At 44.7% G+C, this 141,489-nt stretch overlaps 7 protein-coding genes, 2 long non-coding RNA genes and 1 pseudogene across 14 annotated transcripts in view; 5 read left to right on the top strand and 5 right to left on the bottom strand.

Moving 5' to 3' along the window:
• The window catches only part of LOC148131944 (uncharacterized), a 10,186-nt gene extending 8,832 nt beyond the window's left edge, over positions 1-1,354 (top strand). Inside the window, 1 exon segment of the mRNA XM_087953922.1 lies at positions 1-1,354. This exon segment is cut by the window's left edge and continues 940 nt beyond it. The gene's annotated coding sequence lies outside the window, so the exon portion shown is untranslated.
• Positions 1-33,305, top strand: part of LOC113425981 (uncharacterized) — a 54,838-nt gene extending 21,533 nt beyond the window's left edge. Inside the window, 5 exon segments of the mRNA XM_026688294.2 lie at positions 26,346-26,746; positions 27,775-27,888; positions 29,050-29,176; positions 29,953-31,562; positions 31,565-33,305. Of these exon segments, the coding sequence (XP_026544079.2) occupies positions 26,393-26,746; positions 27,775-27,888; positions 29,050-29,176; positions 29,953-31,562; positions 31,565-31,726 (2,367 nt within the window). The 5' untranslated portion in view covers positions 26,346-26,392 and the 3' untranslated portion in view covers positions 31,727-33,305.
• On the top strand, positions 4,426-9,276 carry LOC113425985 (uncharacterized; annotated as a pseudogene). The gene is made up of 5 exons (XR_015747217.1): positions 4,426-4,922; positions 4,966-5,342; positions 6,205-6,315; positions 7,101-7,227; positions 7,429-9,276. The product of XR_015747217.1 is annotated as an uncharacterized LOC113425985 (transcript).
• LOC148131943 (uncharacterized) lies at positions 6,029-14,662 on the bottom strand. The gene is made up of 2 exons (XR_015747225.1): positions 14,533-14,662; positions 6,029-6,445 (listed from the first exon to the last, which is right to left on the bottom strand). It is a non-coding gene; the product is annotated as an uncharacterized LOC148131943 (long non-coding RNA).
• Positions 14,802-25,233, top strand: LOC148131942 (uncharacterized). 4 transcript variants are annotated; one of them, XM_087953845.1, is made up of 4 exons: positions 14,802-15,270; positions 20,812-20,919; positions 21,715-21,841; positions 22,673-25,233. In XM_087953845.1, exons 1-4 carry the CDS (start codon positions 14,917-14,919, stop codon positions 24,070-24,072), a joined length of 1,989 nt encoding a protein of 662 aa, XP_087809971.1. In that variant the 5' UTR covers positions 14,802-14,916; the 3' UTR covers positions 24,073-25,233. The 4 variants fall into 4 exon arrangements, with proteins under 4 accessions (XP_087809971.1, XP_087809970.1, XP_087809973.1 ...); XM_087953844.1 differs by having other exon boundaries at positions 22,670-25,233; XM_087953847.1 differs by having other exon boundaries at positions 14,802-15,702.
• On the bottom strand, positions 24,200-26,309 carry LOC148131941 (uncharacterized). Its single transcript, XR_015747229.1, has 2 exons — positions 26,080-26,309; positions 24,200-24,489 (listed from the first exon to the last, which is right to left on the bottom strand). It is a non-coding gene; the product is annotated as an uncharacterized LOC148131941 (long non-coding RNA).
• A 4,356-nt stretch (positions 33,306-37,661) lies between the features above and the next one.
• TAP2 (transporter 2, ATP binding cassette subfamily B member) lies at positions 37,662-63,289 on the bottom strand. Its single transcript, XM_026688298.2, has 12 exons — positions 62,985-63,289; positions 61,061-61,561; positions 58,781-58,895; positions 53,866-53,996; positions 53,222-53,427; positions 52,150-52,347; positions 48,905-49,033; positions 47,669-47,857; positions 45,061-45,234; positions 42,771-42,930; positions 38,651-38,787; positions 37,662-38,278 (listed from the first exon to the last, which is right to left on the bottom strand). Exons 1-12 carry the CDS (start codon positions 63,001-63,003, stop codon positions 38,087-38,089), a joined length of 2,151 nt encoding a protein of 716 aa, XP_026544083.1. The 5' UTR covers positions 63,004-63,289; the 3' UTR covers positions 37,662-38,086.
• Positions 63,290-69,461: 6,172 nt separating this feature from the next.
• PSMB8 (proteasome 20S subunit beta 8) lies at positions 69,462-80,900 on the bottom strand. Its single transcript, XM_026688302.2, has 6 exons — positions 80,373-80,900; positions 77,162-77,303; positions 75,368-75,479; positions 72,703-72,832; positions 69,801-70,005; positions 69,462-69,672 (listed from the first exon to the last, which is right to left on the bottom strand). The coding sequence occupies exons 1-6, from the start codon at positions 80,508-80,510 to the stop codon at positions 69,584-69,586; spliced, it is 816 nt and encodes a 271-aa protein (XP_026544087.1). The 5' UTR covers positions 80,511-80,900; the 3' UTR covers positions 69,462-69,583.
• Positions 80,901-88,252: 7,352 nt separating this feature from the next.
• On the bottom strand, positions 88,253-118,654 carry TAP1 (transporter 1, ATP binding cassette subfamily B member). Of its 2 annotated transcripts, none has more exons than XM_026688297.2 (12): positions 118,350-118,654; positions 116,915-117,485; positions 110,015-110,129; positions 107,366-107,496; positions 105,815-106,020; positions 104,083-104,280; positions 102,990-103,118; positions 102,656-102,844; positions 100,339-100,512; positions 97,753-97,912; positions 94,955-95,091; positions 88,253-92,525 (listed from the first exon to the last, which is right to left on the bottom strand). In XM_026688297.2, exons 2-12 carry the CDS (start codon positions 117,450-117,452, stop codon positions 92,280-92,282), a joined length of 2,223 nt encoding a protein of 740 aa, XP_026544082.2. In that variant the 5' UTR covers positions 117,453-117,485; positions 118,350-118,654; the 3' UTR covers positions 88,253-92,279. The 2 variants fall into 2 exon arrangements, with proteins under 2 accessions (XP_026544082.2, XP_087809956.1); XM_087953830.1 differs by having other exon boundaries at positions 118,346-118,651.
• A 5,195-nt stretch (positions 118,655-123,849) lies between these two features.
• LOC113425976 (proteasome subunit beta type-9-like) lies at positions 123,850-139,796 on the top strand. Its single transcript, XM_087952852.1, has 5 exons — positions 123,850-123,953; positions 129,802-129,869; positions 131,232-131,363; positions 138,623-138,749; positions 139,782-139,796. The coding sequence occupies exons 1-5, from the start codon at positions 123,918-123,920 to the stop codon at positions 139,794-139,796; spliced, it is 378 nt and encodes a 125-aa protein (XP_087808978.1). The 5' UTR covers positions 123,850-123,917.
• The last annotated feature ends 1,693 nt before the right edge of the window (positions 139,797-141,489 follow it).

The raw sequence follows: 141,489 nt of genomic DNA, 5'->3' as shown, positions 1-141,489 counted from the left end.
CATGAGACAGTGTACAACCCACACAAGTGGCTCAGGTAGTGCAGCTCATCCAGGATGGCGCATCAATGCGAGCTGTGGCAAGAAGGTTTGCTGCGTCAGCATAGTGTCCAGAGCATGGAGGCGCTACCAAAAGACAGGCCAGTACATCAGGAGACATGGAGGAGGCCACAGGACGGCAACAACCCAGCGTCAGGACCACTACCTCCGCCTTTGTGCAAGGAGGGACAGGAAGAGGACTGCCAAAGCCCTGCAAAATGACCTCCAGTAGGCCACAAATGTGCATGTGGCTGCTCAAACATTCAGAAACAGACTCCATGAGGGTGGTATGAGGGCCCGATGTCCACAGGTGGGGGTTGTGCTTACAGCCCAACACCATGAAGGACATTTGGCATTTGCCAGAGAACACCAAGATTGGCAAATTCGCCACTGGCGCCCTATGCTCTTCAAAGATGAAAGCAGGTTCACACTGAGCACATGTGACAGACGTGACAGGGTCTGGAGACGCCATGGAGAACCTTCTGCTGCCTGCAACATCCTCCAGCGTGACCAGTTTGGCAGTGGGTCAGTAATAGTATGGGGTGGCATTTCTTTAGGGGGTCGGACAGCCCTCCATGTGCTCGCCAGAGGTAGCCTGACTCCCATTAGGTACTGAGATGAGATCCTCAGGTCCCTTGTGAGACCATATGCGGGTGTGGTTGGCCCTGGGTTCCTCCTAATGTAAGACAATGCTAGACCTCATGTGGCTGGAGTGTGTCAGCAGTTCCTGCAAGATGAAGGCATTGATGCTATGGACTGGCCCGCCCGTTCCCCAGACCTGAATCCAATTGAGCACATTTGGGACATCATGTCTCGCTCCATCCACCAATGCCACATTGCACCACAGACTGTCCAGGAATTGGGGGATGCTTTAGCCAGGTGTGGGAGTAGATCCCTCAAGAGACCATCTGCCACCTCATCAGGAGCATGCCCAGGCATTGTAGGGAGGTCATACAGGAACGTGGAGGCCACACACACTACTGAGCCTCATTTTGACTTGTTTTAAGGACATTACATCAAAGTTGGATCAGCCTGTAGTGTTTTTTTCCACTTAAATTTTGAGTGTAACTCCAAATCCAGACCTCAATGGGTTGTTAAATTTGATTTCCATTGATAATTTTTGTGTGATTTTGTTGTCAGCACATTCAACTATCTAATGAACAAAGTATTTAATAAGAATATTTCATTCATTCAGATCTAGGATGTCTTATTTTTGTGTTCCCTTTATTTTTTTGAGCAGTGTATTTTGAGTAAGAATCATCTTATACTCTTACAGTTTGGAACTTTAATAAACGCTTAATGAATTGATCTGCAATTATCCTACAATCTCCTTCTGTGTATTCTTTTACTATCATCCTGTGAACATGATCAACAATACTGAGCCTCATATTTGAGTCCCTCTAGGGCAGGGGTTGTCAACCTTTTGGACCTTGGGGACCACCAAACTCATAATTTTAAATCCCGTGGACCAGAGACCCTGGGAAAATCCCCCAAAAAAAGTCTGCAGGAAAATTTCCCACCCCGTTTTCCTACCGATTGATCATTCTTTATTTGGGGTCGCAGGATACCGTCTCCAGCTCCGTTCTCAGGAGGAGAAAGAGAGAGACTTTCGGCTTCATGCAAGGAAAGCAGCAGAAGTCTTTCTCTCCCCCAAACTCCACCAGAAATGAGTCTGTGTGAGACTTGTCACGCCATGCAACCTCTTGGAGCAGCGTGCCGTGCAGGGTGCCAAAGACTCATTTCTGGTAGAGTTTGGGGGAGAAAAAGAAAGATGTTTGCTACTTTCCTTGAGTGCAGCCAAAAGCAGAAGAAGAAAGAAGCAGCCCGGTGGCCAGACGAGGCATGTGGGGCGAATGGGGCAAGTTCCCCCCTCCACCCTTTCACCCCTCCCCTTACTACCTCATGTTCGCAATGCAAGCAACGCAAGCCTTGTGTTCCCATGGGCCATTTGTGTTCCACGCATCCTGCATTTGGGGGTGACGTTTCTCTGGAGCACCAAAATTTTCTCATGGACCACCAATGGTCCCTGGCCCACTGGTTGGCAACCACTGCTCTAGGGGACAAACCTACTTCTGGAGGTTAATTTCTGGGTTTTTTTTTAATGTAACACAATCCCTTGAAACCAGATTAATTCTACAAGAATCCACCAGCCTGGAAAGATCAAGCACAAAGATGAACAAAAAGACTTTGAACAGAACAGAAATAGATGTAAAACAGAAAAGGTATAGGGGAGATTATTTTTTGTTGTTAGTTGTGAAGTCGTGTCCAATCCCCCACAATCCTATGGACAACGTTCCTCCAGACCTTCCTGCTAGTGCTTCAGTGACTCCATCCAGCCACCTCATTCTCTGTCATCCCATTCTATTGCCCTCAATCTTCTCCAGCATTAGGCTCTTTCAGTGATTCCTTCCTTCTCATTAGGTGGCCAAAGTATTTGAGTTTCATCTTCAGGATCTGGTCTTCTAAGAAGCAGTCAGGGTTGATCTCTAGGACTGACGGGTTTGATGGCCTTGCGGTCCAAGGGACTCGGAGGAGTCTTCTCCAGCACCAGAGTTGAAAAGCCTCAATTGTCAGGTTTCCAAGTGATGAAACCCATTCAAAAAGAAAAGAACGAACTCCATCTTCCATAATAATTTCTTTTATTTAGAATAGCATCGAATTGGCAAGGTCTGTTGTAATTCCGGATCTGACACAACCCGGAATTACACCACATAATATTGCAAGTTAGAAACAACCCCTAAAAGTCATATTCTCCAATAGAAGTAAATCAACGTTGCCTGGTGTCATAAATCTTCACCTTCAGGTCTCAGCAAGGTCAGCTTTTGTTCCCACAGGAAGAAACACCACCTAGCCTAAACAACTCTATCTCCATTCCTCCCACCTTAGGAATCTGGCAAGCCTGAAACCTTTCCCCCCATAAACAGCAAAGAGAAAGAATATGTAAAAAGGCTACAAATATGTCAATTTTGGGCTTTGGGGCTCAGCCTTATACTTTGTAAGAAAAGGATTCCTTCTCAGATTCTATTGGAGGTGTGTGTGTCAAACTCGATTTCATTGAGGGCCACATCAGGGTTGTGTTTGCTGGGGGGTGAGGTTGAAACTTGGGCTGCTTTGCAAATAACGGGGTAAAAATACAGGCCAAGATTTTTTAAAAGCTGTTTTTGCTGACAATGGTACCACGGGCTAGACTGTTGCTATTTCCAGGGTGGCTCCACAGATCAGATCTAAGCACCCCGCAGGCTGGATCCAGTCCCCAGGCCTTGAATTTGACACCCATGATCTATGGAGATTCTCTATCCAGTGCAGAGGTTCCCCAACCTTTCCCACTTAATGGCCCAGTGGTGCTGGGAAGGTTCTGCAAGCCAAGTGGGGAAGCTCATGAACAGCTCCCTTTGCACTCACCTGCTGATTGTGTAAGTGGAGATCTGAAGGTGCATGAGCACACTCGCCCATCGTTTCTGTGGCCCAGTTCCAAATAGCTAAATTAATGATAGTGGGCCATGGCCCTAGGAGGTTGGGGACCCCTTATCCAGGTCATGGTTGCTCCAAGGTCATCTTTCAAAAGGCAACTGGACTTCATTTTTGCTTGAAGACGTTTCATTTCTCATCCAAGAAGGCCGAGAACTGAAGATGCTTCTCGGATAAGAAGCTAAACCATCTTCAAGCAAACTCAGAGTCCGGTTGTCTTTTGAACAAGCACCTTTGGGTGTCCCTTCATTGGGCGCCACTACAGGAATACAGATAACAGGACAAATAAACAGCTGTGAAGGAACTCCCAAAGCATTACTGTTTGCATGTTTATTTCATAATAAATGTCCCTGTGTATGGCTTCCCTGCAATCTTTCCTTTCCCCACATTGGATGCATCATCCATTTCATCTCCCTCCCCTTCTTCCACCTGTTCCATGAACACATCCACATTTCGAAGAGGATTCTTATTTATTTATTTATTTGATTGGTCAATGCTTACAAAATAATAGGTATAAGTATATACTGAGTTATGAATACACGAAATGGGTACATATAAGAAAAATAAAAAGAAACAATAGGACAGGGACCGCGTTGGTGCGCTTATGCATGCCCCCTACAGGCCTCTTAGGAAAGAGGTGAGTGAGGTCAATAGTAGACAGTCTAAGGTTAAAGTTTTTGGGGTTTGGGGAAGAAATCAGAGTCAGGTAGAATATTCCAGACACTGACCACTCTGTTGCTGAAATCGTATTTCCTGCAATCAAGTTTGGTGCGGTTAACCTTGTTTGTATCTGTTGTGTGCTCTTGTGTTGTTATGGTTGAAGCTGAAGTATTCATTGACAGGTAAGTCATTGCAATGTATGATTTTATATACCATACATAGGATTACATAGGATTGCGGGAGAAAGAGAAGTCCCAGGGGGCCAGAAACAGCAATCAAACCAGGTTATATCCAAAGGCGCTTCGCTCATTTCAGCCCAGCTCAATTTTCACCGCACCCATCATTCTCGGACCCCTAGAGCCCTCCCCCGCCCCCCCGCTTGCATCCCCTGCCGCTCTCGAGGAAACGTTTCACCATGAGGCGAACTAGGGCGTCCTTTAACCGTCGGTAGGGAGCAGAGCATGCGCAGAGAACCTTTGTCAGCCCTCGATGCCGAGCACAGGACAGGAGAGGTCATAGTTGCCCTAAGAGACACTGTAGCCAAGAGCAGTAAATGGGAGGGGGAGGGGGCGCTTATAAGGGTTTCCCTCTCTACGAAGCAACACTCTTCGGCTGACAGAGTGAGGGAGACCAGGAAGGCGCGGGAAGTTTTGGCGGGAAGGATTTGCAGCTACTCTCCTCAGCCTCAGAAGCCCTGAGGGAGCGGAGCCCGCCCCCTTCAAACCCCCGTGAAACCGGGAAAGGGGCGAGGCGACTGGGTGGGGGAGGGTCCGCTGTGACCGAAGGCGGCCCCGGAGGGAGTTTTTTTCCCCGTCGGGGTTACGCTTGAAGCCGGAGACCCAATGGAAGCCCAGGAGTCTACCGTTCAGGCGGGGAGCGGCTGCTCCGAGGCTGAGCGCTGGCGCTTCCGCAACTGCATCTCCCGGAAGGCCGAGGGGCCCCGGGCCCTTTGCAGCCGCCTGCATCGGCTGTGCCGGGGGTGGCTGCGGCCCGAGCGGAGCAGCAAAGCCGAGATGCTGGACCTGGTGGTGCTGGAGCAGCTGCTGGCCCTGCTGCCCCCGGAACTGTCGGGCTGGCTGAGGGAGTGCGGGGCGGAGAGCTGCGCCCAGGCGGTGGCCCTGGCCGAAGGCTGCCTCCTCGGCCCCGCAGCCGCCCCGGAGCCCGGAAAGGGGCGACAGGTGAGGCACTTTCGTCCTCTTCTACGCCTCTTGTCTCTCTTCCTTGGCAGATAATCGCAAGGAAAAAAAAAACATTAAAACAAAACGTGTTGGGGTTGTGTAATTGTACCTGGGAATAACTTTGCAGGATGTGAAGTCATAGACTGGACAGTCATAATTTAAAAGATCGTCTCAATTCCCACATGGTGATAGATAGGTGGGAAAAAATGATAAAAACCTTTGCTACTTTTGCTGCAACTAGCGGATACTGACTAGTCTTTTTTCCCCAATTACTTGTATAGGATTTATTCTCTATACTATTTATGTAGATTTGTATTTTCTGTTATGGAGAGACTAAATCAATTTCGTTGTATATATTATGTACAATAACAATAAAAACTTATACTATACTATACTTAAAAGGAGAGGATGGGAAAAACTATTTTGGGAATTGAAATATTCTATTAATGTGACTTTATACCAGAGGTCTTGAAACTTGACAGCTTTAAGACCTGTGGACTTCAACTCCCACACTTCCTCCTCCAGTCAGGTTAGCTCAGGAATTCTGAGAGTTGAAGTCCACAAGTCTTAAACTTGAGAAGTTTGAAGACCCTTGCTTTATACTGAAGATAGAGCTAATCTTCATTGTTGTGGTTCTTATCTGGGCTACCTCGAAGGAAAATAGGAAATAAAGAAGCAATGAAATATTTCACAAAAATGGCAGGCGTTTATCCAGAAATAACAGCAACCCACAAAGCAGGAGTTCTCAAGTTCTCCCATTTTGACTTGCAAAACTACAATTGGAGAGAAAAAAAGTAATGCAAGAGAGCTAACATGGTTACAGTCATTTGAAAGTGGATCATAAAGCAGGCTATTATTTCAGTTGCAGGAGCCATATATGGGGGAAATCTCAGCAGGGCACCAGGGACGAGATCAATCAAGTAATTCAGGAGAGCTTTTTTCCAGGATGACCCAACTGGGGACATCTTGCCAGGTAAATGGGTTTCTTGTGAAAAGTTCAAACTCTGAGCCACTTTGAAAACTAAATGCTGAGTCTGTGTGCATTTGAACCTGGTGTCTCCACAGAATGTTCCAGTGAGTCTCATTTAACTTTCAAAATTGTTCTGGGGGGAAAAACAAAGGACAATTCTCAAGAGTCTTGTATTAGGAAGTTTAATTTATATATTGGAAAACTTTAATCTTTCTTAACATTTTTCTAAAGATGTCGGAAAAGCAGTTATAAAGTAGAACCCATAAAGCGAAACAATATCAATCCCACATATAGACCAATATATCCACTTAAAAGTAATTTATGGGAAGGACAAATTTCTCACATAAAAATCCCTAAAGCTGACAGATAAGACTGTTGGTCAAGTGAGTTGATATTTCCAGAGTCATTTACAACATTTTGAAACAGACCAGGTAAAAAATTCTTAGTAGGTATACTCTGTTTTGTAACAAATTTGTATTTTGCTGAGCCAGGGAGATGATACTCTGCCCAAAACCTCCTTGTGAGTTATTCCAGGCTGTGGGGGTGGGATATGACCCCAGGGAGTATCATTCTACCATTTGGATATATCTAAGCCATGTTTACAACAACAGCATGAAGGAGGTAGAGGGTGGCTTCCCAGCTTTAAGGACGTTGTGACCTGCATAACTTATGCCTGTCCTATAAGAAAGTGTCCATTTGATTTCTTGGAAAGCTCCATTTTCTGTTTGGAAATAAGAAAGAAAACAAAAGAGGATTATCTACTAATGAAGATGATGTTTCCTTTCCAGAGCAGTGTTCCCTTTGAAGAGGTGGCTGTGGAATTCACAGAGGAGGAATGGGCACTGCTGAATTCTGGCCAGAAAGCCTTGTGCAGGGAAGTCATGCTGGATGTTTCTGCAAATATAGCTTCACTAAGTAAGGACCCCTTTTGCTTTGGGTGCCTTTGGGTGCCCTTAGAGTTACCTGAATAACAATTTGCACCCACCATCTCCTAGCTGACACATAGCTGGTGCCAAACCTGATGGGCATATTTTTCATTGGGGAGACACCCCCCCCCCCCCTTTTCCATCCTTATAAGTTCTAATGAGAATTTATGTTTTCTTTTGTTCTAAGCAGGTGATTGTGATTGGAATGGGCTAGAGAATAAGAAGGACAAGCAGCAGAGGTTATTGAAACGGCAAAGAGGAGTATCTGCAGAGAGCCATTCCTTCTCTTTTACTATACCTAATATATTGAATAGGGAACATAAACCTCAAAGGACTGTAAAACATGACAGCCTAAGCAAAAAGATGAAACTATGCATGAACTGTGGAAAGAGCTTCAGTAGCAAGAGTAAACTTCATTGCCATCAGGGGAGCCACATAGATGAGAAGCTATGTAAAGGTCCAGAACATGAAAAAAGTTTTTGTCAGAAAACACAGATGATTTGTCCTAAAAGGATCCACACAGGGCACAGACCATATATTTGCCTGGAATGTGGGAAGAGCTTCACTCAGAAAGGAACACTTAATTCTCATAAAAAGATCCACACTGGGGAGAGACCATACAAATGCATGGAGTGTGGAAAAAGCTTTAACTGGAGTAAAGGTCTTGTTCGTCATGAAAGGATTCACACTGAGGAGAAACCATATAAATGCATGGAGTGTGGAAAGAGCTTCATTCAGAAAGGAAAACTTAATTCTCATAAAAAGATCCACACTGAGGAGAAACCATATAAATGCATGGAGTGTGGAAAGAGGTTCATTGACAGCTGGCGCCTTACTTTCCACCAAAGGATGCACACAGGGGAAAGACCACATAAATGCTTGGAGTGTGGAAAAAGCTTTAACTGGAGAAATAATCTTACTCGTCATGAAAGGATCCATACTGGGGAGAGACCATATACATGCTTGGAGTGTGGAAAGAGTTTTGCTCAAACAGTACATCTTAATACTCATAAAAGGATCCACACAGGGGAGAGACCATATAGATGCTTAGAATGTGGGAAAAGCTTTAGTTGTGGCAGCAATTTAATACATCATGAAAGGATTCACACTGGGGAGAAACCATACAAGTGCATGGAGTGTGGAAAAAACTTTGCTCGAAAAGCACATCTTAATTCTCATAAAAGGATCCATACCGGTGAGAGACCATATAAATGTACAGAGTGTGGAAAAAGCTTTGCTCAAACAGTACATCTTAATTCTCATAAAAGGATTCACACTGGGGAGAGATCATACAAGTGTGTGGAGTGTGGAAAAAGCTTTACTCAAACAGCACATCTTAAATCTCATCAAAGGATCCACACAGAGGAGAAACCATATAAATGATTGGAGTGTGAAAAGAGTTTTGCTTGTAAAGTATGTCTTACTGAACACCAAAGGATTCACACAGGAGATATATAAATGCACTGAGTGTGGAGAGAGCTTTTCTTGGATAGGAAATTTTTATTCTCACAAAAGAACCCACTTGGAGGATAGACCATATAAATGCTTGGTGTGTGGAAAAAGCTTTAACTGGAACAGAGATCTTGCTCGTCATGAAAGAGTCCGCATCTATGACTGTGTTAGTGCAGTTCTATTTGCTATGTAACCAGCCCATTTCTATGTCAATTTATTTTCCTCTTGAAGGCATTGTATATTTTCATTTGTTCTCTAATCTGTGTGCAGATCTTCCTATCTTGTCTTCTGATGTCAAGCGTGTATCTGAAATTGCATAACTTTACCAATTTTAGAAAGGATTTCAAACTACAGATGTTAATTCATACAAAATAGTGCTAGTTTTTCTTCCCTTTAGCTAAAGAAATATTGTGATTTCCTTTTATCTTCTGACCAGAAGTTGGAAGGGGTGAGATCAGCCCCCAAAATACTTCCTTTTGAGCAGTTGCCAAGATAATTAACAACCACTTGAGCTTCCTAACACATTTTGGAAAAGAAACTGTTTATACTCTTGGAATCAATAAACTCTAATGACATGTAGTTCTCCCGCTATCTCCTTCAGGGTATTCTTTTTTTATTATCTGACCCAGTTGTCGTCATGGCTAGCGATAAGGAGCCTCAAATGTGAGTCCACCTAGGGCAGGGTTGTCAAACTCGATTTCATTAGAATTCTTTTATTGGCCATGTGTGATTGGACACACAAGGAATTTGTCTTGATGCAAATGCTCTCTGTATACATAAAAGATACATTTGTTAAGACTCAGGAATCATAAGGTGCAACACTTAATAATAGTCCTAGGGTATAATAAACAATCAAATCATACTAGGAAACAATGCATATAAATCGTAAGGATACAAGCATCAAAGTTATAGTCATACAGTCACAAGTGGGAGGGGATGGGTGATAAGGAGTGATAAGATTAATAGTAATAGCAGTGGAGACTTTGTAAACAGTTGGACAGTGTTGAGGGAATTATTTGTTTAGCAGAGTGATGGCATTTGGGGAAAAACTGTTGTGTCTAGTTGTTCTGGTGTGCAGTGCTCTATAGTGTCGTTTTGAGGGTAGGAGTTGAAGCAGTTTATGTCCGGGATGTGAGGGTTCTGTAAATAGTTTCACAGCCCTCTTTTTGACTCCTGCAGTATACAGGTCCTCGATTGAAGACAGGTTGGTAATAATTGTTTTTTCTGCAGTCCTAATTATCCTCTGAAGTCTGTGTCTGTTCTATTGGGTTGCAGAACCAAACCAGTTATAGAGGTGCAAATGATAGGCTCAATAATTCCTCTGTAGAACTGGATCAGCAGCTCCTTGGGCAGTTTGAACTTTCTGAGTTGGCGCAGAAAGAACATTCTTTGTTGGGCTTTTTTGATGATGTTTTTGATGTTAGGCATCCATTTTAGGTCTTGTGATATGATAGAAACTGGAAATGTGAAGGTCTACTGTTGACACTGTGTTGTCTAGTATTGTAAGAGGTGGTAGTATGGGAGGGTTGCTAGTTGTTGATTTTCTTCTGCCTGGGAAGGAGGTTTGCTGAAGCCAGTGATGTTTTTAAGAGTTTTCCACATGTTTGCTGGTTCATTTGTTGAGAATTGATTCTTTAACTTTTCAGAGTAGTTTCTCTTTGCTGCTCTGATGTCTCTTATTAATATGTTCCTGGCCTGATTGTATAGCATTCTATCACCTTTTCTGTAGACTTCCTCTTTGGAACAAGGTAGCTGCTTAAATTTAGCTGTGAACCAAGGTTTATTGTTACTATATATTTGTAGGTTCCTTGTTGGTACATATAATGTGTATTAATGGCATTTCCCAGAAGATTATTCGTTGCCCTCTCCCTTCTTTGGAAGAGCTTTATAGTTCCCGCTGCCTTAAGAAAGTTCAAAACATTCTCAAAGATCCATCTCATCCTGGGAACCCTTTTTTTGAACTATTACCATCTGGCAGACAGTACAGAATAAAAACAAGGACAAACAGCCTGAAAAACAGCTTCTATCCCAGGGCAGCAGCTCTTTTGAATTCTGCTGTATAGTGCAGTGTTGGTGTAGTGTCGGGGGTTTCCAGTTCAATGTGTGAAGGATGAAGGATGTGTGTTTGTGTTTATTTTCATGGTCATGGTCACGATGTGCATTGAAGATGGTGTTTGATTTCATTGTGCAAGGTGCAATGACAATAAAGTAAACTAAGTCTTTGTAGAAGCTGACATATGGTATTACAGTATCTGTGAGCTCATCTAGGTCTGCAGAGTTATCTTCAAAAACATTCCAATCAGTGCAATCAAGGCAAGCCTGGAGACCAAGTCCTCACTGATTTAATTGTTGGTTTCATGGTTTTAAGTCTTTGTCTGTAGGCAGGTACAAGGTGAATCATGCAGTGATCAGAGTGTTCATTGCAGGCCGCATCAGGTTTTTGTTTGACCTTGGGGGTCCAGGTGGACATGGCCAGATGGGCATGGCCAGCTTGACGTCACTCATGTTGTGGCACCTGTGGTGGTCCGAGCTCTGTTTTCGCTGGCAGAGAGTTGCAGGAGGCTGTTGCAGCCTAAAACAGAACTTGGGAGGGCCGTGCAAGGCCCTCCCGAGCTCCGTTTTTGCTGGCAGAGGCACCGTGGTCTAGTCCGCTGTTTCCAGGGTGGCCCCACAGGCCAGATCTAAGCACCCCATAGGCTGGATCCAGCCCATGGGCCTTGAGTTTGACACCCCTGACCTAGGGGGATAAACCAACTTCAGGAGGTCAGTTTTAATGTAGTGCAGCCCCTGGAAATCAGATCAACTTTTTAAGAATCAATCAACCAAGAAACATCAAGCAGAAGAGCTGAATAAAATGCCAGGACTTCAACAGAACAGAAATAGCAACTAAAAAGATATGAAGCATACATATACTCTGTAGAAAAAAGAGAGTCATTGAGGAATATAGACCAGGGGTCACCAACTTTTTGGACCTCAGGGACCACCAAACTCATAATTTTAAATTCCACGGACCAGAGACCCTGGGAAAATCCTCCAAAAAGTGCAGGAAAATTCCCCACCCCATTTTTGTACCAATCAGTTCTTTATTTGGGATCGCAGGATACCGTCTCCAGCTCCATTCTCAGGGGGAGAGAGAGAGAGAGAAAGACTTTTGGCTTTATGCAAGAAAAAACAGCAGAAGCAGCAGAAGTCTTTCTTTCTCTCCCCCAAACTCCACCAGAATGGTGCAGCCTCTTGGAGCAGGATGCCTTGCAGGGTCACAAAGACTCATTTCTGGCAGAGTTTGGGGGAGAGAAAGACTTTTGCTGCTTTCCTTGCAGCCAAAAGCAGAAAGAAGCAGCCTGGTGGCCAGGTGAGGTGTGTGGGGCGAGTGGGGCAAGTTTTCCCCCTCCGCCCTTTCCCCCTTCCCCTCACTATCTTGTGTTGTTCACAATGCAAGCGACACAGGCCTTGTGTTCCCACGCAGCCTGGATTAATTGCTTTGGTGGGGGTGCTTTGGTGGTGACATTTCTCTGCAGACCATAAAATTTTCTCGTGGACCACCAGTGGTCCCTGGCCCACTGGTTGGCGACCACTGATATAGACAACAGAGAGGAAAAATAAACTAGCCTGAAAGAATCCCAAACCATTTATTTATTATATATTAATAATCTATATATCTAAAAGCGAAATACCACTGACGCATCATCACAAAATCTCCAGAACTGCAAAGCCTACAAACTTGAAATTTGGCACATGTTCTTGGCTTCTAGGTTCTCACTAAGAAAGGATTTTTCAAAATTACCATCAGAGCATTAGTATTTCCTATATTATTATTATTATTATAATTATTATTATTATTATCTGATGCTAAGGAGTTTTACTCCCCCTCCCCCCTGAAAAGAAATTCCTCCAAATGCAAAACACAAGCAGAGTAGTTTGTTAGTTTCACAGCACCAAGCAGCTTTAGCACTGAACAGTTGAGCTAAGCCACACCCAGGCTCCTTGCTGTCTCCTGCTCACACAGCTAATACTGTTTCAGTTTCCAAACAGCCTTCAACTCTTGACTTACTGACAGGACGCTAGCCAGATGAATACTGATGGATACTGGTAGGCAGAGACAGAATTTTTTCCCAAAAAACTAAGGCCGACCACATAGTTTTGTAGCGAAGAACAGGTATCAAACTAGTATATAAACAGATTTACTGGCTGGATGCCTGCCATAGGACTCTTTCCATCTCACTCCAAATTTTTCCATGTGTCCGATGAATGCATCCATATTTTCTTTTTTTAAACAAGTTTTATTAATTTTAAAACACACAAATTATCATTATTCATTACATGTTTAAACCTTTTCCCGATGAAGCATCCATATTTTCAAGAGGATTGCACATAAATGACCTCTGATCATATTAAGAGCAACTGCGTCGTCTTCGCTGACAATGTAAAGCTATTCAACACCACAGACAATACTGCTACCCTTCAAAAAGACCTTGACTATGTATCAGAATAGTCAAACAAATGGCAACTTCAAATCTCAACAAATAAATGCTCTGTCCTACATATTGGAAAAACAAAACAAAAAATAAGATACAGGCTGAATAGTCAAGACCTTGTTGATGATCCAAACTGTCAAGGATCTTGGAGTACTCATCTCTAATGATCTAAGTGCTAGAGCCCACTGTAACTACATAGCCAAAAAGGCATTAAGAGTTGTTAACCTAATCTTACATAGCTTTTTCTCTGGTAATATCACACTAATAACTAGAGCATACAAAACATTTGCTAGACCAATACTCGAATACAGGTCATCAGTCTGGAACCCACATTACGTATCTGATATTAACACAGTGAGAAAGTCCAGAAATATTTCACAAGAAGAGTTCTCCGCTCCTCTACTCATTGCAGAATACCTTATGCCACCAGACTTGAAACTCTAGACCTAGAAAATCTAGAACTATGCTGCCTTCGGTCCGATCTAAGTATAGTATATAAAATCATACATTGCAATGTCCTACCTGTCAATGAATACTTCATCTTCAACCATAACAACACAAGAGCACACAATAGATACAAACTCAAAGTTAACCGCACCAAACTTGATTGCAGGAAATACGACTTCAGCAATAGAGTGGTCAATGTCTGAAATACTCTATTTATTTATTTGATTTGCCAATTGTTTACAAGATAATAAGTATAAGTGTATACATAGTTGTGAATACATGAAATGGGTACATATAAGAAAAATAAAAGAATAAGAGAAACAATAGGACAGGGACGGTAGACACGATGGTGCGCTTATGCACGCCCCCTACAGACCTCTTAGGAAAGGGGTGAGGTCAATAGTAGACAGTCTAAGGTTAAAGTTTTTGGGGTTTGGGGAAGAGACTACAGAGTCGGGTAGAGTATTCCAGACATTGACCACTCTATTGCTGAAGTCGTATTTCCTGCAATCAAGTTACTCTACTTGACCCTGTGGTTTCTTCCCCAAACCCCAAAATCTTTAACCTTAGACTGTCTATTATTGACCTCACCCCTTTCCTAAGTGGTCTGTAGGGGCCGTGCATAAGCGCACCAACGTGCCTGCCGTCCCTGTCCTATTGTTTCTTTTATTTGTCTTATATGTATCCATGTATTCATAACTATGTTTTTACTTATACCTATTATCTTGTAAGCAATCGACAAACCAAATTAAAGAAAAGAAAAAGAAATCCCAGGTGTCCAGAAGCAGCAATCCAACCAGGTTTCACTCCAAGTAGCTTCGCTCATTCCAGCTCCGCTCAATCTCCACCATAGACATCATTCCCGACCCCTCCCGCTCCCGACTAAATAATACCGCGGCAACTGAGTTCGGGCGACTAACCGTCAACATGGAACAGGGCATGCGCAGAGCACCTTTGCCAGCCCTTGAAGCCGAGCAGAGGACCGGAAAAGACGTAGTTGCTTTAGGAGACGCTCTAGGCAGGAGCAACAAACGAGGGAGTTCTAATAGGGCTTTGTCCCTCTAGGATGCAGCCGTGTCTTGGGAGGGCTGGGGTGAGGTGGGGGATGGAGAAGGGAACCTGTTGGAGGGAGCGACGTGCAGCTCCTTTTCTCTGCCTCAGAAGCCCTGAGGGAGCGGAGCCACGCCTACTTCTCCTCCCTGAACCCGGGAAAGGGGCGGAGTGAAGGGGCAGGTCCGTCGTGACCAAAGGCGGCCTCGGAGGCAGCTTACCTCTGTCTGAGCTGCGCTGAAGCAAGAGACCGAATGGAGGCCCGGGGGTCTCCCCTACAGGCGGGGAGCGGCCTCCCCGAGGGTCCCCGCAGCTCCGAGGCTGAGCGCTGGCGCTTCCGCAGCTGCGTCTCCCGGGAGGCCGAGGGGCCCCGGGCGCTTTGCAGCCGCCTGCACCGGCTGTGCCGGGGGTGGCTGCGGCCCGAGCGGAGCAGCAAAGCCGAGATGCTGGACCTGGTGGTGCTGGAGCAGCTGCTGGCCCTGCTGCCCCCGGAGCTGTCGGGCTGGCTGAGGGAGTGCGGGGCGGAGAGCTGCGCCCAGGCGGTGGCCCTGGCCGAAGGCTGCCTCCTCGGCCCCTCAGACTCCCCGGAGCCCGGAAAGGGGCGGCAGGTGAGGCACTTTCATCCTCTTCTACGCCTCGTTTCTCTTCCTTGCACATAATCGCAGAGAGAAGACATCCAAACACGTGTTGGGATATAAATAGTATGTGGGAGTAACATTGTGGGACCTTATTCCCGCGTTCTATTTTCCCTCATACTTTCAATCATTTGACTGGACAGCCATAATGCAAAAGATATCTGAATTCCCCCATCGGGGCGGGTGAGGAGAACATGTCATTTAAAACCCTCCCTACTTTTCCAGGGAGTACAAGGAGAGGATCTAAAAATATTTTATTAATGTGGTCTTACAATAAAGAGAGAGCTAATATGCATTGTGGGGCTTGTCTGGTCTACTTGGAAGGGCTGATAAATGTTTCCTAAAGTCAGGATTCTCCTCACCGAAGGCTGCCTGTTCGGCACCAGAGAGGCCCCTGAGTGGCAGGTGATGGACTTTCATCCTCTTCTACTTTTCTTGTGTCTCTTCCTTGCTGATAATTGCAGAGAAAAGACATCCAAACAACATGTGTTGGGATATAAATAGTAAATAGTATGTGGGAATAACTTCGCAGGATGGGGAAAAGTCATAGACTGGACAGCCATAATTTAAAAGATAGAATATTTTATTGGCCAAGTGTGATTGGATACACAAGGAATTTGTAAATACTCTCAGTATACATAAAGAAAAGGTACATTCATTAAGAATCAAGAATCAACACTTAATGATAGTCATAGGGTACAATCAACAATCAAATCATACTAGGGAACAGTCAAGTGGGAGGGGATGGGTGATAAGGAGTGGTGAGATTAACAGTAATAGTAGTGCACACTTTGTAAATAGTTGGACAGCGTTGAGGGAATCATTTGTTTAGCAGAGTGATGGCCTTTGGGAAAAAAACTGTTCTTGTGTCTAGTTGTTCTGGTGTGCAGTGCTCTATAGCGTCGTTTTGAGGGAAGGAGTTGAAACCGTTTATGTCCGGGATGTGAGGGGTCTGTAAATATTTTCACAGCCCTCTTTTTGACTCATGCAGTATACAGGCCCTCAATTGAAGGCAGGTGGGTAGTAATTGTTTTTTTCTGCAGTCCTAATTATCCTCTGAAGTCTGTGTCTGTCCTGTTGGGTTGCAGGTGGAGGGGTAGGGAGAAAATGATAAAAACCCCTCCTATTTTTGCTGCAAGTAAAAGGAGAGGATGGGAAAAATATTTTGAGAATTGCAATATTCTATTAATGTGACTTTGTAATGACGATAGAGCTCATCTTCATTGTTGTGGTCCTCCTTGAAGACCTAATAAATGGTTCCCCCAGTTGGGATTCCCAGACTGGATTGGACTCTTTCCCCAATCCTGAATCCAACAATAGCTCTCCCCAAATACCCCATCCACTTACAAAAGCATATCTAAGTTGGAACATCCCTGTTTTATGGTCCTCTTTGAAATTTTGGTTAGTATCATTATTGCTGAACTTAAGACAAGTGAACTCTTCTTCTCATGGACAGGACCTCTTAACCAAACTGGATGTTGGGAAGTTATATTTCTCCTAAATAATATTTCTGGCAAGAAGCAGGAAACAAGGAAGCATAGGTATTTCACACAGGTGCAAATTAGGACAGGTAGTCCTCGACTTACAACCATTTGTTTAGTGACCATTCAAAGTAAAACAGCACTGAGACTAGTAACTTATGACTAGGGGTGGGATTCAACTGGTATTACTACCGGTTCAGTGATTACGTTTTGCGCCCATATGTCAATCAACCTTAGGCTGTGCCACCTGGACAGCTGAAAAGCGCTGCACACAGGTGCATGTTTGAAAAGCCTCTTTTTTCCTTTTTTTTCAATCTCAGCTGTGCCGCGCAAAGCAGCTGAGGTGTCAGCTGGTGCTCCATTCAAAACCCAAGAAAGAAATACTTAGACTCCTTTAATCAGAGAAAAGATATCTTTTACTGGAAATCAAGTGGTAGCAACAAAAGAATTCTGAATCTGAGAAAATGGGTGCGTAAATCACATATACAAAGTAATGGCAACGTTCCCACCCCCAATAGTTCAATTGGCTCATCCAATTAAAAGTTGTGTATATCATCATGTGAGCATCTCCAGGTGGTGATGAGGCTTCTGTCCGTTGACCTTGACATAGTTAGATAAAGGGTTGCAGCTGCGCATAGCATAGGATAGAAACCTAAGCAAGAATGTACCCCCCCCCCCCAGCTTATACAGTTCTGGTTTGTAACACCTCCAGCTCACTTCCCATAACCATTCCCCCCTCCTCCCCCCGTTACTTATGACAGCCGAAAGATGCAAAGCAAAGGGAGAAAAATCTTGAAGGAAAAATCTTGAAGGCTGACATGAGGTTTAAAAAGCAAGAAATAAAGGACAGGTAAGAGCCTGGGCAGGCAGGTGGGCCAAACAGCAACAAACACAGAACCGGTTCAGTGTCTGCTGTTCTTCAGAGCTACCGGCTCTATAGAATTGGGCAGAACTGATAGCATCTCACCCCTGTTTATGACCATTTTTCACATTTACATTTTTCACATTTCACATTGCAGCATCGCCATGGTCACATGATCAGAATTCAAATGCTTGGTACTTGTCCCATATTTATAATGGTTGCCATATCCCTGGATTATGTGATTGACATTTGTGACCTTCTGTCAAACAAAGCCAATGGGGAAGCCAGACTCATTAAACAACCACATTATTAACTTAACAACCGCAGTGATTCACTTAACAACTGTGGAAAGAAAGGTCATAAATTGGGGGAAAACTCACTTAACTGTTTCAGCAATAGAAATTTTGGGCTCAAATGTGGTGACAAGTCAAGGACTATCTGTATAAAGAATGAACAGGATTATAAAAAGTTAAGAAATAATACATGAAAATAGTGTTTAGGTGGATCAAAGAGTGCTTAACTTGCATATTTCAAAACCTATTTTTGATCTTATGAGACAAAAACATTGAAAATCCTTTTTTCCGCCTCCAGCTTTTTGACTCTATTGTGTGCAGACACCCTAGAACAGCAGTCAACTGGTGGTCCATGGACCACTGATGGTCCATGAGAAAATTTTGGTGGTCCGCTGAAAAATTATTTGCATTTTTTATATTGCACTAAATCAGGGGTCCTCAAACTACAGATATGTGCAATGAACGTTTGTGTTGCCGCAGAGAGTCTCTACCTTTGGGGTCTTTTTCTGTGGGTCAGAGGGGGGCAGAAATTCCAACTTGGGGTTTGCTTCAGTCTCCTGGTGTGGGGCTTTGGGCGAAGGCTGGAGGGAAGCGCCACTGATGGTGAAGAGCCGGAGGGCCTTGTTCCAGTGGGACTGCATCATGGCCTGGAACTGGCTGACCATCTCAGCCCGCCGAGCTTCCAGGTGCTGGTACCTGGCCTTGCATTCCCACAGGTCTTCCCTCTGCTTGGAAAGCCTATGCTTATAGTCCTCAATGAGGTGCTTCTGCTGAGCCTCCTTCTCAGTCAGATCCAATTTGAACGGAGCCAGCTGTTTGGCCAACTCTTCCCATGGTGGCTTTTTAGCTCTAACAACTGCATCCTGTTGGGCCTCTAAGGAGCCCGGGCAGGCAGGTGAGGAGTGGCTGGGAGGGGAGGGGTGAGTAGAAGCCAGTGAGGCGCCCCTCAACATGAGTTACATCGAGTTGGCCACGCCCTCCCAGTCACATAACCACCTAGCCACAACCATCCAGCCGGTCATTAGGCAGATCACATTAGTGGTCTGCAGGATTTAAAATTATGAATTTAGTGGTCCCTGAGGTCCAAAAGGTTGGTGACCCCTGCCCTAGAAATCAGTCATGTACGTTAAAATATGTTACCATGTGCTGTACGTAACAAATGAAACCGAACATTTTATAGGCTTTGATGTGCCCTATTCTACCACAATAGTGAGGGAAAGCAAAAAATTAAACATCATATTTTACAAACATATGCATACTATGTGATCCATATTCCCTATGTTTTGCAATTTATGACCAAAAAATGTCGAATTGTAATATGTCAGTTTTTAATCATGTCATGTCACAGAATATTATTCCAAAAAGCAGTTTAGGAAACAGTCTGTCTCTGGGTAGTTTTTGGTTATGGAAGTTCCTATCATGATTTTCATTACTGTTACTCATGAATTCTACTTTGATCTGTTCCCAATTTGTGGCACATCATTCTTTCAGTCCACCTTAGAATAATATTGCACTCTGTATTATCCCAGTGCTTTGATATAGAGAGTATATCATTCATTCATGTTGGATATCCTTCAGGATTATTTTGCAAAAGTGGTTTATTGGCCAAATCTGCTGAAAGGTTACATTCCGTCCCAACAAGAGATTCTCCCTAGTTCAGCTTTTGCTTTCTGTATTTCCAAAATTATCTTAAAATATTTCTCCTTATAAGTTGAACCTGATTGGGAACTGGAGGTGAGATAGAATGAAGTATCCAAATTGCCTTTTAATGGCAGTCACAGTGTTTTTAGGGGGTGCATTTTACCCCCAAGTCCATCTCGGTATTTATTCCAGGATCTTCCCCTGAAATGCCAGGTTGCTGGTCTCCTCATTGCAAGAGACATAGAGAAGCCACCCCAGGGGAGATTGATCCTGTCCCTCTCAGGAGACAAAGGCCTGAAATCTAAAGAAGAAAAAAGATGAGATACGAGGGCTATCCACAAAATAGATTACGTTTTGCGATAGAAAAAAAACAGTGTAGGAATTTTTTTTTATTATATACACTTGAAAGTGACACTTAAATACTACTTTTCAACATATTCACCGAACAAATTGAGGCACTTATCATAGCGGTGAACAAGCTTTGTAATTCCATTGTCATAAAATTTAGCCACCTGGTGCAAGATTGGGGCTGTAGGGCAGATGAGGAAAAATCTCCCACTTGAAAGCATTCAGGACCTCGAGTGCGATTTGCTGTGTGTGTGGTCGGGCATTGTCATGCAAAAACAAAATTTTTGAGCTTAACTTTCCTCTACGCTTGTTCTGAATTGCTTTTCTTACGAGGATGGAAATTTCAATCGGTTTATGGTTTGTTGCCAACAAAAACCTTATCACTGATCGTACCTCACAACTCGTGGGATTTTCAATTGCAGCACACATTTCAAACATTTGCTGTGAAATAACGGGCAATGATACGAACCTCCCACTAGCACGACTAGATGCAGACTGAGCGGCGCAAGCACAGACCAAAGATGGCCGCGCTAGCTCCGCCCCTTCTTGCTACAGATGAAAACAGTAATCTATTTTGTGGATAGCCCTCGTAGAATAGGTATAAATACATTCACAAAAAAGGAAAGGCCAAAATCGTCAAATAAAGGGGAGAAGATAAAGAAGCATCTCCTGATCAGAAGGAAAATAGGAAATAAAAAAGAAGCAACTCACAACAGTGACAGGCATTTATCCAGAAATAACGGCAACCCCAGAGCAGGACTTCTCAAGTTCTCTCATTTTGACTTCAGTTGGAAAAGTACAATTGGAGGGGGGAAATGTAAGGCAAGCAAACTAAAATGGTTAAATGGTCATTTGAAAGTGGATCATAAGCCATTTCTTTCAATTGCAGGATCCATTCATTGGGGGGATCTCAGCAGAGCTCCAGGGAAGAGGAGATCCATCCAATGATTCTGAAGAGATTCTTTTCAGGAGGATCCAACTGGGGACACCTTGTCAGGTAAGCGTGAGTTTCTTGTGGGAAGTTTCAACCCCTTTCGTTCATGAGCTACTTTGAAAACCAAATGCTGAGTCTGTGTGAATTTGAACCTGATGTCCCCACAGAATGACCCAGTGAGTCTCACTTATTCAACCTTCAAAGTTGTTCTGGCAGAATTCACAAGAATCTTGTATTAGGAAAGGTAATATTAGAAGATTTTAATCTTTCTTAATATTTTTCTAAAGACTTTGGAAAAGCGGTTAAAAAATAAAAGCCATGAAATGAAAAATACCAATTGTACCAAAAACGGTTTCAGAAAATAGCCCAATATATCCACTTAAAAATAAATTACCAGAAGGATAAATTTCTCATATAAAAACCCCTAATTCAAAGCTGACAAATTTTAATGGTCAGTCAAGTGATTTGATATTTCCAGGGTCATTTACAAATAAAATGAAATAGGCCAGGTAAAAAATTGTTAGTACGTATTTCCTGTTTTCTAACACATTTGTATTTTGCTGAACCAGGAAGATGAGGCCATGGGACACCTCTGCCCAAAACCTTCTTGGTGAATTATTCCACACCGGGCGTGGGGGGTCCCCAAGGAGTGCCAGTCTACAACTTGGATGCATTTCAGCCATGTTTCCAACAGCAGCTTCCCACCCTTAAAGACCATGTGGCCCAGCAGAGCCTATGCCTGTCCTATAAGAAAATGTCCATTTGATCTCTGGCAAAGCTCCCTTTTCCCTTTTGGAACGAAGAAAGAAAACATTAGAGAGGACTGTCTTATGGGGAAGATTTCTTTTGTCTTCCTAGGAGTCTGATCCTTTTGAGGAGGTGGCTGTGGACTTCACAGAGGAGGAGTGGGCACTGCTGGATGCTAACCAAAAGGCCTTGTGCAGGGAAGTCATGCTGGAAGTTGCTATGAATATGGCTGCTCTAGGTAAGGATCCTCTTTGCTCTGGGTTCCAATCATTGGAAAAGGTGTTTTCATTCGGAGATAAATGGAGAAGATACCTGCACTAAATTGCATAAAGTGGTCAGAACTCTTCCTGGCCACCACCTGTAAAACCTTTCTTAATCTCACAAAAATCAGACTTGGAATGTTTAGTGTGTAACTAATATCCAGTGAAGGAGCCTCTGCCGCAAACGGCACCGTACAGTTCCCTTTGGTTCCCTTTAACCACCAGGGCCCTCCCGGATCATAAATCAGCCAAGGTACTTCATGGGCAATTTTGTCCAAAGTTGTCATCACAGTCACTCTTCTAGAACACAACTAAGGCCTTGGCAGAAATGCCCACCATAGCTTTGTGAAAGGCCTTAGATCAGGGATAGTCAACCTTTTTATACCTACCGCCCACTTGTACCTCTGTTAGTAGTAAAGTTTTCTCTAACTGCTTACCAGTTCCACAGTAATGGTGATTTATAAAGTAGGGGACAAAACCCGTCTACCGCCCACCATGAAAGCTGGAACGCCCACTAGTGGGCAGTAGGGACCAGATTGACTATCACTGCCTTAGATGCTCCATGGAAATGCCTGGGCAGATTGACCTATTAATAGCAAAATCTTAATCTGGTTCTCGGCTGAAAAATCCCTTGGATACCATTAGAGTCACCTGGATAACAATTTGCACCCACCCTCTCCTAGCTTGACACATAGCTGGTGCCAAACCTGATGCTCAAATGGGCATATTTTTCATTAGGGAGACACACACACCCTTCTCCATCCTTGTAAATTCTAATGAGAATTTATGTTTTCTTTTTTTCTAAGCAGGCGATGGTGATTGTGATGATCTGGGGCATGAGAATGAAAACCAACCAGAGTTATTGCAAAAAGCACTATCTGCAAAGAGTCATTCCTTCTCTTTTACGTCACCTAACATACAGCATTGGAAACTGGACCAATTTTCAAAATATGAGAGGGATTTCAGTCTAAGCAAAAAGATGAATCTATGCATGAAGTGTGGAAAGAGCTTCATTAGCACGAGTAATCTTAATTGCACCCAGAGGATCCACATAGATGAGAGGCTGTGTAAATGTCCAGAATATGAAAAAAGCTTTTGTCTATATAATTGCCTGGAATGTGGAAAGAGCTTTTTTGAGAACAGTGATCTTACTCGACATCAAAGGATCCACACAGCGGACAAACCATATAAATGCCTGGAGTGTGGAAAGAGCTTCACTCAGAAAGGAAAACTTAATTCTCATAAAAAGATCCACACTGGCGAGAGACCATATAAATGCATGGAGTGTGGAAAGAGCTTTATTGACAATTGGCACCTTACTTTCCACCAAAGGATACACACAGGGGAAAGACCACATAAATGCTTGGAGTGTGGAAAAAGCTTTAACTGGAGCAAAGATCTTATTCGTCATGAAAGGATCCACACTGGGGAGAGACCATATAAATGTTTGGTGTGCGGAAAGACTTTTGCTCAGAAAGGATGTCTTACTGGTCATCAAAGGATCCACACAGGAGAGAAACCATATAAGTGCACAGAGTGTGGAAAAAGCTTTGCTCAAACAGTACAACTTAATGCTCATAAAAGAATGCACACGGGGGAGAGGCCATACAAATGCTTAGTATGTGGGAAAAGCTTTAATTGGAGTAGAGGTCTAATACATCACGAAAGGATCCACACTGGGGAGAGACCATATAAATGCACGGAGTGTGGAAAAAGCTTTGCTCAAACAGCACATCTTAATTCTCATAAAAGGATCCACACAGGGGAGAGACCATATAAATGCTTGGCGTGTGGAAAGAGTTTTGCTCGGAAAGGATGTCTTACTGGTCATGAAACAATACACACGGGGGATAAACCATTTAAATGCACAGTGTGTGGAAAAAGCTTTGCTCGGACAGGACATCTTTATTCTCACAGAAGGACCCACTCAGTAGAGAAACCTTATAAATGCTTTGAGTGTGGAAAAAGCTTTAACTGGAACAGAGATCTTACTCGTCATGAAAGAATCCACACTGGGGAGAGACCATACAGGTGCATGAAGTGTGGAAAGCAATTCAGTCAGAATAGTGCTCTTATTAATCATGAAAGAATCCATACAGGGGAGAGACCATATAACTGCACAGAGTGTGGAAGAAGCTTTGCTCAAATAGGGGCACTTAACTCCCATAAAATGATCCACATGGAGATGGGACTATATAAATACATGTAGTGTGGAGAAAGCTTTAACAATTACAAAACATTTACTCGTGAAAGAATCCACACAAAAATTCCATATTAATGGAGGGTGGAAATATTTTTACTGGGTAAGAACAGCTTACTCGTCATGAAAGGGTCCGTGCTGGGAGGAAACCTTCCAAATGGACAAAGTGGAAGGCCTCCAGTAGAAACTCTTATCTAACTCACCATTAGAGGATCCACACAGGAGAGAAATCATGTAAATGTAGGGTGTGTAGAAAAAGCTTTCCTTGGGAAGGACACCATAATTCTCATAAAAGAATGCCCATAGAAGAAATGATATAAATCCACGGAAGGAGCTTCAGAACAACCTTTCTGGTCCCAAATACTGGAATTCATTCAGAATAGCCAGGTGTTCTTTTTCCTACTTTGACCTGCCTTTTTCTTCTCCCTGTAGAAAGAGGGATGCAAAATAGGAATTAAGCCCTTTAGTTTCCTCCCTGTTGCCCATCACCATCTCACCAGCTTTTCCAACTGGAGGACTAATAGCTTCCTTGACTTCCCTCTTAATTGACTGGAAAAAAAACCTATAAAACAGAAATGGAATATTTATCATCATTCTAGTCATTGTCTGTCCACTGCAGGATGAAGGTCTGTTCCGCATGTTTCCAAACCAATAATGGTCTTGAGATTTGCTTTGCTATTTGGGTCTGTAATAGTTGCTGATGTTGTGACTATGTCTTGTCTCTCTTTTGTGAACGCTTTTTACTACGTAGAATCCATTCTATGACTGCCTTTGTCCACTAGTAGTTCTTGCATTTCCACTTCTATTCTTTTACTCTTTAGAAGGCGTCATAAATTTTCATTTGTTCTCTAGTCAGTGTCTTTCTATCTTGTCTTGTGAGACCGAGCATGTATCTGAAATTGCATACGTTTACCAAATCTAGAAAGGATTTCAATCTGCCGATGTTAATTCCCACAAAATAGTGTTCGTGTTTCTTCGCTTTCTTCTTTAGCTAAAGAAATCTTGTCCTTTCGTTATCTTCTGACCAAGAGAAGTTGAAGGAGTGAGATGAGCCCCAGAAAGACCACCTCCTTTTGAGCAGTTGCCAACACAATTATTCTTCACCAACAGAGTTTGGGGTAGAAACTTTATATTCTTGGAACCTTATTAATAAACTCTTATGGCATGTGATTTTCTTGCTGTCTCCTTCTCTGTATTCTTTTTTTCACTACCTGACCCTGTTGTCATGGTCAATGATACAGAGCCGGATAATTTTGAGTCCACCCTAGGGCACGGGTGTCAAACTCGGTCACGTCACGGGTTCCATCGTGACATACCACATTTATTTTTTATTTTTCCTCTGCAGAGCTGGAGTGAGCATGGCCTACATGTGATGTATCCAGCCTGAGGGCTGCCAGTTTGACAGGCCTAAACTAGGGGGAGAAACACCAACTTCAGGAGGTCAATTTCTGGATATTTTTAAGATAGTGCAGCCCCTTGAAACCACATCAACTTTTTAAAGAATCTAATCAGCCAGGAAACCTCAAGCCAAAAAGATGAATAAAAAGCGTAGACTTCCAACAGGACAGAAACAACAACTAAAAAGGTCCGGAGCAGATTGTACACTAGAAAAAAAGGGGGGAGCCATTGAGGATCGCCACAGGAATACAGACAACAGGAGAAATAAAATAACCTGAAGGAACCTCCAAACCATGTACTGCTTATATATTTATTTAATTATAAATAAATTTACTGCTAAGATGTCTGTCACAGGATTCTTCCCATTTGCAGCACCCTCAAGTCTCTTCCCTCTCCCCCTAATTTTTTCCACGGGTCCCAGCAATGCACCCACATTTCCAAGAGGATTGTGGGGGGGTGGGGAAGAAATCCCAAGTGCCCAGAAGCGGCAGCCAAGCCAGGTTTCATTCGATCTACATCAATCCCTCCCTTCTAGCGCTTGTCCCTACTCGCATCCCCTCCCGCTCCCCACTAAATACTTTCGCAGCAACTGAACACGGGCGTCCTTTAAGCGTCAACCTAGAACAGGGCATGCGCAGAGAACCATTTCCAGGCCGAGCAGACGCTAGTTGCATTAGGAGACGCTCTAGACAGGAGTCGCCTGGTAGGGCTTTGTCCTTCTAGGATGCAGCCGTCTCTGACCCAGTGTCTGGGAGGGCAGGGGGAACCTGTGGAGGGAGCGAGTTGCAGCTGCTCTTCCCCGCCTCGGAAGCCCTGAGGGAGCGGAACCGCCCCTGGTTCTACCCCCCAAACCGGGAAAAGGGCGGGGCGATTGGCTAGGGGAGGGTCCGCCGTTTTCTCCCGTCAGGGCTGCCCTGAAGCCGGAGACCGAATGGAGGCCCGGGAGTCTCCCCTACAGGCGGGGAGCGGCCTCCCCGAGGGTCCCCGCAGCTCCGAGGCTGAGCGCTGGCGCTTCCGCAGCTGCGGCTCCCGGGAGGCCGAGGGGCCCCGGGCGCTTTGCAGCCGCCTGCACCGGCTGTGCCGGGGGTGGCTGCGGCCCGAGCGGAGCAGCAAAGCCGAGATGCTGGACCTAGTGGTGCTGGAGCAGCTGCTGGCCCTGCTGCCCCCGGAGCTGTCGGGCTGGCTGAGGGAGTGCGGGGTGGAGAGCTGCGCCCAGGCGGTGGCCCTGGCCGAAGGCTGCCTCCTCGGCCCCTCAGACTCCCCGGAGCCCGGAAAGGGGCGGCAGGTGAGGCACTTTCATCCTCTTCTACGCCTCGTTTCTCTTCCATGCACATAATCGCAGAGAAAAGACATCCAAACACGTGTTGGGATATAAATAGTAAATAGAATGTGGGAGTAACATTGTGGGACCTTATTCCCGCGTTCTATTTTCCCTCATACTTTGTCGTGGACTGGACAGCCATAATGCAAAAGATATCTCAATTCCCCCATCGGGGCGGGTGAGGAGAACATGTCATTTAAAACCCTCCCTACTTTTCCAGGGAGTACAAGGAGAATATCTAAAAATATTTTATTAATGTGGTCTTACACTAAAGATAGAGTTAATATGCATTACGGGCAGTGGTAGGATTCAATTTTTTTTACTACCAGTTGTGTGGGTGTGACTTGGTGGGCGTGGCAGGGGAAGGATACTGCAAAATCCCATTCCCTCCCCACGCCACTAACATGCTTTCCAGCTCCGTTCTATGCAGGGCGACCAAAGGAGACCCAGCCGATTAGCTGGGACTTGGGAGGCAGAAAATAGATGGGGTGGGGCCAGTCAGAGGTGGGATTTGCCGGTTCTCCGAACTACTCAAAATTTCCACTCCCGGTTGTCCAGAACTGGTCAGAACCTACTGAATACCAACTCTGATTGTGGGGCTTGTCTGGTCTACCTGGAAGGGCTAATAAATGTTTCCTAAAGTCAGGATTCCCCTCACCTAAGGCTGCCTGCTCAGCCCCACAGCTGCCCAGAAAGAGGCGGCAGGTGAGGCACTTTCATCCTCTTCTATGCCTCTTGTCTCTCTTCCTTGCACATAATTGCAGAGAAAATACACCCAAACAACACCTGTTGGGATGGTGTAATAGTATGTGGGAATAACTTTGCAGGATGGGGACAAGTCATACACTGGATAGTCATAATTTAAAAGATGTTTTAGTTCTCAAGTTCTCTGACTCGGGTTGGGGAAGTACAAGTGGAGAGGAAAAATGTAAGCCAAGTGAACACGATTACAGTCATTTGAAAGTGGATCATAAATCGGGCTGTTCTTTTAGTTGCAGGAGCCATTCATTGGGGAGATCTCAGCAGAGCTCCAGCGAACAGGAGATCGATCCAGTCCTTCTAAAGAGCTTCTTTTCAGAAGGATCCAATTGGGGCCACCTTGCCAGGTAAGTGTGGGTTTCTTATGAGAGGTTTTAAATTCCTTCCATTCATGAGCTCCTCTTACAACCAAATGCTGAGTCTGTGTGCATTGGAACCTGGTGTCTCCCCAGCATGGCCCACTGAGTCACATTCATTCATTTTTTAAGGTGGTTCTATGAATGCAAACAAAGGACTATTCACAATAATAATATAGTAAAATAAAAGGTAAGGTAATAATATATCATAAAAAAAAGATGTTTGGACTCAGGAAAGAGTGCAGAAAAGAGCAAAAGATGATTAGGGGGCAGCAACCAAAAAGATAACATTGCAGGAATTGGGTATGTTTAATCTAGTGAAAAGAAGATCTAGGGGTGACATCATAGCAGTGTTCCAATATTTGAGGGGCTTGTACACAGATGAGGGGATCAACCTATTCTCCAATCATCTGAAGGGAAGGGAAGAAACGATGGATGGAAACTAATCATGGAGAGAAGCAACCTGGAAATTAAGGAGAAATCTTCTAGCATTGAGGACAATTCAATTAACCAGTGGAACAACTTGCCTTCAGAAGTTGTGGATGCTTTATCACTGGAGGCTTTTGAAGAGACTGGATTGCCACTTGTCTGGAACTGTATAGTATGTCCTGCTTGAGCAGAGGACTGGACTAGAAGACCACCTTGCAACTCTGTTATTCTATATTAGGAAATGTATTTTATGTGTTGGAAGAGTTTCATCTTAATGTTTTGCAAAACACTTTTCAAATGAAGTTAAACAATAAAAACCATGAAGTGAAACAATGCAGGCTGGATTAAAACTTCAAAAATATGCCAACACACATCCATTTAGAAATGCGTTACGGCCCCTATCCTATTTTCTAAGCAATTTGCTGAACCAGACAGGTGAGGCCAAGGATACTGTCTCCCCAATTTCCTTGCTGAATTATTCTGGACCAGGAAGAGGCTCCTGAGTCAGAGCAATGTTGTTATTCTATTACTTAGATGCACTTAAGCCTAGATTGCTTGGGAATTTCAAAGACACAAGAATTATGGGGAGAAGAAGACTCAAGTCTGCTTTGCCACAAAATGTCCATTTGGTCTCTTGCAAAGCTCTTTTTTCTGGTTTGTGCCTGAAACATACAAGTGTTTCCTGGGATTGTCTACTAATGAAGATGTTGTCTCTCTTTCTAGAGTACTGCTCCCTTTGAGGAAGTGGCTGTGGATTTCACAGAGGAGGAGTGGGCACTGCTGGATTCTGGCCAGAAGGATTTATGCCGGGAAGTCATGCTGGAGGTTTCTAAGAATATGGCTACTCTGGGTAAGGATCCTCTTTGCTCTGGGTCCATTCATTGGGAAAGGTGTTTTCAGTGGGAAGGTAAACAGTGAAGATACCTTCACTCATTTGCTTAAGGCGGTGAGGACTCTACCTGGCCACCATCTGAATAGTAGCACATCTTTAAAACCTTTTCTAATCTTAAGAAAACAATCAAGGTGACACGTGTTTTGTAGTTAGCAAATATCCATGGAAGAGCTACTGCAGGAAAGAACTCTATCCATTTCTCCTCGATTCCTTTCAACTGCCAGGACCCTGCTGGATCACAATTCAGGGGCAGAGACAATTTAGGGGCAATTTTGTCCAAAGGTTCTCGTCACAGCCAAGGCCTTGGCAGAAACACTGACCATAGCTTTGGGGAGAGCCTTAGATGCTCCATGGAAATGCTTGGGCAGAATAACAAATCAGACTCCCAACTAAAAATTTCTTGAATTCCATTAAAATTCCTAGACAACAACTTGCACCTAAGGTCTCCAAGCCAAACACACGGCACTGCCTATCCTTAACAGTTGTAATGCAGCAGAGGACCAAGCTGAGCCCAAGGGAGGGATTAAACGTGTCATCAGTCATGAGTCCCTTTAAGCCCACCTAGAATTCCTTCGACCTACCATCAGTTGCTTTAGCCATTAGTCATTCAGATTCTTGTAGACAGTTTAAGTTTGCAATAAATCTTTATACCCATTTGAACTGCCTGGAACTCCTGATTTCTCTGCTGCTTGACATCTAAATTCTAATAGGAATTTCTATTTTCTTTTCTTCAGGCGATGGGCTGGAGAATGAGAATGATAAGCAGCCAGGGCTAATGCAAGTGCAAACAGTAAAGCATGAACTGGAAGAAATGATGTTTGGCCATGAAAGGGGCCTACAAATGCAAGTGAGAAGCCCCTCAGAAGATGGAGAGGAGATCTCCTTCATTTCTCTCCCTATTGAAATCCATGACTTCCTCACCCAACCAGGGAAGAGGAAAGGGAAAGATGGCAAAAGAGAGCAAAGTGAATTTGACTTAGAGGAATGTGGCAGAAGCCAGAGCACAGGAAAAGAGTATGTTACCAAACAGTATGGAAAATATGTCGATCAGTTCTTCTCTCTTGCTTTACATACAAAACTCTATGGGAAACACAAAGCACATACCTTTGTAAAATTTGGGAGGGATTTCATTTTGGGCAGAAAGATAAAACTCTGCGTGAGGTGTGGAAAGAGCTTCAGTAGCAAGAGTAATCTCAATCGCCATCAGAGGGTCCACACCGGTGATAAACCACATAAATGCATGGAGTGCGGAAAGCAGTTCAGTCAGAAAGGACACCTTACTCATCACAGAAGGATCCACACGGGAGAGAAACCATATACATGCACAGAATGCGGAAAGAGCTTTGCGCAAAAAGGACAACTTAGTTCTCATAGAAGGATCCACACAGGCGAGAGACTATATAAATGCGTAGAGTGTGGAAAGAGGTTTATTGAGAACAGAGATATTATTTGCCGTGAAAGGATCAATACAGAGCGGAGTCAATATAGGTGCATGGAGTGTGAAAAAAGCTTTACTGACAACTTTATCCATCATGAAATAATCCACCCTATAGAGACTCCCTACAAGTGCATGTCATGTGGAAAAGGATTTACTCAGAAAGGACATCTAACTCGCCATGAACGAATCCATACAGGGGAGAGACCATATAAATGCAGAGAATGTGGAAAGAGCTTTGCTGAGGAAGGACGACTTAATTCTCATAAAAGGATCCACACAGGTGAAAGACCATACAAATGCACAGAGTGTGAAAAGAGCTTCACTCAGAAAGAACATCTTACTTGTCATGAAAGGGTCCACACAGGAGAGAAACCTTATAAGTGCACAGTGTGTGGAAAGGGCTTCAGTAGAAACTCTTATCTGAACCGTCATCAGAGGATCCACACTGGTGAAAAACCATATGGTTGCATGGAGTGTGGAAAAAGATTCATTGAGAATAGAGAGCTAACTTCCCATCAAAGGATCCACACAGGAAACAGACCATATAAATGTCTAGAGTGTGGAAAGAGCTTTTTTGGCAACAAAGATCTTATTCGTCACCAAATGATTCACATAGGGGATAAGCCGTTTAAATGCCTGGAGTGCGGAAAGAGCTTTACTGAGAAAGGAAAACTTATTTCTCATAAAAGTATCCATTCAGGAGACAGACCATATAAATGCCTGGAGTGTGGAAAGAGCTTTACTCAGAAAGGAAAACTGAATTCTCATAAAAGGATCCACATGGGGGAGGGACCATATAAATGTATGGTATATGAAGACAGCTTTATGGACAACAAAGATCTTAGTCACTACCAAAGGATCCACACAGGAGTGAATCCTTATACATGCAGTGAGGATGAAAAAACCTTTTTAATGACTACGGGACCTTTATTTGTCATGAAGACATCCACGCAGGAGGAAATTATAAATTCATGGAATGTGAAATAAGCTTCATTGAAAATACAGGTGGTCCTCAACTTATAACCACAATTGAGCCCAAAATTTCTGCTGTTGAGACATTTGTTAAGTGAGTTTTGCCCCATTTTACGACCTGTCTTGCCACAGTTGTTAAGTGAATCATTGCAGTCGATAAAGTTATTAGCATGGTTGCTAAGTGAATCTGGCTTCCCCATTGGCTTTGCTTGTCAGAAGGCCGCAAAAGGGGATCACATGACCCCGGGACACAGCAAGAGTCATAGATATGAACCAGTTACCAAGTGTCTGAATTTTGATCACATGATCATGGGGATGTTGCAATGATTGTAACTGTGAGAAACGGTCATGTTACATTTTTCAGTGCCATTGTTACTTTGAACAGTCGCTAAATGAACTGTTGTAAGGTGAGGATTACCTGTAGTGTGCTCATAAAGATGCGCATGAGAAAAAGTATATATGGATAGTCCTTGACTTTCAAGTTCATTTAGTAATTTTAACAACGGCACTGAAAATAGTGGCTTCTGACCAGTTTTCACCCGACTATTGTAGCATCTCCTTGGTCATGTGATCAAAATTCAGATTCTAGCAGGGGTGGGCTTCAAAAATTTCAGCAACAGGTTCTCTGCCCAGTTGCTTGGTGGGTGTGGCCATGGTGGGTGTGGCCTAGTCGGCCTCCTGCACCACAGAGGGAGGGGCATTTTCACCCTCCACCGGATTCCGGAGGCTTTCCTTCAGACTTTGTGGTCAAAATTGAGGACTAACTGGAACTCCATGAAATGAGGTTAATTCAAAACAATCAACTTTTTCATCATTAAAGGATTCAGACACAGGAGGAGACTTTTTGTTGCATGAAACCAGCAGAGACATTTGGTTTGTATAAATTATATAAATACATTTGTTCCATGATTTCTCAAAAGGATTCAGGTACTTCCTCTATCCTTGGCACTTGATCAGAAAAATAGTCAGGAATACAGATTGGAAGTGAAGGGAAATATCTCTAGGAATAAGGGTAGCTCACATCCATCACGTGTACCTTTTTTGCATTCCAGCAAGGCTTCCCCCATGCAATCACTGAATGCGCCCTAAAAAGCCTCTAACCTGCCAGCTCCATAAAGTTCAAATTGCACAGACTGGGGATTCAACACGACAATTCCTTTTTCTCAGGGGTGTCAAACTCGAATTCAAGGAGGGCTGCATCAGAGTTGTGTTTGAACTTGAGGGCTGAAGGGGAGGCGTGCCACAAAGAAGAGGGAGTCAAGTTACTCTCCAAAGCACCTGAGGGCAGGAGAAGAAGCTGGAAGCTGAAGCTGGAAACTAATCAAGGAGAGAAGCAACCTAGAACTAAAGAGAAATTTCCTGACAGAACAATTAATCAGTGGAGCAATTTGCCTCCAGAAGTTGTAAATGCTCCAAACACTGGAAGTTTTTAAGAAGAGATTGGATGACCATTTGTCTGAAGTGGTGTAGGGTTTCCTGCTTAAGCAGGGGGTTGGACTATAAGACCTCCAAAGTCCCTTGCAATATTGTATTTCTATTCTATTCCTATTCTATTCTATCTGTATTCTATTCTGTTTCTATTCTATTCACCATTATTGCAAATATCTTTGATATATTTAACCCAAATCATCACAAACTGTCTTGTTTAATAGTAAATGAATAAATCTTCTGGCTGGATGCCTGCTCTTCTCTTTCCATCTCTCACATTAGCAGAGCCCTCTATCAGGTACACATACCTTCCAACTGTCCCAAAAACGCATCCCCATTTTCAAGGGAATTCTGAGACAAATGAAATCCCAGACGTAGAGGAGCTGCAATTAAACCAATTTCCAACCAAGGCCGCTTTCTTCATTCCAGCCCCTCCACCCCCACCGGTCGTGCCCACCATCCCCCTCACTCTCCTTCTCCACACACTCCCGCATTCGCCCCGTCCCCCCGACTGTTCCCGAATACCGAGTTCCAACGGCTCTCAACGGTCGAAAATGAACGGAGCACGCGCAGAAGGTCCCTATCGGTGCTCGCTGCCCAGGAGAAGCGGTCGATTGTAGGGGGGAGGGACTCGCCCAGGGCAGGAAAGCAGGGTCGCGTGCAGCGAGTTTTTTGTTTTTGTTTTTTTGCCTCTCTAGGAAATTGCGCTATCTGACCGGGCTCTATAAAAGGCCGGGAGGGCGAGGGAAGTTTTGGCGGGAACGATTTGTAGCTGTCCTGCTGAGGCGCTAAAGCTCTGAGGAAACGGAGCCCGCCTTCTTTCCATCTGGAATCCGGGAAAAGAGTGGGGCGGGGAGGGGTGGGCCGTGACTGAAGGCGGCCTTGAAGGGAAGCCGGAGACCGAATGGAGGCTCAGGGGTCTCCGAGGGCGAAAGCAGCAGCAGCAGCCCCCGCTGCTCTTCAGGCGGGGAACGGCGGCGGGGAGTCAGGCGAGGGAAGAGACAGCTTGAGCCGCCTCCCCGAGGGACCTCGGGCGCTTTGCAGCCGGCTGTGCCGGAGGTGCCTGTGGCCCGAGCGGAGCAGCAAAGCCGAGATGCTGGACCTGCTGCCCTCGGAGCTGTCGGGCTGGCTGAGGGAGTGCGGGGTGGACAACTGCGCCCAGGCTGTGGCCGTGGCGGAAGGCTGCCTACTCGGGCCCGGAGCCCGGAAAGGATCTACACAAGAGAGGGAACATACAGATGTATGGAGTGTTGGGATAGTCTTATTGACAACAGAGATTTTACTCGTCACCAAAGGATCCACTCTGGGAAGAGATCATATGAATGCAGGGAGTGTGAAAAAAAATATTTTTTCTCAACAAAGACCTTACCCGCCACCAAAGGATCCACACTGGGGATTGTCCATATAAATGCTTGGAATGTGAAAAGAGCTTTACTAAGAAAGGACATGATCCACACAGATGTGAGATGATATAAATGTAGTGTAGAAAGAGCTTTATCAACAACAGAGACAGTACTGTCACCAAAGGATCCATATGAGATAAACCATATAAATGCATTGTGTGAAAAAGGCTTTAATGTGTATGGGTCCTTTACTTGTCATAAAGAGATCCACAAAGGAGAAAAATGATAATTCATGGAATGTCAAACAAGCTTCATTGAGTGTAGTGCACTTCTTATGAAAAGCTGCTTATAGGAAAATCTGTCTAAATTAATGGAATTAATTAATTTACCATCCAAATATCTTCACAGGAGAAATGCTATTAGCACTCGTGTGTGAAAAGCTGAATAGTACATAGACTTATATACTACTATATATAGCATTGCAGCCCTCTCTAAGTGTCAACATATTACAGAGTCAACATATTGCCACCAACAATCTTGAACCTTCAGGATCGAACTGGAGGTGAGAATGCAGTTAGCCTGCAACATTGCATTCTAACCACTGCCACCATGGCTCATATATGATGAAGATAAAGTAGTGGCCTTATCTGTCATACGATAACAGATACAAGGGAGTTTCCGAAGAAATATATGAGATAATGAGTAAGTCAGTACACCACTGTCTTGCTCATCATACATTTTCTATACCTGTTTGCAGATATGGGAAACAGCATCTCTTTGGAAGTTCACAACACAGATCTTACCATCATATAAATGTGTGCAATATGTAACTGCTTCACTGAGTATAGTTGGCTGCTTGTCATAAAAGGATGTACAGAGGAGAAACCATATAAAACTGGAATGATCTTATGATCTTAATAGCAATAGCACTTAAGACATACACAGCTTCACAGTGTTTTTACAGCCCTCTCTAAGCGGTTTAGAGTCAGCATATTGCCCCCAACTATCTGGGTACTCATTTTACTGACCTCAGAAAGGTGGAAGGCTGAGTCAACCCTTGAGTCAGTGGGACTTGAACTGTCAAACTGCTGGCAATCAGTAGTCAGCAGAAGTAGCCTGCAGTACTGCACTCTAACCACTGCACCATCACCACTCTAATGCTCTTAATGATTATTTCAAACTAAGATCATTCCAGTTATATAGTTTGTACATCCTTTTATGACAAGAAACAATCATTATCAAAAGATGCAGTCATGGCAGAAGCTTATTAATGCATGTAAAAGGCAAAGATTTTGGTTTTACTTATTAAATTTATTTATATTTATGAAATTTATATGCTGCCTATCTCACTGATAAGGCAACTGTTTGACATGGAATCTTATTTACCATCCATATAGGAGAAAAAAATTAAGTGTTCAAATGTGGAAATAACTGAAGATGGATCTGTGACTTTACTTGTCATAGGATGACCCATACAGATGAGTTGCCATAGAAATGTACGAGAGAATGGGCTAATCACTAAAATGTATCATTGTCTCATTCATCTTACACTTTCTGTATGTATGGGAAATCTCTGAAAGGTAGTTACCTCTGTAGGGCTTGAACACTAGGTCTGCAATCAAAGGAAGTTAGGGCTGTATATGATAATCTGTCAACCATGGAAGGTGGGGAAAAAAGGATAAGTAAATGAGAAGCTAAAAATTGCAGTCTCGTGTGTTAGTTTGCCCATTCTTGGATTAGCAGGCTCTGCTTAGTCTCATGCCTTGGACAGCTCCCAGGTGAAATACTGTAATGTGCTCTAAATGGGGCTGCCCTTGAAGAGTTTGATACAAAAGGCAGGGATGTGGCAGTTATGTGAACTCCTAGAATGGCATATGCTAGCTATACCTCTACTCTGCAAGCTACATTGGTTGCCAGTTTGCTTCCTGGTCCAGTTCAAGGTGGTGATTCTGGAGGCATTTCAAGGAAGAAAAATCTTCAATTTTGCAAGTCTTTGAATTTTATTAATAAATTCTTATTAACTACAATCCTTCTAGTTTCCTTTGTATATTCTTTGCGGTATATGAAACCAACCATCACAGTCAGCAGTATCCACATTATAGCTAGCTAGGTGGACAAACAGCCCAGAGGATCAATTTCTGTTTGGTTTTTTTAGGTTGTGCAACCTCTTGAAACCCAATCAACTCCCTCAAGCAGCCAGGAACAACCAAGCAGAAAAGTCAAGAAAAAATAAGATTGATATGGGAGAAACATAAATGCATAGTGTGAAAATGACTTTAGTGCGAATAACTCTGACTCACCATCAGAGAATCCATACAGGGAAGAAATGATATAAATGCCTGGACCGCGGGAAGAACTTTACTCAGGACAATTTAATTCTCATAAAAGGATCCACGCTGGGCAACAACCATATAAATGTATGGTGTGAGAAGTGACTTCCTTGGGATATCTTATGAATCATGAAAGGATTCACCCAGGAACCATAAAAATATAGTGTGTGGAAACAGTTTTGCTAAGAAAGGACAACTTGATTCTCAAAGGATGCACAGGTGTGACGATACCTTTACTTTTCACCAAGGGATCCATACAGGAGAAACCGTATAAATCCATGCAATGAATTTAATTCAAAACTAGTTCTACCTCCAGAAGTTGTGGGTGCTCCAACATTGGAGGATTTTAAGGAGAGATTGGGAAACCATTTGTCTGAAATGGTAGTGTTTCTTGCCTGAGCAGAAAGACCTCCAAGATTCCTTCCAACCCTGTTATTCTGTTAAGCTACTCATCTTCAAGGGATTCAAACTTGGGGGAAAGCTTATGTGGAATATGCAAAAAAATTTGGTTTGGGCTGGAATCTTATTTGCCATCCAAGCATTAATTACACTGAGACATGGTTAATGACAACCTGGGATCTTTAAAAAGTAAATATTTGGGTCTTCTTAAAATTAGGAAGCAAGTTTGGAGAAAAAAAGATGTACACTTTAACTGGGGTTGGATGATTTGTTGAGTGCCCTCAAATCAGTGTCAACTCTTAGCAGCCAGACACTTACCTGGATCATCAGGGCTTCCCTTCAGTAACTGAATCCATTCCCCTTGCACTGATCATCCACTTCTCTTGTGCCTTTCCCCCCAGCTTTAGATCCTTCTCTAGAGAGCTGGTTGGCTCTTTGTGGGATTCTCTAACCACACTAATCGAGACCTACCTATGTGACATGCATCCATATGCAGATTTGCCAGAACTAAAAGGGATCACACAGAGACTTAATTTTGTTAAATAAACAGGAAGTCTACTTTCTGCAACCAATATTAAAAAGTGTGACAAAAGAGCAGGTTGTACAAAAAGGTCTCACATACTAAATTTAAACAAGTAAAAAACGGGTATTGGTATGTTTGCTGAACAAAATAGTTGCTTGAAATGGGATTGTGCACTTTTCACTACGGAGTTTCCAGGGCCCCAGTTGCCACTTAACATCACATGAATTATCCCCAGATGAAAAAGACAGCCTCCTCTTCCAAATGGCTGCAATTCAGCAACCCTTGACTGGCCAAGAGCTGCTAAACAGGCCAGCTTCTGGGTCACTCTCTTTCCCTAAGAGAGTGCTGTTGTCTATTTCCCCAACCAATCATGCATTTGGCATCTACAAAAGCAGTGGATCCTGTGGCTGAGCATCTCTGTTGCATCTCCGGAAGTTACTCCGCCTGGGTCCTTTCCACCAGTTTGTAATAGAGGCCTTCCTGGGCCATCAGCTCTAGGTGAGTCCCCTCCTCCACAACTTCTCCTCCTTCCAGCACTATAGTCTTGTCTGCATTCTCCACCGTCTGCATCCGATGAGCAATCACCAACACGGTCCGGTCTCCATGTTTCTGCACAAGCCGTTGGATCTAAAAAAGGAAGCAATGATCCAGAGGAAATCCTGAGCTCCTTAGAAACACTAGATAGAAGCTCCCTCACATTTCCACTGAAAAGTTCTTCTCAAGCACTGCAATAGAGTTTGGCCCCAAACTCTTTGCAGTCCGGAAAACAATAAAAACCACCCAAATGAAGGCAAATATGCGTGGCCTAGGAGAATGTTCCAAGACTGTTGGTTACCAGAACCAGAAATTTAGCAAACTTGGAAGAAATTTTGATACTTCCTGTCAAATAAACCCAGTTTTCCTATGCTGTCACTTCACAAAAATTCAGATTAAGCCCTTCAGCGGCTCTGAACTACTCCAGCCAAGATCCCTGCCCCCTCATGGATCCCCTGCACTCACTGCAGCATCACTCTCGGGGTCCAAGGCACTCGTGGCTTCATCCAGCACCAAGACCTTCGGGTCACGGATCAGGGCCCGGGCGATGGCCAGCCGTTGCTTCTGCCCAATGGAGAGCTGGCCCCCCTTCTCCCCCACCTCTGCAAAAGAAGGCAAGCAAGGAAAACAGAGGAGATCAAGAGCAAAGTCAAGGCCAACCAAATCTTGTTGCCCTAAAGGGGTGGCAAAGCCATTCAGTTAAAAAACAAGGCAAAACTAGGGTTTCCGGTTTGTCGGCTTCGAGCGGTAGGGATTCGCGAAGCTGCGCGATCCCTGCCGCGCTGCCTAGCTTTGGGGCTCCGACCCGGACGGGTGCGGAGCAAGGCTGCCCTGCAGGGGTAGCTGAAGGTAAGGGGGATCCGGAGGAAGGGTTTGGGGTGTTGCAGACCCTCCCTGGCCGGCAGAACCCCCTGTTACCAGGACAGTGCAGCGGCGGTCCGTAATGGCCGCCACAAAGAAGTTGACAGCCGGGCAAGTATGCGCAGGAGGAAGAAGAGAAAGTTATTGAAAGTAAAAGTTCTTCTTGGTCGACCCAGGGCTTTGAGATTTATCTAATTTAATTCCTGGAAAAGATGGTTTTCTGATGATTTCTTCCACAAGAGAAAAAAAAGCGGCTATTTTGAGGTGCTGAAGGAAAGTTTACTCTCCTCCCGACGGAATTAAGCCGGAAGGGAGAGGATAAAGAAAATATATTAATTTGGATCTTGTTGGAGGAGATGCCTTGAAGACTTGAGGACAGAAATACAATCTTAATAAGGCTTTAAAATATAGACTTGGATTCTTTTTTTTATTTGTTTGATACCACCCTGGAAGAGGAAGGGGGAATTTTGGCTTGCTTGGATTTATTGAGGATTGTGGATTTTGGGATTGTTTTGCCTTTCTCTCGGAATATTTGGTTGGTGTAAGAAGAAAGAGGAATAAAGAAAAGAAAAGATTTATTTATAATGGCTTTCCTTTTTGAAGACCTGAGGGATGAATATGAGCAAACAAAAGCAGCCTGCAAAGATGGCATGGAAAAAGCTTTTCTATTTCTAGAAATGGCGCTGGTCAATTACCAACAGACAATGGAACAGATGGAAACGGAAGAAGAACAACAAGGAAGAGACGAAGACGCCATCTTCATTGAATCCCAAAACTTATCTAAGGAAGAAGGAAGGAAGAGAGCAAGGAAAATGAAGGACTTAAGATCTAAAAAACATTTGAGAAAGAGAAAAATATGATGCAAAGTAAATATAATGATAACAAACAAGAGAAAAAGGGAACACAACAGAGAAGGGATCCCAGCAAGGTAGAGGTTAGAAGAAGAAGGGGGGTAGGAAGATTTGGTGGGGGAAGAAAGAAAGGGGAAAGGCGGAGAAAAGCCTCAAAGCTTTAAAATTGGATGGGAGAAGAGGGATTTTTTTAGAGACAAAGGATGAAATATAATTTTCTGTAAGAAAGATTCTGCTAAGGTACAGAAGATGGTATTGTAACATTTATATTTGAAATAGTAAATTAGAATGGTTTAAGATTTAATAAGAAATTAAAATGTTGAAGTTTTTAATAATGATTGATTTTTAAAATGTAATAAAATATCGAAGGAAAGGAGGATACAATGTATTTAAATATTTTTGGTGGATAGAATGTACCAAGCAGAACCAAATTGGGTATTTGTTATGCTGAATGTTAATTTTACTAACTTAGGGGAGGATAGAAGGCATCATACTCTGATTAGTGATTTCAGGAGAAATTTTTTTTTATTATAAGAAGAGATAGAGGGATAATTGAATGGGCAAAAGATACAAATTTAATGATTTAATTAAGATGGATTAAATAAGATAGAAATGTGAAGAGTGATATGTGCTATTATTTTAGCCCATGCAAAGAGAGGTAACTGGGGCCAAGGTACTTTACTAAAAGATTTTTTTATGTTTGTTTGTGTTTGTTTGTGTTTTATGAGAATATTGGGGAAATTATTGTAGAAAGACAGGGAAAGATTCAATATGTAATGATTTGTTTGTTGTTGAAACTTTTAATAAAACTTGTTTTAAAAAAAAAAAAAAAAAACAAGGCAAAACTAGAAGCCCAACACTCTCTGAAGTGGGAGGGAGACACCACAATTTGGACAGCTTATTTGCAGTGCAAAAGGTCTAGAGGAGGAGAAAAGACCCCCTTGTACTTTTTAACAATTCTAGAAGAGATTTTAGGACTTGCAATTTTTGAAAAAGCCCAACAGTGCAATCAGCTCTTTGAATTCTCTTTTTTGCATTAGTGTTTTAATGATATTGTTACAATAAGAATGATTGTGTAACCTGGAGCTTTACCGATAGTCCTCAAGCTACAAGAGCAACTGTGTGATGACCCGTAGTCTCTCAAAATAATCCATAACCCAAAACATACATTAAAGTCCGGTAATGCCTTCAACTTAACTTCGCTGTTTTATTAGGCACAGTTTAAAGTCACAAACGTAAATAATGAGGCAAAAAGAAAACCAAAACAAACCGCATTGACGAGAGTTCCGAAGCAAGCCAAGATAATTATTCATACATTCCAGGAAGATAACTGAGGAGAGTCCATGGGAAGAACGCCAGCAAAGATAAAGCTCTTTCAAAGTAAACACTAAACTTTGACTCCAGCAATTCTGACTATGCAGTTACAAACTTATATACGTAGCTCCCAGCTGCAAGCCATGAGGAGGATCATGGTAATCTCCTCCTGAGTAGTCCTCGCTTTTCCCTGATCCTCTTCTCCCTGCGTGACCTAGGATGGATAGGGGATGGGCCTGGATCTCCTCTGACTGCTCAGCCAGCCTCTGCCCTTCCTCAGCCTCCTCTACCACCTCTGGAGCCACACTCCCACTCCCTGTTGGCTGTTCCTCCTCTTCTTCAGAGTCAGTCACCACCAGAGGCATGACAAACTGTGACAGGAATTTTCATTGCTAAGTGAGGTGGTTGAAAGGTTGATGGTCCATGACTGCATTGCTTAGTGGAGACAATCCATGTGTCCCCAATTGCCACTGTTAACATAATCCCACTGGTCATTAGGCAAGGATCTCCTTGCCATTACCTGCCAGCTTCTCACAAGCAGAATCAGGGACTACAGGTATGTGTAAGTCCCAGGAGGCTCAACAAGCAGGCTGGCAGGCAGTAGGTGGATGATGGCAGGGTTGAGGGGTGGGGGTGGTTGCAGCAGCAGTGCGGGTGAGGCTTTTTGGATGTGGGTTGGTGCGGGAAGATACATAGGCAGCCTCAGAGACATACTACATATTTTGGGCCCCAGAGTGTCTGCTGCCAGGCAAGGGAGCGTGTGTGTGGCTGGAGCAGCACCTGCCTCACATTGTGGGCCTTGGAGTAGCTCCTGCCAGGTAAGGGAGATTTACCCCAGTGACTTGTGGCTTTCCCTAAGGCTTCCCATTGACTTCGTTTGTGGGAAGTTGGCCAGGAAGATAGCAAATGGTGATGATTTGTTTGTGGGCACTGTGATTGTTGTAAGTGCAGTGGTGGCCAAGCACCCAGATGGCAATCACGTGACTACAGGGGAGGGGGAAAAGTCACAACTTCAAGGACTAGTTGCAACCAGTGGTGGGATTCAACCGTTTTGCATCGGTTGCGTTTCTCGCTGTTCTACAGGGAAACAAAAGTTTGTGGGACTAAGGAAAAAAAAAACTTCAATCACTCAATTCCAACTTCTTGTGGAAAATCTCACAAAATCAGTATTGATTGATTGGAGGTTTATCTTTTTAGTCTCACAAACTTTTGTTTCCCTGCACACAACAGTGAGAAATGTGACGGAGCTGGAAATCAGATTAGTAAAGAAATGCTTGGGGGAAGCGAGGGCATCTGGGTGGTGGTGGGTGGAGCAAGCGAACCGGTTGTTAAATTATTTGAATCCCACCACTGGTTGCAACCTCCATTTATTTGGTGCCACTGTAATTTAGAACGATAGCCGAAGAAATGGTCCTAACACAAGAACTACTGTATATATTGCAACAGAACAAGCAGGATTTCACTTCAGAAGAGCCAAGAAACGGGACCGGTGGGTTTACCGGGAGGAAAGTGGGGGTTTTATGGGATGAATCAAGGGGGGATGGATGGATTTTGCCCACCTGCATCAAAGCCTCCTTCCAGATCACGGATGAATCCCAAGGCATCAGCTTCTTCCGCTGCTCTGCTCACATCTTCCTCGCTGCAGCCTTGCAGGCCATAGGTGATATTATCCCTGATGGACCCAGAGAATAGTACGGGCTCCTGGCCCACCAGGGCCACCTGCAATTGGACAGGGAGGCCTATCAGAACAGGGCTGGGCTGAGAGAGAAACACCACTTTCCAGGGTGGGACTGGATGATGCTCAAGGTGCAGCTGTTTCCGACATCAGATTTACTATGTCTCCCAAATGTAGACCTTGACTTGTTATCTGCTCTTCTTTGGAAGCAAAGTGGCAACACCCAAACAACCTCGCCTGATTTTGAAAACTAAATAGGATCAAACATGGTTGTCACCTGGACGAATTCCAGGTTCATTGCTAGACTAGGAAGGTCACCAAAATATATCACATCTTGGGGGGGTGGGGGTTAACCTTTATACTTCAGAATATAAAGAGAATTCTCTTTTCAGAGAAACTATATGGCCACATTCATAGATCATAGGAGATTCCAACCTTTTACCTCAGGATATAAACCACGTATGCAGAATATCCTGAATGTTGCACCTTTTTAACCTATGCATAAGCAATCAAAAGCCTTTCATTCCATGCATCTTTTGCTACCTTCTGCACTAAGCAGATTTGAGCAACTATGGACATCCCAAGCCCTGATTTTGTGGCATTGCCTTAGCGGCATTGCATTCACTTTTCTCTGCTGGAATTTTGGATATCAGCCATAGAACTTCTGAAAACCAGAGACTCTTTCCACTTTTTTTTGAGGAAGGAATGGCATAAAAATGCCATCTTATGTTATAAAAATTAGCATTTTAAAACAAGTACACAAAGAAAACTGCAATGCATGTGGCAAGATGGACAACAAACTAAACTAAATATGTTGGATCAGAGGTCGGAATAAACACCAGAAGTCGAGGATCTGCTACACTTGTTTACTGCACGAGGTAAGTATCTACAACAATATATCAACTAATGTTCCTGCTGGCGGGCATCCCCTTATTTAGGTGCTGCCTGCCCATCTGTTACAGCTTTAAACGATTTTCCTGCGCTGCTCGTGACAGGAGAACTTAGTGTCCACGCCTGCGTAGACACAACAAAATAAATGCTCTTAACCCCCAGACAATTCCATCCATGACCTTCTAATATATGATCCTGGCTACTCTGCATTGCTCCTCTCCCAAAGCCTATTGATATAGATCAGGGGTTTCAAACTCAAGGCCATGGGCGCAGATCTGGCCCACAGGGTGCTTAGATCTGGCCTGCAGAGCCACCCAGGAAACAGCAAAGGATCGGCCCATGGTGTCTCTGCCAGTGAAAATGGAGCTCGGGAAGGCTGCAGGTGGCCCTCCCGAGCTCCGTTTTTGCTGGCAGAGGGTTGTAGGAAGCCGTTGCACCTGAAAACAGAGCTCGGGAGCCTGTTTTCGCTGGCAAAGCACTCAGGTTACCACAGACACCGCCAACAAAAGTGACATTGAGCTAGCCATGCCCAACCTGGCCCCGCAAGGTCAAACACAAACCTGTTGCGGCCCTCAATGAAATCAAGTTTGACAACCCTGATATACCATGATTCCCCAAGAATAAGACCCTTTTTCCCCCATCAAAAAAGGCACCAGGTCTTATTTTAGGGGGATGTCATTCACTGACTAACCTCACTTGCACGCATAGCCCCTGCCCTCCTTTTCACTGTCAGAGGCCTTCAGGAACTTCTACTGGTGCTTCCGGCAAGGCTTTCCTGAAGGCCTCTGCAGCCAATAACAGCTCCAGATCGATCCGGAGCTTTGTTATCAGCTACAGAGACCATCAGGAAAGTCTTGCCAGCCTTGCCAGCTGCAGAAGAAATGGGCCAAGGAGGCAGGTGTCGGGGTGTGCGAGGCCTGGCTACAGTTTTGTCCAAAAGTAGTAGGGCAGCTCCAACCCCCACCCCATCCCCACACTAGTTTAATTTTTACCCATGCAATCTGGAGTGGGTGGGATCTAAACTAGGGCTTTTTGGGGGGTAGGGCTTATATTGGGTGCATGGGTAAAAAATAAAGCTAGGACTTACTTTCAGGGTAGGTAATGTTTTCGGGGAAACAGGATAACCTAGATGTTCTTAAACCCCAGACAATTCCAACCATATCACCCTGTCATGTGGTCCTGTCCATTCTGCATCACCCCTCTCCCAAAACCTCCCCACGTATAACCCTTCAACCACCAAAAAAACCTAGGGCTCATCCCGCAGATGATAAGGACTGCCTCACCTGCCTATGAAGATACTTGTGCTCATATTTCCCAACTGGGACTCCATCCAGCAGGACCTCCCCAGACTGAGGTTCATAGAAGTGCTCCAGGAGGGCCACACAGCTGCTTTTTCCACTGCCGTTCGGGCCCACCAATGCCGTCACTTTCCCAGGGGGGAGCTCAAAGGAGACATTCTATTAGAAAGAAATGCAAATGTACTGTAAAATGAAGCAGGAATATACAGCATTAATTAATGTTATATTTAGATCCCAGTCTTGGTCTTGTATAGTACAGGTAGTCTCAGAATTACAACCACAATTGAGCCCCACATTTTAATTTAAACTAGTTTAAGTGAATTTTGCCCTATTTTAGTATTTTTCTTGCTACAGTTGTTAACTGAATCACTGTTAGTAGTTGTCATGCCCCTGTTAGAGTCTAATTCCAAGAGGAAGGTCGAGCAGCTGACAGAGAGTGGGAGTGTGGTTCCGGTGGCTGTGGAAGAAATGAGGGAAGGGCACAGTCCGGCTGGGCATTCAGAGGAAGACCCAGGGCCACCCCCTCTTCATCTTAGGGCATGCAGGGAGGAACGGAGAAGGGAGCAACATGGCTTATGTGAGAGGAAAAGGCCCTGATACCTTTCATTAGTTGCAGCTGGGAGAACAGGATATAAAAAGGGCATTTGCACACAGCACCTTGCTGGAAGCAAAGTGTGCATTATCTTTGTCGAGGTTATCCTTTGGAAGTCTGCAATTTATTATCCTGGCCTGTCGTGTTAATTACTTCAGCATGGTTTGTGTTGGTTTTCTTATTTATAATTTATCTGTACTTTGGGTTCGGACTGCATTTCTTCCATTTATAGACTGTTTTTGGAAGAGTTTGATCTCCAGCCAAGGATAACTGGACATTGGAGGCCAAGCTGGCACCTATTTTTGTGCCTTTGTTACTTTTGTGCCACGCCCCGGGTCATCACAGTAATACAGTTGTTAAGTGAATCTGGTGTCAGTATTCCAGCAATCGCTCTAATTAAATCATGATTCTCGAGCCAAACTTCAAAAAACTTCAAAGGATTCGGTAGAGGTGACATACTATATGTCGCCTCTAATGAATCCTTTGAAGTTTTTTGAAGTTTGGCTCAAGAATCATGATTTAATTAGAGCAATTGCTGGAATCCTGACAGCAAGTCAATTGTGGCCCATGTCACTTACAGACCCCTGTGACCCTGTTTCCCCCCTTCTCAAGTGTCTCATAAACCAGATTGTCCAACTGAGCATCTTCACGGACTGGGTGTCATCATTCACATTCTCCAATTAAATATATTTGCGGGCAAAAGCTCTGGTAGTTTAGTTACAATCTTTTAAAGGTAAGAGTTGGAATGTACTTTTGCTTCCAAACTGCTGCACTGCTCTTTCAGATTTCCTTCCCCCCCCTTTTTTAATGGCAACTACTAAAACAGGCATAGGAATTTTTTATGAGTTGACATCTGGCTTCCCCACTGATTTTTGCTTGTCAGGAGGTTGCAAAAGGTGATCACATGACCCCGAGATACTGCAACCATCCTAAATGTGAATTAGTAAAGCAAGTGTCCGAATTCTGATCACAGGGATGCTGCAACGGTCGTAAGCGTGAAAAACGGTCATAAGTCACTTTTTTCTCTGCTGTTATAACTTTGAACAGTCACTAAATAAACTGCTGTAAGTTGAGGGGTATCTGTACAGAAAATTGCATCGTCTTTCTAAAGACCTTTAAAGTCTTAACATTCTTCCTTGCAATGTTCTTTATCGGCGTTAAAGGAATTACGTTTGTAGAACACACAACCAACTTAACCAGGATACTTAAAGCTTTAGCACCTGTAGTTGAGAGATGTACTGGTGGCGTGGTGGCGCAGTGGTTAGAATGCAGTATTGCAGGCAAACTCTGCCCACAGCCAGGAGTTTGATCCTACATACATACATATAATCAGAGTTGGAAGGAACCTTGTAGATCATCTAGTCCAACCCCTCCCCCAAGAAGGAGACCCTACACCATTTCTGACAAATGGCAGTCCAATAACTTCTTGAAAGTCTCAAATGATGGCACTCCCACAACTTCTGAAGGCAACTTCTGTTCCATTGGTTGATTGTTCTCACCGTTATAAAGTTTCTCCTTATTTCTAGGTCAAATCTCTCCTTGGTTCAGTTTCCATCCATTATTCCTTGTCTGGCCTTCGGGTGCTTTACAAAATAGCTTGACCCCTTCCTCTCTGTGGCAACCCCTCAAATATTGGAAGACTGCTATCATGTCTCCCCTGGTCTTCACTAGAGTAGCTAGGCCCAGTTTCTGCAACTGTTCTTCACATGTTTTAGTCTCCAGTCCCCTAATCATCCTGGTCGCTCTTCTCTGCACTTTTTGTAGAGCCTCAACATTGTTTTTCTAGTGTGGTGACCAAAACTGACCATCTCAAGGATGACTCAACCTTCTAACCTTCCGAGATGGGTAAAATGAGGAGCCAGATTGTTGGGGGCAATAGGCTGACTCTGTAAACCGCTTGGTGAAGGCTGTAAAACACTAAAGCTGTATGTAAGTCTAAGTGTTAGTGCTGTTGCTACTGTTAGGGTGTCATGCAAAGCCTTCCAACTTCCCGTAAAGTACCTTCAGGACCTGGATCTCAGGGCGGGAGGGATAGCAGAAGGAAACATTTTGGAAGGAGACGTGTCCGCGGAGGGATTCTTTAGACAGCGTCCCTTCTGTGCGGACTGACGGCTCCCGGTCAAGGTATTCAAAGACTTTCTCTGCAGCGCCCACATTGCTCAGGGCATCCCCGTAAGCGTAAATCAGGCCCTGTGGGAGGAAAAAGGAAGGAGGAGCAACGTTAAGACATGAGAGCATCTGCAAAGGGAGGAATACAGGTGGCTACACTGTTTTGAGCATCAAGCAGTGATGGTATTCTACCAGTTCGGTCCGGTTCGGCCAAGCTGGTCGCAGTGATGAGCAGCGGAGACTGAATCGGTTCTCTCCACCACTCTGCCCAACTGCCTGCCCGGGCATATACTCATCTTTATCCTTTGAATTTGAAGCGCAGCTGGTTTGCGCGGCACAGAAGAGTGCCGTGCGGCAGCTGCTGAAGTGATCGGGATTGTGCAGGCTTGCAGGAGGTGAGTTAGAACGCCTCTGTTCCTGCGCGAAGTGTGTGTTTGGCACGCACGCACAAAGTGTGTGCACGTGCACAAAGCGCGCCCAACCAAGCCGCACCCACCGAACCAGGAGTAAAAATATTTGAATCCCACCACTGACATCAAGGATAGCAATATTCCAGTATTTGAGAAGCTGCCACAAAGAAGAGGGGGTCAACTTATTTTTCTAAAGCACCAGAAGGCAGGACAAGAAACAATGGATGGAAACTAATCAAGGAGAGAAGCAACTTAGAATTAAGGAGAAACTTCCTAACAGGGAGGACAATAAAGCAGTAGAATCAGAAGTTGTGGGTTAGGGTCATCACTGGATGTTTTTAAGAAGAGACTGAACAGCCATTTGTCTGAAATGGTATAGGGTCTCCCTGCTTGAGCAGGAAGTTGCACTAGATCAGGGGTCACCAACCTTTTGGACCTCAGGGATCACCAAACTCATTATTTTAAATCCCAGGGACTACTAACCAGTTCTGTGGGCGTGGCCTAATTTGTGGGTGTGGCTTGGTGGTCATGCAACTGGCTGGGCATGGCTTGTATGTAAATATTATAATCCAGTGCCCACTGTTAAATAATTAAATAAATACTGCACTAAGCCATGATTACTTTTGGCTATTGTGTCCTGCGTTTGATTCCATAACAGCCACCGAAGAACCCGAAGTGCTACAGAAGAAAACATTTTCAAATCGAAGGGCTCACTGACCTGCACGTACCACCCCACATTTGCCTGGTAGAGGATGAAGGAGACCAGGTTTCCTTTGGTCATGAGACCGTTGTGGATCTGCTGGTAGCCACAGAAGAGCAGGATCAGCTTCAGGCTCAACTGGAGGACCTGGAATAGGAGAAATGGTAGGGCAGCCATGAATGGAAAAGATATTCAAATGCCATGATGTGCTTATTGAAGAACATCCGGAAGCTCCAGTTGGTGCAAAATACAGCGGCCCGCATGGTTTTGTGCAGACCCCGGTGTGCACATGTGTCACCTCTCCTGCAGGAGCTGCATTGGTTGCCGATTTGCTTCCGGGTGTAATTCAAGGTATTGGTTGTCACCTTTAAAGCCCTTCATGGCTTGGGACCGGGTTATCCAAGGGAACGTCTCTTGCCGGTCACATCTACCCGACCCATTAGAGTGGGGAGGCAGGGAATGTTGCAGGTCCCACCACTGAGGGAGATACACCTGGCGGGACCCAGAAGAAGGGTCTTCTCCGTGGTGGCTCCCTCTCTCTGGAACATCATTCTCCTCAGAGATTAGAATGCCCCCCTCTCTAATACTCTTTCAAAAGGCACTGAAGACCGAGTTTTTCCAGAGGGCCTGAGGAACCCAGAGAGGGATGGAGCCCATTAAATGGCTAGTGTGCTCTGCTGTCGTCCGGGCAAGGGATGGAAGTTTGGGGATGATTTTTTTTCTTCCAGATTTTGTTCTATTGTACTTTATTAATTTATTTGATTCTTTTTGTTAGTTTTGATTGTTTTTTTATTTTTATTTTTTGTTTTAAATATGGTTTCATTGTGTAATCTGCCTTTAGTCTTTTAGTCTTTAATCTTGTCATCGCTCCTTATCACCCATCCCCTCCCACTTGTGACTGTATCACTGTAACTTTGTCGCTGGTATCCTTATGATTTATATTGACTGTTTCCTAGTATGATTGATTGCTTATTGTACCCTATGACTATCATTAAACGTCGTACCTTATGATTCTCGACTCTTGATGAATGTATCTTTTCTTTTATGTATACTGAGAATATTTACACCAAGACAAATTCCTTGTGTGTCCAATCACACTTGGCCAATAAAGTATTCTGTTCTATTCTATTCTATTCTATTCTATTCTATTCTATTCTATTCTACTTCTATTCTATTCTATTCTATTCTATTCTACTCTATTCTACTCTATTCTATTCTATTCTATTCTATTACTATTCTATTTAGTCGCCATGGGCAAATAAGCAGCAATATAAATTAAATAAATACATAAATAATGCCTACAAAGACTGTGCAAGCCGTGGTTATTTCCTGTGACATTCTATGGAAGCCGGGTACCCCAAGGTTCTGTTTTAGGTCCAGTACTCTTTAACAGTGGCCCCCAACCTTTTTTGAAACAGGGACCGGTTTCACGATTATTTATTCTTCCACGGACCAGTACCTGAGTAACGCGAGACTCCACCGCCATCGGGACGGCTCTTCGTTCGAAGCCGCCCCCCCCTTTGACGAAACTAAGGCGCGAGCACCCAAACGCCGCTTTCCAACTGAAAACCCGGAAGCACTTTCCAACCGAAAACCCGGAAGCGCTGTCGAAACAAGATGGCGGCACCCAAGCTTTGCGGCCCAGTAAAAAATGATCCACAGACCGGTACTGGTCCGGGGACCAGTGGTTGGGGACCCCTGCTCTTTAACATCTTCATCAATGATTTGGACAAGGGGATAGATGGGGAAACTCAACAAATTTGCAGATACAGAAGGATCTTGACAGACTTGAACATTGGGCGCTATCTAACAAAATGAAATTCAATGGTGAAGAAAGGAAGGTTCTACATTTAGGCAAGAAAAATTAAATACACCGGTACCGTATAGGTGGTACCTTGCTCAACAGTAGTAAAATAGGAAATTTCTCCTTGATTCTAGGCTGCTTCTCTCCTTGGTTAGTTTCCATCCATTGCTTCTTGTCTTACTTTCTGGTGCTTTGGAAAATAGGATAACCCTCTCGACCTTGTACAAGTCCCTCAAATATTGGAAGACTGCTATCATCTCTCTCTTAGTCCTTATTTTCATTAAACTAGACATAGGCAATTCCTGCGACTGCTCTTCATATGTTTTACTCTCCAGCCCCCTAATCATCTTTGTTGCTCTTCTTTGCACTCTTTCTAGAGTCTCACCATTATTATTTTTTGCACTGTGGTAACCAACACTGGATGCACTATCCCAAGTGTGATCTTACTAAGGCCTTATAAACTGGTTTCCATGAAAATAAGACCCCGCCTTACATTTTTTTTTTTTCCCACCAAAAAAAGGCATCAGGTCTTATTTTCAGGGGGGGGATGTCGTCCATCGACTCATCTCACTTGCGTGCATCACTCTCAGCCTCCTTTTGTGCAGTCGGCAAGTCTTTCCTGAAGGCCTCTGCAGCCGATAACAGAGCTCTGGATTGATCCAGAGCTCTGTTCTCAGCTGCAAGGCTTTCAGGAAAGTCTTGCTGGCTGCAGAAGAAATGGGCTGGCAAGGCAAATGTCAGGGTATGAGAGGCCTGGCTGCAACTGGTAAGTAGTAGGGCAGCTCCAACCCCACTCCATCCCCACCCTAGCTTAATTTTTACCTGTGCACCCTGGAGTGGGTGGGGTCTTAATTAGGGCTTATTTTGGGGGGTAGGGCTTATTTTGGGCACACATGTAAAAATCAAGCTAGGACTTATTTCAGGGTAGGTTGTATTTTCGGGGAAACACGTTAACACTTCATGATATCTAGATTCTATCCCTTTTTAAACTGGGATTTAAAACTGGGATTTCACTGAATTGGAGATCCACTTGCGGATTGACTTTTGGCAGTGAAGACATTTCAACAGAAACACATTCTTGATGAGAGGTTAATGCTAACAATTGCTATGATACAGACTACATAAAATCTTGTGAGATTGGGGACAAAGACACCAAACGTTTACGTACAACCTTGGAAGCAAAGCAAGAAAAGTTTGCAAGACTTGGCAATCTCCTAAAATCGGAGTCGTATTTCAAAATTGTTTTTCTTTTTAATTTTGATACCTGAACAGAAATCATCACAGGCTAGAAATCACTCACTTAAAAGAACCTAGGTCAGGGGTCGCTAACCTTGGCAATTTTGTGGACTACAACACCCAGAATTCCTCAGCCAACATGGCTGGCTTAGAAATTCTGGGAGTTGCAGTTTACAAGCCTTAAAGTTGTTAAGATTGGAGACCCGAATCCTAGAGGACTTACCCGGACAGCAAATCCGTAAACAACCCTTTCCAAGTCCCTTTGGTTTTTCAGCCGACAGGTGTCCTCCAAGGATGCCTCGTAGCGCTGTGACTCCTCCTCCTCGGTGGCAAAACTGCGCACGGTCTGCACGGAGGAGATTACCTCGTGCACCACGTCGTCTGAGTGGGCCATTGAATCATGGATTGCCTTCAGTAAAGCCTGGATTGACCATGAAGAAAGTGGCAAAGTGAGCCTCCTGAAAGCTGCCTTGGACCAGGCATCTTGCTGGCGGTGGGATATTCAAACCAAAGTTCTGTGACCTCATTGGGAAGGGAGAGAGACCCCAAGAATGCTTCACTCCACTTCCTCCCCCCACCTTTTTATTTCATTTATTTCTCACTTGTAGACAACAGGATGCCAGAGTGCAAGTTGTAGAGTGAGATGTCCCCTCCCGTTATTATTTCTGGGGAGGCTGGGTTTCATTTACTCTAATTAAAGAGTTGGGTTGTCTATGGGGAATGGAAGGATATCAATTCCTTGGAATATGACAGGATAGCTGGGAATGGAACAGTGGTGGGGTTAAATTTTTTTACTACCGGTTCTGTGGGTCTGGCTTGGTGGGCGTGGCAGGGGAAGGATACTGCAAAATCCCCATTAACCCACCCCACTAACCTGCTTTCCAGCTCCGTTCTCCTATGCAGGGCAACCAAAGAAGACCCAGCCGATCAGCTGGGACTCAATGGGAGGCAGAGGATAGATGGGGTTGTTGAGGCCAGTCAGAGGTGGTATTTGCCAGTTCTCTGAACTACTCAAAATTTCTGCTACCGGTTCTCCAGAACTGGTGCTGAATACCACCTCTGGAATTGAAGGATTTATATTCCAAGAGATTTATATCCTTGCATTGCCCTGTCAGAACTGAAGAACCTTCTTGGATAAGGAGCAAAACGTCTTCAAAATGAAACACAAGGAAGTCCAGTTGCCTCCTGAAAAAAGCACCTTTGAGACAATCAAGAACCTGGATGACTGAGAATCTCTACAGACTAGAAGGGGCCGCCATTCCCTCTAGGCCACTCTCTGCCTTCATGATCCCTACCTGATGACGGACATTATAGACCTTCTGGACGGCCATCATGAGTGGGGTCTCGATCAGCATCAGCAGCGTCAGGCGCCAGGACAGGCCGATCATGAATCCGTAGAGCCCAACGGTCTTGATCAGGGTGCGTAGGAAGATGTTGGTGTTGAGCGGCACCGAGTGGCTCATCATAACTGTGTCTTTGGAAAGGCGGGAGGACAGCGCCCCTGGGAGCAAAGAGATATATTGTTCAACAAATGCCAGACTGGCCACACAGGAAGGGAGATTCTAGGGAACAATCCCACCAGGAAGGAGAAAGCTTTTCCTTTACACAATTCCAGGTAACAGATAATCAGAGTTGGAAGGGACCTCCACCATTTCTGACAGATGGGAGTCCAATCTCTTCTTGAAAGTCTCAAGTGATGAAGCTCCCAAAACTTCCGGGGGTAAAACTGTTCCATTGGTTGATTGTTCTCACTGTCAGAAAGTTTCTCCTTATTTCCAGGTTGAATCTCTCCTTGTTCAGTTTCCATCCGTTATTCCTTGTCTGGCCTACAGGCGCTTTAGAAAATAGCTTGACCCCTTCCTCTCTGTGGCAGCCCCTCAAATATTGGAAGATTGCTATCCTGTCTCCAGAAACAGCGACTTCCTGTTTGGGCCCTCACCTGTTTTCACCTCCTGAAAGAAAGCCAAGTCTTGCCGCACCAGAGAAGAGAAGAGTAAGTTGCGAATCCGGATGACCATCCGAGAGATGGTGAACAAAAAGAGACTGCCACGGCAGCTGGCAAAGGCCGAGCTAGAAGGGAAACAGGAAGGGGGGTTGGTTCCTGCTCTACCAATGGAAATCGAGTCACAGCTCCGTGTAGGAACACGTACTGGATTTGACCAGGTGCAAAGGGAAAGAAACTTTTACACAGACAAATCTATTCCACTGTTTCAGATTAAGTAACTTCTGATTGACCCTCTTCCCCCATTTTGAAAAAGCACCACTCTTTTAAAAGCAGACACAAGATCTCTCATACAAGCCAAAACTCTGATACAGATAAAGCACACTTCTTGGATTACAGATTAACAGAGTTGGATGGGACTTTGTAGGTCATCTAGTCCAACCCCCCACCCAAGGATCCTACACCAGTGGTGGCTAACCTTTTTGGGCTCCTGTGCCAAAAATTGTGTGCGCATTTGCGTGCCAGCACCCAGAAGACCCACTATGCATGCACTTGCAATCTTCCCCCCCCCCCCCGCCACCCCCTTACCTGCACTGAGCCTCACTGCTGATTTTCGGCCTGATTTCCAGAAAAACAGGAAGTGATGAAACGGGCCTAGTTTTCATCCTGAAAAGCCTACAGAAGCCTGCAGAAGCCTTCCTGAAGCCTCTGGGAGGCTGAAAAAGCCCTCAAATCAGCCAAAAATCAGCTGTGAGGCACACACATGCGCAGTGAGGTAACTTTACCTATAGCTCACATACTGGCACAAATGGCTCTGCATGCCACTTGTGGCACACGTGCCATAGGTTCGCTATCACAGCCCTACACCTTTTCTGACAAATGGCAGTCCAATCTCTTCTTGAAAGCTTTCAGTGATGGCGCTCCCACAACTTTCGAGGGTAAGCTGTTCCATGAGTTGACTGTTCTCACTGTCGTAAAGTTTATCCTTATTTCCAGGTTAAATCTCTCCTTATTCAGTTTCCATTCATTATTCCTTGGTCTGGCCTTCAGAAAATAGCTTGACCCCTTCCTCTCTGTGGCAGCCCCTCAAATATTGTAAGACTGCTATCATCTCTCCCCTGGTCCTTCTCTTCACCAGACTAGTCATTCAAGTCTAGTTTCTGCTGGCCACTGCCTGCTCCCAAAGGTGCCATTAATTAATGGATTAATCCAGTATGCGCTGAAATAGATAGGTTGACATTGGAACTGAAGGATAAAGATAAGTCAGAATACTATATAATATGGAATAAATTTTATCATTGGAGGGAACCGAAAGGGAGTTCACCAAATGGAAAAGGCACAAAGGCTCTAGGAAGGGAATGAGACTATATGACTTAATTGAAATGCAACTGAAAGGAATTAAAATGTATAAAGACCTAATGTGTATAAATGTACATAAGGTTTACAGTATACAACGTAAGATGTTATGACAAAAATTATATGTCAAAGAAGTCCACCACGTTCAATGTTTTTAAATAATGTATTTAATAAAATTTATTATTTTTTAAAAATTAATGGATTAATCCAGGATCTCCCAACCCCTAGTCCATGGCCTGGCATTGGGCCAAGGCATGTCAGCAACTGGGCTGCACCAAACAAGCAAAAACCCCATCCATGGGATGCAGCCAGCATGCAAAACGATGCCCTTTCCAGTCTGCGAAAAAAGCTCCACAGAATCGGCCCTGTTGCCCAAAAGGTTGGGGGACATTGGATGAGAATCCATCAACAATGGATGTTCTTTCAGAAAGCCTTTTTAAAAAAAGATTTGTATTTAAGTGAAAGATAGAGATAGGATGCAAGTTTTAACTGCTTGGACTTCTATCGGATTTTAATAAAGGCAGCTCAAGGGGAATGGGAACCCGTAACACCAACTCTGTTTTGGTTGCCTGAGAGATCTTAAGTCCAATTCAATAGACAATATTGTCCAATAAATTAGCCTATAGAGCAGAAGTCTCCAAACTTGGCAACTTTAACACTTGTGGACTTCAACTCCCAGAATTCTGGAAGTTGAAGTCCGTAACAGTGGTGGTATGCTACCGGTTTGGACCGGTTCACCTGAACCGGTGATAAAAAAAAATCCTACCAATAAGGCAAACCGGTTCCTCCGACGATCAGCTGAGGCGATAAAAGAAACGACAAGCGTGAAAAACTTCCGGTTTGTCGGCTTCGGAGGCGGCGGGGTTTCGCGATCTCTGCGATCCCCGCCGCGCTAGCCGCTCTTGGTTCCTCCGACCCAGACGGGTCCGGAGGATAAGGTTGCCCCGTAGAGGCAACCGAAGACAGGGAGGATCCGGACAAGGGGTTGGGGTGTTCGCAGACCCCTTCCCCACCCGGCACAACCTCCTTTTCTCAAGTCGGTCCAGCGGCGGTCAGCAATGGCCGCCACAAAGAAGCCAGCAACCGGACAAGATCGTGCTGGAGGAAGAAGGAGAAATTTTTGAAGCGAAAGTTTTTTTGGCTGAACTGGGATTAGAAGATATATTTAATACCCTGAAATCTAAGATTTGGTTTTTTGTTTGAAAGATACTTTGTTATGGCGAGTGAAAGTGTTTTCAAGTGAAAGTTGACTCTCCTTCCACATGGAATTAACAAATGAATGCTGAAAATACTACTATTCTATAAAAGGTAAAAATCTAAAGCTTCTTGTTATAAATGGGAAGGGAGAGGACAAAAGGAAAATTTATACTAAGATTTTGTTGAAGGAGATGCCTGGAAGATTTTAGAGATTGGAAGTTACTGTAATAAGAACTTAAAATACAGACTGGTTTTCTTTTTCTCCCTTTGCAACTGATTTTAACCCAGGAAGAAGGGAAGAACTTTGTGCTTTGTTTGGATTGTTTGGTGACTTTGGGACTTTGGGATTTGCTTTAAGCTTGGAAATATCTTTGGCTGTTTTATGAAGAAGAAGAAGAGGATTTACAATGACTTTATCTGCTGATGAACTGAGAGAGGAATATGGCAAAATAAAGAAAGACGATGTGGGAGAAATTTTTTGCTTTTTAGAAATGGCGCTTGCTACTTATCAGCAAATACAACAATTGATGGAAGAAGAAGAAGAAGAAGAAGAAGAAGAAGAAGAAGAAGAAGAAGAAGAAGAAGAAGAAGAAGAAGAAGAAGAAGAAGAAGAAGAAGAAGAAGAAGAAGAAGAAGAAGAAGAAGAAGAAGAAGAAGCCATCTTTAATGAACCCATAGAGGTGCTTAAGAAAGGAAGAAGAAAGAAAGGGGGAAAAAAGGATATAAGACTTAAAAAAATATCTAAGAAAGAGAAAAATAAGATGCAAAATCAATATAAGGCTAGAAAGCAAAAGGAAAGAGAAATACAACAGAGAGGGGAAGTTAAGGGGGGTAAAAAGACCAGATGGGATAAGACAGGGAGGAAGAAGGGGGGAAAAGGCCACGAGGGTATCAAACAAGATGTGAAAAAGAAATGGTTTTTTAGGGATAAAGGGTAATATAATTTGGTTTTAAAAGGATTCTGCAAGGTACATATGATAGTATTGTAGTATTTGTATTAGAAATAGAAAATTATAATTTTATAAGATTTGAGTAAAGACTAAAATATTAAAGGTTTAATAATGGTAGAATTTAAGATTTAATAAAATATTAAAAGGAAGGTCTAAAATATTTAGTTTAAATATAGATTTTAATTGACTATTGTGTGGATGTTAGTATGAATATATTATTGTAATACTTGCTTTTGAAATAGATAATTGGAATATTATGAGATTTAATGTTTAATGATATATTTAATTATGTTATGGATTCACTATTTTCTTTTTGTAAGTAGTATGTACTAAGCAGAATCAGATAGGGAATTTGGAGTTACCTTAAATGTTAATTTAGAGGTGCGATGGAAAGGCATCATACTTTGATTTGTGATTTCAGGAGAAATTCTTTTATTTTACTATGGGGAATAAAATATATAGACAATTGGAAAACAATGGACAAAGGATAGAAATATAATGATTTAAATTAAGTTAATAAACAAAATAGAATTAAGAAGAGAGGAAAGCGGGGAGAAGTTATAAAGAAATTACAGAATGGTAATTAAGATAGGTAATGGCATATAAGATGAATATGAATTTAATTGAAGTCCATACAAAGAGTGGTAATCCGGGGCCAAGCTACTTTTTTGAAAAAGAAGTTTTACTTTATGTGTTTTGTGTGTCTATGTCTATGTGAGATTTAGTAAAACCTTGGAGGAAAGCGGGAGGAGAATAATTGCAAACAAGACAGAGGGAAATATGAATATGATGATTAAATTTAATGAGAAGAAATGAGAGTGTTAAAAGATATTTAAGTAGAAATGGGATATATTAAAATCACACTGTATAAAATATTGTATTATCTGCCTTGTAAAAATTTACAAGGGAAAGAGGTTTAATGTGTACAAGGTTTATGTTTTGTTTGTCTTCAAAAACTAATAAAATTTGTTTAAAAAAAAAAAGAAACGACAAGCGTATGGGTGGGTGGGGAGGGTCGGTCCCCCAAAGTAGGTGGCTCTGGGACTACAACATGTGTGAAGCCACCATCGAAACCATAGTTGCAGTCGGGATCTGGCAGAGCTGGGTTGGTCTCAAAAAGCTAAGCAGCATCAAATTGGCTGGCATTTGGATGGGAGGCCACAAGGAAATACCAGAGTAGAAATTACACTGCGAAGTCAAAACATATCCTCAAAGAAGACAACAACCAATAGCTTCCTTAGAACTGGCAAGAAGAAAAAAAAACCAACATCTTCATCCAACATGATCACTCCCTTCTACCATCTTGTGGTCATAATGCCGGGCGATAACAGAATCATAACTCCAGGCCTTCTTTAGGTATTTAAGGGCAACTGCAGCAAATATGTTAATGGGGCCTGGAATAAGCTCACCTTCCAAATGAGACGAGGCAGAGAAGAAAGATGATCGTGGAAAAGGCTTCTGCGTCATATTTAGTGCCCAGGATGTCGATCAAAAGCCCAGTGTAATGGGGCAGGAACATTTCACCTGCAGGGAGAGCAAGAACAGAGGAGGTGATTTTTTTTAAAAAAAATATCTATTTATTTGTTTGTCAAACACGTACAAGATAACAAGTGTAAGTATGAACATAAACAGGAACAAAGGAAATAAATACAGATAAATGGGGACAGTAAGACAGGGACGGTTTGAGGCTGTTGAAGCTGTGAGGGGTTGAAGCTGTCACAACGGAGTCTGGTAAGGTGTTGACCTCTATCAGGAAAGGCAGCTTCCCTCCCCCCACCCACCCACCACACACGGACATTACAAATTTCCTCTGAGCATCCGTTCTGTGAAATGCAAAGAAATCTTGAGTTGTGCTCCAGTATTCCTGCTCCCAAGAGGGAGAACTAGGTAAAGTCAGAACTCAGAATGGGAGGGACAAAAGGGGGACATGAAGAATAGGTGCTTGAATTGGATGCTAGAATAGAACAGAACAGAACAGAACAGAACAGAACAGAACAGAATAGAACAGAACAGAATAGGAATACTTTAACAGATAACAGATAATCAGAGTTGGAAGGGAACTTGTAGGTCATCTAGTCTAACCACCTGCCAAAGCAGGAGACCCTGCATCATTTCTGACAGATGGGATGGGAATAGAATAGAATAGAATAGAATAGAATAGAATAGAATAGAATAGAATAGCTTTAACAGATAACAGATAATCAGAGTTGGAAGGGACCTTGTAGGTCATCTAGTCCAACCCCCTGCCCAAGCAGGAGACCCTGCATCATTTCTGACAGATGGGAGTCGAATAGGATAGGATAGGATAGGATAGGAAAGGAAAGGAAAGGAAAGGAAAGGAAAGGAAAGGAAAGGAAAGGAAAGGAAAGGAAAGGAAAGGAAAAAATAGAAAAGAATAGAATAGAATAGCTTTAACAGATAACAGATAATCAGAGTTGGAAGGGACCTTGTAGGTCATCTAGTCTAACCCCCTGCCAAAGCAGGAGACCCTGCATCATTTCTGACAGATGGGAGTAGAATAGAATAGAGTAGAGTAGAGTAGAGTAGAGTAGAGTAGAGTAGAGTAGAGTAGAGTAGAGTAGAGTAGAGTGTAGAGTAGAATAGAATAGAATAGCTTTAACAGATAACAGACAATCAGAGTTGGAAGGGACCTTGTAGGTCATCTAGTCCAACCTCCTGCCCAAGCAGGAGACCCTGCATCATTTCTGACAGATGGGAGTCGAATAGAATAGAATAGGATAGGATAGGATAGGAAAGGAAAGGAAAGGAAAGGAATAGAATAGCTTTAACAGATAACAGATAATCAGAGTTGGAAGGGACCTTGTAGGTCATCTAGTCCAACCCCCTGCCCAAGCAGGAGACCCTGCAGCATTTCTGACAGATGGGAGTTGAATAGAATAGAAGACAAGACAAGACAAGAGAAGACAAGAGAATAGGACTTCTTTATTGGCCAAGTGTGATTGGACACATAAGGAGTTTGTCTTTGGTGCATAAGCTCTCAGTGTACATAAAAGAAAAAATAAAATACATGCATCAAGAATCATAAGACACAACACTTTGTGACAGTCATAGGTTACTAATAAGCAATCAAATCATACATAGGTTACTAACACACAATTGAATCATACTAGTAAAACAAAAGAAACAATATAAATTGTAAAGATGCAAGCAACACGGTAATAGTCCTAAGGGGGAAGAGATAGGTAATAGGAACCTGTCTATGTCTCTTTTCATCCTGGGACAAACGACACAGTCTTGGGAAACCAATTGGCAGGTACAAAGGAGGCAGAATCCCAGAGCCGATGGCCGAAGTCTCCAGAAATCTTGCTCCGTGGCAGGAGGCAACCCAGGGGGGCATATCAGGTGGATTTAGGCAGAATATCAAAAAGGAGTAACAATTTCAAAGGCTGAGATCAGGTGGTGTTAAAGACCTTCTGGCAACCATCTCACAAATGAATTGTTTTCTTTAGTGCAGAGGTCCCCAAACTTGGCAACTTTAAGACTTGTGGATTTCAACTCCCAGAATTCTCCAGCCAGCTCCCATTCTGGGAGTTGAAGTCCACAAGTCTTAAAGTTGCCAAGTTTGGGGACCCCTGCTTTAGTGTACTGGTGTGATTCTGGCCCTGATGACTATTTGTGGTACATTTATCCTGCAACACAGAGAATGATTTAATTTGGCACCAACTCACCAATCACCGCCAGGATGAGGAACAAGAAAGCGCCAGAGAGGTACAGCTTGTCTGGACCGAAAAGTTGGAGCATCTTCCAAAGGGTGGCCTTGTCTTCTTTTTTCCGGGACTCCTTGGTGCTTTGCCCTTCTGCCAGGATCCCCCAGAGGAGTCGGGAGAAGCCCACCGCCCCATAGATTGCCAGCCACCAGGACCAAGCGGCCGAAGAGACCAGGAGGGGAGGGTCCCCCAGCCAGGGTCCCACCAGCAGGTACAAAGGGGGCAGGATGCTGACAGCGGCCACCGTGGAAGAGGACACTGGGGAGGTCCCACCCACGGAGAGCAGGCCCCGGGCCCCCCAGAGAACCACCAGCCGTAGAGTGGCCTCCAGCCAAGCCGCTGTAACCCCCAGGGGGACCATGGAGGGGCCCCAGTCGGCCAGCAAGGAGAGCAGGATGCGGTCGCAGAGAAGCAGGGGAACAGCCCGAAACACGACAGGGCCCAGCATCTTGATAACGGTCTCTGGGGAGAGAGGAAGGGATTACTGGTTATGGGAATCAGGGGATTATGGATTTAAGAGGAGGAGGGGAAGAGGGGGGAGGGGAGGGAGAGGACAAGAAGGAGAAGGAAAAGAAGGAGGAGAAAAAGAGGAGGAAGAGGAAGAGGAGGAGGAGGAGGAAGAGGAGGAGGAGGAGGAAAAAGAGGAGGGAGAAGGAGAAGAGGAGGAAGAGGAAGAAGAGGAGGGAAGGAGGAGAAGGAGAAGAAGGAGGAGGAAGAAGGAAAAAGGAAGAAGAGGAAGAAAAAGGAAGAAGAGGAAGAAGAAAAGGAAGAAGAGAAGGGAAGCAGGAGGAGGAAGAAGGAAAAAGGAAGAAGAGGAAGAAGAGGAAGAGGAAAAGAAGAGGAAGAAGAGAAGGGAAGCAGGAGGAGGAAGAGAAGAGGAGGAAGAGGAGGAGGACAAGTGGAAGAAGAGGGGAGGAGGAGAAGGAGGAGAAGAGGAGGAGGGAGGAAGAAGAGGAGGGGAGGAGGAGAAGGAGAAGAAGAGGAGGAGGAAGGAAAAGGAGAAGAAGAGGAGGAAGAGGAAGGAGAAGGAGAAGAGGAGGAGGAGGAAGGAGAAGAAGAGGAGGAGGAAGGAGAAGGATAGAAGGAGGATGATTTTGGAGGAGGATCAACTGCAGAAGGCCTTTGGCCCTTCAATTCAACTAACATTAAACTCTTACCACCCAAGCTCCTGCATGTAATCAGCTGACTTCCCAGCAAAGGATTCCTTGGCTGCAGCCTAACTGTTCATTCTGAGTGCAGGTCGGGGCAATTTCAGGAAAGATCAAATTCACAATAATCGAGGCATTTATTTATTTTTTTGTTACAGGCCACTTTTCTGCGCATTTTAACTCTGCGTTCTCCGGTCCCACAGGCACCCCAAGCCCAGCCCCCCCTTCCCCCCCTCGTGAAGGCCGAAATCATGCGTGACTGACTTCCTCGGGAAGAAAAGCATTGGTAACTCTCGATCGGGTTCTTTAGGGCTAGTGAAGGATTTGAACCCCGCTCCCATTCTCCGGATCAGAGCCGCGGCGCGAAAGAGGAAACCAAATCCCCCAAAAAAAAGTTTAGATCCCGCGCAAAGCAGGACGAAACGCGCCCGGGTTAGTTCTTTCAAGAAGAGAAAATGGTGTAGGGTCTCCCGCTTGGGTGGGGAGGGGGTTGGACTAGATGACCTAAAAAGTCCCTTCCAACGCTTGTTATCTGTCATGAATATTGGCGGGGCAGGAATCACCAGGCCGCTACTTAAAAGGAGGAGATCAGACCGCGCTTCCCCGTGATCCGCACACCCAACATGAGCAGCCCTGCTTGGATGGGAATGATGGGGAGTGGAGTTCCCCCTCCCACCTCCGGAACCGCTAAGTCGGCCAGATCAACGCAACCCTCCGCCCTTTGTCGAGTTTCTCACCCCGGGAAACTCCTTCCATCGAGGGCGTTTGGGTTCTTCTCGATCCGAAGCCTCGTTTTAGCCGGGCTGGGCCGACTTTACCTCCGTCCCTCCGTCCTCTAAATGGGCCTTACCCGCCGCCGCCTCCGCAGAGCCGAAAATCCCCCCCCACACACACACAAAGCTTTTGCTTTCGATTTCACATAGGAAATGCCGCTTTCCTTCAAAGTGTCTTCCAGCACAGTGACCGCCAGATGGCGCCGGCGTTCCGCTGTGGAAGCCTAATTAAGCCACCGACCTCTCTCTCTCTCTTGTGTTTTCCCTTCACACCCGTGATTTCCTGAATCGGAGTCGGTTGAGAATAAATAAAGGCACAGTTGGCTTTTCTTTACGTGTCATATATTGATTGTGCCGTCTTAAATCCTGAATGGGGCTGGAGTCGTGCGTTGCGTTATTCATCATCACCGGCGGCAGTCCTTGACTGACGATCAAAATGGATTCCACAGTTTTCTGTTTTTTTATTTATTTATTTTGATTTGTCAATCCCTTACAAGATAATAGGTATAAGTATATACTGAGTTATGAATACACGAAATGGGTACATATAAGAAAAATAAAAGAAACAATAGGACAGGCATGTTGGTGCGCTTAGGCACGGCCCCTACAGGCGTCTTAGGAAAGGGGTGAGTGAGGTCAATAGTAGACAGTCTAAGGTTAAAGTTTTTGGGGTTTGGGGAAGAAACCACAGAGTCAGGTAGAGTATTCCAGACATTGACCACTCTGTTGCTGAAGTCGTATTTCCTGCAATCAAGTTTGGTGCGATTAACCTTGAGTTTGTATTTATTGTGTTATTTGATTTGTCAATTGGTTCCAAGATGAAGTATAAGTGTATGACAGGTTGTGAATACATGAAATGGTATATATAGAAAAATAAAAGAATCGAGAAACAATAGGACAGGACGGTAGGCACGTTCAAGGTGCGCTTATGCCGCTCTGCAGACCTCTTAGGAAGGGGTGAGGTCAATGGTGACAGTCTAAGGTTAAAGTTTTTGGGGTTTGGGGAAGAGACTACAGAGTCGGGTAGAGTAACCTTGAGTTTGTATCTATTGTGTGCTCTTGTGTTGTTATGGTTGAAGGTGAAGTATTCATTGACAGGTAAGTCATTGCAACTGTTTTATATACCATACTTAGATCAGACCGTAATGCGGCGTAATTCAAGGTTTTCTGGGTCTGAATTTCAAGTCTGGTGGCATAAGATATTCTAGCAACTATGGAGTGGAGAACTCTTCTTGTGAAATATTTCTGGACTTTCTCAACTGTTAATATCAGGACTTCAACTCCCAGAATTCTGGGAGTTGAAGTCCACAAGTCTTAAAGTTGCCAATGTTGTACCCCTGCTCTAGTTATTAATGTGATATTACCAGAGAAAAGCTACGTAGGATTAGGTTAACAACGCTTAATGCCTTTTTGGCTATATAGTTACAGTGGGCTCTAGCACTTAGATCATTAGAGATGAGTATTCCAAGATCCTTTACAGTGCTTGGATCATCAACAAGGTCATGACTATTCAGCTGTTGCTGAAGGAGCCATTGATTAAGTGAATTTGGCCCCATTTTATGACCATTCGTGCCACAGCTGTTAAGTGAATCACTGCAGTTGGGTGAAGTGAAACTGGCTACCCCTTTGGCTTTGTCAGAAGGTCGCCAAAAGGGATGACACACTGCAACCGTCACAAATATGAGTCAATTGCCAAGCATCTGAATTTTGATCACGTGATGAATAATGGGTGGAAACTGAACAAGGAGAGATTCAACCTGGAAATAAGGAGAAACTTTCTGACAGTGAGAACAATTAACCAATCGAACAGAAGTTGCCCTCGGAAGTTGTGAGAGTGTCATCACTTGAGACCTTCAAAAGAGATTGGACTGCCATCTGTCAGAAATGGTGTAGGGCCGTGAGGGTGAACCTATGGCATGCATGTCACAAGTGGCACGCAGAGACATTTGTGCCGGCACGTGAGCCACAGGCAAACTTACCTCACTGCACATGTGTGCGCCTCACAGATGATTTTTCTGCTGGTTTGAGGCCTTTTTTTGGCCTCCCAGAGGCTTGGGAAAAGCCTCTGCTAAGCTTTTCAGGGTGAATAGGCCCATTTCGTCATTTCTTCTAATACCGGAAGTGATGAAAATGGGCGTATTATTCGGCCTTGCCTTGCTTTGGGGGGTGCTTTGGGAGTGACCTTTCTCTGCGGACCACCAAAATTTTCTTGCGGACCACTAGTTGTCCCCGGCCCAATGGTTGGTGACCACTGCACTAAACAAACCGTTATAAGTTGAGGACTACCTGTACACTATGTCATGGCTTCCTTAAGCCGGGGTTATTGAAGTAGGCACAACTTGCTGCCCTTCCCGGTGCCCTTTGGATAATCACGCATACCTTAGGCATCTCTGCAGTGGACTACTGCAGTGCAGTCTACATGGGACTGCCCTTGAACCTAGAAGTTGCAGCCGGTCCAAAATGCAGTGGCCTGGACAGTAACAGAACAACACAGTTGGAAGGGACCTTGTAGGTCATCTAGTCCAACCCTTCCTCCCAAGCAGGAGACCTTACCCCATGTCGGACAGATCAGTCCAGTGATGAAGCTCCCACAATTTCTGAAGGAAGCTGTTCCATTGGTTGATTGTTTTTATAGTCAGAAAGTTTCTCCTTATTTCTAAATTGAATCTCTCCTTGTTCAGTTTCCATCCATTACTCCTTGTCTGGCCTTCGGGTGCTTTAGAAAATAGCTTGACCCCTTCCTCTCTGTGGCAGCCCCTCAAATATCAGAAGACTGCTATCATGTCTCCCCTGGTCCTTCTCGTCACTAGACTAGCCAAGCCCAGTTCTTATAATTGTTCTTCATATGTTTTAGTCTCCAGTCCCCTAATCCTCTTTGTTGCTCTTTGCACTTTTTCTAGAGTCTCAACATCTTTTTTATAATGTGTTGACCAAAACTGGATGCAGTACTCTAGGTGTGGTCTTACTAAGGCTTTATAGAGTGGCATTAGTTAATCTTTAGAGGATTTGGAAGTCAGGAACAAATTATACACAATTAAAAACACATCTTTATAATCATGGTTCTTCAGGGATCCGCATTTAGTTTTCCCCAAAGAATCCTACTCCCTGCCTCTTGTTCTTTGATCCCTTGCCAATCCTCTCTCTGCAAACCTGCATTCTATTTTCAAACATTGATTATTATTTTTTAAAGTTGCAGTTCAGTGTTTCTCACTTGCTTGAACTCACCTGGAGTGACTCTTGAGCAATTTTGCCAGGATATTCTTGTGGGTAGAATCTGTGGAGAAAATTCCCTGTTTAGTGCAGCCTGGGAATCGGGGGGGGGGGTGGTGGTAGTAGAAATAGAAATCTGAGCTCCCTCTAAAGATTCAAAACAGGAATTTTCAATAATACCGATGTTATTTTTTCACAATCCAAGTGATATATTCCCGTTCAGACATCCGTAGGAAGAAAAATCCGGTCTGGTTCCAAACCAGGAGAAAAGCGCTGGAAATAAAATGGATGCCGATTGGAACGGACTTTGTTTATTGATGAGCACAACCGACAAAACTGGCACAGCTGACAAAATGGCTGAATAAGCAGAAGGGATCTTTATAGGTTTCTGTGACTTCGAAGTTTGAACTGTGCTTGGGATTGTGCAGTGAAGGGGCTTTTGTGTCTTTTGCTATTTCACTGGTGGTGAGTTAATCTTATTAAGGCCCTAAAAAGGTCGTGTCCTGTTCCAGTGGTGCGATTCAAATAATTTAACAGTCAGTTCTCTGCCCTAATGACCGGCTGGGTGAGTGTGGTTGGGTGGGCGTGGCCATAGTGGGCGTGGCCAGGGCGTGTGACAGCACTCAGTCTCCTGCAACATTCTGCCAAACAAAATGGGGGCACAGGGAGGGAGGGGTCTAGTGCACCCCAAGTGCCCCACATGCCCCATTTTGGGCCTTGACAACTTCTTGCACCACCTGGGAGCCAAAACAAACTGTGGGGGAGCCCATGGCGTGCCCCTCCCATGGCTTGTTTTGGGCCTAGTTCAGTGATGGCTAACCTATGACACACATGTCACTTGTGACACGCCGAGGCACTTTGACTGACACGCCTGTTGGTGTGGGGGAAACCTGCACATTTAGAGGCTGCCTGTGCTCTGCTCCAATCCCTGCTCCCTGCTTGTTGCGTGGAGGCGTGGTGTCACCGCTGCCGTGAGATCTTTGCAGCAGAGAACCAGCCATAAACTGAGGTTTGACAGTTTCATTACCTCAGGAACGCTACAGGAGGAAAGGAGATCCATGAGGTTCACAGCCCTGTAAGGCGGCCTTCCGATCCCCACATCCTGCACCTGCAGCCCTGAGACCAGGGAGACAAGTTTCACAGCCCTGTGTGATCACCCCAGCCCAGTCCGTCGTAAACCAAATTATTGATATTTCTTGAAGTGACACACGACCCGAGGAAGGCTACACTTTTTCCCGATTTTCGACACACCAAGCTGAAAAGGTTAGTCATCACTGGCCTAGTTGATCTCCTGCACCACCTTGGGAGCCAAAATGGGCCATGGGGGGGGCATGGTGCGTCCCCCTGTGCCCCGTTTTGGGCCTAGTCAGCCTGCTGCACTAACCTGGGAGCCAGAACGGTGTGGTGGGGGACGGGATGGGGCAGGGCCAGCCAGTAGTGGGATTTATCAGTTCACTGAACTGGGCATAAAATTAACATCCTGTTTGACCGAACCGGTGCGAACCAGCCAAAGCCCACCTCTGGTCCTGTTCTTAGAATTTGGGTGGAGGAATGTAAATTTTTAATTCCATCAGCTGGAGCTGAAGGTGTTTTATTTGTGAATAGATTGTCCCAGTCTTCCTGAATGAATTACAAAATATCCATCTCTAAAGATTTCAGGCATCTGCTGGAGTTGTATGCAGGAAACGGGTTGTTTTCTGCCTTTAAGAACATGTTTTTTTCCATTTCTTCTTTGGGGATAATATTCTGCCTCTTTTAATATTTCCCGAAAATATTTCATTCTTAGGGGGAGGGGGGCTTCCTTCTGGATTCTTATGAGGTCACATAGGGTTACATAGCTGGCTCTATAGGCAAAAGGGGAAATGCAAATACTAGGCGTTTGTCTGAGCTAATTTTGTCAACCTTTGAATTATCTAATTGTGTTGCTGATCTGGAGTTTCTGTCTGGCCCAGTCTTTCCAAATGGATTACCAAATCTGCATTTCTGAAAGCTGGCCTCCTCAGTTTCTGCGTGGGGCAGGGAGACTGGGGCTGTTTCTGCCTCCCTTAACATTTTTTTTCCATTTCTGATTTAGGGGAAATATTCTATCCTGCCTTTTTAATATTCCCAAAAACATTTCATTCTTCTAGGGAGGGGGGGCCGTTAGAAACTGTGGAGGAAACTCCGTTTAGTGAAGATGGGAATTAGGAGGTGTGGGGTTGGTAAGAATAAAAATCTGAGTTGAATATATTTCCAGATAAAGCGGGGAAACTGACACAAGATTTAGCTTATAAATTAAAAAAAATATGTGGCCCTTGCCAGAATTTCCTCAGAAAATTCCTCCAAAATTCTCTCTGAAGATTCAAAACAGGAATCTTGAATAATACCAATGTCTTCTTTTCTATTATCAGTGACATATTTTCCTTAAGACACCCCCTGTGCTGTCCCATGGGAATTGGTAGTTACTTAGGAATTGTGAGCTGTCCCCTTAAGGGAATGCATCATGGTAAATGTAGTTAAAGGTATCCTGGGAAATGTAGTTCATGTCACGTGGCCACATCTGTAATCCCGATTGGTCACTAATTTGACCCTTGATGGGTTGGGGGAGTTTTGCTCACTTTTGCCTGAACTCATGGCAGCTTCTTTCTATCGCTACAAGATGGGTTAGGAGATAACCATCTTTTACCTACAAGGCAGATATACAAAGGATTGGTCATTAAAGAAGAACTTCTTCACAAATGTGAGTTATGAGGATACCTGATGAACCAATAAATGTCCTTTGTTATGGATGTTTTGTGGAGTTTATCTATCTGCATCTACACAGCTCGCAAATCCACTACTGCAGGGATCCCCAACCTTTTCGACGCCGTGGCCCGGTTCCGGCGCCAGCTGGGCGCCGCGGCCCGGTTCCGGCGTCAGCTGGGCGCTGCCATCTTTTTTGACGAAAAATCACTTCCGGTGACGTCACGAAGTGATTTTTCGTCAAAATGGCGGCGCTAGCGCCCGGTGAGCTTTTTCGGTAGAAATGGCTTTCTACCCGGAAAAGCTCATCGAAGCGCTGGCGCCGCCATCTTTTTGATGAAAAATTGCTTTTTTACCAAAAAGATGGTGGCGCCCAGCAACCAGCGGCCCGGTAAGGCTTGTTCCATGCCGGTACAGTCCGCGGACCGGCGGTTAGGACCCTGCACTACTGTGCAGAATACAGAAAAAAAACCCAAAAATTTAAATTACAAATCAGAGCCGAAAGAAAAATGAGCTCAAATACGGTTTATTGTTGCCCCGTGAAAAGACATAGGGATGGTTCCCCCATCCCCTTTCCTCTCTGCCAGCCCTGAGTGTCAGAAGATCTCCATGCTTGAGGTCATCTGCCCATCTCACTTCTTCTCCTCCGAATACTGGTACAGCAAGTCACTGACATCTGTCCGCCCGACACGGATCCAGCCATCTTCCTTCATATGATACACTGCAGGACACAGAAATCGGTGGAAAGTCAGTTAAGGGACCGTGCAAAATTAGCCTCTAATTTTGCACGGTCCAATGCTCGGGATCACAGGGTGCCTAAGGAACCCCGTGGCTGCTTGGGAAACGTACTGTTTACCATGCCGCCCGAGTAGCTGTCACGATGAGTGGCATAGCAGATGGCCCTTCGGCCAAGGTCGTAGGCCTCCTCCACGCTGAGGTCGGGCCGGTGGCCACTATCCAGGATTCCGTAGGCGAACGTGTTTCCGCTTCCCGTGGAAAAAAGGGGCCCTTTCAGCCGGGCTCCTTTGTCATCGATGTAATACAGACCAGGGCCCTGAAAAAGGGAAGGAATCATGACTTTCTTCAGTCCTGCCTTTGTTTCCCCTCCCAGAGAGATTGTGCAGCCCAGCCCTGGCCAGGGAGCAGCCCCTTCACTCCTTGCTCCAGGGTGTGGTCAAGGGTTACACTCCAATTCACAGTGGTGGGATTCAATCTTTTTTACTACTGGTTCTGTGGGCGTGGCTTGGTGGGCATGGCAGGGGAAGGATACTGTAAAATCAGAGGTGGGATTTGCCGCTTCTCGGAACTACTCAAAATTTCCGCTACCAGTTCTCCAGAACCGGTCAGAACCTGCTGGATACCACCTCTTGACTCCAAACATGGGCAGGACACAAACTTAAGAGCAACCCACAGTACAAAGGTGGTATTTAGCAGGTTCTAACCGGTTCTGGAGAACCGGTAGAGGAAATTTTGAGTAGTTTGGAGAACCGGCAAATCCCACCTCTGACTGGTCCCGCCCCCATCTATTCTCTGCCTCCCGAGTCCCAGCTGATTGGCTGGGTCTCCTTTGGTTGCCCTGCACAGGAGAAAGGAGCTGGAAAGCAGGTTAGTGGGGAGGGGAGGGAATGGGGATTTTGCAGTATCCTTCCCCTGCCATGGACACCAAGCCACGCCCACCAAGCCAAGCCAAGCCAAGCAAAGCCCACTACGCCGCGCCTACAGAACTGGTAATAAAAAAAGTTTAACTCCCACCACTGCCACAGTGGTGCCTGGCCAATCTACACTGATCATTGGTTCGACCTGATTACTTTCGAGTGGGAGACCACCAAGAAATTCCCAGGCTAGACTACGAAGTCAAAATAAAAACAGAGCCAATTTGGTGTAGCGATGAAAGCACCAGGCTAGAAACCAGAAGAATAGGAATTCTAGTCCCGCCACATAACCATGAAAGCCAACTTGGGCCAATCTCTCTCAGCCCAACTCATTTCACAGGGCTGCTGTGGGGATAAATGGAAGGAGGAAGGAATATTAGCTATGTTTGCCAAATCATAAAGGTGGGATAAAACATTCTAAAAAGAAAAAAGAATGGTCCAGGAAAAAAATAATACAGTAAACCATTTCTGTATGGCTGTCAAGACAGCTGGACAAGCCATCTTATGCCTTCTAAAAAATACCGTAACCCCCCACCCCAACCAAAATAACCCCAGAAAAGGCTCGCCCTTTCACTCTAGAGCAGTGATGGCTAACCTTTTCAGCTTGGTGTGTCGAAAATCGGGAAAAAGTGTAGCCTTCCTCGGGTCGTGTGTCACTTCAAGAAATATCAATAATTTGGTTTATGATGGACTGGGCTGGGGTGATCACACAGGGCTGTGAAACTTGTCTCCCTGGTCTCAGGGCTGCAGGTGCAGGATGTGGGGATCGGAAGGCCGCCTTACAGGGCTGTGAACCTCATGGATCTGAGGTAATGAAACTGACAAACCTCAGTTTATGGCGGTTAAAACTGGTTCTCTGCTGCAAAGATCTTGCGGCAGCGGTGACACCACGCCTCCACGCAACAAGCAGGGAGCAGGGATTGGAGCAGAGCACAGGCAGCCTCTAAATGTGCAGGTTTTCCCCACACCAACAGGCGTGTCAGTAAAAGTGCCTCGGCGTGTCACGAGTGACACGCGTGTCATAGGTTAGCCATCACTGCTCTAGAGCTCATAAGGGATGATCACTTAGGCCAGGGGTGTCAAACTCGCACGCCATGGGCCGGAAGTGTCACACACTGGCCACGCTTACCCCAGGTTTAGTGAACTGGGGAAAAAGTCCCGATACGCCACATAGCAACTGTTTCCCAGTGTGAGTTTGACATCCCTGACTTAAGCTGTGACTGAGCCACACTTTTTGGCAACTCTGCAGTATCAGATACATTGAGGGGGTGGGCTGCTGGGGGTTCTGTGCAGTTCGGATAACCCCCAAATCCCAGTCCTGGCTGGCCCTGCCCACCCTGCCCTGCCCCTCCCACGGGGCCCGTTTTGGATGCAGGTAAGTGCAGGGCATGCACGGAGGCTCAGGAAGGGCGAAAAACGGGCCTCTCAGAAGTTCCAAAAGGCCAGAAATGGGCCCACATTGCCCACTTCCACGGAGCCTACAGAGCCCGGGGAAGCCGTTTTCGCCCTCCCGGAGGCTCGAGAAAAGCCTCCGGAGCCCAGGGAGGGCAAAAATGCCTCCCTGATATGATGCAGGAGGCTGACTAGGCCACGCCCACTATGGCCACACCCACCAAGCAACCAGGCAGGGAATCTGTTGCTAAAATTTTTGAAACCCACCCCTGGATTAATTATTTTATTTATTTATTTGATTTGTCAACCGCTTACAAGATAATAGGTATAAGTATATACATAGTTATGAATACATGAAATGGGTACATATAAGAAAAAAAAAACAATAGGACAGGGACGGTAGGCACATTGGTGCGCTTATGCACGCCCCCTACAGGCCTCTTAGGAAAGGGGTGAGGTCAATAGTAGACAGTCTAAGGTTAATTCCAACTCACTCTTCCAAACTGATGCTTAAAAACCCACCCTTCTTTTGATTTTCTGCTAGAATAGCTGTGCTTCAAAAAGTCTTCCTTCTTTTTCCCTTTCCTTCCCTTCCTCTCCTCTCTTCTCCCCTCCCCTGCCCTCCCACGCCCCTCCCCTCCCCTTCCCAAGTCCTCTGGCTCATCTGTTCTCCCTCCCTCCCTCCCTCCCTCCCTGCCAGTCATTACCTTCTTGTCCCATCCGCATACCATGCTGCCCACCGAGAGACCCATACCCCGGTACTCGGCCAGCATGTTGGCCAAGAGCTTGGAGGCAGCCGAGATGCTGATCCGTTCTTTGTTCCGAAGGAAGTACAGTCTGCATTGGGAGGGCAGAAGGAAGGCAGGGTCAGAGAAAGAGGACCTGTCTTCCTACTCCACACCTCCCCTCATCCAGATATTTCCATTTCTCCCCAGGTCTTTAGTTTCTATCTAACCTCAATGGATCCCATCAGATTCCCTGTATAGTGGAGCCTCGGGTCGCAACCGTAATCCATTCCCGGACTCCGGTCGTGACCCGATTTGGTCATGTCCAGAAGCACGACAAACTGCGCATGTGCGCACTCAAAGAAAATTGGTGGTGAAGGGGAAATCAGCGCGGAAAGGGAATTTTTCCACACCGATTTTGTTCGCCACCCCATTTTTGAATCGTCACCGGATTCAAAAATCGGGTGGATTTTTTTGTTCGTCAGCCGATTTGGTTGCGAACAGGAACATTCGCGACCTGAAGATTCCACCGTATAAGAGAAAGGGTCCCAGGATCCTACTGGCTTTACACCGAGCCAAGGTTACCCCTGGCACCCTTATCTAGGGCAAGTTGTGATCTTCATCCCCAAACCCTTGCTTATTTATTTATTTATTTATTTTTATTTGTCAATTGCTTACAAGATAACAGGTATAAGTAAAAACATAGTTATGAATACATGGATACATATAAGAAAATAAATATAAATAATATAAATATAAATATAAATATAAATATAAATATAAATAATAATATAAATATAAATATAAATATAAATATAAATATAAATATAAATATAAATATAAATATGTATGTATATAAACAATAGGACAGGGACGGTAGGCATGTTGGTGCGCTTATGCACGCTCCCTGCAGACCTCTTAGAAAAGGGGTGAGTGAGGTCAATAGTCTAAGGTTAAAGTTTTTGGGGTTTGGGGAAGAAACCACAGAGTCAGGTAGAGTATTCCAGACATTGACCACTCTGTTGCTGAAGTCGTATTTCCTGCAATCAAGTTTGGTGCGATTAACCTTGAGTTTGTATCTATTGTTTGCTCTAGTGTTGTTATGGTTGAAGCTGAAGTATTCACTGACTACATGAATACATGAAGTATTCATGTAGTATTCATGAAGTATTCATGTAAGCTGAAGTATTCATTGACGACATGATTGCGTAGCTGGCACTCATTTGACAACTAAGCTTACAATTTTGGATTGTCTGCCCAGTTTTTATTTGTGCCGTGCTTGATTTTCTTAACTCGATCTGGTCACTGATGACCCAAAGAAAGATGGCTATGGATTATTAGCAGGTTTAGGGGCTGCCACAAAGAAGAGGTGATCAAATTATTCTACAAAGCATCAGAGAGGGCAGGACAAGAAAAAAAATGGATGGGCGCTAATGAAAGAGAGAAGCAACCTGGAATTAAGGAGAAACTTCCTAACTGTGAGGACAATTAACCAGTGGAACAGAAGTTGCCTTCAGAAATCGTAGGTGCTCCATCACTGGAGGTTTTTAAGATGAGATTAGACGGAGGGCGTCAAACTGGAGGCCCTCAGGCCGGAAGTGTCACGCTGAGGCCACAGCCACTCCAGCTCAATGAACGGGAAAAACGTCGCGTGACGGCAACGTGATGCAGTGAGTTTGACACCCATGGACTAGACAGTCACCTATCTGAAATCGTATAAGTCAATGATGGCGAAGCTTTTTGTTGTGATAATCCACGCGCACCAGCACCCACAATGCAATGCGCCCCCCTGCGCATGCATGTGCAACACCCCCACCCCCTTACTTGCACTGCACATGTGTGTGCACCTCCCAGCTGATTTTCGGCCCGTTTGAGGCCGTTTTCACCCTCCGGGCGGCTCGAGAAAAGTCCCTGCAGCCTCAGGAGGCTGAAAAATGGGCCTTCTGGAAATACCGGAAGTGCCCATTTTCAGCCCCTGGAGGACCTCTGGAGCCCAGGGGAGGCTGTTTTCACCTTCCAGGGGCTCAAGGGAAGTCCCTGCAGCCTCGGCAGGCTGAAAAAAAGGCATTCCGGAAATACCAGGGGAGCCTAGGGGAGGCCGTTTTCGCCTTCCGGGGGGTTTGTGGGAAGCCTCTGCAGACTTCGGAGGCTGAAAAACGGGCCCATTTCAACACTTCCGGTATTTCCGGAAGACCTGTTTTTCAGCCTCCCGAGGCTGCAGAGGCCTTCCTCGAGCCACCGGGAGGGCGAAAATGGCCTCAAACGGGCCGAAAATCAGCTGGGAGGCAGGCGCATGCATGCGCAGTGCAGGTAAGTTTGGCTGGGGCTCGCCTGCCCGCACAAATGGCTCTGCATGCCACCTGTGGCACGCATGCCATAGGTTCACCATCACAGGTATAGGTTCTCCTGTTTGAGCCGGGTGCTGGACTAGAAGACCTGCAAGGTCCCTTCCAACTTATTCTACTCTACTCTACTCTACTCTACTCTACTCTACTCTACTCTACTCTTAGAGTAGATTTAACAGGGATGGAAGGGATCTTGTGGGTCATCTAGTCCAACCCCCTCCTCAAACAGGAGTCCCTATATCATTTCTCCAACAGTTGGCTGTCCAGGTGCAGCCAATCAAGCGCCAGCATCCAATCCGTACCTGCAATATTTGGCCAGGAGACGCTCCCAATATTGGCAATCAGCCGCGGATCCAGACATGGTGCCCAACAGGTAAGGGTTGATTTCGATCACCTTGTTGCACAGCAAAGAATCTGCGTAAGAGGTGGAAAGGAAGACAAGAACAGATTAGGCCCACTCAGCACTCCTGTTGGGCAGCTTAACAAGAGAGTCTGCACACCCACCAAAAATCAGAAGGAAGCTGCATTCAGATGAATAGATTTTATTTAAAAAGGCATCTATCTGCTTTTTGCCAACTGCAGCTGGAATAGTTAAGCTGCATTTGATGGAGTGGGCTACAGTGGCACAAAGCCTGAAGCCTTTACATCAATGGTCGCCAACCAGTGGGCCAGGGACCACTGGTGGACTGCGAGAAAATTTTGGTGGTCTGCAGAGAAATGTCACCTCCAAAGCAATTAATCCAGGCTGCATGGGAACACAAGGCTGCGCTGCCCACATGGCCCGCGGGACCACCAAACTCATAATTTTAAATCCCGCGGACCAGAGACCCTGGGAAAAACCCCCAAAAGTCTGCAGGAAAATTCCCCACCCCGTTGTCCTACCAATCAATCATTCTTTATTTGGGATCCCAGGATGCTGTCTCCAGCTCTGTTCTCAGGGGGGGGGGGAGAGAGAGAGAGAGAGAGAGAGACTTTTGGCTTTATGCAAGGAAAGCAGCAGAAGTCTTTCTTTCTCTCCCCCAAACTCCGCCAGAAATGAGTCTTTGTGAGACTCGTCGTGCCGGCGCAGCCTGTTGGAGCAGGATGCCTTGCAGGGTCGCAAAGACTCATTTCTGGCAGAGTTGGGGGGAGAGAAAGAAAGACTTTTGCTGCTTTCCTTGCATGCAGCTAAAAGCAGAAGAAGAAAGAAGCGGAAAGAAGCAGCCCTGTTGAGGTAATTCCCCGTTAGGAGAATGAGCGCATACAGGGAGACGTAGTGAGAGTAGTGAAGAATAACAAACACACAGCACACAGGTACACTGTACAGTAAACATAGGTTTTTACTTCCCATAAAGGTTTAAGCAGAGTCCAAGATAAGCAGTCCAAGTCATTCACAGGTAAAGCAGTCAGTGTTCAGTTCAGGGATAATCCAAATATCAAAGTCCAGTATCAAAAATAGTTCAGTAACAGACTTACATCAACGATCAGTAACAGTCATTAGGAGGAACGGCAACTCTCTCCAACAGAAGGAAACAGAGACTCACTGAGACACACTCCAGGTTTCTGGCTCCATCTTATGGCCATTTGCGGAACCACACCCAATTACAGTTTGAGCATTCTCTTAAAGATACAGTATTAAAATGTCTATCCTAGTTTATATATTTCCAACCCAAATAACTGTTAGGTGACTTACATTCCTAACAAGCCCGGTGGCCAGGCCAGGTACGTGGGATGAGTGAGGCAAGTTCCCCCCTTCCCCACTTTCCCTCCTCCCCTCACTACCTTGTGTTTTTTGCAACGCAAGCCTTGTGTCCCTGCGGGCCATGTGGGCAGCACAGCCTTGTGTTCCCGTACGGCCTGGATTCATTGCTTTGGGGGTGACATTTCTCCGCGGCATACCAAAATTTTATCGCGGACCACCAGTGGTCCCTGGCCCACTGGTTGGCGGTCACTGGACTAGATGACCTCCAAGGTCGCTTCCAACTCTGTTATTCTACTTCTTAATATACCCGGAAGAAAAGACAACAGCCAACAACAGATGGGCTTGATCCTACCCCCACGACCCCTCCCCCCCCCCCCATCCTGCCCTCTTCTTCCTAAACCACAGTATTGCTCACCGATGTAGTTGCCGGCGGTTGCCCGGGAATCGGTGGCCACGATGACTCCATGCTGGAAAGTGAAGGCCAGGGTGGTGGTGCCATGGACCGGCTCGAACTGGGAGCCGCTACTCTCCGAGAGGCTCTTCAGGACCTCGGCGGGCTGTGGAGGGGAAGGGGAGGCGGGAAGGGGCGGGAGAGGAGAGGAAAGGTCCCCCCGATGAGGATGGTGACTGGGATGCAGGAGAACCCTCCGCTGTTCCTTTCTGTCAGCAGGAAGAGCGGCTTCTTCTGGCCACACCGTCGCACAGACCCACAACGTCTTGGCCCAAGTTCAGCCCCTTCCTTTGCCTTCCAGTGGGAAAAAGGCGGGACGCCTCTCTGGGGCTCAGAATCAGGCCCAAGCGCCCCCCCCGCCACCGCTCTTCTTTTCCCCACTGTCATCTGGGCGCTAAAAGGCCATTTTGAGGGGAGGGGAATTTAGTGCCCTGAGGTCCCATTCTGGGTACCAGATCAGAACGGGAAGGGCGACGGGGGCAGCACTCTGCATACGCTCAGATGCACTTTGCCTCATGTCTCAAAAGCCACTCCCTGGGGGCACCTTCTTCTCTCCTTCCTCCTTCTTCTTCACGATCACACACACACACACACACATACACACGGAAGGGCCAACCTTTGCCTTCCATGAGAAAAAGGCAGGAGGTGGCCAAGGCAAAGGACTCCCTGGGGTGCAGGATCAGGGCCAAGTCCTCCCCCCACAAACTTCCTTTTCCCACATCACCATCCCGGTGCTAAATGGCTGTTTTGGGGGGAGGAGGAAGGGGAATTTAGGGCCCTGAGGACGTGGATGTCCCATTCTGGGTACCAGATCAGAACGGGAAGGGCGAGGGGGGCAGCACTCTGCATACACTCAGATGCACTTTGCCTCATGTCTCAAAAGCCACTCCCTGGGGGCACCTTCTTCTCTCCTTCCTCCTTCTTCTTCACGATCACACACACACACACACATACACACGGAAGGGCCAACCTTTGCCTTCCATGAGAAAAAGGCAGGAGGCGGCCAAGGCAAAGGACTCCCTGTGGTGCAGGATCAGGGCCAAGTCCTCCCCCCACAAACTTCCTTTTCCCACATCACCATCCCGGTGCTAAATGGCTTTTTGGGGAGGAGGAGGAAGGGAAATTTAGGGCCCTGAGGACGTGGATGTCCCATTCTGGGTACCAGATCAGAACGGGAAGGGCGAGGGGGGCAGCACTCTGCATACGCTCAGATGCACTTTGCCACATGTCTTCAAAAGCCACTCCCTGGGGGCACCTGCCTCCCTCCCTCCTTTTTCTGCCCGGCCGCACAATCACACACACACACACACACACACACACACCAACTTGGTCCAAACCTGAGCCATGGAAGGGCTGACTTTTTTGCCTTCCACTGGGAAAAAAAGGCAGGAGGCGGCCAGGCAAAGGGACTCCCCCCCAGGCTCAAAATCGCCCTCCCCCATTTCCTTTTCCCCCACTGCCATCCGGCCACTAAAAGGCTTTTTTGGGGGGGTGGGAGGAAGGGGAAGGGGAATTTAGTGCCCCGAAGACGTAGATGTCCCATTCTCGGTACCAGACCAGAACGGGAAGAGCAATGGGAGAGTACTCTGCATACGCTCAGATGCACTTTGCCGCCTGTCTCAAAAGCCACTCTCTGGGGGCACTTCCCTCCCTCCTTCTTCCGCCCCGGCAACACAATCTCTCTCTCTCTCTCACACACACACACACACACAATCTTTGGCCCAAACCTGAGCCAAGGAAGGGCCAACCTTTGCCTTCCACGGGAAGAAGGCAGGAAGCCTCCTCGGGCCTCAGAATTGGGCCCAAGCCCCCCCCTCCCACACACACACTTCCTTTTCCCCATCACCATCCAGGCACTAAACGGCTCTTTTGGGGGTGGGGGGAGAGATTTTAGTGCCCCCAAGGAGGTGGATGTCCCGTTCTGGGTACCAGATCTGAAGGAGGAGGGGGGAAGCACTCTGCATAAGCTCAGATGCACTTCGCCTCATGTCTCTCAAAAGCCACTCCCTGGGGGCACCCGCCTCCTTCCTTCTTCCGCCTGGCAACACAATCTCTCTCTCTCTCTCTCTCTCACACACACACACACAAACTTGAGCCAAGGGGGGAAAAGGCGGGAGGCCTCCCTGCAGTCTCACCCCCCCACACACACACTTCCTTTTCCCCACAGTCATCCGGGTGCTAAAAGTTTTTGTTGTTTTTTTGTGGGTGGGGGGAAATTTCCTGCCCCAAGGAGGTGGATGTCCAGTTCTGAGCACCAGAACAGAACGGGGAGGGCTATGGGGAGGGGAAGCACTCTGCATACACTCAGGTGCACTTCGCCTCATGTCTCAAAAGCCACTCCCTGGGGGCACCTGCCTCCCTCCTTCTTCTGCCCAGCAGCACAATCTCTCTCTCTCTCTCTCTCTCTCACACACACACACAAACTTGAGCCAAGGGGGGAAAAGGCGGGAGGCCTCCCTGCAGTCTCAAACCCCCCCCCCCACACACACACTTCCTTTTCCCCACAGTCATCCGGGCGCTAAAAGTTTTTTGGGGGGGGGGGTGTTGGGGGGGGAATTTCCTGCCCCAAGGAGGTGGATGTCCAGTTCTGAGCACCAGAACAGAACGGGGAGGGTGATGGGGGGGGGAAGCACTCTGCATACGCTCAGGTGCCCTTTGCCGGAGGTTCTCAAAAGCCACTCCCTTGGGGCGCCTCCCTCCCTCCACCACATAAACCTTGGCCCAAATCTGAGCCAAAGGCCGGGCCTTTCTAATGCCTTCCAGGTATGTGTGTTTGAGGGGGGGAGGACAGGAGCCAGAGGCGACCCAGCCAAGCCCTCCCCGGGGCTCAGAATCGGGCCTAAACAACCCCCCCACTTCCCCCCAAATCCTTCGCCCTCGCCGTCATCCGGCTGCTAAAAAGTTTTTGGGACAACTTTTCTCTGGAGAAAAACTGTCCGCCCTGAGAAGATTGACGTCCCGTTCTGGGCATCGTGTCAAACAATACGGGCCTTTTGGTGGGGAGGGGGAGGGGGGTGTTGGGTTGAGGTTCGGGGTGGGGTGCGGGTGGATGAGCACTCTGCATATGCTCATGGTGCACTTTGCATCCCCACGCCTTTCGACGGCCACTCCTTGGGGGCGTCCTTCCCTCTTCCGCCCGGCCCTCCGATCCCTCCTCCCCCCCTCCTTCCCTCACCTGCATCCCCTGGAGCACCGCCATCTGGGGTTCCCGCACCCCGAAAGCGTAGTGCGAGAGCCCATGGCGGGCTCCGGCGCCGGGGAGAGGCGAATCCCAGCCGCCGCGCGACAGTCCGCAGACATCCTGGAGCGCCATCGCCGCCTCTTCCTTCTCCGCCGCGGCGAAAGCGAAAGCGGGCGCTTTGCTGGGCGCCGCCTGCCCCTTCCTCGCCCCACGCGTGGGCCGGGCAAAGGCGCGGCTAAGGAGGGGAAGGACGTTTTCCCCCCCCTCCGCGGTCCTTGGGGGGGGGAGGGACAGGGCTGCCCACGGCCTCAAGCAGTAAAGGAGACGGGGTGGGGGGGACACACGAGGGACCTACAGTGACGGGTTCCCCGGGGGGGGGTGAGGGGGGATGCTGAACCCCGGAGTTGCCTGCATGCCCGCGTTCTGCATCCAGACAAGATCCTCACGTCCTGTGGGGTCCTTGGGGCACCCTGAGCTTGCTTGTTTCCCTGCAGACGTTTCATTACCCAACTAGATAACCTCATCGTAGAGTAGAGTAGAGTAGAGTAGAGTAGAGTAGAGTAGAGTAGAACAGAACAGAACATATGGAATAGAATAGAATACAAATGATGGGATGGAATAGAATAGAACAGAATAGAATAGAAATGATGGGATGGAATAGAATAGAATAGAATAGAATAGAATAGAATAGAATAGAATAGAATAGAATAGAATAGAATAGATGGGATGGAATAGAATAGAATAGAATAGAATAGAATAGAATAGAATAGATGGGATGGAATAGAATAGAATAGAATAGAATAGAATAGAATAGAATAGAATAGAATAGAATAGAATAGAATAGAACATATGGAATGGAATGGAATGGAGCGGAAGAATGGAACAGAACAGAACAGAACAGAATTCTTTATTGGCCAAGGGTGATTGGAAACACAAGGAATTTGTCTTCGGTGCATATGCTCTCAGTGTACATAAAAGAACAGATAACAGATAATCAGAGTTGGAAGGGACCTTGTAGGTCATCTAGTCCACCCCCCTGCCCAAGCGGGAGACCCTGCACCATTTCTGACAAATGGCAGTCCAATCTCTTCTTGAAAGTCTCAAGTGATGGCGCTCCCACAACTTCCAAGGGCAACTTCTGTTCCATGGGTTGATGGTTCTTTCGGTCAGAAAGTTCCTCCTTATATCCAGGTTAAGAAAATAAAAGATACATTCGTCAAGAATCATAAGGTACAACACTTAATAATAGTCATCGGGTATATAGTAAATAGAATATAGCCATAGGGTACAATAAGCAATCAAATCATATTAGGAAACAACAGTCCAGTGGTGGGATTCAAACATTTTTACTACCGGTTCTGTGGGCGTGGCTTGGTGGGCATGGCAGGGGAAGGATACTGCAAAATCCCCATTCCCTCCCCACCCCACTAACCTGCTTTCCAGCTCCCTTCTCCTGTGCAGGGCAACCAAAGAAGAGCCAGCCAATCAGCTGGGACTCGGGAGGCAGAGAAGAGATGGGGGCAGGGCCAATCAGAGGTGGGATTTGCCAGTTCTCCAAACTACTGAAGATTTCCGCTACCGGTTCTCCAGAACTGGTCGGAACCTGCTGAATGCCATCTCTGAAACAGTCAATAAAAATCGTATGGATACAAATAACAAGGTTACAGTCATACAGTCACAAGTGGGAGGGGATGGGTGATAGGAGAGAAGAGAAGATTAATGGTAATAGTAACACAGACTTAGTAAATAGTTGGACAGTGTTGAGGGAATTATTTGTTTAGCAGAGTGAGGGCAGGGACGAAAAAACTGTCCTTGTGTCTAGTTGTTCTGGTGTGCAGTGCTCTATAGTGTCATTTTGAGGGTAGGAGTTGAAACAGTTTATGTCTGGGATGTGAGGGGTCTGTAGATATTTTCATAGCCCTCAGTGCTGCTAAGGAATGGGGTTTGCTCTCAAGTTTATATTCATTATTATATTGTAGCTCCTTGGGGCTCTCTGAGCTGGCTTGTTTTCTCTTGCAGACGTTTCATTACCCAACTAGATAACATCATCAGTGCTCGTAAGGAGTGAGGTTTGCTCTCAAGTTTATATTCCAATGTCTTGCCTGCCTGTGTGAATCCTCACGTCTGTCCATTCCTCTGTGTCAGGGGTTGGTCCTGCAGACGCGTCTGGGAGGACAATATAGGCATGTGATTCTGCCCTGGGAGCGCACCATGGATCTTGTAGTCCAATCCATCTAGAAATGGCTGTTGCAGGCTTTAGCCACACAACCTGAGTTTCGACGGAGGGCAACTAGCTGATCTCCTCCCAACCCCGCAAGTTCCGTTTAAGCTTTGCTTGTGGCGGAAAAGCAGGAAACTTTTGTCCTTCACACGAAGCAGCACAGATAAGAATTGACAACTCGCAAATCCTCCATCACTTTAAAGTGGGGGGGGGTGATTATCTCGGGGCCCAAAGAGCAAGGGAGGGGCGCCTATACTCCAGTCTCTGTCACAAAGCAGGGGATCGGTTGAGGAATCAGTTGGAATAGAGCTGGAAGCATTCTACCAGTTTGCACCTATTCGCTAGAACCAGTTGTTAACATTCTAAGCAGTTCGGAGAACCGGTTGTTAGAAGAAATTACTGGCCTAATCCTGTAAGGAAGGCAGGAAGGAAACATTCTGCTGTTGCTTACAGAAACTGCCTCTCCATTAACCCTTATTACATTCTTGGGCAGGACTGGACTTCCTATCTCTGGAATGTCTCTGGAGGTTTTTTTTTCTCATTTGCTGGTACTTTGTTTGTGTGGAGTGACCATTCAAAGTAACAATGGCACTGAAAAAAGTGACTTATGACCATTTTTCACACTTACGACTATTGCAGCATCCCCACAGTCATGAGAGGCCAGGCAAGGAGACGCGTGCCTCGATGTGAGTGATATTGAGTTGGCCATGCCCAGCCAATAACATGACCACCAAGCCACGCCCACCCAGTCACATGACCACCAAGCCATGCCCACCACCTAAGCCATGACCACAGAACCGGTTGTTAACAAATTTGAATCCCACCCCTGGCTGGAAGGATACCTTGGAGGTCTTCTAGGTCCAACCCCCTGCTCAAGTAGGAGATCCTATATACCCATGTTGGCGAACCTATGGCAGGTGTGGTAGAAGTGGCACGCAGAGCCATTTTCCCCCGGCACGCGAGAGGTCACCCGGAAGAGCCCCACTACGCATGCAAGCGCATACGCCACCACCCAACAGCTGATAGTCTGGTATCTGGCATGCATGTGCAGGCGGCAGAGGGTGGTGCATGAGAGGCGCATGTGCAAGGACATGCTGTGTGCGAGGGGATTGCACATGCATGCGCAAACGCACTGAATGCAAGGGAGAATTGCATGCACATGTGCACAGATGCATGGTGCGCAAGGTGGGGTTGTGTACGCATGCATAGAGATGCATGGCGCATGAGGGGGGTCGTATGCGCATGTGCAGGAGGCATGGGGGGGCAGCATGCATTGCCACGGGTGCTGGCACAATTATCGGCACGGAAGCCAAAAAAGGTTAGCCACTGTTAGAATATGTGCAGAGTAACCCTTTGTATAAAAAGGATATGCACACGGAAAACCGTTTATGAGAACAGTTATGAAGAAATATACAGCCACACTGAGTTGAACAAGTTGTATTAATATTTACTTGAAGAAATAGCACAGTCCAATAAACAGTCCATGTCATACACATTTTTAACAGTCCAGAAATATCCAGTTATAAAGTCTTCTTACCGGTTCCATGTCTTTTACAGCAGACAAATATCAAACCATAATATAACAAATAACCTTCGATATCAACAGAATATCAAAATAAACAGGATTAGTCAGTATCGGTCCATAGTCAGTCAGTATCAGTATTAAGAGAGATCATCAGTGAAAAAGAGAAAAAGAAAGAGAGAATTAAGCCATGATCTATAGCTCCCTTTTATGGCAACTTGTAGCATTATTAACCAATCAGAACACAGCATGATACATTACAGTATTTTTCCTTAAAGCTACAAACATATATATTTGTAGTTTATATACTTTCAACCCAACTACATTATTTACATATACATAACAGCCACCACTGCTATATACCCTTTCAGATAAGTGTCTATCCAGTCCCCTCTTAAAAACCTCCAGTGATGAAGTGCCCACAACTTCTGAAGGCAAGTGGTACCACTGATTGATCGATAAGATTCATGAATTGATTGTATGCCATCAAGTCATTATCAACTCTTATCGACGACATACCGTTTCTCCGAATCAATCTGTCCCTAGCCTAGCACTTCAACCCTTCCCACGACGACTTGAACACTGGGCCGTATCTAACAAAATGAAATTCAATGTAGAGAAAAGTAAAGTCCTACACTTAGGCAAGAAAAACCAAAAGTACACATATGGACTGGGTGAAACCAGGCTCAATAGCAGTAACTGTGAGAGGGATCTTGGAGTCTTAGTGGACAACCAGCTAAATATGAGCTAGCAGTGTGCAGCAGCAGCCAAAAAAGCTAATGCAATCCTAAATTGCATTAACAGAGGGATACAATCAAGATCAAGCGATGTACTAATACCACTTTATAAAGCCTTAGTAAGACTACGCCTAGAGTACTGCATCCAGGATTGATCACTACATTATAAAAAAGATGTTGAGACTCTAGAACAAGTGCAGAGAAGAGCAACCAGGATGATTAGGGGACTGGAGGCTAAAACATATGAAGAACGGTTGCAGGAACTGGGCTTGGCTAGTCTAGTAAAGAGAAGGACCAGGGGAGACATGATAGCGGTCTTCCAATGTTTGAGGGCCTACCACAGAGAGGAGGAAGGAGTCGAGCTATTTTCTAAAGCACCTGAAGGCCAGACAAGGAATAAATGGATGGAAACTGAACAAGGAGAGAGATTTAACCTGGAAATAAGGAGAAATTTTCTGATAGTGAGAACAATCAACCCATGGAACAGAAGTTGCCCTCGGAAGTTGTGGGAGCGCCATCACTGGAGACTTTCAAGAAGAGATTGGATTGCCATTTGTCAAAAATGGTGTAGGGTCTCCTGCTTGGGCGGGGGTTGGACTAGATGACCTCCAAGGTCCCTTCCAACCCTGGTTATCTCTTACCAGTTATCTGACTCCCCCCTTCCACTGAGTTCCCCCCCTCTTTCTTTTCCTAGAAAAAGCCGAGATTTCCGCCACTGCCGCTCGTTGCATCTCTCCGCCTCCAGGGGTCGCCAACTAAGCTCTGGAGTTGGCAAGGGGAATTCCCCGCTCGGTGTCAACCTCCGCAACTGAAACCTCTTAGCAACAGATGACGCAAGGACGTTCTCTTCAGCCGTTGGCTGGGTGATCCAATACGTGGGTTTTGCTGGGTTTTTTTTCCGGTGCCAACGCTGGCAGCCGAAGAAGTTTCAAACTTGGAGGAAAAGGAACCACAGTAATCTGCGCTTTGCTGATTACGCTACCCTGACAACCAAAAATGCTAATGATCGGCGAGCTCCTGTAATAAAAGCATTGCTTCTGTATGTTTTTTTCCAAAAAATTGAATTATAGTGTTATAATTATAAGAAGCAGTTACTCCTTCTGTATGTTTTTTTTAAATTGAATTCTAGTTTTATCATTATAAGAAACAATTCCTTCTGTGTGCTTCTTTTAAAAATTGAATTCTAGTTTTATCATTATAAGAAACAATTTCTTCTGTATGCTTCTTTTAAAAACTTGAATTCTAGTTTTATCATTATAAGAAACAATTCCTTCTGTATGCTTCTTTTAAAAACTTGAATTCTAGTTTTATCATTATAAGAAACAATTCCTTCTGTGTGCTTCTTTTAAAAATTGAATTCTAGTTTTATCATTATAAGAAACAATTTCTTCTGTATGCTTCTTTTAAAAACTTGAATTCTAGTTTTATCATTATAAGAAACAATTCCTTCTGTATGCTTCTTTTAAAAACTTGAATTCTAGTTTTATCATTATAAGAAACAATTCCTTCTGTGTGCTTCTTTTAAAAATTGAATTCTAGTTTTATCATTATAAGAAGCAATTCCTTCTGTATGCTTCTTTTAAAAACTTGAATTCTAGTTTTATCATTATAAGAAACAATTCCTTCTGTATGCTTCTTTTAAAAACTTGAATTCTAGTTTTATCATTATAAGAAACAATTCCTTCTGTGTGCTTCTTTTAAAAATTGAATTCTAGTTTTATCATTATAAGAAGCAATTATTCTGTATGTCTTTTCAAAAGCTTGTATAAACACCATAGGGAAATTTGTCAAGGCCACCTGTATGAAGCACCAAAGTGTCCTAAAACATCCAGGGTGCCCTCCAGCTGTGTTTGACTACACCTACCAATACCATTATCTCCAACCAGCCAAATTACCCCAAGATATTGCCAATGTTCCCTATGGCCACATCATGCTCATAAGTACTGAGGCATTTCTGGGTTCAAAGGATTCGCTGGTAGCATCACTGTTGCCCAGGTGATGTCCAATTGGGGACTCCTTTCACTTCCCTGGCAGGAGCTGGAGTGAAGGATGGGAGCTCAATCCCACCGCATGACAGTGTTTGGGTCTTGAACACAGGCTTCCTAAGCTCCAACCCTGCATCCTAACCACACGAATCGTCATGCTCCTGTTCCCTATTGCACTCAAGTGGAAGGTGATCACCAATAGTGAAAGCAGACAGCTTGGGGGTGCCATTTTAGGATACAATTTCTAATGTATTTGGGTGATTGAGCTACTGGTGGTGCAATGGTTAGAGTGCAGTACTGCAGGCTACTTCTGCTGCCTGCCGGCTGTCTGCAATTTGGCAGTTCCAATTTCACCAGGCTCAAGGTTGACTCAGCCTTCCAGAGGTCAGTAAAATGAGGACCCAGATTGTTGGGGGCAATATGTTGACTCTAAACTGCTTAGAGGGGGCTGTGAAGCACTGTGAAGCTGTGTATTTATTTATTTATTTTATTTTGTCAAGCGATTATAAGATAACAGGTATAAGTATACCCATAGTTATGAATACATGAAATGGACATTTAAAAATGCACGGCCCTGCAGACCTCTTAGGAAAGGGGTGAGTGGGGTCAATAGTAGACAGTCTAAGGTTAAAGTTTTTGGGGTTTGGGGAAGAAACCACAGAATCAGGTAGAGTATTCCAGCCATTGACCACTCTGTTGCTGAAGTCGTATTTCCTGCAATCAAGTTTGGTGCGGTTAACCTTGAGTTGGTATCTATTGTTTGCTCTTGTGTTGTTATGGTTGAAGCTGAAGTATTCATTGAGAGGTAGGACATTGCAATGTATGATTTTATATACTATACTATACTTAGATTGGACCGAAAGTGGCGTAGTTCTAGATTTTCTAGGTCTAGAATTTCAAGTCTGGTGGCATGAGGTATTCTGCAACGAGTATAGGAGTGGAGAACTCTTCTTGTGAAATATTTCTGGACTTTTCTCAACTGTGTTAATATCAGGTATGTAATGTGGGTTCCAGACTGATGAGCTGTATTTGAGTATTGGTCTAGCAAATGTTTTGTACGCTCTAGTTAGTAGTGTGATGTTACCAGAGAAAAAGCTACGTAAGATTAGATTAACAACTCTTAATGCCTTTTTGGCTATGTAGTTACAGTGGGCTCTAGCACTTAGATCATTAGAGATGAGTACTCCAAGATCCTTGACAGAGTTTAGATCATCAGCAAGGTCTTGACTATTCAGCTTGTATTTTATTTTCTGATTTTTTTTTTGCCAATATGTAAGACAGAGCATTTATTTATTTGTATAAGTTATTGTATAAGTGTTATTGCTGTTATCTGGCTGGAGAAACTATATAATTGTTCTACTAGTATGAAAAATGTATTCAAGGAAATGATAGATAATATAAAGACAAGAAATATTAGATAGGTATTTATTTTACAATGTACAAATACAAGTGTTTTTCTGCACATGGGCTTTCTAAAATACAAGATCTTACAGAAAGCAATTGTGAACTTCTTCATTTATTTAACACTAAACCCAGATCAGCTACTTCATCGGTCTGCCCAAGTGGCTTTCAAAATTTGGACCAATGTACCCAATTTAGGAGGCCTTCCTCCTAAATTGGGTACAACTCCAAGGTGAGCAACAGATTAAAAGGTCCCAAAATATGAATATATGATCTGCTCAGCTAGGAAAGGAGGAAGGCAAAGATTGGAATAATCGAATCCAAACCATTTCACAACCTGAGGGAAAGAAAAGATGTGTACTAATTCTGAAGTTAGTAACTGGACTCAATAACCTAATAATTTATAATCACATTGGCATCTACTGCTAGAGCTGAAGGTGGCAGCAGAAGAGTTGTGGATGCCAGCTTTAGTGGCATCCACAACAACAAAATAATGGAACAGGCTTCAAATGTGTGAACGCCATTTTGATGCTCCCGCTTGACTTGACTGCCAAGTCCTCTAACATTTGAGCTGCCAAATATTTCCGTTCAGAAAGCTGCCTCACTCCACAGTAGAGGCATAGCTGAACTAGAGGCAAGCTCAAAAGAGGAAGAGCTCAGTTGGCATCCTCCCAGAAGACAGCTAATGTCCAAGTTGGTCTCAAGGAAGCATTTACCTTTGAAGGTCATAGCAACAAGGGCTACTCACTGAGGCTGTCTTTGAGATCTGTGGACTTCAACTCCCAGAATCCCCCAGCTGGCAGAGAGTTAAAGTCCACAAGTCTTAAAGACACCAAGGTTGGAGCAGTGGGTGGGATTCCAAAAATTTTACAACCATTTCTGTGGGTGTGGCTTGGTGGGCATGGCTTTTTTTTTTGCTTTTTTGCAGCCCCTACACATTTTTTGGGCCTGAGGAGGGCGTTTTTGCTCCCCTAAAGCTCTTGAGGTTTAGGAAGAAAAAAAGTGCACGGGGGGGCATGTAGCACCCCTCCATGCTCCATTTTGGGAGATTCCTGGCCTCAGAAGAATGTTTTTGTTCCCCTCAGGCTCCTCTGAAGCATAGGACAGCAAAATTGGAGGGGGAAAGTGAGCCATTTTTTTTTGCCTTTCTGTGCCTCAGGCAAGGGGAATCCCAGCACAGCTGATCTACATAAAACTGATTGTCAGGAGGAAAAATAAGAAATACCTTAGGTGAACGTCAGGCAGCCGGGGTGAGCAAGTAACAGGCGGGAGGGCGACTGGGTCGGGGGCGTGGCCAGCCAGAACTTACTACCGGTTTGGCAACCCACGTCAAATTTCTTGCTACCGGTTCACTAGATCCAGTGAGGACCGGCTGAATACCATCACTGGGTTGAAGACCCCCGCACTAAGGGTCTCTAAAAGAAAGCGGAGGACATAAGCCCACACGGCCTTCCCCAGGCCTCTCGTCATTCCAAAACAGAAAAGCCTTCAACTCTCCCAAGCTGAATTTTAAAAAAATAACACTACAAAATGGCAGCACTCTCGAGAGATCACCAAAACTTCACACGTTCGGGAACGAGATTTCCAAAATCTCGTTCAATACCAGGAATGGCGATCCTGATGCCTTGTTGAGGGGGAGCATTTTTAAAAAGGAACCGAGCACCACCTCTGTGGAGATTCTCAGCCATCCAGGACATGCTTGCCCCAAGGGTGCTTCCTCAAAACACAATTGGACTTGGGTTTTTTTTTTCTTGAAGATGTTTCACTTCTCATCCAAGAAGCTTCTGAAAGGACATTTTGACATGAATCAATCTAACCTTTGCTCTTTGCATCTGTTAAAGAAGTTGCTTCGACTATTTTGCTAAGGATGGGAATCGTTTTGTTAGGAATTCGTTCTGTAAGAGAATCGTATCCTTTTCTATCTGGTTTCTCGCCTCTGCAATTTGCTTCAGAGCTAGGCACATCTTTGCAGACAATTCCCATGAACATCTTGCTTCATAGATAAGGGGAGGCTGCCCAGGAGCAGAAACACACAAGGACAAGGGATACTGTGTAAAATAACAAAGTATGGACAGAGCATGGACAAAGAACGCTTCATGGATAAGGAAGGGGAGGGCATGGGTAAGACATTGCCGACATTAATTGGATAAACTTAGTTTCTATCAGCGTAAAATGTATGTAATATTCTGAGCCACTCTTGCAGGGTGTGGCTATTCCTTACATGCATTTTGTCCGTATGTTTTGGACATAATATTCACCCAGACTTTTTGCTTTGGCCAAATAAAAAAAGCTGTTATTTTTGCAAGCCTCGTCTCGAGTTTCACTCTTTGGCGTCTCTGTGGCTCAGGGAAACTTCTGGGACCTTACACTTCTGTCAAAACTGAGGAAGATTCTTGGATGAGAAGCGAAACATCTTCCAGGAAAAACAAAGACAGTCCAATTGTCTTTTGGGAAAGCGTCTTTGGGACAACTGAACACAATCCGATTTTACTGCTGGATTCGTTCGTTCGTTCGTTTGTTATATCCCATTTATAAATATCTCAAGGTGGTGAACACACGGGATGTTCCTGGCACTTTTGGGAGCAGGCAGTGGCCAGCAGGAACTGGGCATAACTGGTCTAAGTGAAGAGAAGGACCAGGGGAGAGATGATGGCAGCAGTCTTCCAATACTTGAGGGGTTGCCAAAGAGAGAAAGGGGTCAACTCATTTTCTGAAGGCCAGACAAGGAATAATGGATGGAAACTGATCAAGGAGAGATTCAACCTAGAACCTGACAGTGAGAACAATTAACCAATGGAGCAGCTTTGCTTTCAGATTCGTAAGTGGTGGGAACTTCATCACTGGAAGCTTTCAAGAAGAGATTGGACTGCCATCTGTCAGAAACGATGTAGGGCCCTGATGGCAAACCTATGGCACGCATGCCACAAGTGGCACGCAGAGACATTTGTGCCGGCACGCAAGCCGCAGGCAAACCTACCTCACTGCATATATGCGTGCCTCACAGCTGATTTTTCTGCTGGTTTGAGGCCTTTTTCGGCCTCCCAGAGACTTGGAAAAAGCCTCTGCAAGGCTTCTCAGGATGAATAGGCCCATTTCGTCACTTCCTGTAATACTGATTCATTCTGAGAAGCCTTGCAGAGGCTTTTTCCTAGCCTCTGGGAAGCCGAATAAGGCCTCAAACCAGCAGAAAAATCAGCTGTGAGGTGCAGTGCAGGTAAGAAGGTGGTGGTGGGGTGGCAGGGGGGATTGTGCACGCAGGTGGGCGGGTGCATTGCATTCTGGGTGCTTGGCGCACGCAATTTTTGGCACAGGAGCCAAAAAGGTTAGCCACCACTGGTGTAGGGTCTCCTGCATGGCTTGGGGGTTGGACTAGATGACCTACAAGCTCTCTTCCAACTCCGTTAATCTGTAATCTGTAATCCTATTTTCCCGACAACCCTGTGAGGTGGCTCAGCCTTAGAAACAGTGACACCTTCCTCTCTCTGCCCCCAAGTATTTTACTCTCCAATTTGTTTTGGTCACGTGATGAATAATGGATGGAAACTGAACAAGGAGAGATTCAGCCTGGAAATAAGGAGAAACTTTCTGACAGTGAGAACGATCAACCCATGGAACAGAAGCTGCCTTCGGAAGTTGTGGCTCAGCCTTAGAAACAGTGATACCCCCCCCGCCCCGCCCCCAAGTATTTTACAGTACAGTATTTTAAAGAGCAGCCCTCTATTGCAGGTCCCTGTGAGGTCATCAAAACCTTCCAACTTCTTTTGGTTTTGGCAAGGCCATCTTAGATGCTGTCTTCTGCTTAATCTGTGAACGCCCACCCACCCCCTCCCCACTCAAAAAAGTTTTCCCAGATGGCACTTCGCTTAAATCGTGATTCCTGAACGGCAGTTTAGAACTTTCAGAAGGATAAACTGTCAATCAATGAGGAGTGTTGCGTTGCTGAGATGTCTCTCCACTGTACGATGCGCGCAGGGAGCGATAAGTGCTGCTTTGGGATCCAGACCGGATCGTTCCCGCCTGTTTCTCACCCCGTTATCAATTCCTATTGTTCCCGTTGGGGCTGCTGCTCCTGCCCTCCTCTGCCCCATTCGGCTGCTTCTGCAGGAGCTGACAGAAGAGCCCCTCCTTCTCCACCAACTCCTCGTAGGTCCCCCTCTCGCGGATCTCCCCGTCTTCCATGACCAGGATGAGATTAGCCCGCTTCACGCTTTGGAGCCGGTGGGAGATCAGGAGAACGGTGCGGCGGCTGCGAGTTTCTTCTTTGTAGATTTCTTCCTCCAGCTGCGTGAGACCAAAAATGGGGTGTCGGAAAGAGAAGAAAGGTTAGAAAGACAGGAAAAAAAGGGGGGAGCCACAAGGCTGGGTCAGAGAGAAAGTAAACCAGTTGGGCATCAGGAATAATAAAAAAGTATCTCACACACCGTTAACTTACATACTTGCACACTACAACTTACATACTTGCTTCAACTTTCCTACTACTACCAGTATATATTCTCCCTAGAGCAGGGGTCTCCAACCTTGGTAACTTTAAGACTTGTGGACTTCAACTCCCAGAATTCCTTAGCCAGCTTTCCTAGAGACCCCTGCCTTAAGAGAAGTGTTTCTCCATCTTGGCAGCTTGGAGATCTGTGGACTACCATGTTGGCTGAGGAATTATGGGAGCTGAAGTCCACAAGAACTCACTTAGCAACTGTCTCATGTAGCAACAGAAATTTTGGACTCAATTGTGATGGTAAGTCAAGGACTACCTCTATGGAAGGATGCTGAGGGAAGGCAGACTTGAAGGAAGATAGGCAGCCCGCTCTTTCCTACAGGAAGTAAGCTGTCACTTTTGTGATATAAACAAAATCAAGATTTACTTTATATGTGCATCATCTCCCTCCCCTCTCTCTCACACCTATTTCATTCTCTCTATCATCCATCTTTCTATCATCTATCTGTCTATTATCTCTCCCTTCTCTTTCCCTCCCTCCCTCCTTCCCTCTCTCTCTTTCATCTCTCTCACACTTATCTAAATCTTTCTCTCATCTCACATCTGTCTGTGCATAATCTCTCTCTTTTCTCTCATCTATCTCTTTCTCTCATGTTCTATCTATCTATCTATCATCTATCATATCTCCCTCCCTCTCTCTTTCATCTCCCTCACACTTATCTCATTCTATCATCTTTCTTTCTCTCATCTATCTCATCCATCATCTGTCTGTCCACTATCTCTCTCTTTTCTCTTATCTCTTTCTCTCATGTATTATCTATCTATCTATCTATCTATCTATCTATCTATCTATCTATCTATCTATCTATCTATCTATCTATCTACCTACCTACCTACCTACCTACCTACCTATCATCTATTTATCATCTATCTATCATATCTCCCTCCCTCCCTCTCTTTCTCTTTCATCTCTCACACTTATCTTATCTTTCTCTCATCTATCTCATCTATCATCTATCTGTCTGTCCATTATCTCTCTCTTTTTTCTCTCATCTATCTCTTTCTCTCATGTATTATCTGTCTGTCTGTCATCTATCTATCATCATGTTATCTATCCCTCCTTCCCTCCCTCTCTCTCTCTCATCTATCTGTCAACTCATAACATATTTCTATGGTCTTTTAGAGTTGCTAACAGAAAGGGAGGGGGGAGCAGTGCGACAGCTTGCAAACCGAAACTGCATTCCATAAATGTTTTCAAAGATAGTAACTAGGTGACTGAAGTTTCTGCCGTGCAAAATTCTAACTGAAGAGTATGATTGATGACTCTTGGCTATGGATGTGTGATACACCCAGGGGCTTGGGGAAAACCTGGATCAAGGGTAACAACGAATGATGTGTCTCAGAGTTGGCTACACCCCAGCAATGCCGCACCTTTTAACTCCCAATAAATCCTTCTGAAGTTTTGGAAGTTTGGCTCGGGACTCATGATTTAAATGGGGTTAAGTGCTGGAATCCTGACACTACCGTGTTTCTCATATAATAAGGCCGGGTCTTATTTTTTTTTTGAGCCCCGAAAAAATGGCTAGGCCGTCTTTTCGGGGGTAACTTAATTTCCCCCTCTTGCATCTTCAGGCGGGCGGCGACGGCTTGGATGTTGACCTCGGCGTTGGTGGGGCACTTCGTATCGGGGTCAACGCAGGCAGCACCATATCCGTGTGTGCAACAAAAGTACTTCCTAACGGCAAGCCCTCCTGCCATTTCCCCCCCATTTCGCATGTTTTAATATAAGCCTTAATTTGGGGGGAGGGGCTTAATTTCATTTCATGCCTATAAAACATGCTGGGACTTCCTATTGGGGGAGGCCGTATTGTTGGAGAAACAGGGTATCTATGTATCTATCTCCAGCCTTTATTATTTATTATCAAGGTATAGTGAATATATCTAAGACTCTTCTTCTTCTTATTTTTAGGTTCGTTGGGGCTGCAAATCCCGCAACAACCCCACTTTCCCTCCCCCCCCCAATGAAGACCTTCCTGTGGAAACTGGATGAGGGCAGGGTTGTTTTCAGTTCCACCTACTACCCCGACTGCAGCTGGGCCAAGCAGGAAAAAAAAATCTCGCAGCGGTTTAACAGAAACCCTACAAAATTCTTCTCGACGTTATAGGCCACTTCCTCTTCCCCTTTCTCACCCTCCCTTTTTGCTTCTTTAATTCCGTCCATCGTTCAATCCTTCTCATAAAACTTCTCCCCCCCCCCTCGCCCCCCAAGTTCTCTCACCAGTTTCTGGCTGTCGGTGTCCAAGGCGCTGGTGGCATCGTCCAAAATCAGCACTTTGGGGTTTCGGATCAAAGCCCGGGCAAGAGCAATCCCTTGTTTCTGCCCTCCAGAAATTTGCTTTCCTGCTTCCCCGGCATCTGAAGCAAGAGACAAAAAACGGAGGCGTTCTGCAATCGGGGCCCCTCCCAAACTCCCTGCTTATCCATTTTAATTCTAACAGCTGCTTCATTCATCCCCCAATCGCTGAAATCTGGAATACTGACTTTGCAACACATCTGTAGCAATCTATTCACCATCCGGTCTAATAGCTGGGAAGGTGGTAGAACATGGCAACCCATGAGGCCTAGTCCTGCCTCCTCCCTATGGTCACAGCTCCACAGGGTCACAGATATTTCTCCAATAAAGGAAAACATCTGTGTCTCAGGATTGAAATGAGCAAACGCTCTCTTGTGCAGCTTCTGATCTGCAGCATTCAATGGTGCCTGGAGCGGATTTTCAACAATGTTCCAAAACTCTTTTGCTTTTAGGAAAATCCCATCTTTGCAGCCCAAATAATATACTTCTTCTGACCCAAACGGGGTAGAGAGCTCTCTTTAATTTTTATTTTTTTTCAGCCACCCTGCAGTCTCTTGCCTTTGTTTCTTGCTATGAAAACAGGCACTCTCTCAGCTTTAATTACAATTCAGTCTTTTTTCTGGGCCCATAACCCTGTTCCGTTTTGCAGCGTAAATTCAGCACCAGAAAAGTAAACGCGGATGGCTGATACCTCATTTAACGTCTTTATAAACACATTAAGTCAATTTTGCAATACCAGTTGTAGATTTCTCGAACAGGGCGCATACTCAAACAGAAGCAGACATGTTACATGTTCAGAGCACAGCGGCAACATCAACTTCAGCAGACAAGCAAGCAAGTTAGTTTCTCTTTCACTTTAGAGCCGAGCACAGAACACAGATAAACCAGGCCCAGATTCTCTCTTTAAGTTTCAGCCCTCAATTCAGCTCTCATTGGCTGACCTTGTTACTAAGTTCTATTCCAGTTCATGAATATACTCTGACAGGTGCTCTCTGAGCATGGCTGTTTTCTTGCAGATGTTTCTTTACCCACACTATTGGTAATCCTCAATCTGAGGCTGTAATTGAGCCCAACATTTTTGTTGCTAAGCGAGACATGTATTAAATGAGTTTTGCTTCATTTTATGACTTTTCTTGCCACAGTGGATCCCTGCAGTCGTCAAGTTAGTAACACGGTTGTAAAGTGAATCCGGCTTCCCCTTTTGACTTTGCTCATCAGGAAGTCGCAAAACCCGTGTGATGTCTCCCTTGGACGACTCCTCATATTCCTCCTCGGAAGTCGGCTCAAGGGAAGATGAACTGGGTTAATTAAGGACTCTGAATGGCCAAAAGAGGTTTACAGGCGGATTTAGCTGGGGACAGCTTGCCGGGGTTGGCGGTCAGTGGAGAGAAGGAGCTGCCTTCCATGGTGGATCCGAGAGCACGCAGGGCAGAGAAAAGACAAGAGCAATGGAGATCTGCCAGATTATTCAGAAGGCCCCACCTGTCTTGATGGGCTGCACAGGAAAACTATTTATCATGGCAGGCAAAGGGAAGCGTTGCTGGGAACAACACGTTTGGTTTCTGGCTGTGTGTGTTTGTTCCTGGTGTTTCCTGCTGGATTTTGGAGACTCTGAACTTCTTTTGTCAAGTGAGCTCTTGTGGGTGTATTTCAGTTTGGCTTAGTAGATTAAGTTTATTGGTGAACTTCTTTGTTTTATGGACTATTGGCTGTTGCCTTGTGGACTAATCTTGGCCTGCTTGTGGCTGGAGTTATTTGGGACAGTTCTGCGGCTGGGTGAAGGGAATCTGGGGAATCACATGGCCATGGGGATGCTGCCAAAGGTCATAAGTGTGAAAAAAAGGTCATAAGTGTGAAAAATGGCCATGCCCCTGTTGGAATCTGACTTGGTGGGGGAAACCGAACAGCTGACAGGGAGTGGGAGTGTGGCTCCACTGGCTGTGGAAGAAACTGGGGAAGGGCAAAGTCCGGCTGGGCAGAGCAGGGGAGAGGTAGAGCAAGGCAGAGGGAATTCAGAGGAAGATCTAGGCCTACCCCCTCTTCATCCTAGGGCACGCAGGGAGGAACGGAGAAGGGAGCAACGTGTGTTGCTTGGCTTACGGGAGAGGAAAGGACCCTGATTCCCTTCATTAGCTGCAGCTGGGAACACAGTGTATAAATGAGGAAGCTGCGCACAGCAAGTTGTTGGGAGCAAACGTGAATTTATCTGGTATCGTCGTGGCTTATCTGGTGTTCCTGGCGTTTTCCTAACTGTGTGAGTTTTGCCGCACTTTCAAATCTGAAATTCCTTCTCCTGCCCTATCCAGTTAATTACTTCAGCTTGGTTTGTTTGGATTTTTAGTTACAGTTTTTGTGTACCTTGTTTTGGACTGAATTTTCTACAGTTAAAGGCTTTTCCTGGGAGAGTTTTTCTCCAGCCCAAGGTAACCTGGACATTGGGGGCAAAGTTGGAGATAATAAAAGGACTCTTATTGCTTATTTGACTGTGTTGCCTTTGTGCCATGCCCTGGGTCATCACAGTCACTTTTTTCAGTGCCGTAACTTCGGACGATCACTAAACAAACTTGTAAGTCAAGGATTACCTGTCGTTTGGGTAATGAGACATTCTGCAAAAAAAGCAGCCATGCTCAGAGAGCACCAATGACCCCTCTGATGTTCTACCCTTGAGACAACTCCCATGTGACCCTGCCATCCATCCCTGGGCAGAAGACAGGGACTCCTACTTGTATCGTAGCCGTGGCTCATCGTGGAGATGAAGCGATGGACTCCTACTTGCTGACTAGCCTGGATCACCTTCTCTTCACATTGCTCTTCCAAGCCGTAGGCAATGTTGGCACCCAAGGATCGGGCAAAGAGTACGGGATCTTGGCTCACCAGCGCTACCTACCAGGCAGGGAAAAATAACAAGACAGTTCATTATTCCAAGCAGAATTTATGAGGATGCCAATCAAAGCAACATTCATTTCCCCCAACTTTGGAAACTGTAATACAGGTCAACGTCTATGCCGATTCTCAGTCATCCAAGTCACGGCTGTCCAGAAGTCAGGCTTTGATGGCACAGTGGTTAGTGTGCGGTACTGCAGGCCACTTCTGCCGACTATCGGCTGCCTGAAACTTGGCAGTTCAAATCCCACCACGCTCAAGGTTGACTCAGCCTTACATCCTTTCCGAGTTGGGTAAAATGAGGATCCAGATTGTTGGGGGCGATAGACTGACTCCGTAAAACTGCTTAGAGAGGGCTGTAAAACACCATAAAGTGGTATATGAGTCTAAGTGCTATTGCTAATGCTAAATGTGCTTTTTTCAAGAGGCAATTGGACGTTCTTGATTTTCTTTGAAGACATTTCGCTTCTCATCCAAGAAGCTTAAATATCTTAAATATTAATATTTTATATACTTATATATTTAATATAAATATATAATTTATATATTTAAATATCTTTATATATCTTAAATATCTTAAAAGAAAAACAAGAATGTCCAGTTACCTCTTGAAAAAGCACTTTAAAAAAAAGGTTTGATTGATTTTCTATTATTTACATTTTGTTAGTGCTTAATAAACATCATGTGGTCTGGGTTTGTATAATTGCTTAACAATACAGATGACATTCTTAATCTCCACTTCTTTTTTCCAACCACTGGTAAAATAAAGTCCAAGTTTGGTAATATTCTGTGTCCAAAAGCACTTTTGGGATACAGGTAGTCCTCAACTTACAACCATTCGTTTAGTGACTCAAGTTACAACAGCCCTAGAAAAAAATGATGGGCAAAGTCAACAGGGAAAGCCAGATTCGCTTAATAACCGCACGCTTCACTTAACAACTGCAGCGATTCGCTTAAAGATTGCAGGGGAACAGGTTGTAAAATGGGTTGAAGCTCATTTAACAACTATCTTGCTTAGTGACAGAAATGCTGGGCTCAACCATGGTTGTACGTCGAGGACTACCATAAAGATATTGAATTTAATCGCTGGAACAGTAAAGGGTACAAAGGGCAGGGACACATGGTCGGAGTTGATTGGTTGGACAGCGCGGAGTCCTGCATGAGGCAATCTGTGTTATGATTGGTTGCTGGGGGTAAAGGGGGAGTTTCCCTTTTCCCCCGCCTTTTTTCCTTTTGTGTTTCCTTCTGTATGCTGTTTAAATTTACCTCATGATGTTCCTGACTATCCTATTTGTTGTAAATATAAACGTTAAATAGATTCATTTCTATAAAACTACAAGTTTGTGTTGGTGTCTCCGACTTCATTTGGACACCTGCTGCATAATTCCCGGATATCAATCTGTTCAATTTGTTTAATGGGAGTTGAAAGAGAGAAAAAAATCCACGATAGATTATTTAACAGATGTTGGAAGGGACCTTGCAGGTCTTGTTCTGACCCAAAGCTTGTTCCAATGAAACAAACATTAAATGGAGGTAACAGCAAAACCTTTTAATTATCCTTTATAAATTCCGTTCCTTCCCAGTTAAAAGGCTGTTTCAGACTAATTGTCTCTGATAAGAACGAGCCTTGCCAAGTTTGTGCAAGACTGCCAAGAACACTAGATAAAGTTGCCAAAAAAGTATTTCAAACACAGAGTCTCCAAATACCAACTAAAAGAGTCCAGACGTCCACAAGGCTTGAGTGCAAAAACTTCTTTGCTTCCTGCAAAGAACTCTGGTTTCTCAGCTGGCTTTTATCTCTGAAGGGAGGGGCCATTACCTTGCAGCCTTACCCCTGAGTCACCCGTGTTGCTGCAGCTGCTCTTTCCTTCCAGCAGCCCTGCGTGCACGTGCACTGGGCACAGGCTCCTCGGGGACCTCTTCATCACTGCTGCCAGCCTCCACAATCTCCGAAGGCACCATTCCACTCCCTGATGGTCCTGGCCCCATCCCTGCATTACACGCGGGCCTCTCATCTGAGTTTTCGCTCTCTGAGACCTCAGCCGCTGCTGCCGGTGAACCACAACAGGTCTTCTAGTCCAACCCCTCGCCCCCCGCCCCCCATTCAAGCAGGAGACCGTTTCAGACAATGGCTGTCCAGTCTCTTTTTGAAAGCCTCCAGGGATGGAGCACCCACAACATTTGAAGGCAAGCTGTTCTATAGGGTGTGCTCTGTATGCTGTTTGGTGATTTACCCGACGATTTACCTCAGGATGTAGTAATGTGCCTGACTATCTCACCTGCTGTAAACAGAAAATGTAAAATCTATTTATTGATATAAAATGACAAGTTCGCATCAGCGTCCCTGACTCCATTTGGACACTGGCTGTGCAATCCTCTCCACAACCTGTATCGGCCACCTGCGTCTACCATATCGCATCCCTTACCTTTTGATGCAGGAAGCGATGTTCATATTTGTTCAGGTCCTCATCGTCCAGCAGCACCTGTCCTTGTTCGGGCTCATAAAACCTTTGGAGCAAGGCCACCACCGTGCTCTTCCCACACCCGGAAGGGCCCACCAGGGCAGTCACAGTACCAGGACACAGCTTAAAAGACACCCCCTGGAAGAAGAGAAAACTGCCTGCCGATTCTACCCAACTTCGATGCAGTTATTCGTACTGCGGTTTTGGTTCTGGCTTTGGATGGGATAGGACAAGCGCCTCAACATGCTCAGAGAACAGATAATCAGAGTTGGAAGGGATCTTGGAGGTCATCTAGTCCAACCCCCCGCCCAAGCGGGAGACCCTACACCCTGCACAAATGGCAGTCCAATCTCTTCTTCAAAGTCTCAAGTGATGGCGCTCCCACAACTTCCAAAGGCAGAGCTGTTCCACTGATTGATTTTTCTCACTGTTAGAAAGTTTCTCCTTATTTCCAGGTTGAATCTCTCTCCTTTATCAGTTTCCATCCATTATTCCTTGTCTGGCCTTCAGGTGCTTTAGAAAATAGCTGGACCTCTTCCTCCCTGTGGCAGCCCCGCTATCCTGTCTCCCCTGGTCCTTCTCTTTACTAGACTAGCCAGGCCCAGTTCCTGCAACTGTTCTTCATACGTTTTAGCCTCCAGTCCCCTAATCATCCAGGTTGCTATTTCTAGAGTCTCAACTTCTCTCTTACATTTTGGCAACCAAAACTGGATGCAGTATTCCAAGCGTGGCCTTACCAAGGTATTATAAAATGGTTTAGCAGGGCTCACAGACTGGACATTGTACATCTCTAACCATTTAAATGCAGTTAAAATTCCATTAAGCCGGGTTAGACCTAAGCCTGATTTGACTGACCTCAAAAAGCTGATTTTAGGTTGGGTCTGGCCAAAGCTTGGATGAGAGACCATAGAAATGGATCCAGCCAAAGTGAAAGCTGTCCTGGATTGGCAAAACCCTCCCAAAGAATCACAAACAGCTGCAAAGCTTCCTGGGATTTGCGAACTTCTACCGGCAATTTATCCCCTCATTTGCACAAATTGCATTACCAATAACAGAACTATTAAAAACTGGGAGTGGGGGGGCAACCAAGGCAAATCCTGGACAACCCCTTAAATGGACTCTAGAATGACAACAAGCTTTTGAATTGTTAAAAAGGCATTTCGCACAGGAACTCATTCTAAAACACCCTGACCCAGAATTGCCTTTTATAGTGCAAGCCGACGTTAGCGACATAGCGGTGGCAGCAGTTCTACTCCAGAAAAATGATAATGGAGATCTGCAACCCTGTGCATATACGTCCCAAAAACTCCCACACAGTGAAAGAAGGTGGGCTGTATGGGAAAAAGAAGCTTATGCGGTTTGTTGGGCTTTACAAATTTGGAGACAATTTTTAGAGGGCAGTGCCATTCCATTCGAAGTATGGCTTTCAATCACTATCCCAGAGAGAAATAATGGAGTTTCCCATACTGACCTCAGCTACATTTTGATTTCCTCTGGCTGCATTCACACAACATACTTGTCCAAGTCAGTAGATGACACACACAAGATGAAAAGTTGGTTACCTTTAAACTTGACTTAGTAAGTTGTGTGAATTCCATCCATTTGACTAGTTCCGTGATGGTGAACCCATGGCATGCGTGACACGCAGAGCCACTTGTGCTGGCACGTGAGCTGCAGGCAAACTTACCTCACTGCATATGCGTGCACCTCACAGCTGATTTTTGGCTGGTTTGAGGCCTTTTGCGGCCTCCCAGAGGCTTGAGAAAGGCTTCTGCAGGCTTTGCAGGCCGAAAACTAGGCCCATTTTGTCACTTCCTGTATTTCTGGAAATACCGGAAGTGACAAAACGGGCCTAGTTTTCGGCCTGCAAAGCCTGCAGAAGCCTTCCTCAAGCCTCTGGGAGGCTGAAAAAGGCCTCAAACTGGCTGAAAATCAGCTGTGAGGCACAGTGCAGGTAAGGGGGTGGGTGGGTGGGGATTGTTTGTGCATGCGTAGAGGGCATGGGGGGGGCGCATTGCCTTCTGGGTGCTGGCACACGAGCACGAGCATGCAAGCGCGTGCGTAATTTTTGGCACAGGAGCCCAAAAAGGTTAGCCACCACTGGACTAGTTTGCAGTGTCATGTATTGGTTTAACCCAGATAGCCAGGGCTATTCAATAACAGAGTTAACTGGTCACAGGATGACTGGGAGTCAATCTTGGGTAGTTCTCTTCATATCTAGTCTTGAACCCATACCCAAAGTGTTGTGATCCCGTCTCAGAATCCAGTTCCCACCACCAACCTTCAGCACTAGAGAGTTGCCATTGTTGCCATAGGAGAACGAAACATCTTTAAGCTCCATGCGTCCTTCTAAATTTGTGGGTGCCAAAGTTCCCGAAGGCTTGATTTGGGGTGTCCGGTCCATGTACTCAAAAGCCTTTTCCGATGAACCTACGGCCTTTTGCACGGAAGGGTAGCATGAAAGGAGGACCTAGGAGACACAGGAAACAGGCACTGTGAGACGAGGGAAACATTTTGAGGAAGGGTCTTCACTCCTCTCTGGGCTTCCAAGCAGAGGCTGTTTCTGCCCCCCGCCCCCGCACACATACCAGTGCTGGGCCAATCACAAAACTTACCCGCACCACTGTGGAAAGCTCACCCTCCTGCAGGACAAAGGTAACGAGAGCTCCGCTAGTCAACTTCCCTTGAGTGACCAGGTGTCCCCCATAGTAGAGAATCCCCACTTTGAGTGCCAGTTGTAAGATCTGGAGGAGAGAGAAAAAAATAGGGGATTAGTGTGAAATCCCTTGGATAAGGGGTGTCAAACTGGCAGCCCGCGGGCCAGATGGGTCACACACACAGGCCACGCCCACCCCAGCTCTGTGAAGGGGAAAATGTCGTGACATGATGGCAACATGACGGCGCAAGTTTGACACCCATGCCTTAGAGGGGTAGAGGGGAAGGAGGGAGGGAGGGAGAGAGAGAGAGACAGACAGACATAGACAGACAGTGAGAGAGACAGAGAAGAGACAGACAGGGAGGGAGGGAAGGAGGGAGGATTAGACAGATAGACAGAGATAGATAGATAAACTATCTATCTATCTATCCATCCATCCACCTACCTACTTGCCTACCTTACCTACCTATCTACTGTATCTATCCATCCATCCACTTACCTACCTTACCTACCTATCAATTTATCTATCTATATCTATCTCTATCTATGTACTCTATCTATCTATCTATCTATCTATCTATCTATCTATCTATCTATCTATCTATCTATCTATCTATCTATCTATCTATCTATCTATCTATCTATCTATCTATCTATCTATCTATCTATCTATCTATCTATCTATCTATCTATCTATCTATCTATCATCTATCTATTATCTATCTATTATCTATCTATCTATCTATCTATCTATCTATCTATCTATCTATCTATCTATCTATCTATCTCAATCTCTCAATCTATCTACTCTATCTCTATCTCTCTATCTACTGTTTCTATCTATCTCTCTATCTACTCTCTCTCTCTCTCTTTCTATCTATCTGTCTATTGTATCTATCCATCCATCTACCCATCCGAAATAGTCAGCCCTACTCACTCTGGAAGCACAAAGCTCCATGTGTCACACAAAATCTGAAACCATCCTTTGGGTGATGGAAGTTGTGCAGCCCGCACCCTCCCGCCAACCTCTCTGCCCAGGGTTGCATCCTTGCCTCAGGAATCCATACGGAGACCCCGTAGGCCACGGCCTCCACCTTGTTGAGTTTGTAGGTCTCTTGCAACTTCTTTTCGTAACACTGAGCAGCCCCATCCTCGTTGGCAAAGCTGCGGACGGTGGAGATGGCTTGGAAGGTCTCCATTGCAACTTCGTTGGCTCTGGCTAAGGATTTCTGGACGCACGTGGCCAACCTCTGGAAGGAGAGAGAGAGAAAAGAGAAAGAGAAAAGATAACAAAGTGTGTCCAAAATGGATCAGGAGAGATTTAACCTGGAAATAAGGAGAAACTTTCAGACAGTGAGAACAATCAGCCCATGGAATGGAAGTTGTGGGAGCGTCATCACTTGAGACTTTCAAGAAGAGATTGGACTGCCATTTGTCAGAAACGGTGTAGGGTCTCCCGCTTGGGCAGGGGGTTGGATTAGATGACCTACAAGATCCCTTCCAACTCTGCTTATCTGTTATCTGATTAGGTTAAGGGGTGTTCAATCTGAACCCCCAAACTTTGTATCAACTGTATTGTCCCTCTACAAATTAAACTCTGGAGGCAACTTTGGATGTGATCAAATGGGAAAATGAATGAAATCATATTAATTAATATTAAATAAGATAAAGCTCAACGGGTGGCTACAAGTCCATGTTGTTCATTCTGCAATAATACAAGAATAGTGTCAACTCATAAAATATTTCTATGGTCTTTTTAGAGTTGCCAACAGAAAGGGAGTGGGGAGTAGTGGGCAGCATGGATTCCATAAATGTTTTCAAAGATAGTTTCTAGGTGACTGAAGTTTCCGCCATGCAAAATTCTAACTGGAGAGTATGATTGATGACTCTTGGCTATGGACGTGTCTCATTGGAGAATATGAATTATGATACACCCAGGGGGCGAGGGGAAAACCATGGTCAAGGGTGACAATGAATGATGTGTCCCAGGCAGCGCATGTTTACTCCTAATAAATCTTCTTTTAAGTTTTGGAAGTTCGGCCAGAGACTTATGATTTAAATGGGGATCACTACCGGAGCCCTGACACGGCATCAGGGTTGTGTTTGAACTCGAAGGCTGGAGTGAGCGTGGCCAGCTCAACGTCACTCGCTGAGGCTCCGTTTTCGGCCGCAACGACCTCCTGCAGCCTTCTGCCAGCAAAAATTGAGCTCCTACCGAGCTCCATTTTCACTGGCAGAGGGCTACAGGAGGCCTTTCCTGTTTCCAGGGCAGCCCCACGGGCCCATTTAAGCACCCTGTCAGCTTTGGAAGCCATATTAGCACCAGACGCTTCCACACTGCCACATTCTTGAGCCTGGGAAAACGGGAGGGGGGAATTTCTTGGAGGGAATGTGGTTAGACACAACAGCATTCTTCTTCTAAGTCAAGGTCATGTCATATCTGCACCTGGGTGAGAGGACGTCTCAAGCTGAGGCGAACGGTGATTGGGGCATGTGATGCAATGAGGGATGCTGAGGGTGGATTTGTAATTTTTTTACTTATGGCAAGGAAACCTAGAATTTTCAGATTTGGGATTTCCCAGATGTGCCAGTTTACTACCCATTCCACAGGCCGGATCCAGCCCAAGGGCCCTTGAGTTTGACCGCTCGGTATTAAGGCTTTTGTCCCCAGGAAAGGCTGATAGAAATAAACATTACTTCTATAGTCCTTTTTAGCGGCCTGTGGGCCTTGGGCCTCTCTACCACAGAACCCTCAAGGTAAGACTGAAGGGAACCTTTCCTCACCTGGTAGAACTTCCCCGAGAGCTTCGGCAACAGCAGGATAAAGGGCAGGGTCACAATGATGAATAAGGCCAAAGGCACAGAGATCCACAGCATCATGGCATAGTAGCAGATACCCCGGAGCACGTACCACATCAGGAGGCTCAGATCGTGTGAGAGGGCTTCGCTCATGGAATCGATGCCGGATGAGATGTGGGAAGTGATGTCACCTGTCAGCCAGAACAAGTCCATTTCAAAATACCGTATGTCAATTGGGAGAAGCCCCTACCAGCTGTGTGGTCTTTGCCTTTCCCGCTTTTTTGGTACCCATCTGTGGAACTGACCTGTTCTGACCAAGGTTTATTGAGACACTAACAAACACATTAGTCCCAAAACCCTTTTTTTCTTTATTTCAACAGCTGTGAATTTTAGTCATTCACAGCCCGTAATGAGTCTCAAACAGTTAGTAAATAGTCCCATGGAAGTCTGCCAGAATCCTTCAGGATAAGTCTGATAAGCACTCACCTTTATCTTCCTTGAAACGCTGCCAATGACTAAATTTCCAACTAGTTATACAAGGCCAAACGGAACACAAATTCAACACAGAGCTTCAGGTTTCAAACCGACCAGTACGAACGAAGTTGCTTCCTGCAAAGGCTCCTGTCCCTTTGCTCCTCCTTTATGTCTTATGGGAGGGCCAATCACCTCCAAGCCTTACTCCCGAGTCACCCATTTTGTCTCTACGCACACACGCATTGGGAACAGGCTCCCCTTGTTCCTCTGTCTCGCTGCTGTCAGATTCTGGAGGCTCTGGAGTCAGCACACAATTCCCAGATGGCCCTGGCCCCATCTCTGTATCGGACACAGAACCCTCGTCCAAGTCCTCCCTACTGTCGGACTCTGCTGCTGTCACCGCAGGATGCCGGTGGATCACAACATGACCACCCCATCTTCTAAATCAGTGCTCGCCAACCAGTGGGTTGGGGACCGCTGGTGGTCCACCAGAAAATTTTGGTGGTCCACAGAGAAATGACACTCAAAGCAATTAATCCAGGCTTCGCAGGAGCACAAAGCTTGCATCGCTTGCATTGCAAACAACACAAGATAGTGAGGGGAGGGGGGAAAGGGCGGGGGGGGGGAACTTGCCCCACGTGCCTTGCCTGGCCACCGGGCTGCTTCTTTCCACTTCTTTCTTCTTCTGCTTTTGGCTGCACACAAGGAAAGCAGCAAGTCTTTCTTTCTCTCCCCTGACCAAAGTTTCTGCCGTGCAAAATTCTAACTGGAGAGCATGATAGATGACTCTTGGCTATGGATGTGTCCCATTGGAGAATATAAATTATGATACACCCAGGAGGTGGGGGAAAACCATGGTCAAGGGTGACAATAAATGATGTGTCTCAGAGTCGGCTACACCCAGGTAGCATCGGCATGTTTACTCCTAATAAATCTTCTTTAAGCCTTTGAAAATCCGGCTAGAGACTCATTATTTAAATGGGGGTAACTACCAGAGCCCTGACTCTGTGTGTGTGTGAGAGAGGGGGAGAGAGAGAAAGAAGGAAATGCTGGATCCTTTACCTGTTCGATTAGTGCTGAAGAAGCCAATCTCCTGGCGCACAACGGACCTGAAGACAGAGGCCTGGAAGCGGGTGTGAAATCTGTTCATAACCGTATTATACAGGAAGTCGCAGAGAAGCTCTGTTGTCGCACTGAGAGGAATCAGAAAACAGATATCTATCATGACTCCAACTTTAGCTCTCTCCAGTCTTTTCTTCTACCTGACATCACTTTGACCCCTTTTCCCCCTCTCCCAACGAATCATATTTCATCCCATGCTGTGGTCAAAAATTTTGGTTTTCTTTTCTGGTTTTTTTTTTTTTTGGCACTCTGAGTCACATTTCTGCAAATATATTGATATGAGGGACAAATAATATTCTATCCTGAGGTAATGATCACCGTCGTGACTTTTGAATTGCACAGCAGAAGGAGCAGGCAAGCAGTCTTCCAATATTTGAGGGGTTGCCACAAAGAAGACGGTATCTGCAGCATGTTTTTCTCTGCCTGATGTAATGGAACAGCCCATTAATAGACAGGTAGTCCTCGACTCATGCCCACAATTGGGCCCAAAATTTATGTTGCTAAGTGAGACCTTTGTTCAGTGAGTTTTGGTCCAGCGGTGGTATTCAGCCAGTTCACACCGGTTCAGGCGAACTGGTAGCAAGGATTTGGTGTGGATCGCAGAACCGGTAGTAACTTCCGGATGTCCACGCCCCCAACCCAGTCGCCCGGTCGCCACTCGCTTGCTCGTCCCGCCAATGCTCGTTCACCCCCTCCACCCGATGCTCGTCAGCCCAGTATTTCTTTTTTTTTTAAACCTCCCAACAATCAGCTGTTCCTACAATCAGCTGTGCCTGGATTCCCCTCCCTTCTTACTGCTTCACCCAGGAGGCTTCCTTGAGGCCCAGGAAGGCAAAAAATGGAGGGAGGGAGTGCAGCCCCCCTCCATTTTTTGCTTTCCTGGGCCCCAGGGAAGCTTCCTGGGAGCAAAATCGTCCCCCTAGAGACTCCTCTGAGGCCAGGAAGGCCCCAAAATGGAGGCCAGGAAGACTCCAAAGCAAAAACACCCCCAGGAGGCTTGCCTGAGGCCCAGAGGGCACCAAAATGGAACCAGGAGGGTGCTGTGTGCCTCCTCCAGGCTCCGTTTTTTTCCTTCCTGAGGCCCAGAGAAGCCTTCTGGGAGCAAAAATGCCCCCAGAGGCTCCTCTGAGGCCCGGAAGGTCCCAAAATGGAGGCCAGAAACAAAAACGCCCCCTCAGGAAGCTTGCCTGAGGCCCCAAAGGCCCCAAAACGGAGCGAGGGGGGGGGGGTGCTGAAAAAACCACATCCACCCAATCACATGGCCACATCCACCTAGCCACGCCCACCAAACCGGTAGTAAAAAAAAATTTCAATCCCACCACTGGTTTTGTCCCATTTTACAACTTTTCTCACCCCATCATTTGTTAAGGGAACCACTGCAGTTGTTACATCAGCAAACACAATTGTTAAATGAACCTGGCTCCCCCATCGACTTTGCTTGTCACGAGGTCGCAAAAAGGGGATGGCATGAACCCGGGACACTGTGACCGCCATAAAAGTGAATACGTTGTCCAGTGTCTGAACATGAATCACGTGACCATGGGGGGATGCTGCAACGGTCAAAAAAATGGGCATGTCACTTTTTTTCAGTGCCGTTGTCATTTCGAACGGGTCACTAAGCGAACTGTTGTTAAGTCGAGGACTACCTGTACTGCTCCCATTTTAACAGATCACCAGAGTTGCAAGGGACCTTGGAGGTCATTTAGTCCAACCCCCTGCCCAAGTGGGAGACCTACACGATTTCTGACAGATGGCAGTCCAATCTCTTCTCGAAAGTCTCAAATGATGGCGTTCCCACAACTTCCGAGGGCAACCTCTGTTCCATTGGTTGATTGTTCTGTCAGAAAGTTTCTCCTTATTCCCAAGGTTAAATCTCTCCCTGTTCAGTTTCCATCCATTATTCCTTGTCTGGCCTACAGGTGCCTTGGAAAATAGCTTTACTCCTTCCTCTCTGTGGCAGCCCCTCAAATATTGGAAGACTGCTATCATTTCTCCCCTTCTCTTCACTAGACTAGCCATGCCCAGTTCCTGCAACCATTTTTCATATATTTTAGTCTCCAGTCCCCTTATCATCCTGGTTGCTCTCCTCTGTACTTTTTCTAGAGTCTCAACATCTTTTTTTAGTGTGGTGAACAAAACCAGATGCAGTACTCTAGGTGTGGTCTTACTAAGGCTTTATAGAGTGGTATTAGTACTTCCCTTAATCTTGATTGTATCCCTCTGTTAATTCAATTTAGGATTGCATTAGCTTTTTTGGCTGGTGCTGCACACGGCTGGCTCAAATTTAGCTGGTTGTCCACTAAGACTCCAAGATCCCTCTCACAGTTACTGCTATTGAGCCTGGTTTCACCCAGTCTATATGTGTCCTTTTGGTTTTTCTTGCCTAAGTGTAGGATTTTTTCCTCTCTTTCTCTCTATAGCACACACACAACCCACCACAAACACACATATATGATGCATTTCCGAATGTATTCATTTGTGACCCAACTTTTCCCTTCTATTGTGACTAAAATTTGTGGGTTTCCAACGATGCCACAGGTGCAAGTTTGCATTTAAAAACAAACTCAGGTAGTTTTCCCTCTATCATACCTCGCCAAAGTATAACAAGACATCATATACAGAGCATTCTTGAAGGCCGAGGCTTCCTCCTTGTTGATGAGCAAGTCTGTCACCTTTCCGGTATAATGTGGAATTGCCATCTCCCCTGAAAGGCAGACATTGAGAGAGTGTGAGAGATTGAGAGAGAGAGAGAGAGATTGAGAAATATTGAGAGAGAGAGATTGAAGAGAGATTGAGAGAGAGAAAGAGTTTGAGAGAGAGAGTAAGAGAGATTGAGAAAGATTGAGAGAGAAAGAGATTGAAGAGAGATTGAAGAGAGATTGAGAGAGAGAAAGAGTTTGAGAGAAATTGAGATTGAAGAGAGAGAGATTGAAGACAGCAAAGTTTGAGAGAGAGAAATTGAGAGATTGAGAGTTTGAGAGAGAGATTGAAGTGAGAGATTGAGAGAGAAAGAGATTGAAGAGAGAGAGATTGAAGAGAGGTTGAGAGAGAAAGAGTTTGAGAAAGAGATTGAAAGATTGAGAGTTTGAGAGAGAGAGAAGAGAAAGAGAGAAAGAAATTGAGAGAGATTGAGAGTTTGAGAGAGTGAGAGAAATTGAGCAAGATTGAAGAGAGATTGAGAGAGAGCAGGAGAGTGAGAGAGTTTGAGAGATAGAGAAAGAGGGAGATTGAGAGATATAAATAGATAGATAGATACACACGTACATATATACATATCAAGAGGTCTTACAAGAAATTGCAATAGAAGCTGGCCACTTGAGTTGGACTGTCCCAAGTAGCAACCCGAACAACGTTATTTGTTTTCTGTATGTAATACAGGTACTCAACTTACGACCATAATTGAACCCAAAAACTTCCATCACAACCATCATAAATATGAATCGGTTGCCAAGCACCTGACCCCAGGAATGCTGCAACGGCCGTTAAGCCTCAAAGTTGGTCATCGGTCACCTTTTTCAGGGCTGTCCTAACTTTGAACAGTCACTAAACAAATCATCCTAAGTCGAGGACAATCTGTAAAGTACAATGAAAGCTGCAGATGGGTGGGGAAGGGAGGAGAAAATTACAAGCAAGGGGAATTCCTTTCTAGACCTTCTCATCAACGTGAGCAGCCAAGTTATTATTATTTTTTTAAAAAAAGAAATATGTTATGGGCCTCTCACAATTTCTGGGTGTCTCTTGTTACAGCAAGGGGTCATTTCTCAAGCTTTTGTACCAGCCCAAAAAGCCAACTTGTACCTGATTTAAGAGTCTGTTCCATGCATTCATTTATTTATTTAATGTATTTCTATTCCACAGCAATCAAAAAGATTCTTGGTTCCGAATGTCCAGTTTGAAGGGTTTCAGCGACAGACAGGAATCCGCGATCGTGTGCGGTTTCTGCCTGGGCTCGCCACTGGAGCGCCCCGAGCCAGCTGGCTTCGGGGCTAAGCCACCCCGTAGAGGTGATGAAGAAGGGGGAGACTGCCAGCAGGGTCGAGGAGAGCCGCATCTCTCCTCCTCAGCTGGCCATTACTCCCTTTCCTGAAGGCGGTAGGAGCGGTGGTCAGAAATGGCCACCTCAAAGAAGAACTCAACCGGAAAAGAACGTGCAGGAGAAAGATAAGAAGTGAAAGTTTTGGCTGACCGGGCTAAGTTGAAAAAGCAATAACTAAGGTACCCTGGAATTTAAATTTTACAAGAAATAACATCGCTCCCAAAGAAGAGTCGGAAGCAGCGAAAGAAAGTGAAAAGGGAAAGGTTTGACTTTTTTTCCTTCTCTCTCCTTCCTTATATTGACAATTAAGAATAAGAAATTGGAAAAATCCGCTTTGGCATCAATAGGCAATTAAGCTGAAAATATAACTAAATGCCAAAGGGACAATAAAGATTTCTGGACATTAAAAACTTTTTCTTCTATAAGCAGGAAGGGAGAGAAAAAGAATAAGGGCAGGATCTGGAAGAGGAAGGAGACTGCCTGGACTTTAAAAGAATCTAAAGTAAAATTTCAATAAGACTTCTAAAAGATACATTTTAACTGAAACTTTGCAACTAAATAGTAACCCCAGGAAGAGAAAGTGGGAAAAAAAGAAAGAGCAAAAAGAAACAGCTTGTGTGTATTTGGATTACTTGGTGACTTTTGGATTTTTGGCTATTATATCTGAATGACTAAAATCAATCGGGTGGTTGTTTAAAAATTTCTACAATGGCATTACTTTTGGATGAATTGAAAACGGAACTTAAAAAGTACAAAGAAGATGCACAAGAAGGGAAGGGTTCCTTTGGCTTCGTTTTTCAATTTCTAGAAATGGAGATTCGGAACTATGAGAAACAACAAGAAAAGACTGCAAAACAAGAAGACTGGGACAAAGAAGAAGCCATCTTTAATGAACAAGTAACTCTATGTGGGGAAGAAAAAGGAAAGGGTGGAAAGAGGATGGAGAATTTAAGACGTAAAAAAAAACCAAAGAAAAGAAAAATAATTCGAAAAATAAGTATAATACTGGAAAGCAACAGAAAAGGGGAATACAGAAGAGGGAAATAGAGGGAGAGAGACAAAGGGGTAAAAAGGGGAGAGAGAAGAAGAGAGAGAAGAAGGAAAGGAAAAGAAGTTACAAAGGTCCGGAGCAAGATATAAAGAAACAGGACCTATTTAGAGATAATGGGTGAAAATCTAACTGAAAGGGGGATTCTGTAAAGGTACATGAGATTGTGTTGTTATATTTGAAATAGAAATAACTTTAGAAAATTGGAAACAACATATGATTAGAATGAGGGATAGAATGGTTAGTGTAACTTAGTGAAATGTTTGTGAAAAAAGTAAATGAAATAAAATAAATGAGAAAATTGAATTAGGAAGGAATGGGAACACTTTAATTAGTCAATGTTTTATAAAATATAAGTGAAGAGGGGGGGAATTGATTATGGAAAGTTTATAATTGTTCCCATAGAAGTATCATATTTAATTGAAAAGTAATGTGAAAAATGTTAAGACTGTAATGAATATTAATATTAATGATAGAATTGAATTGGAATGGAATGTTGTTTTAATTATATACATTTATAATTTTTTTTTTTAAAGAATACTGTGTGTAGTTTAAGAATGTACCAAGCAGAATCCGAATGGAAGTTATGTATTATATTAAGTGTTATAACTTTAGGGGAAAGATATAAAGGCGTCATACTCCAACCAGTAACTACAGGAGAAATTTTGTTTAATGAGAAAAGATAATAGACAATTGAAACAGGACAGATAAAAAATATAAATATAATGATTTGAATTGAGATGAAATAAATACAATAAAACTGAGGAAATTAAAAGAGGGGAGAAGCCATGTAGAAAATGTAAAATTGTAATAAGATATGCAACAGAATATAAAAATGAGCATGAACCTGAATTTGTGTCTGTACGAAGAAATGTAACCCGGGATTATGCTGCTTTCAAAAAAGATGTTTTAATTGAATTTCTTTTCTTTTTGTGAAAACTCAAATAAAATTTACCCCCCCCCCCCAAAAAAGATTCTTGGTTCCCTTGAACAGAATAAACAATCCACACAGTATAAAAGAGAACCGCAGCAATCCTGAATGAAGAGCAAAGACCAAGGAATGAATTGCGTGGATTGCTAAAAATAACTGCAATATGGTTTTCAGGGTTGGGCGGTGGCAGGGTCAAAAGTTAACAAGCTGCTTTATTTAATATATAACAAAATGCTGTTGGGTTCACCCACATTATGAACTTCAAAGCATTTTAAAAACACTTTTTGAAACGTTACACCACGTAATTAAAAATATGCCTTCCTGCCAGACTGATATGGATACTTTGAAATTTTCACTGCTATATTTATTAGAACAGAATAGAATCCTTTATTGGCCAAGTGTGATTGGACACACAAGGAATTTGCCTTGGTGCAAATGCTCTCAGTGTACGTAAAAGGGAAGATACATTCGTCAAGAGTCAAGAACCGTAAGGTACAACACTTACTGACAATCATAAGGTACAATAAGCAATCAAATCATACTTGGAAACAATCAATCAATATCGTTAGGATTCAAGCGACAAAGTTACAGTCATACAGTCACAAGTGGGAGGGGGAGGGGTGATAAGGAGAGATGAGAAGATTAATGGTGATAGTAGTGCAGACTTTGTAAATAGTTGGACAGTTTATTATTTATTTATTTATTTGTCAAGCAAGTATTAGATAACAGGTATAAGTATAAACATGGTTATGAATAGATGAAATAGGCATGAATAAAAAAAGAAAAGAAACAATAGGACAGGGACGGTAGGCACGTTGGTGCGCTTATGCACGCCCCCTACAGACCTCTTAGGAAAGGGGTGAGGTCACTAGTAGACAGTCTAAGGTTAAAGTTTTTGGGGTTTGGGGAAGAAACCACAGAGTCAGGTAGAGTATTCCAGACATTGACCACTCTGTTGCTGAAGTCGCATTTCCTGCAATCAAGTTTGATGTTGAGCGAGTTATTAGTTTATTACGCCCAAAATAAGATTACATTTCCTTTCTTTTCCCCAAGAAAATCAGAAATAAATCCTTGTTAAAATCCCTTTTCCCCCCCTGCTGATGCTTACAATGGTTGTTTTGAAAGAAATTTAAAAACAAAACAAAACTGGAGGCCCTAGACATCCAAAATCATTCTAAAACTCCCAACTGGAAATAAAAAAGGAAATCAGAAGGAATTCGCCTCTTGTCTGTACAGATCGTTCAGAAGAAATGTGACACAGGAAAAACGCCTGGGATTACAAATACGGAGGACATCTGCCGTTTTGGGAATTAAGGCGGGGGAGTAACAACAAAATTAAAACAAAGACACTGAAGGCAGCCAACCAAAGTGGCTTTTTTCTCAAGGAAAATGGAGAAGCACTGAAGTGAAATCACCGTATAAGGAAAGTTCTGTTGTTTTACAAAACTCTGATTATTCTTTATAAAGTTCTCATTTTTTGGCAAATTGCCTTGACCGTTTCAAAATTTCTGCCTCCATTTCAGCCATCTGGCCCTCTGGTATGCAGGAAAGAGGCCTAACTGAGCAAGCAACCAGCTCTTTTCTGCAGTTTTATCCTCCGGTGAGAATGAGTCAGAAGTAGCAAAGGGCACTAACAAGCACACAAGATTGCAAGCCAGTGAGTGACAGAAAGCATCTGTTAGAAGTGACTTTGAAGAAATAGAAATATATGCATACAGAATAGTAAAAAAGGATATCATTGTTGTTAACATAGCATGTAGCAACTAAAAAATGGCTACACTGATACTAGTTTTTTTTTAATTTGTTATATATTGGTTTCAAGGGAGTAAAACGGGAAGAATATATAAAATAAAAATCAGTGGCAAGATTGAATTGACAATGAAAGGGGATAAATATTGGATAATATATTTTAGGATGAAATTGGTTTTATTTTTCTCTGGAAATGATGAATGAAATAACATGGATAAAACATATGAAAAGAAAAATGGAATTAGGTAATAATGGTATGATATGAAACTGGATAAGAAAGCCTGAAAATGTAATTAGGATTATGTAGGCATGTTACAACCTGGAATCACATTGTTCACTTAAAGAGATGTTTAAAGAATAAAAATTTATTGAAAGAAAAAGAAGTGACCTTGAAGGATAGGCTGACACTTAGAGAGGGCTTGTATAGCACTGTGAAGTGGGATATAAATCTAAGTGTAATTGCTACTGCTATTTCTGCAACGTGCCAGAATTTTTGGCTTTGCTGCGCCTAACAAACACAATTTCCCCAATTCAACACAAGAAAAGCTATCTCTTGAATATGCATGCACCATTTCTGCATATATAACTAATATAATTTTGCTATTATATATGTTGACAACAGCAAGACTACCATATGCACAAAAATGGAAGGACACTTCAATTCCTACTATAGACGAAAGGTTGCAGAAGTTAATGGTTGGCTAAAATGGCAAAATTGACTACTTTGATTAAAGAAAAGAACATAAGCAATTATTATTGTTGTTATTGTTATTATTATAATAAATTTTCATTCATAAATATTTTTGAATAACAGTGCATTGGCAGAGCCTTATTTACAAATTAAACATGACTGACATACGTTGGTAATAAATCTCAACCTATAAACTAATAGCGATAGTAATGGTATTTTAACAGTACTAATAGTATAACCAAAAGTGTTGATCTAGGTTTCTTCTTACGTTAGGTTAATTACATTTTTTTAATCAATTACTACATTTATATTTATCTACCTCTTCCAATATATATATTATTAACCTTCATCTTATTTTACAGAGTCGGAAGTCAATATTTCTTTTTCTTTTTTTCTCTTATCGTTCCTCACTTCCCTTCCCCCTTTCCCTCCCCACTGCTTCTCTATTTACATTTGTCTTTTGTATTTCAAAATATTTATATAACTCAATAAAAATGCTAAATGGAAAAGTTTCTGCATCTGTGTGCAAGGATGCATATAAAATGTAATTTTAAAAAAATTCCAAACTCGATCACACCACCATGGCCTGTTGATTTTTGCAGATTCCCATGCTCCAAGGCCTAAAAAGAGCGAAACCATTTTATATTATCTTTCTCTTGACCCCCATTTTCTATTATTATCCCAAAGGTGATCTTTTACAAGAGGCAACTGGACTTTCTGTTTTTTCTTTAAAGACGTTTCACTTCCCATCCAAGAAGCTTCATGACCTGGCCGAAGTTTTCAGGAAGCCGCCGCAGCCAAAAATGGAGCCCGGGAGCCCGTTTTCACTGGCAGAGAGCCCTCAGGCCACCACAGGTGCCCCCAACACGAGTGACATTGAGCTGGCCACGCCCCCTGGCCACACACACCCCAAGGTCAAACACAACCCTGATGCGGCCCTCAATGAAATCGAGTTCAACACCCCTGCTCTAGATTGATTGTGAGGGCCCAGGAAAGGATCACACTCCTCTCCCCCCTTCAAAAGGTCCACTTACCCATGCATGAGAACACCATAAGCACCACCATGGCCACAAACCGCAGCGCCTCCGGCCTCAGGCAAGAGACGAGGCGCCTGAAGGAAGCGCTGGATGCCTTTTCCGATCCTGTGTCCCCCCAAGGGAGGAGGTGATGGCACAGCAGCATCACCGCCCCCGCCACCAGGTAGTTGAGGGCAAGGACGTCGCTCCTGCCCCAGTTGGAAGCCAGATGCAGGGCGTCCCCTTTGGGCTGGTAGAGGTACTGCAGGCTGACGTCGCTGGGCATCTGGAAGGAGAGGACCAAGGCCCCTTCCAACAGCAGCCTCCAGGGAAGCTTCTCCCCTCCAGACCGGACGAGGGTACCCCCTGCGAGAACCAGCGACACACAGCGCGTCCCAGCGACAGCCCAGTGGAAAGCCAGAGGGTTCTCCCAGGGCGAGGGGGTCCATTTCCAAGCCTGGTGGAGGGCCAGGAAGTCCAGCAGCATCCCTAGGGCGACCGAGGACCACAAGCCCGGATTCATCGCGCCGGTTCTTAAGACGGGGCAAAAGAGCATCGCTGGAGCAGTGCTTTTGTGCGGGAAGAAATCCTGGCAAGAAAGGGAAAGAGAGGGACAAATGAGAGCCACTGAGAGTGGAGAGAAAAAAAAGAAGAAAAAAGAACAGCACTAAACCAACTCTACCATGGAGCTCACCCCAACCCTAAGAGGTCCTTAAAGGGGGCGTGCATAAATGCACCAGCGTGCCTAGCGTCCCTGTCTTACTATAACAGATGGCCTTTAGAAAATAGCTTGACCCCTTCCTCTCTGTGGCAGCCCCTGAAATATTGGAAGGCTGTTATTCTGTCTCCCCTGGTCCTTTTCTCTTTCCTAGACTAGCCAAGCCCAGTTCCTGTAACTGTTCTTCGTGTGTTTTAGCCTCCAGTCCCCTAATCATCCTGGTTGCTCTTCTCTGTACTTTTTCTAGAGCCTCAACATCTTTTTTATAATATGGCGAACAAAACTGGATGCAGTTCTGTCTCCATTTATCTGTATTTACTCCCTTTGTTCTTGTTTATGTTCATACTTATACTTGTCATCTTGTACATGTTTCACAAACAAAAAATTAAATTAAATTAAATTTAAAAAAAATACCACCTCCTCTGTTATCTTGTACATGTTGGACAAATAAATTAACATAAAATAAAAACACCACCTCCTCTGTTATCTTGTACACGTTGGACAAATAAATTAACATAAAATAAAAACACCACCTCCTCTGTTATCTTGTACACGTTGGACAAATAAATAACATAAAATAAAAACACCACCTCCTCTGTTATCTTGTACATGTTGGACAAATAAATTAACATAAAATAAAAACACCACCTCCTCTGTTATCTTGTACACGTCTGACAAATTAAATAAAAAATAAAAATAAAAGTCTGCAGCTCTGCTAAGTACGAACCCACTTACCGGCGTCGGAGGAGCTTCTCGCAGAGTCTGGGGCGCTTTCTCCCGTTTGCAGAGAAGAGGCGGCGCGGAACCGGTGGGAGAAAGCAGCCGGCCGCGATCTTCGCGCGGGAGGGATCCCGAGAAGGGGCTTTAGGAGAGCAGGAAGGTTCCTCCGCGTCCAGGAGCCGGCTTCAACTGAGCTGAGGGCGGGGAAATCGCGGGGGCTGGAAGGCAGGTCTTGGCGCATCTCCCGCCCGGCTCTGGAAAGCACCTTCGACCGCGGGCGCTTCGCAGAAACAGCCGCTTTCCCGGAAGCCGAAAGTGAAACTAACAACTGGGAGAAAGCAAAGAGCTGCTGCAGCTGGAGGGGAGAGGGAGGGAGATTCTGGACGATTTCCAGCGAAGGCTGGTTCAAGGCAGGCAGTTGCTCAACCGGGGAGGCTTCTTCGCACCAAACAAGAAATTGTGGCAAAAAAAGTGGAAGCGCTGCAGGAATGAGATCAAGAGGGAAAGTGGGGTGGGGGGCGTTGGGGGGAGGGAGGGGGAGGGAGAAGAAGCGGCCGCTCAAGTGTTTCTCAAACTTGCAACCAGAGATCTCCAAACTTGGCAACTTTCAAGACTTGTGGACTTCAACTCCCAGAATTCCTCCCCCAGTCATGTTAGCTCGGGGATTCTGGGAGTTGAAGTCCACAAATCTTAAAGTTGCCAAGTTTGGAGAGCCTTGGATTAAACGCAACTTTCTTTCTCATCCCTGGCCTCTCTACCTGTCCATACAGAGCTTGAGCCCAGTTGTGTCTCATTCCACGCATTCACACATACCCACAAACATCATATTGTGCCAGCTGCCGCCGCCCTCCCCTCCACTCTTGTTTACACATGCCAGCCACCGACCCGTTTCGCACGTTCCTTCTGCTCCTCCTTCCGCCCAACTTTCCAGGTCCAACTTTCCCCTGTAAGGAATACTCTGTAGCAGCTCAGAGACACTCTTGGCAAATTTGATTAATACTTATTTTACTCCTGGTAAAAAGAGGGGTGTTTAGAATATGGAGATGGACAGAAAAATAACATAACTGAAATGATTGAAGAATCAAAGAAGGAAAGATGACATGTCAACAAAATATGTGTATTAATATTAAAAATTTTATAAAATTGTCAACTGTTATTAAATATGAAGAATGTTGTCATATTTGTTTTAAAATGTAAGGCACTCCGGTGCCACACTGTTCACACAATGATATGTTTGTAAAAAAAAAAACAAGAAAAAAATAAAGAATTTATACCCAAAAAAAGAAAACAAAGAGACATTCTTGGCTTCCTACACCGACAGGAGCATTAGATGGGATGACTTAGAAATAGAATAGAATAACAGAGTTGGAAGGGACCTTGGAGGTCATCTAGTCCAACCCCCTTCTCCTCAGGCAGGAAACCTCCTACCATTTCAGCCACATGGCTATCCAATCTCTTCTTCAAAGCTTCCAGTCCTGGAGCACCCACAACTTCTGGAGGCAAGTTGTTGCACCTGGAAGTAAGGAGAAATTGTGCGACAGATGGAACAATCTGTCACAAAAATGTCTCCTTAATTCCAGGTTGCTTCTCTCCTCCTTTAGTTTCCACCCATTGCTTCTTGTCCTGCCCTCAGGTGCTTTGGAGAAGAAGAGCTAACCAGGAGAAGGAAAAGCCCTCATTTAAAAACAAAAGGTGAGGCCTCGAAAAACCAGGCCACCATTTTGACTCTTCTGACCGTATCTCGAGGACGTCCCTTCCCCCACCCCACCAGTCCCCAGTCAGACAATATCCTTATTTTGGATCCAAAACATTGTCCAGAGCAATTGGTGGAGAGGTTAAGACACCTGCTTAGGAAGCCGGAGACGCTGAAGTGGAACTTTAGGCACGAAGCCAGCTGTGTGATTTTGGGCCAGTCACTCTCTCTCTAGCCCTAGGAAAGGGGCAATGGCAAACCACTTCGGGAAAACTGCCAGGATTAGACCTGGTAAGAGTCAGGAATCAGTGCATTTCGAAGGCCAAAAAAAAGAGGTTTCCATTTTGACCCAGCTTCAAGAAGGAGGCCAAAAGCTGAATGAGCTGCTGCCAAGCAGTGCAAGAATTACATCATGGCCGGATTCATACAACAGGGCTGATCAAAATCATTAATTTAGGATGGGATATTAGAATAGGATATTAGGATAGGATATTAGGATAGGATAGGATAGGATAGGATATTTATTTATTTATTTATTTATTTATTTATTTATTTATTTATTTTGTCAAGCATGTCTTAGACAACAAGTATAAGTATGAACATAACATATAAACATATAAGTATAAACATATATAAGTAGATATACATAATAAATGAGTATGAATAAATGGGGACAGTCAGACAGGGACAGTAGGCACGCTGGTGCGCTTATGCACGCCCCCTTACAGACCTCTTAGGAATGGAGTGAGGTCCACGCTAGACTGTTTGAGGTAAACTTAAAGTTTGCGAATAGAATTAGAATAGGAATAGAATAGATCTTGCTGCTATCAATATATGTGAACCTAAATATGCAGTTCCTTTATCACAACCTTCTGGAATTATGCCCAGCAAGTATACTTCTGGTTTCTGGCCTATATTCTGTTTTGTTATTTTTTTCCAGCCAGCTACCTATTTTCTCCCAATATTTATGATACTACTATGGTATTTCACATATGATACTACTATGATGCTACTATTATACTACTATGGTATTGTTACATTTCCAGCATTTTGCTGATAAGTTACTGAACATTTTTGCTCTGCTTCTTTCTTTCTTTTTCTTTCTTTCTTTCTTTCTTTCTTTCTTTCTTTCTTTCTTTCTTTCTTTCTTTCTTTCTTTCTTTCTTCCTTCCTTCCTTCCTTCCTTCCTCCCCCTTCCTTCTTTCTTTTCTTTTCTTTCTTTTCTTTTCTTTCTTCTTTCTTTTTTCATGATATAATGAAGTTTTTAATATATCCAAATATTGCGTGCATGTATTTATTAGATTTTTTTATCCCACCTTTCTTACTTTTTTTAAAAAATAGTCATTTAAAAATTAATAACACATTTCCACTTATTACAGCATGTTCTAAATATGTAGATTATTACTAAGTATTGTTACAGTTATTCCTACATTCAATTTAGTATATTCATAGATTCGTTCACATATTTACATAATTATTTACATAGTTACATCTTACCATAACTCCTCCCTTTCTTTCCTCTATCTACTTTCCGTCTACCTTCTAACCAGTTGTACCATAGGTCCCCAATTCCATAGTACTGTTTCCTATCCATCTCTGCACACTCTAAAACCTTTTTTATTATCATGGTGTCGGAAGGATTATTATCACATTTCCAGTTCTGCTTCTTTCTAAAGGCTTTCTTGGCAGAGAACCAGCCCTGATCCCCGGGTCAAGTTCTAACCCACCCAGCCACCCACCCCCTGTCCCAGAAGCGGATTCTCGCGCTTAAGGAAGCCGCGTGGGGAAGCAACGCCGAGCCCCCTTCCCTTGGCAGTCTTCCAATATTTGAAGGACTGCCCCAGAGAGGGGGGGGGGGGGGTTCAAGCTATTCTCCAAATCACCTGAAGGCCAGACAAGAAATAATGGGTGGAAACTGATCAAGGAGAGAGATTCAACCTGGAAATAAGGAGAAACTTTCTGACAGTGAGAAGAATCAACCGATGGAACAGAAGTTGCCCTCGGAAGTTGTGGGAGCTTCATCACTTGAGACTTTCAAGAAGAGACTTGCTGCCAACTGTCAGAAATGGTGTAGGGCCTGATTGGGTGAGGGGGGTGGACTAGATGGCCTACAAGGTCCCTTCCAACTCTCTTAATCTGTATCTATCTAAGAAAGCTGGGTCCTCGCAAAATGTGTCTGAAGTGGGATAATTTGAGCCTTGAGAGTGAGAATGCTGGTTTCATTTGTTCAGTGACCCACCGGTTTGTTTTCTTGGCTGTCCATGATAATCCTCACGAGTCTTCTCCGATCAAAATTTAAAACTGTCGATCCTCTTCCCATTCTTCTTCTTTAAAGTCCAGCTTCACTTAGAACAGAATAACAGAGTCGGAAGGGACATTTGCCTGCCTGCTTTGCCCGATTTTAGGTGAAAATGGCTTTTTACATATATTAAAAACTGCAATATTTATACAAATATTTATAATATTTACAGACAAGCCATGCCCAGCCAGTCGCATGACCACCAAGCCACACCCACAAATTAGGCCACGCCCACCAAACCGGTTAGTGGTTCCTGGGATTTAAAATCATGAGTTTGGTGGTCCCTGAGGTCCAAAAGGTTGGCGACCCCTGTTCTAGTCCAACCCCCCTTCTCAGGCAGGAAACTCTACGCCACTTCAGACAAATAGTTATCCAACCTCTTCTTAAAAAACTTCCAGTGTTGGAGCATTCACAACTTCATGAGGCAAGTTGTTCCAATGTCAGGAAATTTCCCCTTTAAGTTGCTTCTCTCCTTGATTAGTTTCCACCCATGGCTTCTTGTCTCATCTTCTGCTGCTGAAGAAGGAGAGATTCAACCTGGAAATAAGGAGAAATTATCCGACCGTGAGAACAATCAACGCATGGCACAGAAGTCGCCTTCGGAAGTTGTGGGAGCTTCATCACTGGAGGCTTTCAAGAAGAAGGTAACAGATCATCAGAGTCGGAAGCAGAGGTGGGTATTCAGCAGGTTCTGACCCGTTCTGGAGAACCAGTAGCGGAAATTTTGAGTAGTTGGGAGAACCGGCAAATAACCACCTCTGACTGGAGATTTTACAGTATCCTTCCCCCTGCCACGCCCACCAAGCCACGCCCACAGAACCGGGAGTAAAAAAACCCAAACTTGAATCCCACCACTGGTTGGAAGGGACCTTGGAGGTCATCTAGTCCAACCCCCTGCCCAAGCAAGGAGACCCTACGCCATTTCTGACAGAGGGGAGTCCAATCTCTTCTTGAAAGTCTCAGGTGATCCAATCTCAAGAGATTGGAACTGCCTGCCACCTGTCAGGAATGATGTAGGGTCTCCTGCTTGGGCGGGAGGTGGGGCTTTAACAGACTTAACAGATAACCAGAGGTGGAAGGGACCTTATAGGTCATCTAGTCCAACCCACCCACCCACCCCCGCCCAAGCGGAAGACCCATTTCTGACAAATGACAGTCTAATCTCTTCTTTAAAGTCTCAAGTGATGGCGCTCCCACAACTTCCGAGGGCAACTTCTGTTCCATGGGTTGATGGTTCCGGCTGTCAGAAAGTTTCTCCTCGTTTCCAGGTTGAATCTCTCCTTGTTCAGTTTCAGGGGTTGGACTAGATGACCTACAAAGGTCCCGTCCAACTCTCGTTCATCTGAATCCGAACCCCCTTTCCTTCGATGAAACTGGCTGCGGGTGGGGAATAATAATAGGGGCTGCAGTCCAAGTCCCGCTCTGCTCTCCCACGGCCGCGGCGCTTCTCCCGGGGTTGATGGACAGGTCGGGGCGCCCTCTGATGTCCGCGGGAGGCGCTGCGCCCTCTCGGACTCTTTTTTTGCTATCACTTTCGATCTCCACTCCGAGTTTTCTCCACTCCGAGGCGCTTCGTGGGGAACGGGAGGCTATGGATCATCGCGGGGTCACGAAGATCAGCACCGGGGTGAGTTGAGGGGCTCTGCAGGGGAAGGGGGTGCAGCTCAAGGCTGTTTCTCTCCCCACCCCAGACACCAAACATTGACACGGGAGCGGAGGAGAAGGGAGGGTGGGGCGTGGGAGAGGAAGGGGGTTCGTGTCTCCCGCGAAACGAGGAGGGTTGCGCCGGGGAGACGTTTGAATTCGAGGGAAATGGGTTGGAAGCGCTTCGTTGCTGACTTGCAAGGCGGAATCTGGCCTGGAAGGAAGCAAATCTCGATTGCCCGCCGGTCACGCTTACGCCCTTTGTGTGTGTGTGTGTGCGTGTGTGCGTGTGCAATTGTTAGAGCAACACCTCGGTGGGCATCTTAAAAGAAAGCTAAACGGGGATGGGAAACCACCAGGAAATCCCAATTGTTACCTTTGTGGGCATATTAAAATAAAGCTAAGCAGGGATGGGAGACCACCAGGAAATCCCAGGGCTAGACTGAGACATGGGGGTGGGGAGAAAAAAAGGGGGTTCCATTCATTTGGCCCCCCAAAAAGACAACTGATTTGCTCTCATTTTTGTGCAGTTGTTACAGTGGCCATCTTAAAAGAAAGCCTCAGTGGCCATCTTAAAAGAAAGCTAAGCAGGAATGGGAGACCACCAGGAAATCCACCCGGCTACAGTCATTGAAAAAAAGGGGGGGGCTTTCATTCATTTGTCCCCCCCAAACGACAACGGAGTTACTCCCATTTTTGTGCAATTGTTACAGCAACACCTCGGCGGGCATCTTAAAATAAAGCTAAGTGTGGAGTGGAGACCACCAGGAAATCCCAGGGCTAGACTGAGACATGGGGGTGGGAGGGAAAGGGGAGTTCCATTCATTTGTCCCCCCCAAAAAAGAGAACTGATTTGCTCCCATTTTTGTGCAGTTGTTACAGCAATACCTCAGTGGCCATCTTAAAATAAAGCTAAGCAGGGATGGGAGACCACCAGGAAATCCCAGGGCTAGACTGAGACATGGGGGTGGGGGGGAAAAGGGAATTCCATTCATTTGGCCCCCAAAAGACAACGGACTTACTCCCATTTTTGAACAATTGTTACAGCAACACCTCAGTGGACATCTTAAGAAAAGCTAAACAGGGATGGGAGACCACCAGGAAATCCCCCGGCTAGAATCATTGAAAAAAAAGGGGGGGGCTTTCATTCATTTGCCCCCCTAAAAGACAACAGAGTTGCTCCCATTTTCATGCAATTGTTACAGCAACACCCCGGTGGCCATCTTAAAAGAAAGCTAAACAGGGATGGGAGACCACCAGGAAAATCCAGGGCTAGACTGAGGCATTAAAAAAAACAAAAGGGAGTCCCAGTCATGTGCCCCTCAAAAGAGAACTGACTTCCTCCCATTTTTGTGCAATTACAGCAAACACCTCGGTGGGCATCTTCAAATAAAGCTAAGCAGGGATGGGAGACCACCAGGAAATCCCCCAGCTAAACTGAGGCATTGGGGGAAAAAAACAAAACCAGGGGAGCTCCATTCATTTGCTCCCCAAAATGAGAACTGACATGTCTGGGAAGTCAGCAGGAGACGCCATTTAGTGATTTATCGAGGAGAAACTGAGGCTGGGAGATTGGCGGCCCACATCTGGACTGATTTTCCATCCCCTGGAGGCCCTTGAATGGGAAGGAGCCCGTCTCCCTTACTTAAGATGCCCCACCCAGTTACACCCAGCACCGCCTGGGCGGAACTCAATCTGTCCTTCCAGGGTAGAACACTCAGATTGAGAAACATCGATCTAAATCTATTTGAGTACTTTAAGTGTGTAACCCCATCAATTATGCGAATAAAGCAATACAGATAATCCTTGACTTACAACCTTTCCTTTCGTGGCCGTCCCAAGCTACGACGGCACTGTTAAAAGTGACTTAGGGCCCGTTTTCACACTTAACGACCATGGTAGTGTCCTCGATCACAGGATCAAAATTCAGATGCTTGGCAACTGACTCGATGTTGGTCGTAAAAACCGAGCACAACTCACTGAAACAAAAGTTTTGCTTCGCAGCAGAAATGTTGGGGCTGGACTCAATTCTGGGAATTAAAGGCCACGAGTCTTAAAGTGGCTGGCTGAGGAATTCTGGGAGTTGAAGTCCAATAGTCTTAAAGTTGCTGGCTGAGGAATTCTGGGAGTTGAAGTCCAATAGTCTTAAAGCAGCTAGCTGAAGAATTCTGGGAGTTGAAGTCCATGAGACTTAAAGTTGCTGGCTGAGGAATTCTGGGAATTGAAGTCCAATAGTCTTAAAGTTGCTGGCTGAGGAATTCTGGGAATTGAAGTCCATGAGTCTTAAAGTTGCTGGCTGAGGAATTCTGGGAGTTGAAGCCCACGAGACTTAAAGTTGCTGGCTGAGGAATTCTGGGAATTGAAGTCCAATAGTCTTAAAGTTGCTGGCTGAGGAATTCTGGGAATTGAAGTCCAATAGTCTTAAAGTTGCTGGCTGAGGAATTCTGGGAATTGAAGTCCATGAGTCTTAAAGTTGCTGGCTGAGGAATTCTGGGAGTTGAAGTCCAATAGTCTTAAAGTGGCTGGTTGAGGAATTCTGGGAGTTGAAGTCCATGAGTCTTAAAGTTGCTGGCTGAGGAATTCTGGGAGTTGAAGCCCACGAGACTTAAAGTTGCTGGCTGAGGAATTCTGGGAGTTTAAGTCCACGAGACTTAAAGTTGCCAAGTTTGAAGACCCTTACCGTAACAATCTTCTTTCGGTGTGAGAGTAATGTAAGCTTCCATCCATCAATTGGTTATTTTCGCCTCTATCAATACTTCATTTAACACTTCCAGCATTATGTTGCTAAAGGAATCCTGGAAGATTTTATACAATTCTGTTGGTAGACCATCCGGCCTTGATGCTTTCTCATTATTTTGTCGTTTTATTGCTTCTGTTAATGCCATCATTGTGATTCTTTCCTCTAACATTGTTTTAATTTCTTCTCGTAGTTTAGATAATTCTGCTTTTTTCAGGTATTTTTTAATTTCTCCTTCTCCAACTTGCTCTTGTTCATATAATTCCCCATAATAGTTTTTGACTATTCTTTTTGTCTTCATTTCTATAGCAAAGGTTTCCTTGATCGTCTATTAGTTGAGGAATCTGCTTCTGTTCCTTCTCTTTTTCTCAGTCTATATGCTAACCACTTTCCTGGTTTATTTGCATTTTCAAAAAAAAAGTTTTGTTTGGATCTTTTTATTTTATTTTATTTTATTTTAAATAAATTTTATTAGACTTTTGTATATTTTAAAAATAAAACAAAAAATAAATATCATGACATTAACAGTTTTGTGACACCCATATCCATTTCTATCTTTTGTGCATATTTACAAATATATACAATTTTGTGCAAATATATACATTTAATGTATAAGTTGCTTCTTTAATTCCTTCATTTTCTATCTGTCTTAATTCGATCCAATTATACCATTTCCCCCAAATTCTATAGTATTCAGATTCCTCTTTCTCTTGTATCATTAAAGTCAATTTGTCCATTTCAGCACATGCCATTATTTTTTAGAATAATCAGTTCATCCGATGGTATGTAGTTGTGCTTCCAGCATTGAGCATAAGCTATTCTAGAAGCCATTAAGATGTGTAATACAATATATTTTATATATTTTTCCACGTTTCTTTTTGAATATCCCTAACAGAAATAGTTCTGGTTCCAATTCTACTTATTCCTTAAGAAATTCTTGCAGCCATTGTTTGGTTTTAAGCCAATATTTCTGAGCTTCTGAACAGGACCACCACATGTGGTAGAAGGTACCCTCTTTCTTTCTACATTTCCAACATGCCGGATTCATGTTGGATCTTTTTATTTTAACAACCCTGGCAAGAAAGGGTCGTAAAATAGGGGGAAAACTCAGCATACTGTCTCGCTTAGCGGCAGAAATTTTGGCCTCCCTTGCGGTCGTAAATCAAGGACTTATCTGTACCACTTGGTTTTGTTTTTTTTCTCAGCAAACTGGTTCAGTGGGGGGATGGGTTGGCTGTAAAGGAAGCAGGTGTTCTCTTATCCAGCTACCAAGTCGTTGATAAAGCTGATCTTTGAACCTTCTACCTGCCTGTAAAACGCTGTGCAAAGCCACAACTGGCTCGGAGAGATTTCTGCTATGCCGCAGGCCGGACTTGGCACGGGGAGGGGCCTTGGGGCTCCCTGCCAGCCCGAATTCCCCTGCATGGCTAGAGAAGTGAGTTATGTTCCGTGCTTGGCATTCTGCAGCTGCCAAAAAAGCCAACACAGTTCTAGGCTGCATAGACAGAGGGATAGAATTCAAGATCACAGGAAGTGTTCATACCACTTTATAATGCCTTAGTAAGGCCACACTTGGAATACGGCATCCAATTTTGGTCGCCACAATGTAAAAAAGATGTTGAGGCTCTAGAACTGTGATGGTGAACCTATGGCACGTGTGCCACAGGTGGCATGCAGAGCCATTTGTGTGGGCAGGTGAGCCCCAGCCAAACTTACCTGCACTGTGCATGCATGCACCTCCCGGCTGATTTTCGGCAGCCCGTTTGAGGCTGTTTTCACCCTCCCAGAGGCTCGAGGGAAGCCTCTGCAGCCTCGGCAGGCCAAAAAACGGGCCTTCCGGAAATACCGGAAGTGCTGAAACGGGCCCGTTTTTCAGCCTCCAAAGACTGCAGAGGCTTCCCTCAGAGGCCCTCTGGAGGCTCCAAAACGGGCACTTCCGGTATTTCTGGAAGATCTGTTTTTCGGCTTCCCGAGGCTACAGAGGCTTCCCTCAAGCCCCTGGGAAGGCAAAAACGGCCTCCCCCAGGCTCCAGAGGCCCTCCGGAGGCTGAAAACGGGCACTTCTGGTATTTCCGGAAGATCCGTTTTTCGGCCTACCGAGGCTGCAGAGGCTTCCCTCGAGCCTTCGGGAGGGCGAAAACGGCCTCAAACAGGCTGAAAATCAGGGGGGAGGCACGCACATGCGCAGTGCAGGTAAGGGGGCAGGGGGAGGTGTTGGCGGGGGTGTGGGGTACATTGCATTGTGGGTGCCGGCACACACACGCGCATCCGGCACACCACAACAAAAAAGTTCAACATCATTGCTCTAGAAAGAATGCAGAGAAGAGCAACAAAGATGATTAGGGGACTGGAGGCTGAAACATGTAAAGAACGGTTGCTGGATCTGCGTATGTCTAGTAAGTTTGATGAAAAGAAGGACTAGGGGTGACATGATAACACTGTTCCAATCTCTCAGGGGCTGCCCCAAAGAAGAGGGAGTCAATCTCTTTTCCAAAGCATCTGAGGGCAGGATAAGAAGCAACGGGTGGAAACTAATTAAGGAGAGAAGCAACCTAGAACTAAGGAGACATTTCCTGACCGTTAGAACAATTAATCAGTGAAACAATTTGCCTCCAGAAGTTATAAATGCTCCAAGACTGGAAGTTTTTAAGACGAGATTGGATAACCATTGGTCTGAAATAATATCGGGTGTCCTGCCTAAACAGGGGGTTGGGCTAGAAGACCTCCAAGGTCCCTTCCAACTCTCTTATTCTAACAGATCCAATTAGCTAGAAAGGCAAGAGAAGCAGTTTTGCCGAAACGCTGAGATCCCCTGCCAAGATTTTGGCTTGGTTTTGTTTTCAGGCTGCTGGCAACTACACAGGACCAACTGGCAGCACCCCAGATCTTTCAGCGGAGTTTTTGATCGATTAAACTAAACCTTTTACGACACTGTAACCCCCCTAATTCGGGTTAGAGTCGGGATGACTGGATAGAGCTGAGCATTGGCTGGTTGGATGCCCTCCCCGACAGCAGGCGGATTTCACAGCAGTGGTAAGTGCTTTTACTTCTCTTCTGCTCTACAAATAACACTTGTTCCCCTTCTCCTCTACAGACCACCATCATGGCCGTGGAGTTTGATGGCGGAGTTGTCGTGGGCTCTGACTCCCGAGTTTCTGCAGGGTAAGAGGCTGAAGGAATATGTGAATCTGGGTGAAGGTGAATAAAGGTCTAATATCTTTCCTTGCCCAGAGGAGAAGTGGACGTCTCCTTCAAGTCAACTCTTGGTGATGTGAGGGACAGGCCTACATAGTTTTCTTTGAGATAATCAAGAGGTCCTTGGCTCTTGCCTCATTCCAGAGTGGTTTTTTTTTTCAACAACCCAATCTAATCCTCCTCTGTGGGATTTCCTAGTGGTCCCCCATCCAAGTACCCCGTTTCCTTGAAAATACGACCTACCCTGAAAGTAAGTCCTAGCTTGGTTTTTTACATGTGCGCCCAATATAAGCTCTACCTCCCCCCCTCAAAATAATTAATTAATTAAGATCCTGCCCACTCCAGAGTGCACAGGTAAAAATTAAGCTAGGGTAGGGATGAGCGGTGGAGATGACCTACTACTTACCTTTTTTTTTTAGTATCCTAGTATGATTTATGTTATTCGCTTATTTAGTACCCCACGACTATCATTGTTTTTTTTTCCTTATGATTTATAGTGAATGTATTTTGATGATTATGATCCTTATTTATCATTTGTTGCTTGTGTGTACACTACAGCTTATGCACTGGAGACAAATTCCTTGTGTCACACTTGGTAAAATAAGTGTGAATAGGCGGCAATATAAATTTCCTTAAATAAATAATATAATTCTGTTCTGTTCTATTCTGTTCTGTTGTCTCTACTATTCTGTTCTGTTCTATTCTATTCTTAATCCTATTGTATTCTCTATTCTATTCTATTCCTTATTCTATTCCTTATTCTATTCTATATTCTATTTTTTATTCTATTGTATTCTATATTCTATTCTATTCTTAATTCTATTCTATTCTTTATTCTATATTCTATTCTTAATTCTATTCTATTCTTAATTCTATTCTATTTTTAATTCTACTCTATTCTAAATTCTATTCCATTCTTAATTCTATTCTATTCTAAATTCTATTCTATTCTAAATTCTATTCTATTCTAAATTCTATTCTATTCTATATTCTATTCTATTCTTAATTATATTCTTTATTCTATTCTATTCTAAATTCTATTCTTAATTCTATTCTATTCTCAGTTCTATTCTTTATTCTATTCTATTCTATTCTATTCTAAATTCTATTCTATTCTAATTCTATTCTATTCTAAATTCTATTCTATTCTAAATTCTATTCTATTCTATTCTATTCTCTATTCTATTCTTTATTCTATTCTATTCTAAATTCTATTCTTTATTCTATTCATTCTATTCTTAATTCTATTCTATTCTACTATATTCTCTATTCTATTCTAATTCTAATTCTATTCCGATTGCTTTCAATATCTTGCCTTCCTCTTTCCAGGCAGTCGGTGGTCAATTGCTTCTTCAACAAGCTAGAGCCCCTGCACGACCGGATTTACTGTGCCCTCTCCGGCTCTGCGGCTGATGCTCAGGCCATGGTCGATCTGATCAATTACCAGCTGGAGCTCCACAGGTGAGGAAGTCTATGGAGCTGCTTACGGGAGCCCGCCGGGGGGTTCCTCCTCTACCACGGAAGCCCAACCCCAGAGGGGTCTCCAGCTCTGCTTATCTTTTGGTCCCAGAAAGGATAGCACATCCAAGGGGCACCAACTGGCAGGGTAGCAGATCGGAGCAGAAGGAAGAGAGGCCAGCAGAGCATGAAGTGGGATCTAGATAGAGTAGGCCTGATGCATTCCTGATCAGTAATGATCAGGGATGAACAGGAGAGAGAAGGGAAGGGTGGAAATTAGCTGCCAAGGCAGTCATCAGACCATGCATTCCTCATTTTCATGAAACGAGGCCTGTTAGGGGTAGGGGTCAAAAAAAATCAAGATGGTGATTAAAGCTTTGAACTTCCCAATGTACATAAAACAGAACAGGCTTTCGATCACAGAATGCCATTTTTTTGTGGGAATTAGATGTTTAACAGAGTGATGGCTTTCAGGAAAAAAACTGTCCTTGTGTCTAGTTGTTCTGGTGTGCAGGGCTCTATAGCGTCGTTTTGAGGGAAGGAGTTGAAACAGTTTATGTCCGGGATGTGAGGGGTCTGTAGATATTTTTACAGCCCTCTTTTTGACTCGTGCAGTATACAGGTTCTCAACTGAAGGCAGGTGGGTAGTAATTGTTTTTTCTGCAGTCCTAATTATCCTCTGAAGTCTGTGTCTGTCCTGTTGGGCTGCACAACCAAACCAGACAGTTATAGAGGTGCAGATGACAGACTCAATCATTCCTCTGTAGAACTGGATCAGCAGCTCCTTGGGCAGTTTGAGCTTCCTGAGTTGGCGCAGAAAGAACATTCTTTGTTGTGCTTTTTCTATGAAGTTTTTGATGTTAGGTGTCCATTTTAACTGGTTTTTTTTCCCTGGGCCTCTGAATGCTCCAACACTAGAACTTTTTTAAAAAAGATGTTGGATAACTATTTGTCTGAAGTGGTGTAGGGTTTTCTGCCTAGGCAAGGGGTTGGACAAGAAGACCTCCAAGGTCCCTTCCAAGTCTATTATTCTATTCTATTCTATTCTATTCTATTCTATTCTATTCTATTCTATTCTGTTCTGTTCTGTTCTATTCTATTCTATTCTATTCTATTCTATCTCATCGTTTCTATTCTATTCTATTCTATCCCATCATTTCTATTCTATTCTATTCTATTCCAAATCCTTCTATTCTATTCTATTCTATTCTATTCTATCCCATCATTTTTATTCTATTCTATTCTGTTCCTATCCTTCTATTCTATTCTATTCTATTCTATTCTATTCTATTCTATTCTATTCTATTCTATTCTATCCCATCATTTCTATTCTATTCTATTCTATTCTATTCCATTCCATTCCATTCCATTCCATTCCATTCCATCATTTCTATTCTGTTCTGTTCTATTCTATTCTATTCTATTCTATTCTATTCTATTCTATTCTATTCTATTCTATTCTATTCTATTCTATTCTATTCTATTCTATTCTATTCCATTCCCATTCCATTCCATTCCATTCTATTCTATTCTATTCTATTCTATTCTATTCTATTCCATCATTTCTATTCTATTCTATTCTATCCCATCATTTCTATTCTATTCTATTCTACTCTACTCTACTCTATTCTATCCCATCATTTCTATTATTCTATTCTATTCTATTCTACTCTACTCTATTCTATTCCATCATTTCTATTCTATTCTATTCTATCCCATCATTTCTATTCTATTCTATTCTATTCTACTCTACTCTACTCTATTCTATCCCATCATTTCTATTCATTTCTATTCTATTCTATTATACTCTACTCTATTCTATCCCATCATTTCTATTCTATTCTATTCTATTCTATTCTATTCTATTCTATTCTATTCTATCCCATCATTTCTATTCTATTCTATTCTACTCTACTCTATTCTATCCCATCATTTCTATTCTATTCTATTCTATTCTATTCTATCCCATCATTTCTATTCTATTCTATTCTACTCTACTCTATTCTATCCCATCATTTCTATTCTATTCTATTCTATTCTATTCTATTCTATTCTATTCTATTCTATTCTATTCTATTCTATTCTATTCTATTCTACTCTACTCTACTCTACTCTATTCCATCCCATCCCATCCCATCCCATCTCATCCCATCTATTCTATTCTATTCTATTCTATTCTATTCTATTCTATTCTATTCCATCCCATCATTTCTATTCTATTCTATTCTATCCCATCATTTCTATTCTATTCTATTCTGTTCTGTTCTGTTCTGTTCTGTTCTATTCTGTTCTGTTCTAATCCCCTCTAAACAAGGGGAAAATGTGCCTCAAGCAATCCGCTTATGATGGAACCCAATAATTCATTTGTTCATTCATTGCGGTCTCTGAGAGAGAGTCAAATCTTCCCGCTCATCCTTGGTGGGGAAATTGTTCTTGATGTAGCACCGCCCCCTGGTGGCCATTATAAAAATGGTGCTTCTTTTTTATCACTTGATTTCCCAGAAAAGGCAGCGGCCCAAGGACAGATCTCTCATTGGCTCCCGTCAGGGGAAATCAAGCGCTCCCTGCAGCGGGGAGTTGGAAAGTACCGGAGGTCAGGAAATCTGTTGCTATTTTGGGTGTTGCCTGCGGTGCTTTCTAAACTCTGCTTTTTTTATTTTCCCCCACAAGTGAGTGGGAGAACAATTACAGACTGAAAGGTGCCAACTATTTTGTTTTTACAGAATGAAGCATACAGATTTACAGAGTTGGAAGGGACCTTGTAGGTCATCTAGTCCAACCCCTCCAAGAAGGAGACCCTACACCATTTCCCACAAATAGCAGACCAATAGTACTGCAGACTTTGTAAATAGTTGGACAGTGTTGAGGGAATTATTTGTTTAGCAGAGTGATGGCTTTTGGGGGAAAAACTGTTCTTGTGACCACAACATCTAGACACAAGAACAGTTTTTTCCCAAACACCATCACACTGCTAAACAAATAATTCCCTCAAGACTGTCCAACTATTACAAAGTCCGCATTACTATTACTGTTAATCTTCTCATCGCTCCTGATCACCCATCCCCTCCCACTTGTGACTGTATGACTGTAACCTTGTTATTCGTATCCTTACAATTTATATCGACTGTTTCCTAGTATGATTTGATTGCTTATTGTAGCCTATGACTATCACTAAGTGTCTCACCTTATGATTCTGGACTCTTGACGGATGTATCTTTTTCTTTTATGTACACCGAGAGCATTTGCACCGAGACAAATTCCTTGTGTGTCCAATCACACTTGGCCAATAAAAGAATTCTAATTCTAATCTCTTCTTGAAAATCTCAAGTGATGAAGCTCCCACAACTTGTTCTAACTGTCAGGAAATTTCTCCTTACGCTGCTTTTCTACTTGATTAGTTTCCATCCATTGCTTCCTGTTTTGTCTTCAGGTGCTTTGGACAATAGCTTGACTCTCTCTTCTTTGTGGAAAACCGTTAGATATTGGAACGCTTCCTCCAGATCAGATTATGGAACAACTTCCCTCCAGAAGTTGTGAATGCTCCAACACTGGAATTTTTAAGAAGAGATTGGACAACCCTTTGTCTGAAATGGTATAAGAGTTTCCTGCCTGAGCAGGGGGGTGGACTAGAAGACCTCCAAGGTCCCTTCCTGCTCTATTCTAATCCTGAATTCGCCCTCCAAGTTTGAACCCGCATTTCTTCCACTGGGAGCGTTGGCACCGGGTTAGGAGGGATGGAGGGACAGCAAAACCCCAGTATGGGATCACCCAGCCAATGGGTGAAGAGAATGTCCTTGCGTCAGCAGTTGCTATGTGGCTTCAGTGGCGGAGGTTGACAGAGCAAGCGGGGAATTTCCCTGCCAACTGTAGAGAAGCTTAGTGGCGACCCCTGGAGGCGGAGAGATGCAATGAGCGGCCGTGGCGGGAATCTCGGATTTTTCTCGGAAAGAGGACAACCTCAAACAAGGGGGAAGGACCGATGGCCGTGGGAGGCATCGTGGGAAGGGTTAAAGCATTAGGATAGGGACGTTAGGATGGGATAGGGGTTGTCTTGGAGAACCTCTGTGTGGTCGATAAGAGTCGACAATGACTCGACAGCACACAATCATTAACAGATTAAGACAGTTGGAAGGGGCCTTGTAGGTCATCTAGTCCAACCCCCTGCCCAAGCAGGAGACCCTACACTATTTCTGACAGATGGGAGTCCAATCTCTTCTTGAAAGCCTCCAGTGATGAAGCTCCCACAACTTCCAAAGGCAAAGCTGTTCCATTGGTTGATTGTTCTCACTATCAGAAAATTTCTCCTTATTTCCAGGTTGAATCTCTCTCCTTGTTCAGTTTCCATCCATTATTCCTTGTCTGGCCTACAGGCACTTTAGAAAATAGCTTGACCCCTTCCTCTCTGGGGCAGCCCCTCAAATATTGGAAGACCGCTATCATGTCTCCCCTGGTCCTTCTTTTCACTAGACTAGCCAAGCCCAGTTCCTGTCACCGTTCTTCGTATGTTTTAGTCTCCAGTCCCCTAATCATCCTGGTTGCTCTTCTCTGTACTTTTTCTAGAGTCTCAACATCTTTTTTACAATGTGTTGACCAAAACTGGATGCAGTACTCTAGGTGTGGTCTTACTAAGGCTTTATAGAGGGGCATTAGTACTTCCCTTGATCTCGATTGTATCCCTCTGTTAATGCAATTTAGGGTTGCATTAGCTTTTTTGGCTGCTGCTGCACACTGCTGGCTCATATTTAGCTGGTTGTCCACTAAGACTCCAAGATCCCTCTCACAGTTCATCTAACAGATAATCAGAGTTGTAATAGGTCATCTAGTCCAACCTACCCATTGCTGCTATTGAGCCTGGTTTCACACAGTCTATATGTGTACCTTTGGTTTTTCTTGCCTACGTGTAGGACTTTACTTTTCTCTACATTGAATTTCATTTTGTTAGATACGGCCCAGTGTTCGAGTATGTCACGATCCATCTGGATCTTGAGCCTATCTTCTAATCGGGGTGGGCTTCACAAAATCTTAGTAAAGGGTTCGGTGCCCGGTGGCTGGGCAGGCGTGGCTGTGGTGGGCGTGGCCTAGTCAGCCTCCTGCATCACGGTGGGGACGGGGGCATATTTGTCCTTCCCTGGCTCTGGAGGCTTTTCTCGAGCCTCCGGGAGGGTGAAAACGGCCTCCCTGAGGCCCGCTGGAGGCTCTCTGGAAGCTGGAAACGGGCCCATTTCCGGCCTTCCCAAACTTCCAGGAGGCCTTTTTTTCACCCTCCAAGAGCCTCCGTGTGTGCCCTGTACTTACCTGCATCCAAAACGGGCCACGTGGGGACTCCTGGGAGGAGGTGGGCAGGGCCAGCCAGGAGTGGGAGTCCGGGGTTCTCTGAAGTGCACCAAAATTTAGCTAAGGGCTCTCCCGAACTCCTGTGGGCCCCCAGCAGCCCACTCCCTCCCTGTAATTATTTTTAATCTGGGTTACTTGGTTGGGGCTTAGCATGGGATGCAAATCCAGCCTCTTTATTATTTTATTTTATTTTATTTTATTTTATTTATTTTATTTTATTTTATTATTTTATTTTATTTTATTTTATTTTATTTTATTTTATTTTATTTTATTTTATTTTATTTTATTATTTTATTATTTTATTTTATTTTATTTTATTTTATTTTATTTTATTTTATTTTATTTTATTTTATTTTATTTTATTTTTATTTTATTTTATTTTATTTTATTTTATTATTTTATTTTATTTTATTATTTTATTTTATTTTATTTTATTTTATTTTATTTTATTTTATTTTATTTTATTATTTTATTTTATTTTATTTTATTTTATTTTATTATTTTATTTTATTTTATTTTATTTTATTTTATTTTATTTTTAATAGATATTATCATAAACATGAGTAAGATTATAGGAAATAGGAATGAATAAATGGGGACAATAGGACAGGGCCGGTAGGCACGACGGTGCACTTATGCACACACCTCTTACAGACCTCTTAGGAATGGGATGAGGTCAATAGTGGATAGTTTGAGGTTAAAGGAGTGGGGGTTAGAGGATGTAACTACAGAGTCAGGTAATGCAGTGATCCCCAACCTTTTTTACGACGCGGCCCGGTACCGGCATCAGCTGGGCGCCGCGGCCCGGTACCGGCACCAGCTGGGCGCCGCCATCTTTTTTTGATGAAAACGTGCTTCCGGTGAGCTTTCTACCCGGAAAAGCTCACCGGAAGCGCTGGCGCCTCCATCTTTTTTTCATGAAAACGTGCTTCCGGTGAGCTTTCTACCCGGAAAAGTTCACCGGAAGCACTTTTTCATCAAAAAAAGATGGCGCCCAGCAAGCCAGCGGCCCGGTAGGACTTGTTCCGCGGACCGGTACCGGTCCGCGGACCGGTGGTTGGGGACCCCTGAGGTAATGCATTCCAGGCCTTGACCACTCGGTTGCTGAAGTCGTACTTTCTGCAATTGAGTTTGGAGCAGTTTACATTGAGTTTGTATCTGTTGTGTGCTTTTGTATTGTTGCGGTTGAAGCTGAAGTAGTCATTGACTGTGGTAGGACATTGTAGCAGATAATTTTGTGCGCTACGCTTAAGTCCAACCGTAGGTGGTGTAGTTCAAGGTTGTCCGAGCCCAACATTTCAAGCCTGGTGATGTAAAGGACAAAGCCCAGAAAAAAATATATTTAGTATTTTTTTGATTTGTCAATCGCTTACAAGATACAGGTATAAGAATAAACATAGTTTTGAATACATGAGATAGATACTTATAAGAAAAATAAAAAGAAACAATAGGACAGGAACGGTAGGCACGATTGGTGCGCTTATGCACGCCCCCCTACAGGCCTCTTAGGAAGGGGGTGAGGTCAATAGTAGTAACTCGACACCCAGGTTAGAAGTGTTGTGTGAATGATCTCTGAGAACAGAAGTGGGTATTCAGCAGGTTCTGACCAGTTCCAGAGAACCGGTAGCAGAAATTTTGAGTAGTTCGGAGAACCGGCAAATCCCACCTCTGACTGGAGATTTTACAGTATCCTTCCCCTGCCATGTCCACCAAGCCGCGCCCACAGAACCGGCAGTAAAAAAAATTGAATCCCACCACTGCCTGATCAAATGTCCCAGAAACTGGAGTCGCAGCTTTCACACCAGTGACCGGCGAGGCCCAAGGTCTTCAAAGAGATCCACTTGGGAGCTGCCCTCCCAAACTGCAAATGGAGAGAGAGAAACTGAGGCACAACAGAGCGTGCTCAGCCTTTTCCTTTCTCCCCACAGCCTGGAGACGGAGATGCCACCGCGGGTCCTGGCTGCAGCCACGCTGGTCAAAGGCCTCAGCTACAAGCACCCGGAGCTCTCGGCCCACCTGCTGGTGGCTGGATGGGACCCTCAGAATGGCGGGCAGGTAGGTCCAGCAGGGGACTTGGGAGAAGAGGCTACTCGGTGGAGAAATATTGATCAATCAGAATAGAGCTGCAAGGGATCTTGGAGGTCTTCTAGTCCAACCCACTGCTCAAGCATGAGACTTTATACCCGTGATGGCGAACTTATGGCACGCATGCCAGAAGTAGCACGCAGAGCCATGGCTCCAGGCACACCAGCCATTGCCTGTTGCTCTTCCGGGTTCTCATGTGCGCCGGCCAGCTGGTCTTCGCGCGCGCAGGAGCTCCAGAAACTGGAAGAGCACCTCCCAGTGCGTGCATGTGCGCCAGCTACCTGGTCTTCCAGTTTCTAATGCACATGCATGCACGAAGACCGGCTGGCTGGCGCACACATGCGCTTTAGAAGCTGAAAGACCAGGTGGCACGAGTGGGATTCTACCAGTTTGTACCTATTCGCTAGAACCGGTTGTTAACATTTTTAGCAGTCCGGAGAACCGGTTGTTAGAAGAAATTACTGGCCTAATCCCGTAAGGAAGACAGGAAGGAAACATTCTGGTGTTGCTTACAGAAACTGCCTCTCCATTAACCCTTATTACATTCTTGGCGGGACTAGACTTCCTGTCTCAGGAACTTCTCTGGAATTTCCCCCCCCCTCCTTTGCTGGTACTTCGCTTGTGTGGAGTGACCATTCAAAGTGACAATGGCCCTGAAAAAAGTGACTTATGACCATTTTTCACACTTACGACTGTTGCAGCATCCCCACAGTCATGAGAGGCCAGGCGAGGAGGAGATGCGTGCCTCGATGTGAGTGATATTGAGTTGGCCACACCCAACCAATCACATGACCACTAAGCCACGTCCACCCAGTCACATGACCACCAAGCCACGCCCACCAACCAAGCCACGCCCACAGAACCGGTTGTTAAAAAATTTGAATCCCACTCCTGCCAGGTGGCCTTTGCACATGTGCGCGCCGGGAGCTGCTCTTCTGGTTTTTGGCGCACACGCGGTTTGGCACTTGGTTCCTTTTCAGCGTGCGCGCATTCCCATTTCAGCACTCGGTGCCATAAAGGTTAACCACCAACTGCCTTATACCCTTTCAGACAAGTGGCTGTCTGGTCTTTTCTTAAAAACCTCCAGTGATGGAGCACCTACAGTTTCTGAAGGCAAACTCTTCCTCGCGGTTAGGAAGTTTCTCCTAAGTTTCCCTCCATTGTTTCTTGTCCTGCCTTCTGGTGCTTTGGAAAATAAACTGACACACACACACACCCCTTGTTTGTGGCAGCCCCTCTAATACTGGAATACTGCTAACATATTACCTGTAGCCCGATGGGAAATATTGGGGGATTTCCCATCGTCTCATCGCTATGCCAGAAAGCTACACCCGTTGAATTTCTGCTCATTGTGCCATGTTCATATCTAAAAACAAAAAACAACAAGCAGCCCTAGGATACAAAATCCTAAATTGCATTAACAGAGGGAGGAAGAAAATAAGCCAATGGGCAGTGCAGCAAAGGCAAGGAGGTCTGTTGAAAGATAGGATCCCACTGTGAGCAGGATCCCAGGCTCAATAGCAGTAACTGTGAGAGGGATTTTGGAGTCTTAGTGGACAACCAGCTAAATAGGAGCCGGCAGTGTGCAGCAGCAGGCAAAAAAGCTAATGCAATCCTAAATTGTATTAACAGAGGGATAGAATCGAGATCAAGTGAGGTACTAATGCCCCTCTATAAAGCCTTAGTAAGACCACACCTAGAGTACTGCATCCAGTTTTGGTCACCACACTATAAAAAAGATGTTGAGGCTCTAGAAAAAGTACAGAGAAGAGCAACCAGGATGATTAGGGGACCGGAGGCTAAAACATACAACGAACGGTTGCAGGAACTGCGCATGGCTAGTCTAGTGAAGAGAAGGACCAAGGGAGACATGATAGTGGTCTTCCAATATTTGAGGGGCTGCCACAGAGAGGAAGGGGTCAATCTATTTTCTAAAGCACCCGAAGGCCAGACAAGGAATAATGGATGGGAAGTGAACGAGAGATTTAACCTGGAATTAAGGAGAAACTTTCCGACAGTGAGAACAATCAACCAATGGAATGGCTTTGCCCTTGGAAGTTGTGGGAGCGCCATCACTTGAGACTTTCAAGAAAAGATTGGACTCCCATCTATCAGAAATGGCTTAGGCCCGTGATGGCGAACCTATGGCACGCATGCCACAGGTGGCACACAGAACCATTTGTGCCGACACGCAAGCCGCAGGCAAACTTACCTCACTGTGCATGCGCGTGCCTCACAGCTAATTTTTGGCTGGTTTGAGGCCTTTTTTGGCCTCCCAGAGGCTTGAAAAAAGCCTCTGCAGGTCGAATAGGTCCATTTCATCACTTCCTGTTAATACCAGAAGTGACGAAATAGGCCTATTCGGCCTGCAGAGGTTTTTTCCAAGCCTCTGGGAGGGCGAAAAAGGCCTCAAACCAGCTGAAAATCAGCTGTGAGACGCAGTGCAGGGGTCAGTGTGGGCGTACATTGCCTTCTGGGTGCCAGCGCACACAAAAATTTTGGCACAGGAACCCAAAAAGGTTAGCCATCACTGGTGTATGGTCTCCTGCTTGGACAGGGGGTTGGACTAGATGACCTACAAGGTCTGTTCCAACTCTGATTATCTGTTATCTGTTACAATGAAAGAAAGTCCAAATTACAAGTTTTATACGCCTTTCAAATATCAGGGACAGGAAAGGGTTGTTGCTTGGCTGCCTTCAGGCAATATGGA

The sequence above is a fragment of the Notechis scutatus genome, chromosome 2, assembly GCF_049901735.1.
Source record: "Notechis scutatus isolate UNSWTSFEM ecotype Mainland chromosome 2, rNotScu1.2, whole genome shotgun sequence".
In the NCBI taxonomy this organism is placed as follows: Eukaryota; Metazoa; Chordata; class Lepidosauria; order Squamata; family Elapidae; genus Notechis; species Notechis scutatus.
Note: the sequence above shows the minus strand (reverse complement) of the source record. Positions and strands in the feature narration are given on the sequence as shown.

What these genes read in the sequence shown, in the direction of transcription:
- LOC113425976 (XM_087952852.1), top strand. Translation starts at nt 123,918, where the DNA reads ATGGATCATCGCGGGGTCACGAAGATCAGCACCGGG. An exon ending in TCACGAAGATCAGCACCGGG is followed by an intron (nt 123,954 to 129,801) that starts GTGAGTTGAGGG and finishes TCTCCTCTACAG; the next exon opens with ACCACCATCATGGCCGTGGA. An exon ending in TACCAGCTGGAGCTCCACAG is followed by an intron (nt 131,364 to 138,622) that starts GTGAGGAAGTCT and finishes TTCTCCCCACAG; the next exon opens with CCTGGAGACGGAGATGCCAC.
- TAP1 (XM_026688297.2), bottom strand. Translation starts at nt 117,452, where the DNA reads ATGCTCTTTTGCCCCGTCTTAAGAACCGGCGCGATGAATCCGGGCTTG. An exon ending in CTTCAGCACTAATCGAACAG is followed by an intron (nt 106,021 to 107,365) that starts GTAAAGGATCCA and finishes TCTGGCTGACAG; the next exon opens with GTGACATCACTTCCCACATC. An exon ending in ATCGCTTCCTGCATCAAAAG is followed by an intron (nt 97,913 to 100,338) that starts GTAAGGGATGCG and finishes CCTGCCTGGTAG; the next exon opens with GTAGCGCTGGTGAGCCAAGA.
- LOC148131942 (XM_087953844.1), top strand. Translation starts at nt 14,917, where the DNA reads ATGGAGGCCCGGGGGTCTCCCCTACAGGCGGGGAGCGGCCTCCCCGAG. An exon ending in AACTGGGGACACCTTGTCAG is followed by an intron (nt 20,920 to 21,714) that starts GTAAGCGTGAGT and finishes TTGTCTTCCTAG; the next exon opens with GAGTCTGATCCTTTTGAGGA. An exon ending in TATGAATATGGCTGCTCTAG is followed by an intron (nt 21,842 to 22,669) that starts GTAAGGATCCTC and finishes TTTTTTTCTAAG; the next exon opens with CAGGCGATGGTGATTGTGAT.
- TAP2 (XM_026688298.2), bottom strand. An exon ending in CTTTCAGGAGGTGAAAACAG is followed by an intron (nt 53,428 to 53,865) that starts GTGAGGGCCCAA and finishes CTTTGCTCCCAG; the next exon opens with GGGCGCTGTCCTCCCGCCTT. An exon ending in ACCCCGAGAGTGATGCTGCA is followed by an intron (nt 38,279 to 38,650) that starts GTGAGTGCAGGG and finishes TTCCTTTTTTAG; the next exon opens with ATCCAACGGCTTGTGCAGAA.
- PSMB8 (XM_026688302.2), bottom strand. Translation starts at nt 80,510, where the DNA reads ATGGCGCTCCAGGATGTCTGCGGACTGTCGCGCGGCGGCTGGGATTCG. An exon ending in AACCGCCGGCAACTACATCG is followed by an intron (nt 75,480 to 77,161) that starts GTGAGCAATACT and finishes CCTCTTACGCAG; the next exon opens with ATTCTTTGCTGTGCAACAAG. An exon ending in CTCCTGGCCAAATATTGCAG is followed by an intron (nt 72,833 to 75,367) that starts GTACGGATTGGA and finishes CTCCCAATGCAG; the next exon opens with ACTGTACTTCCTTCGGAACA.